The sequence below is a fragment of the Castor canadensis genome, chromosome 6, assembly GCF_047511655.1.
Source record: "Castor canadensis chromosome 6, mCasCan1.hap1v2, whole genome shotgun sequence".
Taxonomy (NCBI): domain Eukaryota; kingdom Metazoa; phylum Chordata; class Mammalia; order Rodentia; family Castoridae; genus Castor; species Castor canadensis.
In genome coordinates, this window is record NC_133391.1 from 96,362,196 (window position 1) to 96,489,164 (window position 126,969).

Consider the following 126,969-nt stretch of genomic DNA (forward strand, 5'->3'; position numbering starts at 1 on the left):
CTCAAGTGGTAGAGCACTTGCCTAGAAAGCACAGGAACTTAGTTCAAACTCACTACCACAAAAAAAGAAAGCAACAGTGGACAAAGCCAGCGACACACACTAAAAGAAATCTGAGTTTAAAATGTTATCCAAAGCTAAGAATATGATCATTACTGAAAGTCCACAGATGAAGACGAGAACAGACAGGTTAACTGAGCTGCTAAACTCAGTAATTAATGAGTGGCCTAGCCCAGATTGAAACCCAGGCAGGCTGTTCCATGTCCCAACTATTAGTGACTGTGTTGAAATGCTTCCGAAAGTCTAGGAAGATGCTGTGAGAAATAATTCTTATATTTTGTATACATACAAAATAAACATTTTATTGATACCTAATAGAAACTGCATAAAGCTTCTTGCTATGATTTTGATTTTTAATTGAGATACTCCAACCTTTTCAAGCAAATTTCTTCTTACCTTAAAAACTTGTGCCTAGATTTTAAAAGTTTTCATATCATTTAATTTCCATTCCATGGAAAATTTTAAGAATCTAGTACATTCTGGTCATCCACCTCATACTTAACCAAATTTTCTAACTCCCATCCTGAAGGAAAAAACAAAGACTCCTTTACCTCCACCCTTACCTCCATAGATATTTGAAACAAATGCCTACTATGCCATAGCTCTTTACAATCACTACAGAAATAGCATGTACCATAACCTGTGTTACTTTCCCGAAATGGATACCAACGAAGCATGATATGGAAATGTATCTAATTTTAATATTTTCTCTAAGCATCAGGTGCTGACAGATCTTTGATTTTCATAAAAATCCTAAAGGAAAGTTCATCATCTGGGTCCCTATTGTGTTATGGAGAAAGTTGTTTAGAGCTCTTGAAAATGTCATCATCAGGTAATTTTAGGTTTATATTATTTAATTTTATGTCATCTATTTTATTTGCATTCAAAAAATATAGCCAGAAATCTTCCCTCCAAATAACTTAAATAACTCACTCCTCCCATTTACTTTTATGTGGGAAAATATTCAAAATTGTTGAAGGCAGAAAATCTGAAATTTGACTACCATGGAAAATGTCATTTAAAATCTTAACTTTTCAGTTTTAATGGAAAACTTAAAAAATGTATCTATCCCCACATGTCTCTCAAAGGCATATTTTTCTTTCCTTTCAATCTGTGTCCACTAAGAAGATATTTTAAAATGCAAAAGAATAAAAATAACCCCAAAATAAGTGACATACGGTCAGATTATACATTATTTTCTATAACTGCTAAAATTGAGATTCAGCTATTTACCTTCAAATTTGTAACAATACCTAAAATAAAGTATGAAAGAAAAAAATCTGATATGAGAAAAACTTAGATGTGAAAGACAAAGATTCTTTCAATAATATTTTTAAATGTTCTTATCAATGAGAACAATTAAATATAAGTATTGATTCAGGAATTGAAAGAAGTCAGAATTACATTTGAAACCCAAACATTTTATATAATTAGATAATAAATAGAATTATTCAGTTAGATGTCAAGAAAAATGGAATGATAAGACAAGAATTTGGGGGGGTTTTGTATAGTTTTTCAGTAACATCCCTCATAACTTTGGCATGTCTTCATATTTATTGCATAGTTGATACTTAACTTTTTAGTTATCCCAAGCAAAGTAAATGACTGTGGTATTCATTTATTTACTATGTGGTTAATATAATGAATAAAATGTGCTCCATGTACATGAAAACCAGATTCAAATATTTAATCATCAGTGCCAAAACTAAAGTTTTTTTTTCAAAAACTGCAAGTTGGGTAGAATTGTTTTTCTAAAAATGGAAATTTTGTGTTCATTTGTTTTGATTACTGATAAATAATTTTAAATTTCAAGTCTCTCAGCAGCTGGCAACTGGAAACAAGTTTTCACAAGTCATATTTATCAGAACACAAACATTGATACAGGACTATCTCATCTGACTTGTGAAATCCACATTACCATTATGGGCTTATTTTAAAAAAGAAACTTTCCTCCTTATTATGTAAAATATCAAATGCAGGTCACATTTTGTTGCCAGATAAATGGACAGATCAGATTTCTTGGGAAAAATTATAGACATTGTTTCCAGAAAAGTCCTACATATAAAATAAGCTATTCATGCCATCCATAGCAATATTAACCTTTTTGTATTTACTGTAAATGAACATATACAGGGCTGATCTATGAACATGATCCAATGTTGTTTTCTAGGCCAAATATATCCTCATAAAACTCTATGATCCTACTGTTCTCTAACACTAAGTTCTCTGTTTCTTATAACACATGAATTTCACTTGCATTTTTATTAGAGTAAATACTCTTCATTTGCATCTTTGCAAAATACTAGGAATGAATTGGCTTTAGAAAGCACACATCATAGAAAATTAGCATAATGTGAATACCCTCTGATACAAAATGTAGCCCAAGAACAAAGCATTTGCCAAGAAAACATGCTAATTTTACCACTTCCTTCTTACTTATTTCCCTTTCTCCACAGGACAGACACAGGCAACCAAACAAAGACAACTGACATTTTTGCTCCAGTAATGTATCTTTATTGACTCTCAACACTACATGCGATAGAGAAACTCTCATTCTATCTTGTCAGTGGTTGATCACAAGATTCTCAAGAACATGGCCAAGTCCTCAAATTTGTTCCTCAGTAACACCACATGCCAGAACAGACCTACATCACTTCAGCTCCCTCACGTAGAACTGTTATCGTAAAATAACCATGGCCTGTCTACGAGGGTGGAAAACATTACTCAGGATAAAATCAATAGCAAAAGTAAAACCAAATGCATTTCAATGACTCCTGGTTATAAAAATGCTTAAAATATCATTACACATTTAAAACTTCATGATTTGTCTCATTTTTATTTATCATTTTTTCTGCATCACCAGCATATGAAACTGGGAGATTAAAATTTACAATATTTTGCAAATAAGAAATCTAAGGATCAGAAAATTGAGGAAACTTGCTTAAGTGACATGACTAATCACATGATTAGCAATGACTATTAGTGATACTTTCAGGACTCTTTTTGCTATTAGTGAACCCTTTTCTTTATATTTAATTTCACAAGCCATTTATAAACAAACGGGTTTTTAATAAATGTGGTTGATGTGCTCACTGTATAGGAACATATACAGTAACCTTAAACTGGCAGAAGCCACTGTGGGAAGGGGACTAGGAAGTAGTGAAGAGGTCTGGTAGAGATGAACCAATGTGGGTTGTAATACACGTATGCATGGAAACAACGCAAGGAATCTCCCTGTATAGCTATCCTTATCTCAAATTAGTAAAAACGCTGTTTGTCTTATTGTCTTTTATGTTTTTTCTTCAACAAAATCAGAGAAAAAGAGGACGGAACAGGTTTTGCCTGGAGGGGAGAGGTTGGGAGAGGTGGCCCAAATAATGTATACACATAAGTAAATGTAAAAATGATAAAATAATAAAAAGAGTCTATTATATGTTTCCATCATGCTCAAATCCTTTTCATGTTTTCATTATCAAAAGAAAACACCATGGATTGGGGATGTAGCATGAGGAGTAGAGCACCTGCCTAGTGTACAGTCCTGGATTTGATTCCCAGCACCACCAAATGAAAGGAAAGGAAAAAGCCATTCGATGATTTCTAACTCTTTGGAAATTTCATTTATGCTATTTCTAATATGTCTACTTTATTTTGTAGGTTGAGGAAACTTATAAAGGAGTGCTCTGGTTTTCTCTAGAAATTACTTACCTCCCACTTTACCACTAACTGTGATGACAGGTGCTACATATGAAGGTATAACAAATGGTGTGCCACACCAAAAGGAAATGAGGCTATTTGGACTTAAACTAGGACCACTTTACACACACCAACAAATTGGGGCAATGAGAAATTTGCTTAGGATTTCCCTCTATAGTTTACAATGTAAATATGAATACATATCTTTTTAGTCAACCCCTAAAGATAATAGTCAATTAAGATGAGCGTGATGGTACTTGTCTGTAATCTCACTACTCCCACTCAGGAGGCTGAAGCATAAGGACCACAAGTTCAAAGCCAGACTATATGACATAGCTAAACCCCACCTCAAAAATAAATAAATAAATAAAGGCATAGCCAATGAAAGAAAAAAATAAACATTAGTAGTTACCAACCAATCTCCAAAAGTAAAGGTATTTTATTTTATACTCTAGATAATAACTGAATTGAATGTATGCATGTGTATTCAGTATTAGAAAATATGTGTAGGTATATATGCTTCTATAATAAGGTGTTACATCATAAGACTATGGAGAAAACATAGGAGGAAGAGAATAAGGGAAGAAAAAGGAGGATGAGGAGAGAAGTTCAGACAATATTGAATCTCATGAGGATACAATACAAGGTCATTATCTCAAAATGTTCATGTCTCACGAGAAAAGTCATCAGTTGAACACTTACCATTAAAAATGTTATGTTTTAAAGGGAGGTACAAACTAGGGAGCACTAGGTAGAAGACAGCTGAACACTGAAGATTGAGGACTATGGAGAAAGGCCAGGAAGAATGTTCCCCCATGGTGGGGGACACAAATGCATCACTATAGAGCCAGTACAATACAAGATGACAGTTCATGGTGCATGACAATAAATGTAACTTACACAACATGTCCATGATGAGAAAGAAGTGGTTGGAACTATGGCAAACTTGAGTGTGGTCCAAAGGTAGCACAACTTAATTCAGTTAACTGTTACTTTGTGGGAAAGCAGATTCACTAAGGTCAGATATTCTGATTTCCAGAAGTTGAAATCTGAATTTTTTGGTTAAAAACTCCACAGTTAAATGTTTGCTATTAATTCACGCTTTTCAAAAATACAATGCAGGCCAAACAAAATATATCTGTAGGCCAGATTCAGCACACAACAAGCTGTTCAAAATTTCCATCCTAAAGTTTTCTCTGACTCTTGTAGAAATTTAGGAATTCAGTCTCCAAACACTTAGACTAATACAAGTTCTCAAGCCACTAAGATGCTTGATTCCTTTTAAGCCTTGACTTTCACAGGTTGGAAAACCTTGATTCAGATGCACCAGCCATTTCTATGATTTTTCTTCTTATTATCATGTGGTTCTAAGAAACATTAAATTACAAGTGCTTCCAATCTTAAACTACACTGAAAAAGTACAGAGGTACTCCATTAGAAAGAGGCATCCCATCAGAATTGTGGACCTGGACAATGCAGGAAATCAATGCAAGTCAACTCCCTGTATAGCTATCCTTATCTCAACGAGCAAAAACCCTTGGTCCTTCCTATTACTGCTCATACTCTCTCTACAACAAAATTAGAGATAAGGGCAAAACAGATTCTGCCGGGTAGCGAGGGGTAAGGGGGGATAAGGGAGAGAGGGGAGGAAAGGGAGTGGGTGGGGGAAAAGGGGGATTAATGACCCAAACATTGTATGCACATATGGATAAAATAAAAAATTTTTAAAAAGTCCAAATGCTCAAAATATCTGTTGTACAGTTTACACCTATTACTAAGACATTATTTTTAATTCCTTTTAAAAACCATCATCTCTAAAGCAAATGAAGCTTTGAAATGATTATGATTATTCAAACACAAGGAGAAAAGAAGAAAGGCCAAAAAATCTTAGTTATCCAAGAATTGATAATGAATGACTTGGTTTTTCTTCTTGTTACCTTTCATTTATCATAAAAATAAGCACATGTAGCACTTATGAAATAAATATGAGGCTACTGAAAAACAAAGATATCATTTAGTACAAACTGGGATATGGCATTGAAATGAAAGTCAAGAATTTGTATTAAATCCTACATTTAATTACTAACTTTCTCTATTACTCAGAATTCATCTATACATAGTATTTGGTCACAATCCAGTAAGAATTAAAAGATTGACCTCTAAAGAGTTTAGTGAAAGTAATTTAAATGAATAGTAACTAAATGAATTCAAAAATCAAATTAACAATGAATTAATTTACCATGTTTAGGTTAAAAATGTGCAAATTAACCTAAAAATGACAAAGGTGTATATTCCTTGCTCAATCTGGTATTTTTTAATTCAAGCTATTTTTTATTTGGTTATAATAATATATTTAGCCAATTTGGTCTCACCCTTTAGACTTTTGCTTTTAAACTCAGAGTGTGAAGATTCAAGAATGTGAGAAGGAACACTTGTCTAGATCATCAGACTACATAACCCTGATCACATCTCTAGATTCATTATCACAACAGCAAGTTGTTATTAAGAAAACCAGCTTTCATCTCTTGCACATGTGCTCCTCTTGCTTGTACCCCTTCCATTTTTCCACTCTGTGTGACAGAATGAGGCTTCTTGACAAAAGCCAAGCAGATGTTGGCACCATGCTCTTGGTTCTCAAGACTATATGCTAAATAAATATCCTTTCTTCACAAATTACCCAGCCTCAGGTATCTTATTATAGCAACACAAAATGGACTAAGACAATTGCCTACCTCAATAAAGTTGGTGAGAAGACTAGAAAATACAGATGAAGTATATGGCATAGCCTGTGGTCAAAAATAACAGTTATTATTATGAATAAACAATACTTTTAAAATAACTAAACTATAAAATTCATACCAGAGGGGGTTTTTCTTGGACTCATTCAGTCATACTTCAAGATGTTTCAGAGTTCTAATTTGAGTTATTAAGAACAAAAAATAACAACAGAAATGGCAGTTAGCAAAACCTAAGTGCTAGAGTTCCACGTAGCAAAGATCTTCATAATGCACTAAACTACTATGTATATACAACTGCATAACAAGCATATGAAACTGATGAAAATTCCTTGAAGAGCCTATAGTTGAAGGGGCAAACAATTAACAATAAACATAACCATGTAATATATGCATGCCATTAAGTGACAGCCATCAAAAGAGAAAACACAGGCTATGGGAAGACTGAGAGTACAGGGCACTTCGTGGGTATAATTGCAAATGAGGTGGTCAGAGTTGGTCCCACTGAGAAGAGGGTATTTAGGGTAGAATTCAAAGAAGACAAGGAACTTGATATCATTCTAGAGCACATGTATGATAAATATTTTTAAATTTGTGAATTACCTAATTATTCTCATTAATTCCCTAATTATTTACCCTCTTTTTAATCATATTAAAATTTTCTTACTCTTTCCTATTTGAAAAACTCTTTTCAGGTAATTGGTGAGAAACAATGATCCAAAAAAACTGTTCAAGCCAGACATAGTGACATAAACCTGTTGTCCTAGTTACTGGAGAGACTGAGACAGGAGAATGGCTTGAGCCCAGGAGTTCAAGGTCAGTCTGGGCAATACAGTGAGACCGGTCTCTACTTTAAAAATTAAATTAAAATTAAAAACTCTGTCATTTAGTGGGCACTCAATAAACATTTTTAATAAATATATTTTATGAGACAAATTAAATTAGCATGTTTGAATTTCAGAGACCACCCTTCACCAACTTAAATCTCATTTTAAAATAATCCATTTAATAGTATTGTTTTTCTAAAATCACCTTATAATGTGACCAATATTTTTTTCATGATTAGTGTGACCAATATCTTTTAGTAATATGTAAATATGACTATCATTCTAAGTAGATCAGCAGACTTGTGGCTGTTGTGGAGCAAGATAACCATATGCTATGTATGTTTCTACAGAAGAACTATAGAAAGAGCTGATAAAATTATTAAGAATAGTTACAAGGATATTTTTATAGTAAGATCTTGGTGTGTGTTCATCATATCCTATAGTGATGAAAAGAATAATGTACAGACTATTTAAAAATAAAGAAAAAGTTACACAGCCAGACTAGCTAAATAATGAAAAGAAAGCTTCAAGAAAAATAGAGGAACAATAAAAACTACACAGGATTAGAAATGTTCAACAAGGAAGATGAATAATATCATACAGCAATGAACTCTCTACTAGTTCTGAAAAATGTTCAAGCTGATTGTAAAATAAACATTCAAATATATACTTTAATATCCTCCCTAACACATTTCAGTATTTCCCTGAACGAATTTTATATACATGTAATTTATGTTTCTATGTCAAACACCTGCATGCTATAAATATATTAGCACAAAAAACCTATTTCGAGAATTTTATTAAATCAGAAATATGTACTAGTGAACTTCCATTCAGTTGAAGAACTTAATACAAGAGTTGTTGGCTAGTTATGGTACGAAACTGAGCCAGGAAAAACATTCATTTATTTATATACTGCAGCACCTTAAAATGTCTCATTTACACTATGCCCAGAACCACAAAATTTATCAAGTAAATTTCCAGACTCTTCCATCCATGTAAAGGCTACATTTCCAAAGACACTATGATATTCAGTTTAGCTTAAAAAATAAAAAATTAGCACTACATAATTATGTCTAAGAAGAGATCATACCCTGTGTAAATGATGAAAAGAATAACGTACAGACTATTTAAAATAAAGTATCTTATGCAATAATTGGGAGAATAAGGATCTAAGAACATTTTATGCAAAAAAGAAAAAATAAAGACTGCATGTGATAAAGCTGAAAGTCTGGGATGCAGACAAGTTAATACTATTTTTAAAGCATGTAGAAAACTTGAAATTCTATAGATTTAATTTATTTATAATACAGCCTTTAAGCTAGCTTTAAAAACTATGGAATTGAGTGCTTATATCATGTCAGCTAGCATCCGCAAGGAGGAAGGCTAGCTAAAAAATTCCACCCTCACATGTTAGTGTTTCACGATGGGGAGTGACATTGCCCTCTTCCCCTAAAGGCATTTGGCAATGTCTGGAGGTAATTTTAGTTGTCACATCTGGGGTGGTCTGGAAGAGGTGGCCGTGCTACTTGTATCCAGTGGATAGAGGTCAGTAATGCTGCTACACATGCCACAGTACGTAGGACAGCCCTACAAAATGTCAGCAGCACCAAGAATTATCCAACATGAAACGTCAACAGCACTGAGGTTTAGACACACAGCGCATACAGATCAATGCCTTTGTTTATGACCCCCCTACCTGGGATAATCAGCTGTGACTAAGGATGTCAAGGTCAAGTGGAACAAGAACCAATCTCCATAAAGAAGCACTCAGAAAAACAAATGTATTAGAAAACAGCATGACCCGCCCATATAATATATCAAGAAAATACAGACAACTCTGTTTTCAGCCATCACACCTCTGTCCTAGGACCTCTACTTGGCTGAAAGTTCATATTTTCTAATCTTTTCTGTGTGTTTCATATGCTTTTTATTATGAAAATGTTCATACATACATAAAATAATATAATATAGCCACCAGTTTTAACAAGTATCAGCATTGTATTGTCTTTTTTTCACTTGTTTCTGTCACTTTTTTGTTTAGTGGTTTTGCTAGACAAATTCCAAACAATATATTATTTCACCAACTAATATTTCAGTTTTTCTTTATGTATTTACCCCTGAAGAAAGATGGACAGGATGAACTGAGTATATTCAACCTAGGAAGTAGGTAACAATAGAAAGGGATTATTCAGATAAACTGAGGAAGGGATGGCAGGGACCACAGTAGTCATCCCAAATCCAGACAGGAAGTAGGGCAAGACCTCTGTGATTACAGGATATGAGTCAAAGGCCGCACACGAGAGAAGTGTAAAGGCAAAGGCACTTATGGTAGCTGCAGTCAGATACAAAGCCAGTAGTTAATACCTGTCTGGGCATAAAAGAAGAAGTGAGATATCATAGATGCCAGTAATTTGTCTGGATCAGGAATATTAATAAATCCCAATGCTCTTGCCAACTCTAAGATAGCTACCTGGAATGTTATGATAAGGTTTCTGGCACTCAAGGGAGGGGAAAAACTCAAAGGTGAGGAATAGGAAAATCGTAACACCTTTGCCACAAAGTTGTTATTTCTTGTCTTGAAGCTGAAGAAATAAAACTTGCTATAGAAACAAATCCTCTATGTAAAAAGGCAAACAACCTGAGAATCCAGGAGGCCAGATGAAAGAAGTCAAAGGCGGTATGCATCTTAATACAAAGCCACATTAAAGACCGTTCTCTTCCTTGGCATTCTACCTACTGCCTGCTGCATGTTGGTGGTACAATATGCATAAATGTTTACAAACAATACCAAGAACCTAGAAGTCGCATGCTTTGCAAATGTGACATTACTATATCAAACTAAAAACAGAAAACTAGGGCTCTAGGTACTCATGGAAAAAGCTTAAAACTACTTATGCTCAGCTCATGAACACAGAGTTGAAAGGAAAGAATGTGTATCCTTACTCTTCAAACAGCAGTCTGAATATTCTTTACAAAATACAAATCTGATTTGTCTCATCTTACTTAAAACATTTCTGTGATTTCCTCTTTACTCCAGAATAAAATCCAAATTCTCACCTACGTTGAACTGACTCTTGTCTATTCTCTTTTCCCTAAAGGTACAGAATTCTGCCTCACTTTCCATCCACACTGACTTTCTCTTCTTTTCCCACATAAAAAATCAGTGTATGCCTGCTATACTCTAGGAATTATGCTAAATAGTTTACATATACTTTCCATTCAGGAAAGTTGCAGTTACTATCTCCACAAGAGAAGCAAATGTCTGCTTGCCATGCATAAGCCAAACCCAATGGCTGATAAAAGGCTTCACTACATGTACTCTAGTTACATACAACCTCTTGCAGTTATGACGTGATCACAAGCAAGCCCTAGTCTCCAGTCATTAGGCCATATTTTTTTAATACTTGAATCTAGATATAAAAATACTATAATGTCCCCCCACTTAACTTGAGTCAGACATTGGCAATATGTAGCTGCCCTAAACTGTAATCTTCTTGTTTCTTTTTTTTCCAAGAAAAAATATGTTGAAAGGCCTATCACGAAATCCATGAGCTCCAAATGACAGGACAAGCAGAGTTACATGAAGATTCTGACAAGTAGGTGCATCATACCATGGTAAATTAGATGAGGACCCCATAAGCCAATGAGAAGTAACAACTGACAGAGAATTTGTAAAGACTAGGACAGATATTCTCTTCTTTATTCTCTTTCTTTACAACTTGAAAGCATTTGATTTTAATGAGTGGTAATACAACATCCTCAACAATGTGTCAGTGCATCATAGTTTACTTTAATGTTTGAGATTAATAGGGCTAACCCTGAATCAAATAGGATTCAGTTAAGCTAGGGAATTAAAATAGTAAACAAACATTTTCATTCTAAACAACTAAAACCAAAATTTTGATACAGATTTAAACTTCAGTTATTTTAATTATATTATCTCTATGATCTTAACTAAACAAGGACATTATAGTACAATATAATAGCCAGACACCTGAAAAATATTTAAAGCATCATTTCTTTGAAAATACATTGCCCAAAATATGGGCATGAGTTTAATCTGTTAATGGAGATACATGAGAGCTAAAACTATAAAAATGTTGTGAAGCTCTTATGTAATTTTATAATATAACAATTACCCGTCATGCCTTTAAATATTTTTCTAGAACATGGCTTTTAAATAACTGTGTGTGTGGTTTTGTTATAACCTAATTCAAAATCTTTTTGGATACTGATAGAATATAAAACATAAGTAAGTATTAGTATTTTTAGCATAATATTACTTTAACCTGATCTGATTTTTACCATTATTAAAATGCAAAATATACATTATATTGTAAATGAAAATAAACTGAAAGATTAGACTTGAATTTTATGTATATGTGCAAATTATTCAATGAATCAAAAACTCTGTAACACCAGGTGTGAATACAGTGGGAAGGCAGAGGGCATAAGGAAAGGGTGAAGTACAGCAAATATAGTGGGGCATCTTGGCATTTCCATAGCTTAGCTATTATGAATAGTGCTGCAATAAACATGGGAGTGTAGGTGCCTTTGTTGTAACCTGACATACTTTCCTTCAAGTATATCCCTAAGAGTGGTATTGCTGGATCCTGTGGCAGTTATATTTTTAGTTTTTGGATGAGTCTCCATACTATTTGTCATAGTGGCTGAACTAATTTACGCTTCCACCAACAGTGTATAAGGATTCCTTTCTCCCCTTGCATACTCACCAACATCTGTTGTAGTTTGCATTCTTGATGCTAGCTATTCTGAACAGAGTAAGATGGAAACTTGAGTTCTAGTTTTATTTCATTGTGATCAGATAGAATGATGGGGTTATTTTTATTTTCTTATATTTGCTGAGGCTTGCATTGTGCCCTAAAATATGTTCTTTTTGGAGAAAGTTTCGTGGCCTGCTAAGAAGAGTGTATATTGTGCTGTTGATGGATGAAATATTCTGTAGACATCAGTTAGGTCCATTTGATCTATGGTGTCCTTTAGTTCTAGGATTTCTTTGTTGATTTTTTGTTTGGATGACCTATCTATTGGTCATAGAGGGGTATTAAAGTCTCCCACTACCACTGTGTTGGAGTGTTTTTAAGTACTGTAGTATATGATGAAATTGGGTGCACTCACAATTGGGTGCATATAAGTTGATAATTGTTATTTCCTTTTGATGTATTGCCCCTTTTACTAGTATGAAGTGTCCTTCTTTGTCTCCTTTGATCAATGTAAGTCTGAAGTCTGCTTTGTCTATATAAGTATTGCTACCCCTGCCTGTTTTCAGGAGCCATTAGCTTGGTAAATCATCTTCCAGCCTTTCACCCTGAGCCACTGTTTATTTTTGTCAATAAACTGGGTGTCTTGTAAACAACAGATTGTCAGATCTTCCTTTTGAATCCAGTTTGCCAAATGGAGTCTTCTGATGGGGGAGTTGAATCCATTCACATTCAGTATTAATATTGGTAGGTATGTGGTGATTCCTGCCATTTAGTTGTTTTTGTTGTTTAAGGATTTGATTGTGTGCAGCCAAATCAGTGCTTCTGTCTGATTACTTGTCTTTTCTTCTCCTGTGGTTTGATGCTTCCCATCCTCTCCTGGTTTTGTTTGCTTTCATCTTCTGTGTGCAGAATTCCTTGTAGAATCTTCTGTAGTGGTGGCTTGGTGGTCATATATTGTTTTAGTTTCTGTGTACTATGGAAGACTTTTATTGCTCCATCAATTTTGGTGACAGTTTTTCTGGGACTATCCTAGGACTGAAATTATTTTCATTCAGTGCCCAAAATACCTCACTCCATGCCCTTTTGCTTTTAATGTTTCTGTTGAGAAATCTGCTCTTATTTTTGTGGATTTACCTTTATACATTGCTTTTTCTCTCTTACAGCCTTCAATATTCTTTCTTTGGTCTCCGTGCTTCTTGCATTAATGATAGTATGTCATGGGGTAGTCCTATTTTGGTCAAGTCTGTTTGGTGTCCTGGAGGCTTCCTGTACCTGAATGGGCATAGTTTTCTCTAGATTTGGGAAATTTTCTGTTACTATTTTGTTGAATATATTATGTATCCCTTTGCCTTGTACTTCTTCTCCTTCTTCAATGTCCATGATTCTCAGGTTTGGTCTTTTGATGGAGTTGCTGAGTTCTTGCATATTCCTTTCACAGCTTTTGAGTTGCTTGACTAAGATACCTTCTGGGGTTTTTTTCTCTTTAATTTCTGTTTTATCTTTGAGCTCTGAGATTCTGTCATCCACTTGTTCTAGTCTGCTGGAGTCACCTTCCATTGTTCCTTATTTTTGGTGTCTTGAAATTTCTTGAGTGTATCTTGTACTTTCTGATTAACCATGTCTAGTATCTTCTCCATGAGTTTCTCTGTGATTTATTTCAAGATTTCAAATTTGAGGGATTTTTTGTAGGTGTCACTGAACTCCTTATGACATTTATCATTGTTTTGTTGGAGTCAGGAATTAGGTATCCATTTTCTTCATTTCCCCTGAATCCTCTATTGAATTATTTTTTCAGGAATGTGATTTCCATCCCTTCTTCTTCCCATCACTCCACTTGGTGCTGTGCAAATAGTTCTTGATAGGCTAGTTGGTGGTTTTAATTGCCTGTTTTCTTTCCTTTGATTCAGTTTTTCTGTTGTGACTGACTTTTGTTATTAGCTAGCTTGATGTGTTCTTTCTGCCCTGGCTTGGAGGTATAATTTAACAATAACAAATTCACAGGTTCAATACCAGACAAGTTTTTATATATTATATAGAAAACCCCTTGGTGATAATATCTATAAACAATGGGAGTGGAGTGGGTGGGTAATGGTTATTAGGCTAGATATAGTAACTTGGGTAATTGGTAAAGGTGTCACTAAAATGGGGAGGCAGAAAAGTAGGGGGTAGAGAAAGAGGTGTGGGGGCTCCTGGGATTTATGGCCCTTGCGTGTGTTTTAGTGGGTATAGTGGAGGGTACTTGTGTCAGGGATTGCAGGGGGTTTGGATGTGCACAGTTGGTACAATAGGCTAGTCAGTGGGTGGTGAGTATGTAGGAGGGAGGGGTAGTGTGGTGACAAGTTGAGAAAGGATAGGAAGGGGATGTGAAGACAGGGGGAGCAAGTGGATGAGAAGAGGCAGAAAGAGCAGTTGGGAGAGAGAACAATTGATTGTAGAACAAGAGAAGGAGGGAAAGAGAAGAAGGTAAGAATAGGGATAAGAAAAATGTAATGGTAAAATTAGTAATACAGAAGAAAAAATACCATATATTGTAGCAGCTAAAAGTTTGGCAAAAGTTCTGGAGTTATTCCTTTGGCATCCAATCTTGGTATTGGCATACAAATGAGAGCTCTGATGTGGTCTTACCAGTCTACTGGCTTGTGAGTAGTATTTGGTTCCTTTTGTCCATAGGGCAACTTGCAATTGGGAGCTGAGGTAACTCACTGCCAGTTTGTGCACAGTGGTCAGAGCTATTGTTTTCACCAGGTGGCAGCTGTGTATTCAATTTTGAGTACCGCCCCCTGTCCCACAAGACCAGGTCCAGGATCTGTTTTGGGAGATTGGCTTGTCATCCCACCCTCACACTCAGCCTTTGTTGCTTTTTCCACATGTGTTCACTTAGAGTTTGGCACTAAGTGTTCAGTTCCTTGCACCACGCCCGTTCTACAGAGCAGGTTCAGCAATCCACCCCCACCTCTGTTGTCAGTGTTAGATTACAGTTTGCTATTTATGCCTTTCAGTTTTGTTGGGGGGCAGGGGTTCAATCTGTCCAGGAGTTCCACTAGATTATGTTCCTGGGGAGTGGATAGGGGAGTCATGCATGGTATGTGATGCTCACCTATTCATTTTGCAGATTCACACAAGCAGCTTTGTAGCCAGCCAGCATGGAGAAATGACAAGTCTCTTCTCTTAGCACTATGCAGTGTAGGGAGGCTTTCCATGGCTTAGGGGTCCATGATGTAGCAGAATTCAAATCTGACTGATGCTCTATCTTCTCTTGTTGAGAAGAAAAAAAGAAAGAAATGGTCAGGGGGCTTTTTTCCCAGGTTGGAACACACCTTGCTGGCTGTGCTGGGCAGGATTTTCCCTGCTTTTAGTTGCAATTAAAAGCTGTTTTAAGGGTCAGTCCTTGATTTTTATGTGCATCTAATGTGTTGGGGGGGTTATTATTTTGAGTAGAAGTGATCAGAATTACCCAAGTGTAGCTCCAATATCTCAAGGTGGTTTCTGAAGTCACAGATTTCTGATTCCCTACCTTTACTGCCATCTTTGATCTATCAAGATGGAATCTTAGCATGGTTTTGATTTGCATTTCCTTTATGGCCAGGGATGGTGAACAATTTTTCATGTGTTTTTTAGCCATTTGGACTTCTTCCTTTGAAAGGGCTCTGTTCAGTTCATTTCCCCATTTCTTCATTGGATCATAAATTTTGGGGGAGTTTAGTTTTTTGAGCTTCCTGTTTATTCTGGTTATCAGTCCCTTGTCTGATGTATAGCTGGAATAGATTTTCTCCCATTCTCTGGGCAGCCTCTTAAATTTAGAAACCATTTCTTTTGTTGTACAGAAGCTTTTCAATTTCATGATTTCCATTTGTCAATCCTTTCTCTTAGTTGCTGATCCATTTGAGTTCTACTGAGGAAGTCCTTGCCTATACCCATTGCTTCCAGTGTATTCCCTGCTCTTTCCTGCACTAGCTTCAAAGTTTCAGGTCTTATATTAAGGTCCTTAATCCACTTTGAGTTGATACTTGTAGGGGGTGAAAGACATGGAACTAGTTTCAGTTTTCTGCAGGCAGATATCCAATTTTCCCAGCAACATATTTCATTGTATATTTTTGGCACCTCTGTCAAAAATTAGGTGGGTGTAGCTACATGGACTCATATCTGGGTCTTCTATCCTATTCCACTGGCCTTCTTATCTGTTTTTGTGACAGTATCATGCTGTTTTTATTGATATGCTTTGTGGTATAGGTTGAAGTCAAGTATTGTGATACCACCAGCATTGCTCTTTTTGTTCAGTATTGCCTTGACCATTCATGGTCTATTGTGCTTCCAAATGAATGTTAGGGTTGATTTTTCAATCTCTGTGGTAAATGTCATTGGGTCTTTAATGGGAATTATGTTGAACATGTAGATTGCTTTTGGCAGTATAGCCATTTTTACTATATTGATTCTACCAATCATGAGCATGGGAGATCTTTCCATCTTCTATAGTATTCTTCATTTTCTCTCTTCAATGGTTTATAGCTTTCTTCATAGAGGAAATGACATAATCTTGTACCTAAAAGACCCAAAAATTTCCACCAAAAAATCCCTCCTAGACATCATACACACATTCAGCAAAGCAGCAGGATACAAAATTAATATACAAAAATCAGTAGCTTTTCTATATACTAATAATCAAGAGACTGAGAAAGAATTTAGGAAAACAATCCCCTTTGTATTAGCCTCAAAAAAATAAAATTCTTAAGAATAAGTTTAACGAAAGAAGTGAAAGACCTCTACAATGAAACTATAAATCACTGAGAAACTGAAGAACACATCAGAAGATGGAACGATTTCTCATGCTCAAGGATTGGCATAATTAATATTGTGAAAATGACTATACTACCAAAAAGTAATCTACATATTCAATGTAATCCTCACCAAAATTCCAATGATACTCCACACAGAAGTTGAAAAATCAATACTGAAGTTCATACGGAAATATAAAAGACTGTGAATAGTAAATGTAAGTCAAGAAACAATAAAGACACTTGCACTGTAAGTTTATTGAAGCATTATTCACAATAGCCAAGCTATGGAAATAGCCCAGATTCCTACAACTTATGAATGAATTAAGAAAATGTGACATATAGAAAGACAGAGAGCTAGAGATACATAGATATATCTCTCTATATATGGAAATTTATAACAGAATTTTATTCATCCATAAAGAATGAAGTTTTATAGTTCACAGGTAAATGGATAGAAGTGGAGAACATCATGTTAAGTGAAGAAAGTCAGGTTCATAAAGACAAAGGTCGCATGTTTTCTCTCATATGTGGAAGATAGATCCAAATCTAAATACAAGCAATATACATACACATACACACACACACATACACACATATATATGTATATACATGTTATGTATACATATATAACATGTTTCCAATAGTGGGACTGTTAGCAGATGGGGGAAAGAAGAAGAGAATGGGGAATTCCAAGATGGCGGCTAGAGGTAGGAAGCAGAAAGCGACCCTCCTGTAGTGAAATCTTGGAGAGACGCTGGAGACACACTTTGCAGGCATAATCACCGAGAAAAGGCATAACTTTGACCCCTCCACACCTCCAGCCGGCGCAGAGAATCTCCACTTCACGTTAAACGGAGAACCGAGGAGGCCCCCGGGCCGCCAGTGGCCGGCGCCCATACGGCTTGGGAAGACGCGGACAAGGTGAGCTTCGCGGTACCGCGGTTCCCCCACAGACAAGCCTGGGCCAGAGCAGCATAGCCCCCTGGACAGACTGACCTCCACCCGGGAAAAAAAGAGAAACTGAGTACTAAGCAATAAGAACAGTTAAGACACGCTGGAAAGAGGGTGGGGCGCCCTGAGCGCTGAAGATTGGGGGAAGGGAATCCTTCCCGGGACTGTAAATAAACGAGCCGGGCGGGCCGGAGAGGCTCTGGCGGGAGCGGGGAGCGCCCAGCAACCAGGAGCGGGGACGCTTGTGAGAGGAGGGAAGACCCACTTCCCACGTGAACTGTAAATAAACACGCAGGCCTGACAACACGGGGCAGTGTCGCCTTTCCCAGTGCTTGGAAAGGGAAAAGCCTGTAGCAGAGGCCCCCCTCCCCCGCACAGGAGAACTCTGAGCAAACAAAGCCTGTGGGACCAGGTGAGTGCTAAGCTCACCCCAGAGAACTGCATAAATAACGCCGCCAGCTACAGGCTGAGAGCAGCAGGCAGGCAAGCCACAGTTGCAGATACCACTCTCAGAACTGCCTCCAGACGCTTTTTTTTTCTTTTTCTCCCTACCTTTGATGAGAGAACAACCGAATTACACCTGCAAGCCGAAAAACTTACTGAAACTGTATTGCATTTGAACTGGGGACACTTGGTGGGGCTTTTTTTTTTTTTTCTTCTGTGTGTGTGTGAGTGTAGTTTTGTTCTACTTTATGCATCCCCTTTGATGAGACAACTACAGAACAACATCTGAGGCACCAACTCCAGGACTGGAGATTGAGACGGACATCCAAATTATTAAGACTGAAATTGCATTGCATATAAACTTGGAAGTTTTTTGGTTTTTTGGGTTTTTTTTTGTTTTTTTTAATTTTCTATTTTCCATTTTATTTTAATTCATTTTTATAAATAGATATTACTTTCATATACTTATTTTTTATTTTTTTTATCTTTGATTTTCAATCCTCTCTCTGTCTCTCTATTGTCTGTTCAGCTTACTGTCGATTAGTACACTAACACTCCCTGTTTATACCTTTGAAACTCTCTTGTCTGATACCTTGTTCTGCTTTCTCCCTCTTGTCTGTATATTTGTTTTCCCCTTTTCTTTAACTTCTTGCTTTCCATCTCAGCTCACTCTTCCATTCTCAATATTACCATTGTTATTATTACAAGCTAGAAAATACTTAATTACACACAGTACAGGGACAGTAACAACACCAAGGACAATGACAGGAAGACAGAAAAAACAAGGAAACCAGTTTCCCCACAGCAAAAAATTAGTACAGGAACCAGAGGGGAATGAAGAGAACAGAAACTCAGAGCCAGACTCCAACAAAATGAAGATAAACTATGCCAAAGGACCCAATGAAGCCTACAAGAATAATTTAAAAGAAGACATACTACAAGTACTCAATGAGAATTTTATAGAGATGATACTGGATAGGGTCAACCAAAATGTACAGGAGACACTCAAGAAATTCCAAGACAATAAAAATAGAGAATTTGAAAAAGCAAAAGAAGAAATAAAGGAAACCATAGAAGCACTGTATAAACACCAAAGTGAAAGAGAGAACACAATGAATAAATGGATAAATGAACTCAGGACAAAAATAGACAACAATAAAGAAGAAAACAGCCAGGATATGGAAAACCTCAGAAAAAAGAATGAAACAGAACTGCAAAACAAAACGGAAGGCCAATCCAGCAGAATAGAACAAACAGAAGACAGAATCTCAGAACTTGAAGATGAAATGGTAATTAAAGGAAAAACTGAAGAACTACTAATTAAACAACTCAAGACCTGTGAAAAGAAAATGCAAGAACTCACTGACTCCATCAAAAGACTAAACTTGAGAATCATGGGCATCAAAGAAGGAGAAGAGGTGCAAGCGAAGGGAATGCGTAATATATTCAACAAAATAATAACGGAAAATTTCCCAAATCTAGAGAAAGATATTCCCATACAAATGCAAGAGGCCTCCAGGACACCAAACAGACCAGATCAAAATAGAACTACTCCACGACATATCATCATTAAAACAACAAGTTCAGAAACTAAGGAAAGAATATTGAAGGCTGTAAGAGAGAAAAAACAAGTAACATACAAAGGTAAACCCATCAAAATCACAGCAGACTTCTCAACAGAAACATTAAAAGCAAGAAGAGCGTGGGGTGAGATCTTCCGGGCACTGAATGAAAATAACTTCAACCCCAGGATACTCTACCCAGCAAAGCTATCATTCAAAATAGATGGAGCAATAAAAGTCTTCCATGATAAGCAGAAACTAAAACAATATGTGACCACAAAGCCACCATTACAAAAGATTCTGCAAGGGATCCTGCACACAGAAAGTGACACCCAACTTAACCATGAAAAGGCAGGCAGCACCAAACCACAGGATAAGAAAAAGCAAGACAGTAGAGAGTAACATCAAGTTAGGTACACACAATCAAACCTTCAAACAACTAAGATAACTAAATGGCAGGAATCACCACATACCTATCAGTACTAACACTTAATGTTAATGGACTTAATTCACCCATCAAAAGACACCGTTTGACAAAATGGATTAAAAAAGAAGATCCAACAATTTGTTGCTTACAGGAGACTCATCTCACCAACAGAAATAAGCATATGCTCAGGATGAAAGGCTGGAAGAAGATTTACCAAGCCAATGGCCCCCGAAAACAAGCAGGAGTAGCAATACTTATCTCTGACAAAGTAGACTTCAAACCTACATTGATCAAACGAGATAAAGAAGGACATTCCATACTAATAAAAGGGGAAATAGACCAAAAGGAAATAATAATCATCAATCTGTACGCACCCAATGTCAACGCACCCAATTTCATCAAACATACCCTGAAAGACCTAAAAGCATATATAAACGCCAACACAGTGGTTGTGGGAGACTTTAACACTCCATTATCATCAATAGATAGGTCATCCAAACAAAAACTCAATAAAGAAATCCAAGATCTAAAATATGCAATAGATCAAGTGGACCTAGTAGATGTCTACAGAACATTTCATCCAACCTCTACACAATATACATTCTTCTCAGCAGCCCATGGAACCTTCTCCAAAATAGATCATATCCTAGGGCACAAAGCAAGCCTCAGCAAATATAAGAAAATAGAAATAATACCATGCATACTATCTGACCACAATGCAGTAAGGGTAGAACTCAACAACAAAAGTAAAGACAAAAAACATGCAAACAGCTGGAAACTAAATAACTCATTACTTAATGAAGAATGGATCATCGATGCAATAAAAGAGGAAATTAAAAAGTTCCTAGAAGTCAATGAAAATGAAAACACAACCTACCAGAACCTATGGGACACAGCTAAGGCAGTCTTGAGAGGAAAGTTTATAGCCATGAGTGCATATATTAAAAAGATTGAAAGATCCCAAATCAATGACCTAATGATACATCTCAAACTCCTAGAAAAACAAGAACAAGAAATCCCAAAACAAATAGAAGGAGAGAAATAATGAAAATAAGAGCTGAAATCAACGAAATAGAAACCAAAAAAACCATACAAAGAATTAATGAAACAAAAAGTTGGTTCTTTGAAAAAATAAACAAGATCGATAGACCCCTGGCAAACCTGACTAAAATGAGGAGAGAAAAAACCCAAATTAGTAGAATCAGGAATGCAAAAGGGGAGATAACAACAAACACCATGGAAGTCCAGGAAATCATCAGAGACTACTTTGAGAACCTATATTCAAATAAATTTGAAAATCTAAAAGAAATGGACAGATTTCTAGATACATATGATCATCCAAAACTGAACCAAGAGGAAATTAATCACCTGAATAGACCTATAACACAAAATGAAATTGAAGCAGCAATCAAGAGTCTCCCCAAAAAGAAAAGTCCAGGACCTGATGGATTCTCTGCTGAATTCTACCAGACCTTTAAAGAAGAACTGATACCAACCCTCCTTAAACTGTTCCATGAAATAGAAAGGGAAGGAAAACTGCCAAACACATTTTATGAAGCCAGTATTACACTTATCCCAAAACCAGGCAAAGACACCTCCAAAAAGGAGAACTATAGGCCAATCTCCTTAATGAACATTGATGCAAAAATCCTCAACAAAATAATGGCAAATCGAATTCAGCAACACATCAAAAAGATTATTCACCACGACCAGGTAGGCTTCATCACAGGGATGCAGGGGTGGTTCAACATACGAAAATCAATAAATGTAATAAACCACATTAACAGAAGCAAAGACAAAAACCACTTGATCATCTCAATAGATGCAGAAAAAGCCTTTGATAAGATCCAACATCATTTCATGATAAAAGCTCTAAGAAAACTAGGAATAGAAGGAAAGTTCCTCAACATTATAAAAGCTATATATGACAAACCTACAGCCAGCATTATACTTAACGGAGAAAAATTAAAACCGTTCCCTCTAAAATCAGGAACCAGACAAGGATGCCCACTATCTCCACTCCTATTCAACATAGTACTGGAATTCCTAGCCAGAGCAATTAGGCAAGAAGAAGGAATAAAAGGAATACAAATAGGTAAAGAAACTGTCAAAATATCCCTATTTGCAGACGACATGATCCTATACCTTAAAGACCCAAAAAACTCTACTCAGAAGCTTCTAGACATCATCAATAGCTATAGCAAGGTAGCAGGATATAAAATCAACATAGAAAAATCATTAGCATTTCTATACACTAACAATGAGCAAACGGAAAAAGAATGTATGAAAACAATTCCATTTACAATAGCCTCAAAAAAAATCAAATACCTAGGTGTAAACCTAACAAAAGATGTGAAAGACCTCTACAAGGAAAACTATACACTTCTGAAGAAAGAGATTGAGGAAGACTATAGAAAGTGGAGAGATCTCCCATGCTCACGGATTGGTAGAATCAACATAGTAAAAATGTCTATACTCCCAAAAGTAATCTACATGTTTAATGCAATTCCCATCAAAATTCCAATGACATTCATCAAAGAGATTGAAAAATCTACTGTTAAATTTATATGGAAACACAAGAGGCCACGAATAGCCAAGGCAATACTCAGTCAAAAGAACAATGCAGGAGGTATCACAATACCTGACTTCAAACTATATTACAAAGCAATAATAATAAAAACAGCATGGTACTGGCACAAAAACAGACATGAAGACCAGTGGAACAGAATAGAGGATCCAGATATGAAGCCACACAACTATAAGCAACTTATCTTTGACAAAGGAGCTAAAAATATACGATGGAGAAATAGCAGCCTCTTCAACAAAAACTGCTGGGAAAACTGGTTAGCAGTCTGCAAAAAACTGAAACTAGATCCATGTATATCACCCTATACCAAGATTAACTCAAAATGGATCAAGGATCTTAATATCAGACCCCAAACTCTTAAGTTGATACAAGAAAGAGTAGGAAATACTCTGGAGTTAGTAGGTATAGGTAAGAACTTTCTCAATGAAAGCCCAGCAGCACAGCAACTAAGAGATAGCATAGATAAATGGGACCTCATAAAACTAAAAAGCTTCTGTTCATCAAAAGAAATGGTCTCTAAACTGAAAAGAACACCCACAGAGTGGGAGAAAATATTTGCCAACTATACATCAGACAAAGGACTGATAACCAGAATATACAGGGAACTTAAAAAACTAAATTCTCCCAAAACTAATGAACCAATAAAGAAATGGGCATGTGAACTAAACAGAACTTTCTCAAAAGAAGAAATTCAAATGGCCAGAAAACACATGAAAAAATGCTCACCATCTCTAGCAATAAAGGAAATGCAAATTAAAACCACACTAAGATTCCACCTCACCCCTGTTAGAATAGCCATCATCAGCAACACCACCAACAACAGGTGTTGGCGAGGATGCGGGGAAAAAGGAACCCTCTTACACTGTTGGTGGGAATGTAGACTAGTACAACCACTCTGGAAAAAAATTTGGAGGCTACTTAAAAAGCTGGACATCGATCTACCATTTGATCCAGCAATACCACTCTTGGGGATATACCCAAAAGACTGTTACTCCAGAGGCACCTGCACATCCATGTTTATTGCGGCACTATTCACAATAGCCAAGTTATGGAAACAGCCAAGATGCCCCAGCACTGACGAATGGATTAAGAAAATGTGGTATCTATACACAATGGAATTTTATGCAGCCATGAAGAAGAACGAAATGTTATCATTCGCTGGTAAATGGATGGAATTGGAGAACATCATTCTGAGTGAGGTTAGCCTGGCTCAAAAGCCCAAAAATCGTATGTTCTCCCTCATATGTGGACATTAGATCAAGGGCAAACACAGCAAGGGGATTGGACTATGAGCACATGATAAAAGCGAGAGCACACAAGGGAGGGGTGAGGATAGGTAAGACACCTAAAAAACTAGCTAGCATTTGTTGCCCTTAATGCAGAGAAACTAAAGCAGATACCTTAAAGCAACTGAGGCCAATAGGAAAAGGGGACCAGGAACTAGAGAAAAGGTTAGATTAAAAAGAATTAACCTAGAAGGTAACACCCACGCACAGGAAATCAATGTGAGTCAATGCCCTGTATAGCTATCCTTATCTCAACCAGCAAAACCCCTTGTTCCTTCCTATTATTGCTTATACTCTCTCTACAACAAAATTAGAGATAAGGGCAAAATAGTTTCTGCTGGGTATTAAGGGGGGGAGCGGGAGGGGGTGGAGTGGGTGGTAAGGGAGGGGGTGGGGGCAGGGGGGAGAAATGAACCAAGCCTTGTATGCACATATGAATAATAAAAGAAAAATGAAAAAAAAAAAAAAAGAATCCAGTGGTCCATGGATCAGAATAGTGCTAGGTTCATGTCAGTAATTCCGAAGACTGGGAGAAAACAGCAATCTCTCTGGATCGGGGCTAGTATACCAGCTGTATGAGTTGGCCTGAGCTGCCATAAAATCTCACAGACTGGGTGTTTTCAACAAAGAGATTTATTTTCTCCCAATTTTGGAGTTTGAATGTCTGAGATGAAGGTGTCAGCAATTTTGATTTCTTCTGTGGCCTTTCTCCTTGGTTTGTAGATGGTCACCATCTTGCTGTGTCCTTACATGGTCATCTCCCTATTTGTGTTCTGGGTCCTAATCTTCTCTTCCTATAAGATCACCAGCCATCCTGTGCTGGGGCTCACACTAACAGCCTCATCTTATCTTAATTACCCCTTCAACGACCCTATCTCCAAATATAGCTACACTCTGAGGTAGCATGATCAGGATTTTAATGTGAATTTGGGGGTGGACACAAAAAAAAAAAAAAAAAGAAGAGAATGACAGAGAGTGAATAATAGTAGCACACTGAAGACTGCTGGATAATATGGGGTAGGGGGAAAGGAATAAGAAAGAATAATAGAGGATGTTAAACTGATTAACATACAAACTATTTACAGGTAAAATATCCAGGCAAAACCCCCACTGAACAATGAACAGGCACTTAAATAATGAAGGACAGGAATGTAAACTAGGTCATGTTAAGGGGAGGGCCCTAGCAAGAGGGGAAGTAAATGAAGAGGGTAAAACAGGGTGAGTATGGTTGATGTATTTTCTGCCCCTATATGAATATGAAACACTGAAACCTGTCAAAGTCATTTTATGAAGTGGGAGGGGAAAGAGGGAGAACAATGGAGGGGTGAATCAAATCCATACATATGGAAAGGTCACAACAAAACCTCCTGTACAACGACTATAAGCTAAAAAAAATTAAAATATAATCTATAGCTAATCTAGAGTTTTAAAAAAGAAGAAGTGGGGATGAGGGAGAATGATGGAGGTGGGAATCTAATTAAGATATGTTGTAAGCACGTATATAAATGTCACAAGGTATCCACCATTACATGCTAATAAAAAAGAAAGAAAATGGGTCATGAAAACACAAAACAAAACTCTGTAACATTCAGCTTTCTCAATCAAATAATACGATATTCTGCAATCATGGAAACAAAAGCATACTGGTCCAGGTCTTAAAATATGATGAGTGGATCAATGAGGACTGTTATGACTACTTCTTTAAATAAGAAAAATAAATAAATGGCCCACAGAATTCAGGGTAAACAGCATCACTTTGAAATGGAGTCTTTCTGAGGGAAGATCAAAATTCACCCAACAGACACAAAATAAGAAATAAGAGAGCACACAAATTACAATAGTTTTTAATCTTTGTATTTTGAAACAATTTTAGATTTACAGAAGTGTTGTATAAAGGTATAGCTTCCTTTAATCTCTCAATCTCAACATTTTACATAGTCATGGTACACTTATCAAAAATAAGAAATTAAAATGGCACAATGCAATTAACCAAAATTTAAATTTCACCCATTTTTCTAGTAAAGCCCTTTTTCACTTCCCAGATCCAAACCAGGAATACAACATAGCACTTAAATTTGATGTGTCCTTAGTTTCCTACTCTCTCTGAGAGTTCATATTGATCATGTATTCTATAACTGAGTTGAACTCACTTATTATTTATTAAAAGTTCTGATAACTTTTACATGTATGTATTCTTAGAATTTTATGTATACAAGATCATCTCATCTGTGAATAGAGATAACATTACTTCCTCTTTTCTGGCCTAGATGCTTTATATTTCCTTTTCTTATCTAATTGCCCTGGATTAATCCTTCAGTATAATGTTGAATAAAAGTCATTACAGTGAAAATCTTTATCTTGTTCCTAATCTTAGCATCAAAGGAATCATCTTTTACCATTAAGTAAGGTGTTAGTGTTGGACATTTCATAGATGTTCTTTGTCAGGTTGTGGAATTTACTTTCTATTCAAGTGTTTTTGTCATGAAAAGGCACTGGCTTTTTTCAAATGCTTTCTCTGCATCTCTTGTACTATATTGATTGATTTGTATGATGAGCCAAACTTGAACTTTCTGCAGTTGATCATAGTGTATCATCCTTATAATACATTGCTAAATTCAGTTTGGTAACATACTGTTGAGATTTTTACCTCTGTACTCACAGGATATTGGTTTGTAACTTAATTGTGATATTTTGTCTGATTTGGACATCAGAGTAATGCCAGCTTCATAGAATGATTTGGAAAGTGTTTCCTCCTCTTCTACCTCCTGTAAAACAGTAATTTTTAATACTTTCAGGATTTTATACAATCATTCACAGGTGTTTGAGATGGATTCTTACTCTCTTGCCCAGGTTGCTCTCAAACTTCTGGGCTCAAGTGATCCTCCTGAGTGTCTGAGACTACAAGCACTTGCCCCTATGCCTGGTTAGCACTCAGATTTGGGTTAAGAAAAAAGATAAAAGTGGAAAGAATTTTCTGGACAGCTTTGAATATGGTTCTGTATGTACTTTTAAAATTTTCCTTCCACTGTGGATCATTACAAAGTTGGACAAAATATATGATTCACTGCTGTTATAAATTAGACATCCAATTTTAGATTCACAGCAGTATCTATGGAAGGTACAGCTTCCTTTAATCTCAAAGAGAAGCATATTGAAAGTACTTGTGTAGAAATTTTCCACGAAAAGAGCTATCCAAGAATTCTGACCCTCTAGAAGGGAAGTATGAGATGTATCGGTATTTCACCCCAAGCCTAGAGAGGCAACACACACACACACCTTATCTGTGGCATTGCCTGCTTACTAGGAAGCTGAAGCAGATTATGGCAAAAAATAAGAATGTTGCATCTAAGAAGCAGTTGTACTCCCCTCCAATGGCTGATCAACTGTGTGACGCATACAGACAAAATATGGAACCTATGATAGGCATGTTGGCTTAGGGTCATTCAAATTATGATATTATAGGCATCACTCAAGAATAACAGTCTTTCTCTTATGTTTTTCAGACATCCCTATAGTGTATCATCCTTGCCTGAATGGTTGAAGCTAGTTTACTACCACAATATTCTAGGCTCAGCTGGCAGGAAAATAGAATGAAGCAGAGGGATCCATATACCAAGTCTTAAAGGCAAGACTTGAATGCTACTTTTATGATTTATACTCACATCTCATTGATAAAAACTTAGACATGTAACCCACAACTACCTCTAATAGGGCTGGAAAATATAGTCTCTAGCTCAGGCCTCATGTGCTCAGTCAGAAATTGGTAGTTCATGTTGCAAAAAGGGAAAGGGAAAGAATGGCTATTGATGATAATTAGCAGATAAGTTCAAAATTTAAATGAATATTGAAGAAATTTAACATGAAACTCTGTTATTAATATACATTTAAAATTAAAAATTATTTCCTTTTCTTTTTTCATTTGGCTCTAAAAGTAATTTAAATATGCATAAATAATGACCTATCCTGACATTTAAGAAGCTAATACTAAGATCATTAGGATCTACCTTCAATGATAAGGAGAAATAGTGAAACAATTTAAAAAAAAATCCATGCTTAAATGAGCCAAGACCCTCAATGAAATGTCTTCAAATTCTTAAGAAACACTGTATCCAAGTCAAAATTTTAAAAAATAATAAATATAGCATAGTTTTCATTTCACCTCACTGTCTTTTATCCATCTACTTTGAATTACATAGGTAGGAAAAATCGGACTATGAGAGCAAAATCCAAGAGACAAGTTCAGTTTATTCACATCAGTTGTTCCAGTAACTATAAAGAGCCATATATTAAATCCAAGAATATATGTACCACCACTAATATTTATAGAAATAGTGAAAGTTCTAAAAAAAAGCAGCCAATGGGTGATTTTTGGTTAAACTACATTGTTTGAGCTTTATTCCTTCCAGGCCTAACATATGTTAGATTGTTTTAGAAAAAAAGGAACTAATATTTGGGTGGCAACCACAGATTAATATCAAATTCTGAATTCCTTGATAAAAACTCCCTAGGTTAATAAACGAGTTTGTAATATTGGAGTAATACTGACTACTGTAACCCCAGTCACTATTTTAAAAGCTAATTCCAACATTTCCAGATGTTCTCTAACTATGCATAGCTGCTCAAAAAAATTGAGAATTTAAAGAAAACCAACAATCATATTCTTGGGAGACCCTCCGAAAAAGAACCCTTTGCTAATAAAAGGAGAGCCATTTGAACATGTCTTGAGAACAGGGGTTTCCCAAAACTAGCATGGAATAATATTATATATAAACTTCCTGGTACACATTGGACTTTCAGCAAGTACTTTGAGGTATTCATAAATTTACCCTTGGAAAAGAATTTTCAGTATCTGCAGGTCTGGCATGGTAACTGCTTTTCATTAAACTTAACTAAAACTCATTTGCACAATTTGGAACTGAAAGTATACACACAGTTACACACAAAATGAAAGCTTTTCCATGGATTATTCATCATAATAAAGTTTCAACCTCTAAGCACAAGTGATTAAATACCTACATTTTCATGTTTGCCAGTTTTATGTCAACAACACTCCAGCAAATTAAGTCACCATTCAACTTTTTGGGCACCTCATTTTTAATATAATTCAACCATTTCCTATTGAAAATTTAAGACTACATTTTATAGAGCGTGTACTTTCATATGAACCTTCTCGTGAGAAATTAATGCTTTCATGTTAAAGAGTAGCCTATTGCAAGCACATAGCTGAGTTTAAACCCCAGTACCACCAAAGGAAGGATGGAAGGAAGGGAGGGAGGGAGAGAGAAAGAGACAGAAATAAAGAAAGAAGGAGCAAAAGGCAGGCAGTTAAAAACTTTTAGTCTAGAGAATATTAATAAAAGTCAAGGTTCATTATCAAGAAAATCATAAAACTATGTAAATGTTTATGCATGTAAACATTTAAAACCCTAAGATTTGAATGAGTAATTTGTAATAATAGTTGCCTGTTCAAATTTGTAACCATAACAATTATGCATACTATTTTAGGAAATTCAAAAGTTCTAATTAGTAAAAACGTTAACGTAGCAATAGGATTGTTTCTAATTCTCATAAACAAAGATACAATAATAACAACAACAAGAAACACAAGCATGAGATTAAAACATAATTAATTCAAGTAAAGAAATGAAGTAGCAAACAAAAACTCGGAAATGCTATTCTAAATCAAGGTCCATAAAAAGAAAACACCTCAACAAAAGGCAAGCCATTAAGGTACTCACTTGGTTATTACCCAATGCAAGACTTGCAGGCAGATAAATAAAATCTTATAGCTCAAAAGTACCTTGGAGTACTTTTATTAAACCAATTATTAAGCTCTTGTTTCTTAGCTCCAAACTCAGACTTGTACACTACATTCTGATACAAGGGCTGAGACCTTGTCATCTGCATTTGTGCGGTGTCAGTTGGCTCCATGTTGGGCCCTGCCAAAAAGGAATCCGAGGAGGAAAAATCATGTATTATATATCATAATTATATATGTACATATATGTATGTGTCTGTGGGATATAATGTGATGTGTTGATACATGTATATAATGTGGAATTATTAAATCAAGCTAATTAACATATATATAACTTCACTTGTTAGCATATTTGTGGAGATATTTGAAATTTTTATTTTGAAATATATAATTACTGTTGACTGTAGTCACACTTCTGTGTGATAGAATAAGGATTCTATCTGAATCTTTATTAATTTCACCAACAACTCCCAATTTTCTCCCTTTCCCTTCCCTTTCATTCTACTCTCTATGTCTATGATTTGAAATTTTTGAGATTCTGCATATGTATGAGATCATGTGGCATTTGTCTTTCTGTGCCTGGCTTATTCAATTAGCATAATGCCTTCCAGGTTCATCCCCATTGTCACAAATTATAAGGTTTCCTTCTTTTTAAAGAATGAATAGTATTTCACAGCACATGCTATGACTTAAGTAGGTCCCTCAGAGTTCATGTGTTGGAAGCTTGGACCTCAGTGTGGTCATGCTGAGGTAGAGAAACCTTTAAGAGTGGGGTCTATTGTGAAGTAATTAGGTCATAGAGGTGCTGCTCTTTAAAAGTATTAATGTAATTCCTATGGGATACCAGTTAGTTCCATAAGAATGGACTTTTCTAAAAAACTGAGCCTGACCCATGAATGTCTCAGGATTCTTGTCTCACCGTGTGCACAAATGATTGTACCCTGGGGATGCCAAACACCATGAGGCCCTCACCAACAAAGCAGAAATTGATGCTCTTGAGCCTCCAGCACTGTGACAGTGTTTTCCCTATTATTTATTCTTCATGACATCATAAAAACAAAAGTTCACCTATAAATGCATATGTTTAGTGTTTTCTACCCTGTTCCATTGGTTGATGTGTCTGTTTTCATGCCGGTGTCATTGCTGTTTTGATTACATTAGGTTTATAGTACATTTTGAAATCAAAGTTGTGATGCTTCCAGCTTGTTCTTTTGTTCAAATTGTTTTGGTTAGTCAGTTAATCAAATATTTTTTGTTCCTGGGGATACACAGAAAGAGTGTTATGTACCAGATAGGAATGAAGGTGATGAGGACTTAAATTAGCAAAAGGTTTAGAAATACCAATTTAAGTCTAACTCCTTCATAACATAAAGAACCTAATATCCATTAGATCAATGGAAGAAAGGAACTGAATTTTGTCTGCCAACAGCCACTATACAGCAAACATTCAAAGTAAAAACTTGTGTGGATGAGAAGTATGAGCTTAGCCAATGTCCAAAAAAATAAGAGAGACAAAGAGAGGTTCCTTTGTGCTTTCTTTTTCTCCTTACATTCCAGCCAGGCACCCAGCCTATGTGAAAGTGCTACTCCTATTCAGTGGGTCTTCACTCCTTATTTAATTCTCTCAGAAACACCCTCACTGACAAACCTACAAGTGTGTTTTACTACTCTTCTAGGCACACTGACAATCCAAATTAACCATTACGATAAGCTGAAGTTCATTTATTATTGAAGAGAATGACTTTTTAAAATAAATTTTGTGTAGCCTAGTACACAGTGTTTATACAGTTTATTGTAGTGAACAGTAAGACCACTGGCCTTCACTTCATTCACCATTTACTCACTGACTCACCCAGAGCGACATCTAGTCCTGAAAGCTCCATTTATGATAGATGCCCTATAAAGGTGTATGTTTTTTATCTTTTATACTGTATGTTTACTCTATCAATTATTATGCTTAAACAAATGCAATTGTGTAGAGAATTTAGTACAGTAACATATTTGTAGCTAAGAACAAGTCTATACCTTACAACCTATATGGGTAGTACACTATACCATCTATATTTGTTTAGTACACTCTGTGATGTTCCACAATGGGGAAACAGATGAATAATGCATTTCTCAGAATATATCCCAATCATAAAGTAATATAAACATGACTGTACTTTACAATGTTTTGTTTTGGTTTGATTGCTTTGTTTTGTTTGGATGCTGAGTCTAGTGCACATGGACTAACACCACAGAGCAATGTATGAATGTGAGAATGATTTATTATACTCACAGGTCCTAGAAGAGGAAGGTACAACAGAACACACACAGGGTCCTGTGGAGGACAGTGCCAACAGAAAGGGCTCAGACAAGCAAGTAAGGAGCTGAGATAGTGTGAGGAGTCATGGGCAGATGTCTTTATTGAAGGTGAAGGTGTAAGGTACGAGCAAAAAGTATGAGGAGATTTTGTTGGTGTGTTTGAATGTCACTGGGTCAGAAACAGGGAAAGACAAGAAGAGAAGTTGAGACAGGAACCAGCTTTAACACTTTGGTACATCTAGTAGGGTGCTCACACCTGTCTGTGGGGATGTTGTGGCATTAGGAAAGCATGAGGTTTTTAAATTTTACAACACTGGCTGACAGCTAAGTACTTTCTACTGGAAGTATACTTAGTAGCTAAGGGAATAAGTTGTTCATTCCTAAAAAAGGTTGTCTGGGAGATGCAAGTGAACCCTTGTTCTGCTTGGATCCACATCTTTAAGTTCTGAAAGCAACTTCTTGATAATTGCAGTGAGCAACTCTTTCTGGAGGAAACTGAGAAGATAATGGTAAATGAAACTATAATCCCCATAGCCACAGGGGGCTTGGGCTGTAACTGATACTCATATTTACCCTCAGCTACTTTCTATTCTAGATTACTCACTCTCAGCTGGTATGCCCGCTAATATCTATGACTTATATGGTAGCACAACACAGATCTCTATCCCTAAGTCTTCATGCCTTCTCATGCCATGTCTCCTTAAAACAAGATGGCAGCCATAGTTCATTGTTCAATGGAATTTTGACTACATCTGTGGTTGGAAACACTGCTCTTTGAAAAACCATACTTAGAAAGCTTTAGAGCCCAGATTTGATGAGATAAAAATTACCCAAGTTGGTTACTGAGAATGATGGTACCTGGAGCCAATACAATTTCCAACCCTTGCTTCCTGAACCCATGTATACTACCTGTTGGGGACCGTATAAGTTATTGATTTTTTGGAAGACAACAGTCCAACTCATAAGCTGTTACCTTTGAGCTAACACTTCAGTAATGCTTTCAATAGGATAGTCCTTCAACAAACTTTCCCACCATTCTATCATGCAGCCTCTGAGTATTGTGGCATGTGATATGAACAGGGATTTCATGGTCATGTGTATTCTCTTCTTTGTCCTCCTCTCCATGCTGTTAGAGAAAACATTATGTAGGCCTCAGGATATTGGAGCAAGCTAAGGCTCTGCAGAAAGGAAAAGGAAACCTATGCCCATATGTATTGCTCAATATGAATCTATACTCTGGTCCTTCTATAATGGAAGGGGCTCAATGTAGTCATTTTTATACCAAGTGACTGGTTAGTCTCCTCAAGAGATGATGTCATTCTCAAAACTCAACATTTGTGCATGCTGTCCAGGAGCTGCTTTAACCTTATAGTTGGAGCTCATTATGATTTGAATATAAACTGTTCCCACAGGATCTTGTGTTAAATACTTGATTCCTAGCTGATGGCACTATTTTGGGTGGTAGTGGAAACTTTGGAAAGTGGGGCCTAGATGGGAGAAGGTGGCATGGTGGCATGCCTTTGAGAGTTAAATCAGGTCTCTGACCTTTCTTCTCTCTCTGCTTCCTATCTGCCATGAGATGAACAGCTCTCCTCTACCACATGCTCTTACCACCATAATGTTCTCCCAAAGCACATGGGGCCAAGTGACCATGAACTGAACCCTCTGAAACCATTAGCCAAATAAATTTTTCCTCCTTTAAGTTGTTTATGCCAGATATTTTATCATAGCAACACAAAGGTAAATAACACATAGACCATATTGTCTGACTCATACATAGCCTCCTCCATACCTTCTACCATAACTAGTTCATTTGTATAATGATTGTTCCTCACTGGGGTGGCAGCCTGCAATGACAAAGGCTAGCTGTAATCAAGCACACAAGGTTTTAGTCTATCTGATTGCTTAGTGCCTTTTCTGTATTAGATGTTTTCTGGTAGGTGTTAAATGCCATCCAAAGATCTTCATATTTCTTGTCCACTCTCAAATATTAAGAATTATACTTCTCTATCTCAGACTTCCTTGTCTCTGATTTACCAAATTTTTTCTTTCTATGTCCCTGACCAACCAGCCAAGTTGTTCACGCCTTCCCCTGAGTACATGTATATTTTAAACTTGGGCTATTACTTTTGCTAAACATGTGGATGACCAAGTGTGCCTCCTAAAGATCTACCCATTGGAAAGGCATTCCATGATCACCTCTTTTTCAAGTCCACACAAGGGAGATGATAGCTTGACCGTAATATCAAACTGACCAATCTAAGAACCAAATGCCAACTGTTGAGTTTGTTTCCTTCACCAACTGATTGTAAGGGATCACCCATAGAGGTACAAGCTGAGAAAGAGGTGCTTGAGAAATAGTTTTGATGACATGGGAAAAGTTCAGGCTACTTGCTCATGCAGATTGCCTGTGCTCAATCCTGCATGTGCTCTTTCAAATCATTGCTGGAATTGCCTACCTCCATAATATCGTTGAGGTGACAAAAAACACTTTGTGAAGGATAATTATGACCATACTGTCACTTGAAACCTCAATGTTAGGCACTCCATCTGCATCAGGATTCTGCATCATAACAGGATCTGTTTTTGAAGGCATATAATTCTCTGCTGCATATTCTTCCCTGCTCCTGAACTGTACAAATCTGCATTATGAATCTTTCATTAGAAATGTATATAAACTCCACAAATCCATATGTTCTATATTATGTTTTTCCCATAACTAATGCCCTTAATACAAAATAATATGGCACTAGTAACATGGCCCATATAAAGTAAAGTCAGTTACATTTTTTATGAATGTAAGCTAGTATAATATCTTAAACATATAATACAATTTTGCTTTTCCTTGAATCCAAATTTTGTATTCAATCTTGTTCAAATTTTCCCACTGTTAGTCTAATTTATGGGACAGTAGAGGAGGTTAAAAAGTACACAGAATCATTAAAGGTAATGGGCTGCAGAAGAATAGAGAAGGGAATACTTACATCCTTCTGGGATTGGGGTATATTGAATAATGACCACTAAAAAGATACATCCTAATTCCTGGAGTTCACGAATTTTTCCTATATGAAGAAATGAAAAAGAAGGAGAAGGAGGAGATTTTTCCGATTTAAGGGTCTGGGTGGGCTATAAATGCAATCACATGTATTTTTTATAAGATTCAGATTCAGAGGAAGACCCACACATATCCAGAAATGGAGAAGATAATAATGTTCCCACAAAGACAAGAGACTGTAACAGTGAGTCATCACAACCCAAAGGAAAACCAGCAGCCATCAAAGGCTGGCAAAAGCTGGAAAAGGCAAGAATAGTAGATTCTCCCCTACAGCCTCTGGAGGGGCATGGCCCTGCCAACATTTCATTTTGATTCAGTGAAAATGATTTCATATTTCTGACCCCCAGAACTATGAGAGAATACATTTCTACTGTTTTAAGCCACCAATGTTGTGGCAATTTGTTACAGCAGTTGCAGGAAATGAATATAAATTGAAATAATAAAAGCTCTATGGAGTACATAGAACCTGAAGAGTAATAGATAGAACTTACATATATTGTGGCTGGAAAAAAAGAAATAAAGGGGGCATAGAAGGTAAGCATTACAAGTGAAGGGAAGACAGTGAAGACAGAATTTAAGGACATTTAAAAGAAAAAGCACAATTACACAAGAATATGAACCACTTTAAAGTAATCGTACAAATGGTTGCAGATCTTGAATACCACACTAAGAAGTTTGAACTTTAATCTGTAGACACTCAAGACGCCCTACAGTTTGTGAGGACAGGGTGCATATATGTGTGTGATGGCAGTGGGGAGGTCAGGGATGAGGAAATAATGACATTATAAGCCTTTGGCACTTCTGTCACATACTATCTAATGTTTTATTCATCTCCTTCCACTATAAGGTTTAAGGTTGAGATTGAGTTTCCTCAGGATCTATCAAAAAAAAAAAAATCAAGCATATATGTTTGGTAAATAGTGAATAAGTGAAGAATACTGTACATTTTTTTAAGTCAGCACTAAACATGATATGATAGAAAAGACTACCAAACTGAACTCTAATCACTTAGTTTTACTCCAAAATGGCCTATTAAGATTATTTTATTTTTAAAAATATTGAAATTGAATGTAGTGGTGCAATACTGTGATCCCAGCTATGTGGGAGGCATAGGTAGAAAGATCCCAGCTCAAACTGGCACCAGGCAAAAAACACAAGACTCTATGTTAAAAATAACTAAAGCAAAAATGGATGTGGGGGGGGGCGCAAAATGGGTGGTAGAGCACCTGCTTAGCAAGCTTGAGGCCCTGAGTTCAAGCACTAGTACCACCAAAGAATAGTATAATATTGAAAGGGTAAAATATTTGGACTAAATGTGATCAATCCTAGGGCATATTCCAGACTCAGATAGCAATTCTAGCCAAATTCACTCAAATTAGTACTGGCTGTCTGAAGTGTTATTGAGAAATAATATAAGGATATTATTTCTGCCATAATAGATCAGCAGTGTTTGTTAAAGTGTTGTATTAGAGATAAATACCCATTGTGCTTATCATCACATTCTTTTTCTAGAAGTTAGCTGTTTATTGTTGTTTTTTAAAGAAAACTTCATTTTTACGTCTTCTTATGTGAAGTATGGAAAGGAAAATTCATTTAAATGAAGATGTCCCTTAGTTCAGCATGGTTAATCAAAGAATGCTGCATTCTAGTAAAAAGATGCCAGAGGTTGGGCCATCAAGAGGACAGGGGTTGTTCCATGTCCTCTTCCATGATTTTGGAACACCAGCAACCTTTAGCTGGAAAGACATAGCCTGCTGCCTGCCTTTAAAATCCAGGGCCTGTTTTATGAAAGGGGACTGTGTTTGGATGGAGCAACATACTCAGTACCGGGTCTTGAAGAAAGGAAGGAAGAGAAAGATCAGTATACTGGTCTGTGAAAATCCAGGGAGGGAAGATGGAACTCTGTAAATAACTGAATTCCAACGATTTAACTCAAAGTTTTGAGACTGGCCCCAAGAGACCGATTAAACACCAGTGGTTGGGAACGAGAACAAGAATGAAGCGGACAGCAATCCTTGGTGGCAATCTGTGGCACCCACACTTAACGGGACAGTGTACCAAAATAGTTGCTGCTTAAAATATAGTTCGGGAAATAAGACAGAAACGTTAAAGAGTTAACATGCAAGTTTTGTTACCCAGTTGTTGTGGGGAAGGTATGGTAAACATCTTTGGGTGCTGTTTACAGTCTCGCACGTGTTATGTATGGGTTGTGTAGCACAGAGAAGAGTTGCAGACCCAGTGTGGATTGCAGTTGCTTCTGAACCCTAGAAATTCCACTAGCACAGGTCCACAGAACCATCCAAATTCTCAGTCTCTGTTAAAGAGTTCTGAGAGGTAAGCAAACTGCTCTGCCTTCAGAAGACACTCCAAACCCCACCCCACGGGTGCAGCCCTTAGGGAGCCTTGCCCACAACCCAAGCCCGGCCTGGCCCCAGCGCGCGGAGCCCACGCACTTACGAACCGAGGGCCTGCGCGTAATTACTGTCCTAGTCTAGGTTCTCGCTCAGGGTCATTGCCTCCCCACTTTTGTCAGAAGTCACTTTGTCAAAAGTAGGAACTGCTGTCAGGGAATAAAATTCGCTCCTCCCATTTAGTTCCCACTCCTGCTCTTGGAGTTGGGACGTCATTCGGTTGCAAGTCCTGACATACTAAAAACTAAAATGGTATATTGTAGAGAATATTTGAAGCCCGCCAATTCAGTTTCATGAAAACATCACTGAAAAATAAAAAGCTCCCTTTTCTATACTATATGCTTATGAGACACACAAGACGTTTTGCTTGCCCAGGCCAATGAAAATAGCACTTTTATTTAGCAGCAAGGCCCGCGGTGAGGCATCGCGCATGCGCAAACCTTCCTGCGGCCGTAAAGCACACATTACCCAGCAGCCTCGCGCCCGCCGCTGTCGTGAAAGAGGCGTTTGGGCTCGCTCTGTCCGCCATGGGGAAGGTGAATGTGGCCAAGCTCCGATACTTGAGCCGAGATGACTTCAGGGTCTTGACCGCGGTAAGAGGCCCACCTTTCTCCTCTCCTGTATTCGAACCCACCGTGAGTTCCTTCCTGTAGTCCTCTTAGTTTGCTGGGAGCTGAGCAGGCTCGCTCTGGTCCCTGGGACACGGCCAGACTGGCAACTGCGGGAAGGAGCACCGGGAGAGTGATTTTTCAAAAGATTTTGGTTAGGAGCTTACCTTCCCTCAGACAGAACAAAGGCCTCCTGTAATCGTCTCCTTCCTTTCTGCTCCCTTTTTGTTTAAGAGACACTCGCATTTCTGTGGCCGGGAACTTCTCTGAGCGCCGGCTTCCCACCTGGCTGAGAAGGGTTTGTGTCTTCCGAAGGAGAATTGTGAAAGTTAAAGCTTCAGTTCCTCACTCGTAGGTTCAGTCGCATGTTGTTCCTTCTGCCTTATTTAGAAAACACAGTTGTCAAGACAAGTAGTAAGAACACGAGCAAGAGGTAGTGGTAATGGAAGGAAGAAATTAAAGTCCCTTAGGACATAATACGGAAGAAGTTGGCAGTTGGATGTGGGAGAGAAAAGGAATAAGGAGTCAAAGTTGGAAACGAAGAGAACGAGAAAAGGTTTTTTTGATGGAATCTGGGGAAGGAGAAGGGGGTAGACAAGATGAATTTGCTTTTAGCATGTAAGAGTCAAATGAAGATGTTAAGGAAATACTAGAAAGAGGTCTGTACTTAGGAATGATGTAAGTGGAGGAAAACATTGTAAATTAGATAGAGATAAGAAGTGAAGCTGTGAAATGGATGTAATCACCAAGCAAGATAAAAGTGGAAGTAAAAAGAGGATGGGGAGGGCAGGATTTTGGAGGAAGTTCATATTGAAAGGTAAGGGCAGCTAGTCAGGCAATGGTCATTGATACAGTACGCAAAGAAGTTACTGAAAAGGGGCGTCAAAGAATGATAAAAACACTGGTATGGTTCAACTGAGAATAGGATATTATATTTAATGTTTAGGTCATTCCTTTGTGACCTTTGAAAAGAATTTAAACATTGCAGAGCTAAAGTTTTGGAAGATTAACCTGTTACTGTTTTGATGTCCCACCAAAACTTAACACTTTAAACTTAAGTCCTTTTCCTTGCTTTGTCACTGCCTTTCCCAGCCTCTAAAACTTCTATTTTTGTCAGAGGCCTTGAGAAATAGGTGAGAGGAAGCAGAAAAGGAAAGTGCTTTTCCAAGATGACAGTAGTTATTTAACAGAAGGCCAAATGAATTTAAAAATCTACAGGAGAAAAGGAAAAAAAAAGTGTGTTCTAAATTTCACTTGATTGTTTAATCTTAAGTATTGCCCATTTAAGACTAATTTCAAAAATCCAAAACCCAATGCCTTAAGATACAAGAATCAGTGTGATTTATCACATATCCTGTTAAATAATTAAACAATATAAGTGATTTAACATGAGGATCACTCCTTGTCAAAAGATAATGGCTCCTAAATAAATATACAGCTGTATTCTATAAATGCCTGAGGTATATATTGATCTTTGTGTCATAAGACTAAGGCTATAAAACCAGATTTTGTCACTTCCCTGGTTAAAAAACATTCTGTGGTTCCCTGACACAGACCATTTATTAAACACATAAGACTCTAAAGTATAGAATCTGTTTCTCACCTTTTCCAGCTACATCTCCAACCACACCATCCCATTTGAGCTACTGCTGCACTAGTTTCCTTATGCTCAGTACTTTCTTGCCTGTGTACCATTTCCAAGTCTTTTATTTATTTTTATGTGATATCCCTTTGTCTACTGTCTCTGTATACCCTAAAAGATAATCTCAAGTGTTGCTTCTTTAATTGTTCAGGGGTACAGAATATTGTTAGATTTTTTTATCCTTCCTAATACCTAGCACAATGGTACATATTGTACTTTCTCATTAAATACCTGCTTAATAAATATCTGGAACATTTGTATTTTATGTTTAGACGTCAATAAGTAATTTAGTATCTGCCATGTATCATTAACTTGTCAAGCACTCACAAGTCTTACTCTTGAAGTAAAGAGGCAGTGAATATCAGTGATGAGTGTGTATATCAAATTGTTATTGAAAATATGTTAGAGAAGAGAGTAATTATGTCCTAGAAACTTTCTGTCATTGACAGACCACATGTACCACAGTGGTCCCATAGAGCATATTGCCTAGTGACAACAGAGCAGTCTTAATATATGTCAGTACTGTTCACACAAGAACAGAATTGCCTGATGCATTTCTCAGAATTTATCCCTGTTGTTAGATGACACATGACTTTAGTTTAAGAACTGCAAGTACAGGAACATCTCAAGAAGTTAGTTTCTTGGCAAGGTTTTTTTGATCTACAAGGCTTTGTGTTAATTATGATTTCATAATGATTCCTTAATTTCAGGTTGAAATGGGCATGAAGAACCATGAAATAGTTCCCTGCAGTTTGATTGCTTCTATAGCCAGCCTGAAACATGGTGGCTGTAATAAAGTTTTAAGAGAATTAGTGAAACACAAATTGATAGCTTGGGAGCGTACCAAAAGTAAGTATTTTGATACATCATCCCAGAACAGGCGAAGAAGTAGAAATTGCCAGACTAGTAAAGCCTTAGATCAAAAACTGACATGATACTTTCTGCCATATTTTATTGTTCAAAAATAATCACAAAGGTCACCAGATTAAAGGGGTGGTGAAAGGGAATAGCAAGATTCCATTGCAGAAGAACAAATAGAATAGAGATAGTGTTGTTACCATGTTTGGAAATTTTAGCCTGCCACAGGACTCTATAGAGCATTACTTCTGAAACTGTCTGTGATGAGAGTTTTGTTTTTTTCAACCTGTCACAGATTCTTTTAAAAAATAAAAGGTATTAGAAAAATGAAATGGATAACATACAAAAAAATAGAGGCATAAAATCTTGATCAAATCAATTCTGAACTTAAATACTTCCTTTTTGTCTATATACTTGTTACAGATAGTTGTAGACTACTGTCTATATGTGAGTCAAACTTTGATTAATTTTACACTGGAGAAAATATGCAAATTACAGGAAGAAATAAGAAACTTATAAGTCTGGGTAGTATATCTTTTTCCAAGTAAGATTTCTTATCTGTACATTTTTTTTAAATAATTTGAACTGATGTGACTTAGTGAATATAACTAAAATATGGTCTTTCTTATTTGATTTTTGTCTAGCTGTCCAGGGCTATCGGTTGACAAATGCAGGCTACGATTACCTAGCTTTGAAAACACTTTCTTCTAGACAGGTAGTTGCGTCTGTTGGAAATCAGATGGGTGTTGGCAAAGAATCAGGTAAGTAGGTGCTAATCGTGCTGTTGAAAGCCTTTTGTTTGCTTTGGTTCATCTTTCTCCTTGAGAAAGTATTCCTCTTTCAGTGTTTATATATTTTCCAATTAAACAAGTTGTTTTAGTTGGAAGTTCCAATGGCAAGTTGGTTGAAAGCAATACAGATTAGGAACATACCCTTATTTTAGAAGCTTATTGTTATCTCCATAAATCCATCACTGAAGATTCAGTTACACCAAGAATTAATTTCCCTCTAGTTTGTTTTTCTTTCTTTGATTCTGGATACTGAACCAAGGGCCTCACACATACCAAGCACATGTCTACACCCCAGGCCCTGATTTTTCCTCTAAGCACTTAAATCTTTGCCAATATTTGCTTTTCTGTCTCATTAATTAGACATTTGTAACAGTTAAAAATAACATACCACAAGGAAATAATAAAAAGATAGTGAATATCCAAACCGACATTCACATTGAACAACAAATAACTGTGTATTTATTTATTTTCTATGTGAAAGACAGAAGTAATGAAAAAAGGCATGGTTTTCTTTATATCATACCTTCTTATATACTGCTTCTTGCCTTACGCAGTTTATCCTGTCTGGTCACATTTTTTATCTAAACTGAAGAAACAAAGTTAAGCATGCAGGTGAAAGAATTATCAGGAAACCCATCCCACAAAAGGTCTCTATGGTACTTACATGGTTTTTCTTCTATGTTTATGTCCAGATTGTGGCATATATTTAAGAAGTAATACTAGAGTACTAATGTTAATTGTTTTTGTATCCTATCCTAATTCTTGAGTACAAAATCATGCATTGACTTATAAATTCTCCAGTAATATATATGTATATGAGAACCAAGTCATAATGAAATAAACATTCAGTTTTAAAAGTATTGATTTTTTTTTAATTTTCAAGAAGTTCATTGCATGGCAAAATGTTAACTAAAAGAAATAGTTTAACTAAAACTAGTCTTACTTCTAATCTGTATCTCAGTCTCTTCTCATTACGTCCTGTAGCTAACACTTGATTTGTTAGATATTCTTTTTTGTCTAAGTAAAAACAACTATATATTTATGTATTAAGGATACATTCACAGACCATTTTACAAGAGAAGGCAAACAGTTGGTGATGTAGTTAGTATCCTTGTACCACTGTCTATGCATGTATGCAAATAAATTTGTAAATACATTCATGAAATTGAATTATTATGGTATGTTTTAGCTTGTTAGAGCTGCTGTAGTCACAGATCAGGTGACTACAGTTTCTCACAGTTTTGAAGGCTAGGAGTTTAGAAGGTTGGTTTGTCCTTTATCTTAGTGTTGGCTTAAAGACATCTACTTGCCTTGCTACTGTGCCTTCACATGGCCTTGTCTGTGTCACTGGTGTCTGTTAAATTGGGGCTTCACCCTTATGACCTCATTAGCCTTAATTGCCTCTTTGAAGAACCTATTCCCAGATAATTACATTAAAGTTAAGGACTTTAGTGTAGAAATTTTGGAGGAATGTAATTTAGTCCTTAACAGGACAAAAGATACTCTAAATTTAGATAGTGCCTAGTTTTTCTTCAAAAAGATTGTGTTGATTTAGAGTCCCATCAGTAATGACAACCTATTTTAATTTCTTCATGAGTAATTAGAATGTGTTCTAAATGTCAGCGTTATAAATAGCAGTTTCTTTTGCTATTTAACAAACTCTTAGAAGATTATATTCTGACAACTGAGTATTAGTCATCAAGGCAATTGAGGAATGAACTACATGTTGTTAAAAGGAAAATGTTAAAATAATTTCTCTTGGGCTGGAGATGTAACTTAGTAGTAGAGCACTAGCCTAGCATGAGCAAGACCTTGAGTTTGATCCCTAGCACAACCAAAAAAAGAAAAATTACTTCTCATATTGAATGATTGTTCTGACATAATAGTACATGCAGACAATGTGTACCCTTGACACACTGCATCTCTGTTTTTGTAGTAGAATTAATACATGTTGGCTTGTCAATTTGGGTAGTGAAGTAAAATGGTGACTACCTGAGATGAAGAGTTTTGCCAAGTAAGTATTACTAATAGGAAAGATAATGGATATAAAACAAGGCCTATAAAATTAACTATTTTAATTTACTGCAATAAAAATCTTTTATTAATGATCCTTTTAAAAACTTGGCTCTAGATATTTACATTGTTGCAAATGAAGAAGGACAGCAGTTTGCATTGAAACTTCACAGACTAGGGAGAACCTCCTTTCGAAATCTGAAAAACAAGCGTGATTACCATAAACACAGGCATAACATGTCTTGGCTTTATTTATCTCGTCTCTCTGCCATGAAGGAATTTGCATATATGAAGGTATACTTTTAATGATTTTACATTTCCTAACTAAATAATAAAACAATTTTAATGACAAACATCTCCCTTACCTCAGAATTCTCCCTTTTAACTCTGGTTACTATTTGTTCTTTTTCTAGGGATTTCCTCTTAATGAAGATATTTTTGTTACTAATACAAATTTGAATTTGTGGAAGGATTTCTATTAACACGTATAACTATACATATGTCTATTTTTTAATTGAAAACACCAGATTACCATTTTATAGAAGCCTTAGTATATCAGATCACTTTTCTTTAACATAATGGAAAAAAATGTCAATTTACTAATTTGTATGTATATTTAACATATTAAAAATCTGTAGTTTTTAACCCTTTCGAAATTAATCCAGCATAGATTTGTTAAATATCTTTAATAACAATTAAATATCTTCAACAATATAGTATTTTTATTATTCTGTCTAGTAGGATTTGTTAGAATTTTAAATTTTGAACTATTGAAAATTGCTCTAGAGTTTAAATCATTGTTTCTTGGGAGTTCAACTTGTTCTTTGAGTAGGGTATTTTAATTCAGGTACTTAAATTTTAATAATCACAGGAGAATTGTTAAAGCAGAGTGAATAATACTGATCCAAAATGTCATATAGTTTTTCTCTTATATTAATAGTTTATATCCTATGTTATTTAGTCAGTAAGTAAGCAGCTTTATAGGAATCATAGACATTTGCCCAAAACCATGTTAGGTATTTTTATTGGCTATACAGATGGAGCCTGGTTACCGATAAACACACTTCTTAAATAAATGATATTTTCCTAAGAGGAAAAGGATAAGATAAAGATGAAGGTTTGACTTGAGAGTTGTTCTATAGCACAAGTTCTAGACAAGTACTAAGGTTATCATATGCTATTAAATTGCCAAGGCAGTGTTCAAACTGGTCTTCATTGGGAATGCAACTCTTTAAAAACAAATTGAACAGAACTCTTTGGGGAGTGGAGAGTAATTCAGTTCCTGTCCACAGAAGGCTGGAGATAGAGTATGTCTTTTAAAATTAAGTACTGGGGTAGGGTGGTATGAAGGAATGGATAGATGCCAGAGAATTAAAATTGGAATAACACAGCACACATAAAACAAGGAACAATATTTTGAAAGACAAATTATTTATTGAGTTTAGGGAAACTTCAGTTAGTACAGTAGAAGAGTTTATGGAAGATGTATGAAATGGATGAGAGTTAAATGAATTTCTACTTCTTAGATTTGACTTTAAGAAAAAGACAGTTTGCAGAGGAGCCAGTATAGGCCAAGGCATGAATGGATGTGAGCCTTGCATATGTAGGTGACACCTAAGTATTTATTCAACAGAAAGCTAGGACTAAGGCCAGGCACAGTACGTCTGTAATCCCAATTACTCAAGAGGCAGAGATCAGGAGGATCTCAGTTCAAGGCCATACTCCAGCAAAAAGTTAACACCCATCTCAATAAGCCAGATATAGTAGTACTTGCATGTCATCTCAGCTACATAGGAACCTGTAGGTAATAGGATGGTAGTCTGAGGCCAGCTCCAGATCCTACCTGAAAAAGTAACTAAGGTAATAAAGAACTGAAATGTGTTTCAAATGGTAGAGCACCTGCCCAGGAACCTAAGAAGGAAGAAGCCCTGAGTTAAAACCCCAGTACTGCAAGAGAGAGAGGACAAGCATGAGAGCACATGCTGGGACTAGACAAGTTGATTAAAGACAGTTGAAAGCCAGGAAAACTCAGACCAAAATCAATATTTAATCCATTGTAGATTTTTTTTTAATGGAGCATTGGCCTACTCATTCTTCCCTGTAATGATCAGTAGACTAAGTTAGGCATGGTAGCAGAAACTAGAGTAATAGTCAAGTAATCATACATAAGTAAAAAAGGCTTACTTAGAAATCTAGCATTCCAAGAGGGAGAGGGCATAAATGTAAGGTATTTTGAAGAAAGTAACAGGACTTTGACAGAAGAAATAAAGCATATGTGGAAAGACAGATGTATGAGTGATGTGAAATAAAATTTGACTCAGGCCAGTACAGTATTTATGTTTGTAACATTATAGATCTGTATTACATAGTATGCTCTGGAGAAAAAGATCAGTGTGAAAAGATGCCTGACCATAGGAATGCCATATTTCCTACTATGCCAAAAGACAGAGTATGCTTAAATCACAGTTTGTTTCCATTGGAATATTGTAAGCACAGATCAACAAATGATAGAGATTTACAAAATAGAAAGGAAGTATCCTAAGAGACTGTGAGCTTCATGAAAGCAGAGACTTTACACAGATTTTTGTTGCTAGCACAGTGTGTAATATTTATTAGAAATTCAGTTTTGGAAGAAAATTTAAGTGAACTTTAAGGTTTTTTTAATCTACAACTTATTCTTGCAGTGAATAAACAAGCCATGCATAAATAAACGGATTAACTGTAATTTTGTAAAGGTTTGTGTGCTTTTCTTATTGTGGGAGCTATATTTCTTTTTATTCTTTAAAAATAATGACCTCAGGGCTGGATATGGTGGCTCAAGCTTGTAATTCTGGCTACTTAGGAGGTGGAGATGAGTGGACTGAGGTTGAAGGCCAGCCCAGGCTAAAAGATCATGAGACCACATCTCAACAAAATGGCTGGACATGATAGCATGCATTTACCATCTCAGCTATGCGGGAAAGGACAAATAGGAGGATTGTGGTCCAGGCAGGCCCAAACGTGAAACTAGACCCTGTCTCAAAATGACCAAGGCAAAAAGAGCTAGTAGAGTGGCTCAAATGTAGAGCACCTTCCTGGCAAGCATAAGTTCAATACACAGTACCACCAATAAACAAATAAAGACCTCTTTATTAGCTTATACCTGTTTTACTTTGTTTTAGGCATTGTATGAGAGGAAATTTCCAGTTCCAAAGCCAGTTGATTACAATCGCCATGCAGTGGTCATGGAGCTCATGAATGGTTATCCTCTGTAAGTATCCATTAATTCCTAAAAACATAGGTCCAAATAAGTGAGTTTAACTATCAGGTTTTTTTCTGGTAAAACTTTTAAAATATAATACTGCTTCTGAGAAGTCAGAAATTCACCTGAAGGAGTAGATACTAAGACAAGTTGAAAACTCAGTTTCATTTTGATGTTGAATTTTGTAGTCTCTGTGATTCATTCACTAAATACTTACTGGAGCACTTGCAAGTTCAGCAGTGAACAAAAACAAAGTTGCTCCTCTCTTGGAGCTTATGTTCTGATGGAAGGACACGTGAAATGAACAAATAAGTAAACACATAACTTACTGATATCAGGTGTATCAGTAAGTGTCATGCATAAAAATAAACCAGTGCAAGGAGAATAGAAATACTAAGGTAGAGGTAGGAGATTGCTATTCTACATTAGGTAGTCAGGAAAAATCTCATTAAAAGGTGAAACTTTTATCAGTACAGAAATTCGAGAAGAAACCATATAGATATCTAAAAGAATATTTCAGACAAACGGGACAGCAAGTGCATAGGCTGTGGGGTAAAAGCATGTTTACAGCCTTGTCTAAGGTGAGCAGAGCAGTGTATTTGGAGCTGAGTGACTAAGAATGGAAGGAAAGGTGTCTGTAAGTGGTGAGATCACTTAAGAATTATAGGCAGTTGAAAGGAGCTTTTAATTTTGATTGAGATGGTAAGCCATTGGAGTGTTTTAAACAAGAGAACAGACATGATTGACCAGTGTCTTAGTATCACTGTGATTACTATAATAATCTTAATGGAGACAAAAACATAAATAGGAAGATAAATTAGGAGACTTTTGTTGTAATCTGGGCAAGAGATGATAGTAATTTGGATCATAGTGATAGCCATGAAAGTGAAAAGTAGTCAGATTCTGGATATGTTTTGCAGGCAGAACCAACATGAGTTGCTTTGGATTGAATGTGGGTGTAAAGGAAGTGGGGAATCAATGAGGACATCAAGGGTTTTGGCCTGAGTAGTGATCAATGAGGAAAGAGGAAAACCTGAAGAGCATGGTACCCCAAGAGTAAAGAAGGTATTTCAAGGCAGGGAAATAGATCAACTGACTAAAAATGATAATAACTAAGAATTTAGATTTAGCAATGTAGAAATCATTGGCAGTCTGACAAGAGCTATTTTACTGAAATGAGGTGAATGAACGCCTGTTTGAAATGGGTTCATTAGAAAGTGAGAAGAAGAAAATTGTATAAAAAGTTTGGCTGTAAGGATGATCAAAGAAAGGAGGTAGAAGACGAAGGTAGAGAATTGAAGCAAGATGTGACTTTTAATAGCTGGGACGTGTTATGTCTGCTCACAGGAATGAGAAAGCTGCTAGGGACATAGGGAATGGAAATAATATATATGCACACACCCTGTATACCTTGATTAAAAATCATAAATGAGTACAGATAACCTATTTATACTTAAAATACTTTCAGATGTCAGATACACCATGTTGAAGATCCTGCATCAGTATATGATGAAGCTATGGAACTAATTGTCAAACTCGCAAATCATGGTCTGATTCATGGAGATTTCAATGAATTCAATCTGATACTGGATAAAGATGACCATATCACTATGATTGATTTTCCACAAATGGTTTCAACTTCCCATCCCAATGCTGAATGGTATATATCAAAATGGATACTAAATGTGGATGTGTTTGAATGTGATACAATCAGTTTTTATTCATAATTTTCCAAGTTCACACTATCATTTGGATTTGAAGGCTGATTTTAATGTTATAAAAAAATTTATTAATAGATAGCCAACTCTAGAATTCTTTACTAATAAGAGAGAATCTTTCCTATTCCTGAGTATTTTAAAGTGTATGTGTGTAGGGGGTGTGCCTTGATTCAATTTTTAAAACCTATCAAGTAAGCTTATGTATTGGGAATCTGAAGCAATAGATTGCTCATCTGTTTTTATATAAACTATAATGAAGATAGCATCAAAAGAAACTGAATTATTCTGTTACAATTAGACAGACATTGAGGTTAAACTTCCTTAACCATAGAACCCTTTGTTCAAGCAGACTTTTAGGAGGAAACCCAGTTTTTCAAAGATACAAGCCTCTCAACAAAAAGTAGGGACATAGTGAAGGAAACCGTAGAACCACTACCTACTTTAGCCTTTTTCTCTCTCCTCCATGGTTCCCTCCAAGACAGCTTTACCAAGCGTAACTTAATAAAAGTTGTGGTTTGAGACTGAACTCACTAGCCAGACCAAGATAATTGTCTCTCATGTCATTTTTAGCTTTATTTTATTATTGGAACGAAATTCATACACACACACACACACACACACATACATACACATACACATCACCTCTGACACAGGACAGAATAATTTTATATACTGTGATAATCATATTCTTCACATTAGTTAACCACTTAAACTATCCAAGTTGTGAAACATGACTCTTTACTGCTGTATTCCATGGTGCAGTTCAGTATAATCAAGTTAAGATTAATTTCTTTTTTCTCTTCTTACTCCAAATTGGATGACAAAGTTCTTTTTCATAAACTAGCAACTGTTATCACTTATACAATAGAGCATATTCATTCTTGGAAAGTTTGAGCTTGAAGCAGTTTATGTTAAGTAAAGCTCGTTTCCTCCTGGTTTCCATTAGGAAATCCACACTTACACTAGAGAAGGAAATGTCACATAAAAAATATTTCCAACAAAACAATACTAAAAGATTAGTGGCTGGCACTTGGGTGGTCAATAATGTTTGGATGTTGACTAATCACCATTTTTTTTAATATGGAGCAGCATAGTCACACAATGAGGAAACCAGAATGGGGAGCCACCAAATTTAAAGGGATTGGTGACAGATTACGACATTCCAAGTTTAGGCTTCATTGTTCTTTGTAGAGACATTCTGATTTAATTTGAATTTTTATGAACCAGTACTGGGGCAAATCAGTTGTGCTAAGTGCTAGAGATTAAGATATAAATGAGCCTTGTGTCTTTGCTTTTGAAAAACAATATGTCTACTAGGAGAGAGATAAACATATATAAAATGATAATTTTTAAAATATACTGACTAAGATTTTTCCCAGGGTATCCTGAGAGCAAAGAAGACTGGCATTGTTCTATTTCCATGTTTCATCTTTCTCAAAATAATTCTGTCCTTAATTCTCTGTTATCTGGAAATTTTCTAGAGAGTTAAATCTGTTCTTGCTGTGTGGCCAAAAATACAGCCAAATATTCAGAGGTCCTTCTACTCTCATGCAGGTCATCATTTATAAACCACAGCTTCATTTATCTCTTTGGGTGCTGTTAAAACCAACTAATGGACAATAAATGTACCTAAACATTAGTTAGTAGACTCCAAACTTTTTCTTACAAACTTTTAATCTCTTATCTTCAGCATCAGTTGGTTAGGGACTCTAGTGGGTATTCAGCCAGACAGATTGAAGACTGATGGGAATATATGGAACCTGTTCCCAAACTGTTGGCTTCATAGTCGTCTTTCCTGGGGTTCACACTCATCCTCCCCTCCCCCATGTATCTTACTATATGTTAAGTAACAGTGTGAGAAAATCTCCACATCTAACCATAGAAACTATATTGACAGCTTATATCCCTTGAGAGTTCTTCATATTTTAGTTTTTTCAAACACACTGACAACTGATTTGTGTCTTTTCCTCCTTTATGTAAGGATTAGAAATACCTGCACATAATAAGGATTCTGTCATTGGTTAATTAGGAAAAGGATGAGCAACAAAGACTATCAACAATGATTTTTTGTTTTTGCAGGTATTTTGACAGGGATGTTAAATGCATTAGGGATTTCTTCATGAAACGTTTTGGCTATGAAAGTGAAGTTTATCCAACCTTTAGTGATATCAGGTTTGTACTCACTGTTGCTTCCAATTATGGGATCCTTTAAATGTCTGATTTATTTAGTTCTAAAATAATATCCAGATAAGTGATCTTTGACACATAATCACTATCGAGTATGATTGTTCTGTTGCACATAAGGGAAGCATAAAAACTTGAAAATGGACTAAAAACCTGCCTTTAGTCCATTAAGATACTGCTGTTGAATTTTCAGATGGACTATATCTAGTTTCTTAAAAATTCAAGAACTCTACCACTCTCAAGTGGTAGAGCCTAGCAAGTATGAGGCCCTGAGTTCAAACCCCAGTATCACAAAAAAAAAAAAAAAAACTTTTATTTTATTTTGGTTGCTGTATCAGTAACTCAATTCTTAAGGAATCAACCCAAATGTTTATTGAAATTTGTGTTTTTCCTTCATGAAAAACAAAAACTCCCTTTAATTGATTTTGGGATACGATTATACACATTCCTTAAACTAAAATTTAAACTATGCTTTTGCAGTATTTCCTGATTTGGGGTGAGTCATATAATTTGAAAAGAAATCTGTAGCCTCCTTTTGAAGTTAATATACTAAGTTGACAAGTATTAACTGAAGTTTCTATAACCTTTTTATTAATGTGTGGCTTTTCAGTTATTTTTGTATATTTGTATACGTCAGTGGTTCAAATACTATATTTAAAATACAGACTAAACTCACTTGAGAAGCATAGTTTGTCAGAATAGTAAATAGGTATTTATGTTAGGTAGATATATTGTCTCCCTCTTTCAGTGCTTGACTCTTTTGTAGGAGGGAAGATTCTCTTGATGTTGAGGTTTCTGCCAGTGGTTACACAAAGGAAATGCAGGCAGATGATGAACTGCTACATCCAGTAGGTCCAGATGATAATAATATTGAGATGGAAGAGGAATCTGATTTCTCATTCTCTGATGATGAGGTTTCAGAAAAAGCAAAGTTTCGTAGGTCAAGAATGGAAAGTGAACAGAACCCTGAAGATGAATCAGGCAGCTACTGTTGCAACTCATCTGGAGACCTCAAACAAATAAAGGAAGAAAATTTATCCATGGAAAGTGCTGATGCACACAGTTTTGAAATGACTGAATTCAATGAAGCTTTAGAGGAAATAAAAGGACAGATTGTTGGGAACAATTCTGTGAGTGGGTTTTCTGAGAACAGAACTGAAAATGACACCATACAAGATGATCAGACAGATCAAAAAGGAATCCCTGCTGGCTCAGAAGAGTATGAAGATGAATGCCCTCATCTGATTGCCTTGTCATCATTAAACAAAGAATTCGGGCCTTTCAGGTATAGATTTTTATTATGTGCTTTTTTTGCTTTAATCTTGAGACCAATGCTTTCTTTGATTTCTGGCAAATAACTATGTTTGAAAATGAAAATAAAAGGTATGACATAGTTGTATTCTGCCATTTTTTTTTCTTTTATTATCATATGTGCATACAAGGCTTGGTTCATTTCTCCCCCCTGCCCCCACCCCCTCCCTTACCACCCACTCTGCCCCCTCCCTCTCCCCCCCACCCCCTCAATACCCAGCAGAAACTATTTTGCCCTTATTTTTAATTTTGTTGTAGAGCGAGTATAAGCAATAATAGGAAGGAACAAGGGGTTTTGCTGGTTGAAATAAAGATAGCTATACAGGGCATTGACTCACATTGATTTCCTGTGTGTGTGTGTTACCTTCTAGGTTAATTCTTTTTGATCTAACCTTTTCTCTAGTTCCTGGTCCCCTTTTCCTATTGGCCTCAGTTGCTTTTAAGGTATCTGCTTTAGTTTCTCTGCGTTAAGGGCAACAAATGCTAGCTAATTTTTTAGGTGTCTTACCTATCCTCACCCCTCCCTTGTGTGCTCTCGCTTTTATCATGTGCTCAAAGTCCAATCCCCTTGTTGCGTTTGCCCTTGATCTAATGTCCACATACGAGAGAGAACATCCGATTTTTGGTCTTTTGGGCCAGGCTAACCTCACTCAGAATGATGTTCTCCAATTCCATCCATTTACCAGCGAATGATAACATTTCGTTCTTCTTCATGGCTGCATAAAATTCCATTGTGTATAGATACCACATTTTCTTAATCCATTCGTCAGTGGTGGGGCATCTTGGCTGTTTCCATAACTTGGCTATTGTGAATAGTGCCACAGTAAACATGGGTGTGCAGGTGCCTCTGGAGTAACCTGTGTCACAGTCTTTTGGGTATATCCCCAAGAGTGGTATTGCTGGATCAAATGGTAGATCAATGTCTAGCTTTTTAAGTAGCCTCCAAATTTTTTTCCAAAGTGGTTGTACTAGTTTACATTCCCACCAACAGTGTAAGAGGGTTCCTTTTTCCCCGCATCCTCGCCCACACCTGTTGTTGGTGGTGTTGCTAATGATGGCTATTCTAACAGGGGTGAGGTGGAATCTTAGTGTGGTTTTAATTTGCATTTCCTTTATTGCTAGAGATGGTGAGCATTTTTTCATGTTTTTTGGCCATTTGAATTTCTCCTTTTGAGAAAGTTCTGTTTAGTTCACTTGCCCATTTCTTTTTTTTTTTTTTTCATTTTTCTTTTATTATTCATATGTGCATACAAGGCTTGGTTCATTTCTCCCCCCTGCCCCCACCCCCTCCCTTACCACCCACTCCGCCCTCTCCCTCTCCCCCCCCCTCAATACCCAGCAGAAACTATTTTGCCCTTATTTCTAATTTTGTTGTAGAGAGAGTATAAGCAATAATAGGAAGGAACAAGGGTTTTTGCTGGTTGAGATAAGGATAGCTATACAGGGCATTGACTCACATTGATTTCCTGTGCATGGGTGTTACCTTCTAGGTTAATTCTTTTTGATCTAACCTTTTCTCTAGTACCTGTTCCCCTTTTCCTATTGTATTCTGCCATTGTTATGTACAAAATAAAAGCCAAATCTTTTTGGTGTTAATACCCAACATATCTGCCTTTTCAGTTGATCTGATTCAAGGCAGTTTATTGACTAAATTTCAGCTAAATCTGCCTTAAAATAAAAACTGATGACTTTCATAGGATTAGTGTAGGTCTCTTGATAAACTGATAGGGTTTTTGGTGGATGAGTTGTTCTGTTTCCATAATTACACATCTAATGTATATTTGAATTCTATAAAGGCATGGAAATATGTAAAATGTAAATATGCTTTCTGTAAAATATCTACAGTGAATTTTCTCAGGTACTTTGAGTCTTCTATCCTTTGTTCCCTATACAGTTAAAATTATGTAATGGTATTATGTTTTCTTTTAAGAATTTTTTATCTTGCAGATACTAATGAATTCGATTCAGCTTAAATTAGCAAAAGTTCTAAAACTTAGTTTTAGATTTAGGATCATTTATCCAGTAGCGAAGTGTAGTTGAATGCAACAGTGGTTTTATTTATCCTAAAAGGTCAATATTTTAAAATTACCTCAGCAGTACACTTATTATGCATTTTCTTAATAATATGTTTAGTCATGCATCTTAAGGTTATTTTTATCTTTACAGTTTTGTTTATGAAGCAAAATAAGAGAATTTTATTCTTTTTACATCGAGCTTTATATCTTCAACCTTAGGGTAACTGCCTTTTAAATAATAAACTGAAAATTAAAACAAGCATAAGAGGAAAAAGAGGTAGCAGTGGTTCTAAATTTTGAGTAATTGTGTTGGTCTGGATTCTCTGGACAAAACCAAAATAGTAGAGATTTAATATAGATTTGAATGCAAGTCAGAAATGTAGTTAATACACCTAATCTACCAAATATCATAGATTAGCAATGCAGTACATGATAGGGTATCTGTTGTTTACTCCTATGGTTGCATAGCTCACCAGAAGGTGCAACTTACTGTTTTCTAGCAGCACCATTTGTATTACTAGCCCAATAAAAGATCAAAGTTCAAAGTATGATTTTCACCAAATGTATATAATGTTCACATCATTGTAAAGCTGAAAAAATATAAACTGAGCCATTATAAATCTAGGATCATCTTTTTAAGGAATTGGCCCATCTGGTTGTGTAGGGTGAGAAGTGTCAAGATCTGCCATCAGCAAGCTGGAGACCCAGGAGAACCAGTGGTTTACTTCTGATCTAAATCCAAAGGCCAAGAGAGCCAATAGTGTAGGTATGAGTCTGGAGACTGGAGAAGGCTGATGTCCCAAGACAGGCAAGGAAAGCAAAGTCTCTTATTCTGCATTTATGTTCTATTTCAGCCTTCAGTGGATTAGATGGGGTCTACCCACATTGGGGAAGGCACTCTGCTTTACTCCATCTACCCATTCAGAAACTCTCATAGACACATCTAGAGTAGTGTTCAAACAAATATCAGGCACCCTACAGGATGCCCAATGAAGGAAGTTGACACATAAAATGAGCTGTCACAGTGATAGAAGAAAACCTACATCAGGTTAAATGGTCTTTTGAGCTTTTTTTTTTTCATGTGCTAGGGTTTGAACTGAGGGCTTCACACACACTTCCTAGGCATGAGGTCTACCACTTGATCCATGCCTCAAGCTTAAACAGTCTTTTAAGCAGGGAATGGGGTATTAATTTGTTCTCACTCTCTGAATGAATACATTGGACAAAATTTTAAGCAGGAAATTTTATTATTGGATATACAAGCAAACTAGATGTTGCTCAAAAATACTGTTAAAATTAGTGTTGTTTTAGTTCTTACATTGTATCTATTAAAACTTTGAGCAATGTGAAAATTAGTTTCCATAGTTGTAGGTTTTCCCCTACCTAACAAAGCAGTCTGACTGGGCATTTGTGGCTGGCACTCGTCTTATATCCCAGCACTCAGAAGGGATATGCCTGTAGGCACCAGGAACAATAGTTTGAGGCCAGCCAGCACTATATAGCAAGAAGACCATGTCTCAAAAAAAAAAGTCTGTTCTCACTATATCTATATCTACTATTTAGGAAGGCAGGAAAGTGTCTCAGGTTTAGATCATGAGAGGCAGATTTGTATAGTTCAGTGGAAGAAGAGGAGAGCTTTGTTGAATAAGACATGAATTATGGGGGAAGTGATAAATTTTAGTGACTGAAACATTCTAGCATTTTGAAAGTTTGATAGTGACTGTATCAGACTTGAAAGAAATTATTAATATATTGAGCTGAAGTAGGGATAGCTTTACTTTGATCTTCATAGAAATTTTAAATATCTTACTGAGGCATTTTTTTATATAAACTTTGCTGTCAAGTAAGAAATAATACAAATTAATTTAGTTAAGCATGATTAAATAAAGATTAACTGCATAAATTCTGGAATTTTTTAATTTTTATTTTAGGGATGAAGAAAATACAAGAAGTATTCATCAGTACAGAACAAGAACTCTGAGTGTTACTTCTGCAGGTAGTGTTGTAAGCTGTTCAACAATTCCTCCAGTAAGTATTCACACAACATGTATCAAACACAAACATTTGTAAGCAGAGCAGTGAGCTCAGGTACTATAGCAGGTATAAATTCACTAATACAGGAGAAAGGGTTCACTTTTTTGAGGTTCCCTCACAGCTTTCAGGAAAAAGGCAGCATGTAAATTAACTGGAACTTAAAGGGTAAAATCATAGGAATTTTAGATTCAAGGTGGCTTTGTAGAATCCCATGTAGCTTAGTCCCTTCATTTTCTCAGTGAGGGAATTGAGGCTCAGATAGGATATATGACTTTACCCAGTTTTCAACCTGTGACAGCATTAGACTGAAATGTGAAAATGCACCACCTTCACTAATTAGTTCATTCTTAAATTTTAAAAGAAAAAATAGGTAATTTTCAAATTTGGGGGATTTCAGGTTTGTGTTGGTTTCTTTGGACATTTGGCAGGAATGTCCAAAGAAATTATAAAAGGGGCATTTTCTGAATGAGACAATGAGCAAAAATATTCTTGCTTTAGCTGAGGAGCCTTTTTTGTGTGTGCCAGCCCTTTTGCTGAGCTACCCAGAAGGAAGAATCACTTTAGAGATAATCACATCCCATAAAACAAAGCCATTCTCACTGGCCTTTGGAGGTATTGTCTCTCTTACTCCCTGGCATTAGTATTATGAAGATACGTATGTATCATTCTTACCTGTCACTTAGGAATGACATAAATTTAATTCCTCTGGCAAATGAAACAAGGCTACTCTTGGTTTTCATATTACTTTCCTGAGTCCTTTGGCAATCAACAAAAGCTAAGTTTATAAGCTAGCACACATTATGTCCTAGCTTTATTTCAGGATTAAGTAATGTTTTAAAAATTATAGTTTGAGCTATCTAAAAATTATTTTCTGTCCAACATTAAGAAAATAAAGCAGCATAGTAATTTGTTAACTTTTTCATAAATAATCAGTGTGTTGGGATTTTTTCCTCCTGTTTCAGATAAGTCAGTTGTTAGTAATAACTTAGTGACCAAAAGAGGAAAATCAGTTCAGAGATAAGAAAGTAGGAAATGAATGATTAGAAAGTGAATTCAAAAGAAAAGAAATAACTTTATTTTGCTAAAGTTCTTGTTCAAAGTTCAGAAATATTGTCAGTTAATAAAAATGTATAATAAAAATGTGCCTCATACTGGTAATACAGGATATTTACAAAAAAAAATCAGCTATCAAAAACAAGGTAAAATAACAGCACTATAAGTTATAGACACTTTTAGTTTTCATCCCTTTACTTGACATCAGAAACATTTATAGCTCATAAGACATAAAAAGGTGAAATCCTGGCAATGTAATTAATTTCAATTACTCTAAGGCTCTGGTAATTTACAATTTATGAACATGAACTTGAAATCTGTGAAGCATGCATTACATTAAAAGACAAAATCTATTGTCAGGTATGGTGGTACATGCATATAATTTCAGCTACTCAGGAAATAGAAATAGGAAGATGTGGTTTAAGGTCAAGCCAGCAAAAAGTTAGCTAGAGCCTGTCTAAGAAAACAAGCTGGATGTGGTAGCATATGAATAATCCCAGCTACTCAGGAGGCAGAGATAGGATTACACTTCTAGGCCAGCCTGGGCAAAGTTAGCATAAGACCCTGTCTAAAAAATGAACTTAAAAATAAACAAAACAAGAAAGCAAAAGGACTGGAGATGTGGCTCAAATGGTAGAGTGCTTGCCTGGAAAGCAGGAGATCCTGGATTCAGTCCCCAGTACTACACACACACAAATCAGGACAGGAACTGTTTATCTTTAACTTGATGACTATTGTTTTGGAATGTATATAAAAAAGCAAAAGATTTTGTAAAATATGTTTTCCTCCTTAAAATAGTTTATACTTCCTATTTGTTGGCCATTGTTTTGTGGGGGATCAAACCCAGGTCCTCACAAATGCTAGGCAAGCGCTCTTACTACTGGAACCACACAAGCCATTTGTAAACTCTGTTCTTAATAATATATAACAGAATTAAATTAAAATTAAATAAGGATATATTGCTTTTCATTAAATATGTGTGAGCTGTGGTGTAACTTAAAAGTGGCTATGGGTTCAATTCTCAGTACCCCAGAAAACCTTTAATAAATATATATATGGCTACCCCTAATAGAAGAGCATTTTTTGCTTTAACAACAAAAAAGGAACATGATTTTAATTTGGTGTTTTGTTTTGTTTTGTTTTGTTGGTGGATCTGAGGTTTGAACTAAGATCTTTGTGCTTGCAAAGCAGGCATTCTATTGCTTGAGCCACACTTCCAGTCCATTTTGCTTTGGTTATTTTAGAAATGGGGTTGAAACTGTTTGCCCAGTCTGGCCTCGAACCATGATTCTTCTGATCTCAGCCCCTTAAGCAGCTAGGATTACAGGTGTAAGCCACTGGCACCTAACTAGTTTTAATTAATTTTTATGTACTCCCTAAAATAACACACAGGGATTTTGTATTCCTTTAAAAAAAAAAAGCTATATTCTTTTTAACAATATACATTTTTTTCTCTCACTTTTTTTTTAACATGAAGAAAAATAACCTTGCAGGGTATGTAAATTGTTCTGAATTCGGCTTCAGAGATAGAAAAGCTCAAAATTTCAAATTTTCTTTTGTTTTGCTTTGTTTGGCAATAATGGAGTTTGAACTCCAGACCTTGCATTTGCCAGGCAGGCATTCTGCCACTCGAGCCACACCCCCAGCATTCACATTTCTTTTTGATCTTTTAAGTCATGTTACTTGTTCAGCCTGTGTCTTAGCTAATAAATAATTTGAATTTTTCATCATTCCTAAGGAAACATTCTCCATATCCAGGAAAGTATATGAAGACTTTTCCACAAGTGACTGCTTCCATCAAGTTCTTTATACAGCTGAAGTTGTGAAGACATTCTTGGCTATATTGTGGATATATTGTCAATAGCTAGCTTTCAAAACTCTTTTTTTTTTTTTTTTTCATTACAAAACCATGTCTTGCTTTTACCTAGAAAGCAGAGGAATAGGTTTCATCTTCTTTTTTCTTTCAGTTTTCATGGTGAACTCTAGGGGGCAGTATGGTGATTTGTTTCTTAAACAGTTGTTATATGATATAATCTGTACTTCTGCTAGGAATTTAATTTCTTGAATTTTATACTAGCTTCTGTTTTATTTTATTGCTGGTTCATATACTACTGTCAATGGCATTTTTTTAAACTCATGCTTCTTATTAACACATAAATTTGAAAAATAATAGCAATTTGTTTTAGTGAATTTTTGCTCCTTATCTCAGTGGTTATCAGTGATACTAATTTACAAACTCTTTCCAGGAAGTGGTGAAACAGAAAGTGAAACGTCAGCTAACAAAACAGCAAAAATCTGCTGTCAGACGTCGACTACAGAAAGGAGAAGCAAATATATTTACCAAGCAACGAAGAGAAAACATGCAAAATATTAAGTCAAGTTTGGAAGCAGCCAGCTTTTGGGGAGAATAATGTGGTTTAAGATCTTGGATATTTCTAATATATATTTTCTAAGTTACTATAACCCTATTTTCACCTTTGGTCTTTGAAGGCCAGTATATTAAATAGATAAATAAACCTTTCATTTATAAATTTGACTCATTCTCAATATGTCTTCCAGAGAATAAATACAGTAATTCTGCTGTGCAGTCCAGTACTTCAGATAACTATGGCAAATCTTCTAAAATAATTTTTCAAAATAACTTTATTAGAGATATTTGCATTATTTTAGAAAAGTCTCAGAATCACTATTTCTGTTGTTTGTTTTGGTCTCTACCATGAACAAGTAGATTTTTTTATTTCAAATCCCAGATTTTTCATACTTAATATTAGAAACAACTTAAAGCAAGTCATAGTTCTCTTTTCTTTATCTCCTTCAACCTGAATTTTCTTACTAACTGAACTTACAACTATTTTATGCAATTGCTTTAATGATTACTTGAAGCAATGCACATAAAACACTTAGAACCATGCCTAGCACACTATAACATTCAGTAAGGCATAGATATTACAATGGCAATTATAATGACATCTATGTTTCAGAAATTCTGCTAACAACTCATTCCATTTACCTTAGCAACGTGGTCATGGTAACACCCACTTGAGATAGTCCTTCCACAGTTTTTATAGTTGGCAGCTTTTTTGCAGGCCTGGGCGCAACTAGAAGAAGGAATGAAGAGTGAAATGTTCTTCCTCATGTAGGTGAATCTAGAACATGTTCTTACCTCAGCATTAACAAGTACTTAGAGCAGGAAAGAAAATACCTAAACCATGGTCCCTTCCTTAAAGTCTATAATTCAGTGAGATAGAGATGAGTGTGTAGGTATATGCTCCAAATTTCATTGTCCGTTCATCCCCAAGTAGGCCAGTGGAGGAACATCACAAGCAGTGAGAAATAGCCAGTAGATGGCAATGTAGCCCACACTGACCAACAGGATATCCTTAAATTACTTGTATCAGTGATGAAGCTATCTTCATCCAGCAGGAATATCTTATATCTAAGATAGACACCAGATTCACTTTCACCTTGAAAAATTAATTCTGGCTATTTGCAACACCCATGATTATCTAATAAATTCATTTGAAGTTTGGATACAAGAAAATGTTAGATCGGTTCCTTTGAAAATTAACTTAGACTAATTTGGAAAGTATTTACATAGCCCTACTTTGACTTTTAGATACCTTTAAGCTCAGGCATTCATTTTTTTATTCTCTTTCAAAAGTTTCTAATAACATTGAAGATAGTTTAACAGCACCACAGAATGTTTATTTTGAAATACATTTTTTTTTTTATATTCAGAGTGTTGAAAGCAAATTGGAAATAAAGTTATATGACCTCATCCTACTTAGCATTACTCAATTGACTGAGTCAACTTGGGTACCTACTACATAAAAAGCTCATTACTATTTGGGAAACTTAGAAAGCAAATAAATATACGTGGTTCTTACCCTTGATAACCTAAAATTTCACATTAGCCATAAAACAAATTCAAATTAGAAATGGAGGCCTCACTTCACTTGGACAAAGATTAGTGGTAGCTACTAAAGATTTACTAATAAGTGATAAAGAAGAATTTTTTTCTGGGTGGTTTTGTTTGTAAACTGGGTCCATTCATGACAGGTATTTTTAAAAGATGTTTTTGGCTATTGGTCAAGTAGAAATAGTTTTCCCTAACAGACAAGCTGTAACCTTACATTTTAAAACATCCATAGTGAACAAGAAGCAAAGACAAAATTTTAAGTCTACTACAAAGGTATTATATACTGTGATTTAAAACACTTGGGGAGCCTGGGAATATAGCTCAGTGATCGAGTGCTTGCTGTGCAAGGCCCTGGGTTTGGTCTCCACCTACACACACAAACACAAAAACTTTTGAGTCCTGATTCTGCTTATATCTCAAGTACCTTTTGTAGCTTTTTCAATTTTTAAAGTGGGAACATTTCATAGTGCCTATCAGACTTGAGAAGAGTAAATGAAATAATACTTGTAAAGAGCTTAGTGCTGTGACATATATATATTTAGTAAGCTAAAATGGCTTAAAATTACTAAAAGGAAGATTCCACACACTAACCATCTTTCCTATTCTCAAGGTCACTGATACTTAAACTATGATCCTTGTTTTGGATTTTCAGGACTTGGTGGGCACAGAGTTCAGTGATAGAGCTCATTAGCTCAGCAAACTGGAGGCCCTGGGATCAAACTCCACCCCACTCCAGCTCCCCACCAAAAGACTCATAAATGCTTTGCTTGTGACCTTGCATAGTCTACTTCCTGTTTGCATTAAATGAGCTTTTCCTACAAAATATGTGGCTTATATTTGTGCTACCCATTCATATGTTCTTCAGTACACAGCTGGTTGTCTTTGAGCTTTCTTCAGAACCATAAAAATAGAGGGTACTAATCAGAGTTCAGCTCAAGATAGTCATTCTTTTTTGCAAGTACTTAATTAATTTTTCAGACATAATAAACAGCTACCCAGTTAAAGGACTCTACCTGGTGCTGCCTTCCAGGTTTGTCAACCACTTCCAGAGAATAGAGGAGTAAGTTCGTTAGGTTCTCAAAACACTTTCTGAGGTGTAGGAGTATTTCATTGACACCTGTTCAGTACTTTGGGTGGGCAAAAGCTCACCATTCATGTTCATTCCTTCTCAGAACATCTGCCTAGAGAATATCAGATTTTTACTTTGCCCTTGGTTTGCTTTATGAAGTACTGGAACCATCTTGTGCAAATGTGTAAGGAAACTGGAGATTACAGCTCAGAATAGCCATGGGTCACACACTGGTATGATAACCAGGATATGGGGATAACTCCAAAGCCTACAACACTTCTATGGAAAACTTTATCATTAGAAAAGACGTATTTATTGTAATATTATAAAGACAGTCTTTATAATACAATTTAATATAATAAAATTTAATACAAATTGTAAATAATGACATTTAATACTTTATGTAAATTTTAGAAACAAATCACTGTAGGTTAAGGCCTGGGGTGTGGCTCAAGTAGTAGAGTGCTTGCCTAGCATGCACAGGCCCTGAGTTCAAATCTCATACCACCAAGAGAAAAAAAAGTATAAAGTATAGATTTAATTCCTTAAAGTATGTTTTATAATGTGAAAATTGAAATGTATCATTTGGGACACATCACAATATTATGTTCTCCCTTTTTTAAAAAAAAGATAAAAGTAACCACTTACGTTTTTTTAAATTTTAGAATTTTTTTAAAATTCTAAAAACAGTGGTCTAATTCTATTGGTAAAAGAGGTTTGGCCTAGAATAATAAGAAAAATGTATGTTATTCACACTTCAGTTTTCTACATGTCTGGTAGTGTGTAAAGTTAGAAAGGAAAAAGGTACACAGGTTTTTAAGATACAATTTTGACCAGCTAAAAGCCTCTACTGTATTTGGAAAAGCAAAAATAAACACAGAAAACTTCATGATAATACAAAAAATACTACCCAGCAGCCTGGTACCAATGATTGCTACTGAGGAACTTCCAAGGAAGCCCGTGTGAAAGGCCAGTGTTATTGGAGGGGTGTGTGTGTTGGGGGTGGGGGGACTTGGTTGAATAGGTAGACTGAAAAAGCGCTTGCAAAGGAAGAAATATGCGTAGGGGCTGTAGTTGGAAGGATGTGCAGCAAAGGACTAAATTAAAAATGATTTTCAAAACTGAAAAAATTGATGTCTCAGGAAAAGAGCAACTAGGTTTTAAGAAGTGCACTATTTTAAAGGAGGTAGGTGGGGCTAAAGGAAATCTGTCAATGTTAGAATGATTTGGAGGGAACCTGGACTAGAATCTAAAAGGGTACCCAGTTAGTAGCCTAAGTATTGTGACCAAGACAATATGGAATAGAATCCATTCTGTTATATCAGAATTACAGAATTCTCTATGACCTGTTTCTAAGAATATATCTTTAGATGTAAAATTGCTAGAGCAAAACCATAGGGGGAATAAGATTGGGAAGTAATAGGAAAGAAAGATGAAATTGATACATAGTGAAAAGGTTGAATAGTAGGAAAACCAGAATACTTGGGTGGTAGAGCTATTCAGCCTGGAGGTCTCCTGCAAAGTACTAAGACCCATAAAATTTGACTTGCCTTCCTGGCACTGTGAGAGGAGGCAGTCCTCACAATGGGATTTTGAATTGTCTTCCAGAAACTTCAAAAAATAAAAGTTTTTTTTTTTTCTGTAATAAGTCAATAAGCCTTTTCATCTCATTACATACCCAAGAAAACCCATCTCAATAGTCAAAAGTCCTTGCTGGAAAAATTTCTGTTTTGTTTAATTGGGGCGGTGGGGGGAGCGCGGCATAGGGAGCAATCCTGGGGGAGAACTTTCTCCTTGAGCTCAAGGCTATGGAGGTAGCTTGAGAGAATCAGAAGAATTTATTACTCTATAATTTGGTCTTTCTCCAGTTTTCAATTTATGGAAAAATAGGCCCCCTTTTTATGCAGTTTCCTATTCCTCCCTCTTTAAACAAATTTTGAAAAGAAATAATGTTTCTTCTTTGTCAGCAGGATGCCTGTTAAGTGCAGTGCTCTGGTGGTGACTACATAGGAAGTAAAGTGGAAATTATAGTTTATAGTGTGAAATGGATGGGCATAAGGCTTTTATCTTAATGTAAGCACATCCGTAAGTGTAGCTGGAATTAAGAGTCTACTGATGATGCAGTCTTTACAGGAAGCTTCATCTAAAATATATGGAGCTGTGAAATTACTGGTTGCTGGAACCTAACATCATCAACTAATCTCAGGCTTAAGTCATTTGTTTATAACTAGTAAACATTCTCTCTAGGTTTATTTTAACTTAATACTGTTTTTCTTAGTCTCATTTAATTTGGTCATTATTTTTCCAGAGATTTAACCCTTTTATATGACTCATACCTCCAAAAGCATGATTTTAAAGAAGAAAAAATTCATCTCCTTTAACCCAGAAAGGAGCCTGGGCGGTGTGTCTCACCTTCCTAGCCCACATTCATCCCCCAGACCTCATCTCCATTTGAGGAGTGGCTCAGGCACTCTGCTGGAATTCAGGTGCCTCTTTTAGAATCAATCTGATCACTTCATAGCCACATCTTGTATCAATTTTTCCTGAACAGCCAACAATATAAATTCCAGTCCTGGAGGGAGATGCCTGAGAAAATGGAAGGAGAGGAACCAGTAATTAGATAAACTTTTATGAAAGATAATATTGTCATAAAAGCCACTGGCAAAATCCATCCCATAAACCAAAAATGTTAAAAATCCTTTTCAAAATATATGCTATGCTGGAAGTCAGCCAACCACAGTTAAAATATCAGTTTAGCTTTTGTGAACACATACCTAATGACCAAAGTGCTTGACATTATTATCTCCAATCTTACAAATTAGAGCATCCAAATTCTCCCAGCTTTAAATAATTCCAACTTTATCCTACAAATGTTAACCTGTGAACTACTTAATCATTCCTTCCTCAAATGATATCTTTGGCCTGTAAAGTATTTCTTGAAGAATCAGTTGTGCTTCTCTTGAAGGCCAAATTATAGATAGGGCTGACTAATTGGTTATGTATGACCATCAAGACAAAATGGATTCATGCAGGATCCCCATATATATATACTAATCAGAAGGGTCAAGTGAATGAATAAGAGGTTTGTTTTCATTGTTTTCTAGTTCTGAGGGTTGATTTTGACTGCCTGGGCAAAGATACAGAGCGGTTTACCACTGTCTTTATAATACTTTTCTATAAAAACGAAGAAATGTACATACCCTTATTTGTAGATGGGGTATTAATTGATTCTCTATTTTTCATGTAATTCAACAGATTACTTCTTATTGATGATTCCCTAAGTGCAGTGAAATATCAGGGAGCAAAGGTCTGAAATAACATTCTATTATGTTACTTGTGCTTTTAAACTTTTGTCTAGAAACTATATATAGTTGCCTTTTCAACTGACCCTCTCTTTAAATACCTTGATTCAAATATGTAATTAGTCCCTTCATAATAGACAATAAATAAATTAATTCTAAGCAACCATTTATTCCTTTAGCTTGTTCCTTCCCAGTTGATAGTAAACAAAGTTGATGCTAGCCAGCCTTCTTTCCTCCTACTGGTCTCTTTCTAGTTGAGGCTAAACAAAGCTGACACTAAACAGTCATTAGTCCTTACCTCTGCAAAGTCAGCTTCTTCACAGACTTTCCCCTTGTCCATGTCTCCCCTTCCCTTACTCCTTCAGAAACACTCTTGAACACAGCTTTGACCCTCTTTTGCCAACTCCACAGTTGGAATTCCTATCAGTCATTTTCCATTGTTTCTTTTTTCTTTTTCTTTTCTTTTGGTGGTATTAGGGTTCCATTGTTTCTATAAACTATTCATTCTCTATATTAACATTTTTTAATTGCATGACTTCAGTTGTTTTCATTTTATCTATTTTATCTCAACTTATAAATTTTTAAGAATTAAGGCATAAAAGCATAAGCAAATTAAGTAAAGAAATTTTTTCAGGGAAGATAATTTTCCCAAATCTCAATCAGGATCCTCTCCTTTCCTCAGTCATCTGATTCCTAAGCTCAGACAATTGCTGCACACCAATTTTTTGGACCCTGAATGCCCTGAACTGAAATCTTTGGTGTCTGGAGTCTCACGAACCTCATCTGTAGGCACATTCCCTGCCTTGCCAATCCTGGTCTTTTTTCCAAAGCAGAGCAGATTATGAACATGAAGAGAGGGTTCCTTTCTGTTTAAAAGTAAAGATGATTCTTTGATGCATCTACTATGTTTTCTAAATTTTGGATGTAATTTCAATCAGTGACCTCCACCCCCACTTCCATATTCTATAAATTGAACGAGTTATCCAACAACAAACATTTTACTGGATTGACAGCAATGAATTTTCCTTACCAGTAACATTTTTGTTTCATTGTGCATGAAGTAGTACAAAGTATACAACCTTGGTATAAAGTAAGACCCTATCTTAAAAATAATCAACATAAAAAGGACTGGCAGAGTGGCTCAGTGGTAGAGCACCTGTCAAGAAAAAGCAAGGTCCTAAGTTCAAACACAAAAACCAAAATCAATCAATCAATAACACATCAATCTGGTTTTCACTCTGCTCATCTACCTTGTTTTGATATTTTAATTGGGTCTTTGGCATATGACTTCAGGTGGTTGATATTCACAGTGAAACATAACATGCACTTTAGAATTTTTACTAAAACAGGCACATTACTCAGGAGTTTTTCAGACTCTTCCATCTCCATCAGTTGCTTTTTACATCAAAGAGAGGATAGTAAGAGACCACATAGCTGTTTTGCTGACTGTGTAATAGCAGCACTTCAAAGAAAGCAGTCTTTATGAACATTTAAAAAAACACCTAAACAAAGGTTTAAGAAAACTTTTACTGAAAGATTGGGCTTAGTGAGGAAACTATGCTAACTGGAATGTTGTATAATCTACTTTGTTAGAATTCTTGTTTTCATTTCATAAAATGTAACTCATTAAAGATAATAATGCTTATGTGAACTTGTTTTGACAAAGCTGTTTTGTGGTTCTCTATGAAGATCTTCATAGTTTTGTCTTCCTTAGAAAAACCTTGAGGTTGAGGATGAGTTTTCTTAACAAATTCTTAAATGCAATTAGCATCTAAGAATTCATCATATTGACTTGTGTCTCTCAGATTAATGAATGGATAGATTGACTATGGGAATAGAAGTGATTTTTTTTTTTGAAGACCAGTCCAACTTTTAGGAAACAACTATCTAACTTTAAAGATGGCGAGAAAATCTATAATATTTGTATTTATTTATAGTGTAGCCATAGAATCAGAGATGTTAGAAATGAAAAACTCCATCAAGTTTAACTCCCTAATTTTATGGTTGAGAACTGTGAGCCCAGAGAAGAGGGGTGGCCTTTCAAGGTTATACAGACAGCAAAAAATCAAATCCTAAGTACTACTGATCCCAAATTCATTGTTTCTTCCACTACATTATACAACCAAAATATTTTTGAGTGCCATCAGAGTTCAATTTAAGCCCACAGAAATGCTTGTGTACTGACTGAAATCCAAACATCAATCACTTCTAATTTTTTTTTCTCTTTTCATGTTGTCATTCTTATTTCTTTGAGAAGTCAATATTATTTTTTTCTGATTCTCCAATGGGAACATTATCTTGGTTTCCAATTCAATATCACACTGAAAATAACTTGCATTCATTCATACTTTGTGTTCAATCACTGTATAATAGATTTTTTTTCATAAGCCATCCACTTTATGCTTTAAATTATAAACTCCCCTTCCTCAAAATAAAATAAATTAATAAGCAAAAAATAAATGAAAACTCCTGACTGTAAGGTATTAACAATTTTCCTAGGCTGGGGGTATTGTTCAGTGATACAGTGTTAACCTAACAACGCAAGGCTCTGGGTTTGATCCATAGTACCACATATACCCCTCCACCCAAAAAAAATCTGGTTTGGTACAGACCATGTAAAGTGTATTTTGTGACTCTAAGTAAATATCATATCATGAAATGCATCTTCTTTCAAGTTTATATATATATATATATTTTTTTTTTCAATCAATCAATATCTCTGTGCCCTGGACAGCCCCATATTTGTATTCTGTGTGGCCTTTACGTCCTGTGGACATTTGCCAGGTGATAATTATAATAAGAATAATTATAACAGCTCCATTCCTCCTTTTTCCTTTTATTAAGCCCTGCTACAACTAGCTGAGAAGCTGATCACATGGAAAACATTTTATTTTTATGTAGTCTTTAAGGGACTGGTTTCAGTTCATCACAAAATACAATGTAATTATGGAAATCTGAAAATTGGAAGGAACATTAGAAAATAAACTCTATACCTACTCTGGAAAAAAAATTGAATAAAAGCAAAAAAGACCTCTACGATTCAACGACTAACATAGTTTGTAGCCATTAAGAACAGTTATTTCACATCTGGTATAATTTCTTATTATTGCAATGGGATCTCATGACATGTTTATGTCTCCTATCAAAAGATTATTTAACAAATTTTTATGGGTGGTATAGATCATAGGTAGAAAAAGAATCTGCTTCCTTAAGATCTTTTAATAACTACTTATATTCCTTGAAAAATATATTTTGTTCCTCCTGAAATTGTTAATAGAATCATCATGAAATGCAAGGAAATGAATGATATCAGAATTAATTAGAGTCAGCCTTGGGAATGATTTGTCTTGAAGGGTAAATAGAGAAACACATGTTCCCAGGCAAGCTGTGAGACAGTCAACCAGGTTTTGCTTGTCACTGCTCATCAGAAATTACCTATATTGGGGAGCAGGGGAACAAAACCATTGATTCCAGAAGAGTTGTTTCTAAATTCAAATACAAAGCATAATCAGACTACAACCATAATCTATCTAGCACTCCTTTACCAAAAAAGAATTTAGATTTTGACTACACTGATTATATACTGATGGCAGTCCTGAGCTGCACCTTTGCTATTTAGGAAATTGCCTTGAGAAATAAATTTCTTGATTGTATATTCCTAGGATAGTCCTTTCTTTTGAAGGGGCAAAAGAATGAGAAAGCTGCACAGCATTCAGGCAAAATCTGGTTGGAGAGAAAATCTGTTCCCATGATTAGCGAGCTTCCCCAGCTAGCCTGTAGGTGGGTGTGTTTAACAGAAGGAAGCAATGGGAACTCGCCTGTCAGCCAGCCTTTGGAGCTAATTAGCTCAGCATACAACAAAGATAAGTGAGCCTGAGAGGAGGGCCCCCTGAGGGGTCTTTAGATTCTGGGAAATGTCTGATTGGCAGATGTTAAAAGGGATTCTTTGGTAATCCAGTGCATCAATGAGCTGCACAAATTCAGTCCAGGACTGCAAGAATTCAGGCATGAGGACATTCTGTGCAGGAGGCTCACACAGGCAGACCCGAGATGGACAGAACCTTGGAATCTCTGAGACATATCATTGCCCAAGTCTTGCCTCACAGAGACCCAGCTCTAGTCTTCAAAGACTGTAAGTACTGATGGGGAAAGTTTTTTGACTTTAGAAAATAGTCCTAAACGTCTAGTCACATCCTATTTAACTATGATTTCTTCTAAATCCCTGTGGTGGTATGCTGTGGTCTGAGTGATATTTAACTTGTTCCTGACTTCAGTCAGAAGAATGATTTCATTTTTACCTACAGGCATGAGGCTCTAGGTTATTTTGTAGTGATGTATCTTACTAACTGTTTAGAAGTCCCTTCTAAACCTGCCAAGTCTTAATGAACTTCTTCTCCAGATGCTATTTAAATAAAGCAAGGCTGACTGGAACTGAGGTTAAAACTAAAAATAACTTGGAAATGATAATGAAATATATTGATATTTTAACCTGTTTAATCTTCTACAACATGTATTAGTTATATTGTGTATTGTGTCCATCTAAAAATTTTTTAGCAAACAAAATTTGAATATAAATCACTGAACTCTTTAAATTTGATAGCAAATTATAACACATTTGTTAAAAGGTCAATAAAATGAATGCCTCCCAAACTCAGCAATACTCCCCAGCCCCTCCCCCACCCCATATAGTGTGACAAAGTTATTTCAAAATCTTTTTTTAATGATTATGAAAAAATAACTCAATCAAGCTTTCCAATTCTAGCAACACTATTAAACCATTTGTCATATAACTTCGTTTCTGGAACCAATTTGATTTCTTGCTGCTGCAAAACAGACTATCTTCACCATGTATCTTATCTACAGTGAGTTTCATATTACAAAGGGCTTCTGAAATAGAACTTTGCTTTGGAACTGCCCAAAAGGTAAAATGCATATGGATTTTTTTTTTTTCCTGACTTCAATAGGCTACAGCTTTCCTCCTTGTGAATCTAGTTAGGTTTGTCTCCATCAAAACATCAATGGTTTGAATTTTTACTTTCTGATTACTGAATAATGTTCTTTTCCAGATGTCCTTTTAGCTTATATTTCTCATATGTGTGATGAAGAAAGAGAAATGTTGGACCATTTTATTTTATAAATTTTTCCTTTTAGAAATTAAATTGTAATGAATCTGCCTTCTTAGGCATAAAGTCAAAGCCTTTTCTTCTTTTTAAAAATACTGTCTTCATGAATTTGTCAATAGCTATGTTAGAGCTAATAAAAATCACTCTATCCTCTAGCGTAGCCTGGAGTCTATTCAGGCTTGGTATGTTTCTTTAAATGAAAAGAGAAGGAAAGAATGTCTCTCCTACAATAGCACTGAATTCCTAGTGAAGGATAAAGGGCTCTTGGGTGCCCAAGGCTTTGGATAAATTGAATAGAACCAGGGGACTTATGGTAAGGGTTTGGAGAGTGGATGAAGTAAAAAGAAATACAGTGAAAGGGAAGATGTTTATGTCTGAAATTGCATGGTTCACTCTTTAAGATGAACTAAATTTCTGCAATTGCTTACAATTTCAAATAGAAAAATAGCATATTTAAATGGGGTGATAATAAACCTTACATTAAGTTGTGTCACCCAGACCTTACAGAACTTCTTTTATATGAAATGACACAAAAGTGCCTTATTTTATATATTCATTCACGTAGCATACCTGCTTCTGCTAGAATGGACTGCCACTCTGCAACTGCTTGCCTGGTTTTTCTAATCTCAAAAAGTGACTAAATGAAAGTAAGCCAAATGGCACATTTCAGTACCAGGAGTTTTTATAGCATTGAAACATTCAACCACTCACAATTCTTGTGGAATAAATGGGAATGAGTTTACTTTCTGGGACAAGACTTTGAAAGTCCATTTGGGGGCTAAGCCATGTCTTGGCAACCTGTGGGTGCTACATGTGCCAGAGTTTGGCACGTGGCCTCTTTTCTTTGGCACACCCATAAGTTGCTGCCACCATACTCCTGCTGGCAACGTATAAAAAGCTGCCATCAGCTTTGAATGGGAAGTTCTAAGAAGTCCCCTCTCCTACTCACTCCTGGCTCCTCCCCTGGCATCTTCCCTTCTAATCTCTTTCTGCCAATCTCTTCTAATCTCTTTTTGAGCACTAGAACACATCACTACCAATTGCTTAACAAAAATTGCTACCTTGCATTCCTGCAAGATGAAAAGTTGATCCAAGAAATTTAAAAACCCAGCCCCAAATTCTTCTTGAACAAAGGAGAATTTTAAAAAGACTTTTAGACTTTGCTAAATTCAAGACTGTGACTGTGAAGGTACTGTTTTCTCTCTTCAAGATCCGACACACATAATGCAGGAAGTGAAAATGGCCACTGATTCATTTGTTGCCCTCAGTTGGCTTTTGATTTGCTTAAAAATAAACAATAGTAACTGAATTTTCTTTTCAAGTTGGTCAGAAAAAGTACCCAGTTTTCTGGTCTAAGACAGATGCATGTGGGAATAGTTAGATTCATTTAAGGAAATAAAAGTTGAATGCTTTTCTCAGGCAAGGAGGACCTTCAAATGGCATTTTACAATATGTTAAATCTGTCATTTTATTTTAGACAAGGTGTCTGGCAATAGTTGTGATGGTTTTTTTTTTTTTTAACCTCTTAAATGAATTCCATAACATCTTTTTCTTTACTCCCTATTTCACATTTCAAATGAAAAATAATGGAAAAAGGTTTTAAAATAACATGGGCTCCTAATTTGAAGCTTGCTTTTCTAGGCTGACACACTGGATGTTCTCCACTACATCAATGTCTCTACTTTGGAACGAGTAGCACTGGATAGTTCCACACTACCTGACACAATCTCTTTGCAGACAAATTATAGCATGTTTCCATGCTGCCTCCTATTCTTGGCTTTGTGCAATATCCAATTTCTTTTCATATGTCATGTGTCACAACAAAGATGAGCTATCATAACAGCAGCTCCTGTCCACTCTCGAAAGAGCCTGTGAACTTACTATTTATTTGCTACTGTTTGACAGTTCCTCACATCCTTTTTAAAAAGAAACCACCACATGATTTCAAAATGGCTATATTTTCAGATCCTAATCTGAGTGTTGACTCTTCAGATATGCTTACCTGCCATCTTTGAGTGCTTCCTTCATGCATTTGATAGTAATGCTAGGGTGTTGAGCCCTCATCATGTGACACACACTATGCTAGAACCATTTATCCTTCACAGCAAGTTGGTAGGTAGTATTGTATTAATGTAGTGCTACGGTACTATTGTTATCTATAGTAGAGGGAACTGAAGCTCCTAGATGTTAAGGTAATTTGCCAAAGTCACACAGCCAGTACAGGATGAAGGCAGTATACAAATTCTGTCTTCCAACTCATCTTTAGTCACTATAAGACATTGCCTCTCAGAGATACTGTTTACCATTTTATATAGTGTCTGTTAGGAAAACAGTGGAGAAAAAAATGGACTCTTTTGGGAGCAAGGGAGAAAGCCTATTAAGTGATCACATTTGAGCAAGAGTGTGAAGTGGAGAGGAAAATAGCATTTTGTGGGGGCGGGGAACAACACATCTAAAGTCAATACAGGAAGCATGCATTGGGGGAGGCAGAGATGGGCAGAGCAGTCAGGTTGTATCTTGCTGACAGGAAGGCAATCAGGAGTCATTGGAGTTAGCTATGGTCTTAGATTAGTTCTGGAAGATTATGACCTTATGGTACATTGGGGGAAAGTTTGTACTGACATCGGTTGGAGGTAAACTTCCCAATACCTAAGTTAGGAAGAATTGCAACTTTTTCTCAGTGAGAAACCATTTGCCAACTCAGGCAAGATGTAAGGAATGCCAAACATGCCTATGAAGAGAAACCACTTTCACTGACTGAATACCAAAAGCAAGATAAATGTTCTCCAAAAAATTGCTTAAAAGTTATCTTAATTTTCATTGCCACAAGAATGAGTTGATTTCTAAGTTGACTTTATAAAGTGAAATGTTAGACTTCTAACTAATATTTTTTCTAAATTTTATAATAAAAGAGGTAAAATGGAAACTTTACTAAATGCTGCTTAATTGGAAGCAAATTTCTCATGTATTTGAGGTACATTAACACTTTTACTCGGGGAAACATTTTTCTACATGAAAAGTTTTATATATACACACATATATATAAATTATCAGATAGGTGAATACTTTACTTCAAAGAGTACATTTCTACCTTTGGAAAAATTGGACCAGACTATAGAGCTATTAAAAACATCTTAGTAATCATGAATCTGGTTATATGTGGCCTGAGAGAGCAGAAATCCTCAGGAGTCAAGTATTTTTTCCATCGCATGCTTTTTAGTATAGTTACTTGAAATCTATAAATTTGATGATACATTTATAGTTTTCACATTTCACAGAAAGGAATGGAGTAGGATGTAAGGGATGAAGGTCCTTGTGCTTTCAAATCCCTACACATATTGTGTTGCATCCCACCCTATAAATTGTGCCTAGAAGAGTACAATTTAGAAACATAAATAAATAAGCAAATAAACCTCCACTGCTGTGCTGCCTGAGTTTAAAATAAAGACTGCATCTTATATTACAATCATTTAAACTCTGATACTTTTAACATTAAACTGGCCATGCTGTTTTGTAGGAGCTTATTCAAATGCTAATTTTGCTTCATTACAGAAATCAGCTTATGGTGTTTACAGGATATTGCTTATGCTAAGAGAAAAATGGAGGTTATAGTTTGGCATCAGTGGTATAAGAGATACTCTCTTTTTCTTTTTTCAACAAATGTTCACTTGACAGAGTTTAAATATTAAAATTCTCAGCCCCAGAGGAAAAATGTTCAAAATCAGAAAAAAAGTAAATAGCTTCTCAATCACTTAAAGGCTATATCTGTCCTAATACATTTATTTCTTATCTATAAATAAGATTTAACAGATCAAAATAAAATATGATATACACCCATCCTGTAAAGATCAGTCTGAGCTCTTCATGGACTGCTGTCTCATCTCACTAGAGGGTTGTTTTTGTTTTTTTGTGTGTGTGGAACAGTTAAGATTTGTTAGCCTGAACTCAATTTTAACAACTTCTGAAACTCATGTGTTAAGTTACAGCCCATAATAGGATACAGCTGCCTAAGGGTGAGTTTCTAAGTTGTGATCTTTCTGTTTAAATGATACGGTTTTACTGATTATGTGCTACAGATTGATTTAAGAAATGTAAGACAAGTTTAGAAGCCTTTCATAAAAGAATCGTCTTTATTTAATATACTTCATATTGAAGTTTTAACCCCAAAGACTCCTATTTCTTTTCTTCCATGTTCAAATGCCCATGTAAGTTTAGTCTGTAGAGGTAGTTAAAACAAGTCTATTGTAAAAGAGAAAAAAGTTGAAAGTTTATTATTAACAAAATAGACAATATCCTCCCTGTAGTTCTCTATATTTCCTCTCTGGTGTTCATGGAATGTTGTTTGATTTATGGTTTGCTTTTTAATTTTTTACTCTGGTGCAATGATAATCAGTTGATCCCTATTTTGATCTCATGTCGTTAAGCAGCTGTGGAAACCCATCATTTAGTCACCACTCTGTTGTCACTTATGGCCTGCACTGTTTAGTTTACATTTCTCTCATGTGGCTCTGCAGTGCCTGTTATTATTTCTCTCAGGTGCTTTTGACCAAACCTAAGTCCCAGGACAGAGCTGAACCTTGTACTTTTTTTGTAACCCCAAGGTGCCTTCTACAGGGTCAGGCACCTGGCAGGTGTACAACAGATGGGTTTTGACTGCTGATTGGTTGATTTTTCTCCCCATGAAAAGTGGGAAAGAGTTGTCCCATTGTTAGTAGTTCTCCTTGGTGATGAAATAAGTTCTGTCAGGACCATTCTAAGTCACTCATCCACTGACACTGTTATCACAAGCTAAATGCACACAGGAATAAGTTGACAGCCAAACAAACAGGAGGGAGCATGGAGGAAGAAGTCATCCTAAAGCTAAACAAAGCCACCTCAGAGAACTGCCTCTTGCTGGCCTTGTAGAACAGCTCAAAATCATCCCATACATCACCCTGGCACAGTGGCTTAACTTACCCCTCCTAACATTCATCCTCAAAGAGAAGAATTCTTAAAATCACTATTTCCAGGAAAGGAAGGTATATTATATACCTAAGGTCACATTTGTATGTATTTGCCCATTTTAACAAAGCAGAACTCTCTAGCCAAGCAACCAGTGTGATGACTGGTCATTGGTTGGTTATCTAAAATCAATGTTCCTACAAAGTCTCTTTTAAACATAGTATAAGGTCAGTGCCCAATGGAACATGGGAAAGATATATAGTTCCTGATTGGTAAATGGGTTACATCAGGTTTTTATTTTATGCAGCTTTTGAGATTGGATGACATCATCTGACCCATGGTGTACATATAAACCACACATGTGAACTCAGACATACTGTTGCTGCTGTTTAAGTGTGGCTCTCCCAGTCGTTTTTTATTTAACTGTCTGTGATTCCTTCATGTTCTTTCTCCTTTCCTCCGTGCTTGCAAATATATAGAAAATAAATGTTACTTAAATTTCCTCCCAAAAAAGATTTATAGTTCAGCAGTTTTAAATTCTAAAGATGAAAATTAAACCAAAAAAACCCAAATGACATCCTTGTTGCATATTTTGTAGACTCTCCTGAGAGGTTAACTATGCAAAACAACCAGAGGGTCATAGTCCCCTCAGGAAAAAATGTTTAGGGCACAGGGTAGAAGTGAATGAAGTAAAGAAAAAGCAAACAAAAGAAGAAACACCTCCAGCTTTCCAGCTGCTGAAGAAGCTGACACTGACTGGGAGCACAACAGAAGGACAGTCCCTCTGTTGGGAACAACGCACCCCAAGCTGCCTGTGTCCCACTGTGTGGCTTTTGCTACTTTTGAAAGAGTGCCCACACAAAGTAAAAAGGGGCCCAGAATTCCTCCATCCACTACCAGACACATAAGCTGAGTCTGCAAGATTCCATTAGTCTGGTCAAAGCAAAGGCTTGTAACAGCTAGACAGCTGATCTGGATGATCAGTGTCCTGGGGTTCAGCCAAGCCCAGCACACAATACCCAGAGTCACTGCATTTTTCAACTTATTTTGCACAAATAACAAATCAGCATCACATTGTGAGTTTGAACCTTAAATTATTTAGGGATCTTTTCCTGGTTTTCCTCAACAAAGTTAGGAAATCACATTGGTAAGAAAATTTGTATTTAGAATAGAAAATACAAATTAACTTTAAAAAAAAGTCACTTGCTAAGGGTAATTTAATTAAAGGTTATAGCAAATATTACATAACATAAATCCATCTGTTCAGAGGCAGAGAACCAATTTGAAAATATGTTAATCATCTTGAAAGCCTCTTAATGATTTGTCCTTTAATGACAGCTTTTCCAATTTGTCTTTAATTGTTTTTGGCAAAGAAAATTTTATCCAGCTTGATTTTTTTCCTCATGTAAGGATTAAAGAAATAAGTTCTTTTTTTCTGGTAGATTTGCAACAGATTTTTAAGATCCATATTTTATGGGCAAATGGCTATCTTCTATGCAGGACTTATATTAAGTAATCACATTGGGCAATGAACTAAATTATTTTTACTTTTCTGAGGCATATGTGTCATTAAGCACTAATTTAAAATAAAAACTAACTTCTCTCTGTAGATCTTTTTTTTCTTTTTGGCAATACCTGGGTTTGAACTCAGGGCCTCATTCTTGAAGGCAGGCGCTCCTACTACTTAAACCACTCCACCAGTCCTTTTTTTGTGATGGGTTTTTTTCCAGATAGCTTCTTGTGAACTACTTGCCCAGGGCTGGCTTCAACTATGTTCCTCCTGATCTCTACCTCCTGAGTAACTAGGATTACAGGAGTGAGCCATCAGTGCCCAGCTCTCTGTAGTTTTTGCTAAGAGCAGATCTATTGCCTTTAGCATCCGTCACAAAGTAAAAAACTCGGACAAAAATCCATGCATCCAGATTTTGAAAAATACAGCATTTTATGTGTTTATTTCTGGCTATTATGAAGCTTTGACATTACCAGTGAATGTTATAAAAAAAAAAAAAACCTTTCTTTCCAATCGTTGAATTCTTCATTTATCTTGGCAATAAATAGCACACTGTATTCAACAAGAGAATTTTCAGCCTTGCGACTATTTTTAGAATATTTAATGATATGGTTTCCAGTCTAGGAACAACTAGTTTCAAAGATGCGCTATGCAAACATATAATCATGTCTTTTTCCTTCTTCCTTCAACTTCTCTAATCACAAATAGTAGCTAACACTCTAGTATTTGCTACGTGTGAAGTCCTAAACTGAGCATTTTCCGTTTTAAGTCTTACAGGAACTCTGCAATATAAACACATTGTTCCTCACAGATGAGGAACTGGAACATGGAGCAGTTAGGTATTTTGCAGGATTCAAACCCAGCCAGTCTGACTCCAGAGAACAAGGTTTTAATTGCCTGCCTGTTGATGAAAAATGGAAAGTCAGATTCAGTATACATTTTATTATGTGTCAACTAGTGTCTGTATATGAAGACTTCTATAACACTCTAATCCATGGGGCATTTAAGTTCTCTACATCTGACACTTTCCATATGAAAACAGCATCAAAATTACATTTGTGTATATATGTATATGTGAAAATAGCATATTGAAGTCCACTAAAACTGTTGAAAGGGAGGAGGGAGATGAGTTAAGAAAGAGTAATATAGATAAGGTGAAATTGATCAAAGTACATTATTTGCATGTATGTAAATATCACAATGAAAACCCTTTGTACAATTAATTTATGCTAATAAAAAACCCCATAGATCATTTGTCCTTATCAGTATTTCCATTATGTCCAATCTGTAAAAGTGAAAATACTATATATACATATATATATATATTTGGCATATATGTGTGTATACACTCATGTGGCAAGCTCTGAAATTTTCAGGTTGAATGTTCCCATGTGTGCAGTTAACTTATGCCATTCTTTGAAGAAGCTCAGGTTCCTTCCAGGCTATGGAAGAAAGATTCATTTGCTTGCTTTATCTCCTATCCACGTCTCATGGATTTTTCTGCCCAGGCTCCTCTTAGAGAAACATTCTGCCCTGGGCTGCCCACATACACAAGAGCAAGTACACATTATCTCTGAGGCTTCACCTCTTCCTCGATGGAGCTATCAATCACAGACTGCAACCCTAGACAAGGCCAGAGGACAGGGATCTGTATCCTTCCCCTTTCTCTCCCACTTGGTTCAAACTGGGACACCAGGACAATGGGTCATTTCTAATTATTAAAAGAAGCTAAATCCCCTTACTCTATTCCTTGTCAAGTCATATCCCCTTCCTAATGGCACCCATTCCCATGGCTTCTCATCACCCTTTTAGGTTCCTTGGCTGGGCACCAAACCAAAATGACATAAGATCGATTAACAGGATAAAAACTGTGTTTAGTTAACGTATGTGTATGCAAGGAGTTTCCAAAAAATGTGAGACTTGAAGCGAAACAGACAATTGAAGCTCCCTGAGTTAGCAAAGGGAATAGGAGTTTGCAGCTTCTGGGGCATGGTGGAGACACAAGTTATGGGAAGGTGAGGAAGGAAATGTGTGGAGAATGCAATGATACAAGTTATCTCAGAGCAGCTGTCAAAGAATAGGCGATAGTCTATACATTTGGTATCAACCTCCAGTCTCCTCTCCTGTGATCTTTGGTTGGAGTTATGACTATTGAATTCCTTTGGGGATCCATCTTTAGGCAGATAAGGGGAGCTCAGAAAAAGCCTCTGCCTGCATCCATCAGTTCTTAAGAATGCTTAGTTCAAAGTAACCAGCCTACTAAAGAGTCATACTTTGAAGTGACACTTTCTGAAGTCCTTCATTCCTTCCACAATTCTTTTTTTTATTGGCTTGTATTAATTGTACAAAATAATGGGTTTCATTGTGATATTTCCATACATGCATATAACATGCTTTGGTCATATTCACTCCCTCTGTTACCTTTTTTTATCCCCCACTCCTTGCCCCTTCCCTTTCCACATCCCTTATACTCCCTTTCACTTTACAACAATTCAAAAACAAACTAGATACTTAAATATAGTGAAACAAAATAAATTGAAAAATAACTACAACCCCAATAGGACAGCAAAGAAAGGAGCTAGGATACTTATACTCTTATAAGTATCCTAGCATATAAAATTTAGTGAAGGTAAACTAATAATCAAGTAATACAAGGAGGGGGGAGCAGGAAAAAAAGAGAAAAAGAAAGAAGAGAGAGGGAAAGTATACAGGGTGAAAGCATGAGAAATAATATTCAGGGAAGATAATTAAAAATACAGAGCAAGACAAAACAATTTAAAAATAGTATTTCTTTTCTGCTATGGAGATGGAGGATGAAGATGTTTCACTTTTTCCTAGGCTTGTTGTTTTGCAGTTTTGCTGGTGTTGCAGGGGATAGGAGTGTGCTGAATCATTTTTCTCTCCAAAGTCCAAGCAGCTTAGACCAGGAAGGGCTGCTTGCAGACCGAGTCGCACACTGTGCACCCTTTGAACATGTTAGCTGCTATCGCTATGGCTAGGTTGAATTGTTGCCAGTGTTCTCGGTATTCAGGTCTAGCAATGCACCAAATGTAGATGCTTCCTTCAAACTGCTCCCACTAGCTGAGCCAGAGAACTGCCAGTTGGATGCCACTTTGCACCAGACGTGCTCACCCAGTGTATGCATGGGTATGGAAAATGTCAAAAGAGTGGCTTCATTTCCACCAATTGTCTCTGGAGCTCTGAGAGTATAGAAAGCAGTCAAACCAAAGCAATCTGTGCTGGGGCAGTGAGGCGTAGGCACTGACTGATACTGTGGAGCCTGACCATACCTGCCTTTGTCTTAGGCCCTTTCCTCATATTCACACACAGCTGAGCTGGTCTCAGATGTCCTCCTCCCAGATGTCAGGCTGCAGTTCCCAGATTTAATCACCCTCTGCTTCCCACTTTAGTGTGGCCCAGTGCTTTCTTTCAGACTTGTTGAGAAACAGGAAAGTGCTGGTTGTTCCTAACCTGCCATCTTCCCACCTCCTTACACAATTCTTTAGTGAAGGCATAATTATTTCTCTTACTCTTTTTTTGTTTAATGCTAACCTTGCTCCTTCGAGAACACAATTTCTTTTCCTTCCCTTATACCTGTCTAAACCACATTCCTCTAAGAAAAGCTCAGCTCAAGCTCACCTTCTAATGTAGATCATCCTGACACTTTCAGCCCACATTCACCTACTTTTCCCCTTGCATTAATTTGATTGTGCCACACTTTGTAAAGCTTTAAATACTACATTCACATCATCTCTCTTCTACAATTTAGCACTGTAATATTTTGTTCACTAATTATTTTATGATGAATATATTATTTCTACAGTCAGATTATAAATCTCTGTGGGCAGAGATCTGTCTTGAACTGCTTTAATACTTCATATTGTCAAAGTCAGGGGTGATACACAGACTATGACATGCCACATTGCAAGTTAATTATGGTGTTCTGTTCCACTGATACTCAATACTATTTTCAAACCTTTTCAACAGAACAAATCAGAGTTTGTATCCAAGACAAATGGACCTACCCTCCCCATTTAGCATTTCCCTAAGCCATAGTTGTTGTAAAGGTACAACCCAAGTGAGCAAGCAGCTGGCAATCATGTTTACTCTAAGCAGGCTTCATCTTTCTGCACCCACTCTGCCATCTCCATCTGGAACGTGGTTATCACCACCACAACCATGCTGTGTGGGCACCACAGAAGTTCAATACAAAAATCTCCTATTATAGAAGGAAATCCTGACCTCTCTATGAATCATCGTGAACTTCACTTACTTTCTATACATTCATTCAATTGAAGTACAACTGTTCAGACTATGTGGACTGTTCTTAGATTCCAAGTAAATTCAATGACTGCTTCTAAGTGAATATCCTGTTCTGGATACCAAGGAGGCTACAGAAGAGAATGAATCAGACTCCCTGCCCTCTAGAATCCCATAGTCTACTGTGGGTTACGTCACAAAAAACTGTACTCTATGAGATGAATTGTTACCACAAGGCATTTCAATTCCTCTGGCCAGAATGAAGTCCAGCCAAGTCTGACTTGATAAATTTAGCCAGGAGCACCATATCCATTTTACTAACATGGTTTATAGGAGATTAAGTGCTAAGACACAGGGCCACTAATGGAATAAGAGCTCAGAAAAGGAGATACATGTGAGCTGGAGTCAGTGAGTAAGGCATGATAGAGGAGGTGGTGTTTCCTCTGAAGTGTGGGAGTAAATTGGATGGAAGGATGAGAGGGGAGGGGCAGAAATAACACTCAAAGTAGAAGAGAGAACTTGAACCAAGCCAGAGATAACAAATAAACCCCTTTTCTTTAAGGACAAGTAAAGAGAATGTCCTGGTTGAAGCTAGTGGAAGATTTTTCCTGATGAGGATCAAAGGTTATCTGGGCAAGGTGTTTCACATTGTTGATGTCTTTGTTGCTTAGCTGAGAAAGCCTCAGTGCTGAATTTTATAATAAAAAAGGAAACCTGAGGACAGAAAATGAAAACCTCACTCATGAGAAACCTGCTGGGGTACCTAATTCTTACCCTGAAAATTCAGTCATTTCCAAATTTCAAAACACATCGAAGAAGAAGGTAATCACACTAATATCTGTGAAGTACTTAATAAATTGTCTTGTTGATATATGACATATACCAGTGCTAAAGAGTTTGTGACTATCGAGGAAAGCAATTCAAGGCTGGGGGCTAGATTAAGAAGTTTGATCTTTAATGTCAATTACAGATATTTACTCTCAGACATTATAAGATGGTAGAAGTCACAAAAAGGAACTGGATTTCGTGATATTGTCTCTAAGAATCTCCCCAACAATTCTTTTACATCCCCCCAAAACACACGTAAAGATGTTCCACTTCTTTATGGCAATTTTATAAGTTAAACAAACAGGTAGGAAGTATCTTTTATTTTATTTGCATTCCTTGGCTGCTGGTATAGTTACTATTATTTTCAGCAATTTACTATTTGTAGTCCTTTTGTCTGTGCCCTTTTACCATTTCCCTACTTGTATGTTTGGGCTTTTATTTATTTGCAGCAACTCCTTATGTAGTTTGAACATTGACTCTTGGCCAATTAAATTGTGTTTCCTCCCAGCCCCCTCCAAAAAAAAATTAGTTACCTTGACAAAAGATCCATTGTGTTAAAGCCCTGCACCCAACATACTGGTCCTCTTGTCCTGACTAGATTGTTCCCATGTGCTTTTTCCTGGTCTCCAGCTGAGCGACACTACCACCCTCAGGTCTAGTGTTCAGATTCACCAGATAACTGATTTATTTTATCATGGCTGTGAATAAAAGCCTTTTTCTTTAGTGCCCATCTAAAGAGAATAAAAAATTTTGAAATTTTTGAAGTTTAAGAGAAATAATGAATAGCTGAAAATGGTGTGTCATAGACCAGAGCTTTCCAGCCTGTGGTAGAAGGCATAGTTGGGCAGAAAGCCTGACCTTAGCTTTTACTCATACCCTTTTGCCTGGGAAACCTGCTGCTAGTCCCTCAACAGTCTTTTTCATTTCCTCTTACTCCTTTTGAGGTCCCTCCTTCATCCATCTTTCCTAGAAAGAATGGGTTCAGTCACAGCCTCCTCTAAGCCACACAGTCAGTAGGGATTTACACCATTGCTTTAACTGAGCAGAGTGTTACCTAAGATTGATCATATGGATACAGACTGCCCATTTGTATGATGTCTCTGGGCTGGAACCATGACATAGCAGTTACATGAAAAAAATATAAATATCAACCTTTGCTTTGCTTGACTCTGTCAAGAAAAATGGTTCATGGGAAAAGATAAGTGAATTTATTCTTATGGTGAACTCCCTATCCCTGCCCTACCAGTGGCCTCACAAATACAGCACCTCTTCCATCCCTTTGATAACACTTAATTACTCAACTAATGCTTATGATGCCCCTAATATGTTCCAAGCATTGTGGAAAAAATGACATAATTCTTCCTCCAAAGGGCACTGACCTTAGTAGAGTAAGATATGAATAAAAACAGTGCAAACTCCATTACATTAAGAATAGCTTGGCATGAGCAAAGAAAATAAACTATACACATAAGTAGAACCAGGTTAAAAATCCCAGATCCAAGACTTTGTGGCTGTGTGATTGCACCTTGAGTTTCTTTTATTTCTCATCTGTAAGTGTAGATAAATATACATATTTCAAGGGGAAGTTGGAAGGATTAGATGAGAACATGGATAGTGCCTTACATATAATAGGGACATAAAAGAGTACAACTTTTTCCTACAGCAGGACTTAAACTTTAGTTGCATCTAATTGCCTAAGAATGCTTTAAAAGTGGAGATCTGGTTCAGTAGACTTGGGGTAGGGCCTAGCTAGCATCCTGGGTTTCTAACAAGTCCCAAGTGATATCCATGATATTCCTTGGGGAACCTGCACTTTCATTACAAAAGATTTAGGGATTATTATGTGCTGGAGGCAAATCTAGAAAAATGAGTAGGTGCCATTTAAGAGGGCGTTAGGCAATGGAAAGAAAGGCACTGCAGAAGAATGAATGGAAGTCAGGGCTTGCTAGCACTATTGGAAACATGAGAGCACAAGGAGTTTGGAGGGTAAACTTGGGGAGAGAAGCTCAGTATGAGAATAGCAAAACATAAAAGTCTTTTATACCTTACAAGGAGTTGTTTATTCCATGCATAATGAAGAATCAACAAAATGATTTTAAGATGTGGAAGATTTGGTGAGCTATAAGATTTAGAAATGTTATCCTAGCTATCCTTATCTCAACCAGCAAAAAACCCTTGTTCCTTCCTATTATGGCTTATACTCTCTCTACAACAAAATTAGAAATAAGGGCAAAATAGTTTCTCCTGGGTATTGAGGGAGTAGGGGGGAGAGGGAGGGGGTGGAGTGGGTAGTAAGGGAGGGGGTGGGGGCGGGGGAGAAATTACCCAAGCCTTGTATGCACATATGAATAATAAAATTTTTAAAAAAAGTAGTATTTTCCCCCTTCAGTACCAAAAAAAAAAAAAAAAGAAATGTTATCCTAGAAACAGTGGGAGGATGGATTGGATGGGCAAATGATTAGAGTCAGGAGGGTCCTTTAGAATGCCTGTTGAGATATGACAAGTATAAGCCAATGCAGGAATGGTAGTATGGACCAAGAGGCAGTGGTACTTGTGGTAGACATCAAGGATATGGCATTGACAAAACCTGGGCATTTTTTTTTTTGGGGGGGGAAGGGTACTGGTGTTTGAACTCAGGGCCTATACCTTGAGCCACTGTACCAGCACTTTTCTTTGACAGTTTTTTTTTTCCCCAAAATAGGGTCTCACAAACTATTTACCCAGGCTGGCTTCAAACCGCAATCCTTCTGATCTCTACCTCTGGCACAGCTAGGATTATAGGCGTGAGCCACCAATGCCCCGCTCTGGGTATTTATTGCATATAGAAAGAACAAATGCAGTTTAAGTTTCCTACCAAGTTTCTGATTTAGGTGACTATGTAAATGATAACATTACTTTCCAAGAAATTCGGAAGGAAGGAAAGTATTTTAGGTGGAAGAGAAGAGATAATAGAAAAGGAAATAAGTTGAGTTTGGAAATATTTTGACTTGGTACATCATCCAAATGCAAGTGTCTATTAACAAAGTTCGAGTTACAGTACAGCAGTTTGGGAGCTTTCATTGAATATTACAGTACATGGTGTCAGGGAGATAGGTTCTGTCATTAAAAGAGAATAGTAGAGAGAGAAACAAGAAAAAACACGGTAAGATTCTCCTGGAAACCAACATGAGGAATGAGCAGAGGAAGAGAAGCTCACAAAAAAGAACTAGGAAAAATGATTAGAAAGAAGAACCATATTGTCAGAAATATTTCAGTAATCTTCCTCTGAGAGTTTCAAGAAAAAATTGATAGCTGTATCAAATAAAGCTAAAAGGTATAGTAAGTAAGTGCTGAAAAACTAGAAATTGGCAATATTTGTCCAAGTAGTTTCAGTTGAATAATGTAGAGGGAAGTGGGATTATGGTGAGTTAAAAATGAGTGTAAGTAAAGGAAGCAGAGATAGTCAATATAGAATACTTTTTCTAGTAGGCTGGCTATCATGGGAAAATTTTAATAGCCAGCAGTAAGAAATAGTTCCAAGGTTGAATGTGTCATTTAATTGAATAATTCATCTATTTGTTCATTCATTTTCTTGAGCATACTTATGGCATCCTGGATGGAGTAAGCAAAGAAGAAGCACTTAAAACTAGGTCACTGGAGTGACTTGAACACAATGCCCAGGATAAGCAGCAGCACAATTCATTTGAAACTGTAGAAAATAAAATGCAGCTGGGCCCTTGTGCAGCTGAATCCCTAGATGGAGGAACAGATATAGCACATGTAGTAGCTCAAGTTTATTCTGTAGCACAGAAGGCTAGATCTGGGCTGGGGACATCTAGAGGCTGAACTGCAAAGAAGCCTATCCTTTCGGCCTCAAGACCTCTAATCATTCGCTTAAGAAGCCTATCCTTAAACTTAGGTGGTTTTCTCCAATAGTATTGACCTGCTGCTTGTATTTTCTCTAAAATCATCCATAAACCTTGCCAGTGCTACCTCAAAATAAAGTAAAGAAGCATATGTTCCATAAATATTGATATACTGATTTTTGGAATTCTAAACAGTAAGCTGGCCACCTTCTCTCTGCACCCCATTCATCTGGTTTTGTAGCCGACAAGAGGAGACAGAGATAAAAAGATGAATTATGTGTGTGCATGTACATACGTTGCACTCTTTAGAGATGATGATATCTATAGTACCATCAAAGAAATCTTCTAAGGTTGCAGAATGAAAAATTTTAAAACAGTTGCTTTTATTCATGCAGAAATCTTACTTAGTGCATCCCTTCAAATTCTTTAATCCAAAATAGATTTTTGTGCCAAAATTCTTGTGTTCATTTATCCTACATGGTAATGAGTCCTAAGCTTCCTCTTCCAGTGCTTAGCCTAATCTCAGTCAATAGTGAACTAATAGTCAATAGGAAGCTAATGGTCCTTATTGACTAACAGAGCAGCTTTAGTTTTAGGGTTCAATCTTCAGGCACCTTGGCTGAATTCTGAAGGTCAATTGCAAGCAGAGAAACAAATTAGCCAGTTTGTAAATCCTTATTTTCTCAGAAATGTAAAGGAGAAGAGGGTGTGGAACAGAAATAGTTTAGAGTATAAAAATTCTAACTCTATTTTGAGTTACATCAACACAAATAGAAAATACTGGGGCTCTGGGGAGAGTTTTCTGGTGGCACTGGGGTTTGAACTCAAGGTCTCATGCTTGGTAGGCATGAGGCACTCCATCAGTCCTGTTTTGTGTTGGGTACTTTCAAGAAGAATCTCATGAACTATTCGCGTAGGCTGGCTTGAAGTGTGATTCTTCTGATCTCTGCCTACTGAGTAGCTAGGGTTACAGGCATGAGCCACTGACTCCCTGCTCCTGGTTTAACTTTTGTAAAGGAATTTAAAATGACCAATTCTCAACTTTACTCTCTCCATATATACATATATACATCTTATTAACACAATTATTCCCTCTGATGTCTTACATTTTCTCAATTTATTTCCCAGAACGCTTATTAAATGCTAAACATAGATTTTTTTTTTTAACATACAAAGGCATCCAATTCCTTAGAAGTCTCTAGAACTTGCCTGAACAACCCACAGTGAAGTTGACTGGTGACCTCAGGAGGGACACAGAAGTCCAGTGCTTCTGTGCAATGTTTTTGCATCCAGACCAAACTTTGTGACATTCCCGACTCCTAGGAACATATTAATGCCCAGCATTGTGAAGCACATCCATCTTACACAAAGAAAGTTTGAAGAAACAGAAACTCTTTAATGTAGACTTGATAAAACATGAGTGTTGTCTGTATTGAGTTTTTTGTTTTGTTTTTGTATTGCTGGGGATCAAACTCAGGATCTCACAGGTGCTAGGCCAGTGCTCTGTGGGCCTAGCTCAGTGGGTTTAGCTCAGTGGACCACTAAACTAAACTACAGTCCCTAATTGGTATATTTTTATACCAATGCAAGTAATTGATGCAAGTTCAATATGGCTCAAGAGAAAAGCAGATATGTTGATATAGAAAATTCAGGCTCAATCAAGGATCCTGGATTTGGTCAAAGTTGGAACAAGGAGCTCAAGCTATGTCATCAACACTTAGTCTTTCTCAAACTCTTGGCTCTATCCTTCTCTGGGTTGCCTTTCTTCTTAAGCCAGCCAGTGTCTTGATTGGCCAGTGTCACACTTACCTCCTATTCCTCCAGCAACCATAGTGGAAAAAAAAAAAAAAGAAAGAAAAGAAATATCCAACAAAATTCCTGGACTCACTGCCTCCAAATGGCTTGGCTTTGGCCAAATCCCCAGCTCCACCCCTGGGGACTGTGTGCTTCTTCAAGGAAAACCTTTGTTCTGTCTGCAAACAGAACAAATGCCAGACTAACAAAACAACAGGTATGCAACACTGCCTTCAAATGTGTAGTGGCCTCTTGTGTGGGTAAGGAGATAAACTAACATGAGGCTCCAGAAATGAGAAGTCACCCCTGCATGAGCCTTACAGGAAAACAGATTTCAACTCACCTTTCCACAGAACCATTAGTAGTTGAAATAGGCTGCCCCAGACATGGCAAGTACCAGGTCATAGTACTTGCACATGTTCAGGTACAGGCCAGATGGGCAGCTGTCAGGAATGCTGGCAGGGAATTCCTGCATTAGAAGAGCTTTGCCTACATGACTCATAAGGTCACTTTTGACTCTACATTTCTATTATCCTTATTAATTTCCCCAATTCAATTTGCAGTACAGGATAAACAAACCAGCCTAACTTGATCTGGAACTTCTGCAGGCTATCACAGGTCATTTAATCTAAAACACATGGCCCTCACCATTACTATGTTTTCTGAAGTCCTCTGACAGAATTTGTCCTTAAAAAGATCTCCATGTTATTAGTTTCATTCTCTTTTCAGCTTCTTGCTTATTCCACAATAGCCTTTCATTCTCCTTTAGATTAAAGGGAGTTTTCTTCTTTCTGAATTTCTCCTCTTACATCTTCTAACTGGTGAGTCCAGATTAAAATTATATCACCTACATATTTACTTAACAATTTGGCTTTCACTTTGCAAGTTTGAGAGTAAGAGAAATGGCAGATAGGGCCACAGATTATTGCAGCTCTGGAAAATTTTCAAAGATGGAGGAATGAGATTTTAAATTTTGATATTAATATTAATTCATAAAGAAAATTTGATATTTTTTGTGCAACATTGCTAGAATTAGGGTATAAACTACATGAGTCTTAACACATTAAAAAAATCCATGTTTGTCAAAATTACACATTTTGACATATCTTAAACATTTTTAAAGAAAGTATATTCAGAGCTGAAAATAGCCCCCACCATACACTTACTTAACTTAAACTGGAACTACCATCTAAACCTGAAATAAAATGGTTTTTTTTTAGGGTATGTCCATCCTTAATAACTGACGATATTTCTTGTCTTTTTCAGTGAATGTTGTGTCAATGTTACAGGAATTTTGGGAAAGCAAGCAGCAGCAAAAGGCCACACTCCCAAGTGAAGGTGTGGTAGTCTATGAGTCTCTGCCGTCTTCTGGGCCTCCCTTTGTGAGTTATGTGACTCTCCCAGGAGGGAGCTGCTTTGGCAACTTCCAGGTAAGAAGCAGACATCAATTTGTGGGTGGAAGCTACCTGGATTAAAATAGAATAAATCCTTTTGTAAAATGTTAAAGTTGTAAGTTTTTTGAACATAGTAAACAAAGTTGTGCCATATCCTACCGTGTGTAGTGGAAATCAGTCAAATGTTCCAATGCTTTTTTTTTAAAAAAATAGAAGTGTTTTATATTAGTATGTGCCCTGGTATTTCTTTTTGAAAAATGAATTTGATAGCACAATGTATTATTTGCCATTATAGCTGGTGCCTTTTCCTTCAATAAAGATGCCTTTTCCTTCAAAAAAAATTCTGGGATAGAGCTTACAGAATTAGAAAAGAATGGCAAAAGTCTTCCACCAGGACCTTCCCATCACGTGAAAGTCTCAACTTTCATGAATTATGTAATTAAATATTAACATAATTAATATTCTACACACTGAAGCATTGAATCAACAGCTGAGGGTTGAGGACTGAGGTCAATCACCTGTGCTTCGCCAACTTCTGCCTCTGTCTACTGTATATCCTTGGGATACTTTTTTAATCTCCTATTTTCTCCAACTTTGAGATGGAGAATAATATTTACAGGATTAGTTAGAGGTCATGTAAAATATATATGTACTGTGTTTAGTATGATATCTGGTACATTGTAGGTGTTCCAAGAATCATTTTTATAGTAAGTATAAAGACTTCCAGTTTATGAGGTGATGGGAATGGTGATAAATTTCTAATTGTATACTTACCCACACAAAATCATTTGCCTACATTACCACAACATCTGACTATCCAGTGTGTATAGCAAATACCCACTGAGTAACTGAGAAATGAGAAGCAGTGGGCTGAGGATGTGGTCCATGCCCTGAGGCTACCAATGTACAAAAAATGTTATGATAATTACAGAGCTTTATTTAAGGATTAATGAAAGCATAAGGAAAGGAATTCTAAATTTACCAGTCCCCTTTATAAGTACCTCTTTAGTGCAGTAAACCATCTCTCAATTTTCAGTAACTGGTATAGATGCTTTCTTATAGCTATGGACACTGTGAAATTCATATGCCATCCAGTTTCTTTCTTAGCTTTAACAAATAGGAAGCCCAGAAGCAAATTTTCAGTGTATCCCTTTGTAAGTCTTCAGAACTTAATGTCATATCATTTTTAAGGCTAACATCATACCTGATATTATTTTTATTTCTACCTTTACTTTCCCTTTGAATTCATTGTCTCATTCATTTATTTTATCCTATTAACTGGTGTGTGTTTGTCTCAAATCCTTTCTGGAGTGAGGGAAGGGTATAATTTGATAAATAGACTCACAAACCCATCCTGTCTAGGAGAAGTCAGAGGTTCTTGGGAATGTACATGCAAGCTGAAACATGTATTTGAGGGCATCTTGGCCAGTCAGAAAAAGGAAGACGACACTCTCTGCATAGGGAATGGTATGTGCAGACGCATGTACCAAGAGGAAACCACAAGCACTTTCAGAATTGGGGGACTGTGTCAGTCTGGGTGGCAAGGACCCATGAGAAAGGACAGTTAGGCCAACGTATCAAACCATAAGGGACCATCACACCTTATGTTACATAAAATCAGAACCCCTGAATATGTCTCAGAAAGATCGCTCTGGTGGGTGCATGAAGATGCTTTAGATCTAAAGAAAGCTAAAAACCAAGAGGCAGGAAGTAAGCAATGAGTAGCCATGGAGGCAAGCTGCAAACATAGTGCAGTCAGGAGGAGAAGGTGAAAGATTGCAGGAGGACAGGACTTAGGATGAGACCTCAACCTTTGGCTTTAACCACTGGTCCAGGAACATAGGGGAAAGAGGATCAAGTGTTGTGGAAGATGAGAAGATGAGAACACAGTCAGTGCAGAGTACGCAGAAGCTCCCAGGCCAAGAAGTGCAGTCAGCTAAAAAATATAGGACCTGAAATTCAAGAGAAATATGAATCGTGTTTCTACATTTCTGAATTGTGACCACGGCCACAGGTATCACCATCAAGTGAGAATTTGTGATGTGAAAAGGTAATCAAGATGTGATCTTAGGAATTGTTTGGGAGAAAATAAAAGAAAAAATCATTTCTCTAAAAAGGCTGAAGTTTGACCAGAAAGAGACAAATAGTCTGAAGAGGGAATGTATGGAAACCAAGACTTGTGATACTGAGAATGCAGAGGAAAGGGCCCAGCCACGGTACAGAAAGTCATGAGATGTGCGCTTGGACTGTGATGAGTGTAAGGTCCTAATAACCTTCAGAAGAGTCATTTCAGTGTAGAGAATGGGATGTGGGTCAGATTACAGAAGGTCAGAGAGTACACAGGGGTTTAAAACAGAGACAGTATCCTTCAGTAAGGATTTAGACAGTTCCCCCCTCTTTTATGATAAACTCTGCTTGAAAGAACAGGACTGTTTTATCTCTTGTCCACTGGGGAGATGAATGGAAAGCATGATCCAGTATAATTGTCACTAGCAGCTTCCAGAAATCTAAGCCATAATTAAAGATAGGAAGGACAGCTAAGACTGAGCACCAATATTAAATAATTCTCAAATAGGCAGAAGAGATGGACTAGAATCAACAAAATGAGCTGCTCTCAGAATGTAAAATTCCAGAATGTAAAATTCCAGGTGGGTGTGGTGCCTTGTGCCTATAATCCCAGTTACTTGGGAGGGATTGTGGTTCAAGGCCAGACCAAAAAAAAGTTAGTGAAGCCCCATGTAAACAAATAAGCCAGAAATGGTGGAACATGTCTATAATCCCAACTGTGCAGAAAGCATAGGTTGGGGGATTGCAGATCTAGGCTGGTCAGGGCAAAAAGAGAGACCTTACCTTAAAACAGAACAAAAACCTAAAATAGAAAGAACTGGAGGCGTGGCTCAAGTGGCAGACTGCTTGCCTAGCAAGTGCAAGGCCCTAAGTTCAAAACCCTAGCACTGCCAAAAAGAAAAAATAATCACATAGCTAGCTCTGTGACTGTATAGAATTTAGGGCAGGAGCATTAAAAGATGAATCAAAATATCTCTCTGTCTCTCTCTTTACTATCTCTATCTTTCAGGTGGTACTGGGGCCTCACATTTCACTAGTCCCTCAAAGAGTTTTTCTGATACTGCATTTATATACCAATCTGTTTTTTAAATTACACTGAATGCATAGGTAGCTTTAAGGGAACTTTGTGGCAACTGATAAAATGGGATTAAAAACTAGCAAATGTGGTCAACAAAAACAAAACTTGTGTCTTTTGTGTCTTTGACAAGATAAATAAGTACACATCTTTGGCATTTCTAATTAAGGAAAACACAAGTTGCACTAAGTATGAGATAGACAATGCAATGATAGGAGTATAATGTAAGAATTCTACATAAATCACTATATTAAAAACATGAAAACTTATATGGATAGCTTTCTGGGTAGCAAAAAACTATTATCTTTGCAACTGCTCTGTAAGTATAAAATTATTTCAAAAGCTTTTTTAAAAAGGAGGTGGGGGATTTTAAAACGCTCTATTTCCTTCTCTTATCTGTTGCCCTTTTCAGATGGAGTCCTGCTAACTTCTCAAGGGCTGGCCTCCAACTTGAGAGCCTTTTGTTTCCACCTCCTGAGTAGCTGTGGTTACAGACCACCATGCCTGTCTCAGTGTTATCATCTTATCAAAGTCTAAATGCCTTATTCTGGCAATAGCCTTGACAACTGGCCTTGCTGTTCCTCCAGCTTTATTTCCTGGAGGGCCTCTTCTGACACTGTTCCTCACCCATTCCTTCACCTCTTCTGATGAACCCCATACTCTTCCAAAACTTCACACCAAGTGCCATATACTTCATGATATTCTTTGAATCTCCCTGATAAAATTTTTACCTCCTCTGATTCCCAAAGCAGTTTTCTGTTTCTCTAGAAGTGCTTATAAGCATGGTTCATATCCTTATGACCTTCATGACTTCAAGCACTGTTTTTCATATAGTAAGTACTTAATAAATTTTGTTGAATCAATACCCAAGTGAATAACAAATTCCAAGAATAAATAAAGTTAACATTTGTCAGTGTTGAATATAATCAATAGATTTTTTTTTTACCTAACTCTGCATGGTAGTGGACTAGGAAGGAAAAGTCACTAGCACTGAAATCAGCTGATATTATTTTGTTCATGTCTGTGATTAAAGTATTACAGAATTCATCCTCTCTAATTCTCTCTGGATTTAACTGTGCATAGTAACTCCCCCTGCCCTCAATTCTTGTGACCATGAGCTACCAACTCTGGCATACTCACACCCTGGTATGCATACATTTGGTCATAGTTAAAAAGTACACTTATTATAATCTATCTAGAAAATAAGGCATTTGGCAGATCAGTGAATTGATCTAGAGTATGTGAGTCTAAGAAATTCTCGTGTTCTTTTTGTTTTTGCTACCCTGAGAATTATGAATTTCTCCATCAGCTCATAAATTTTGAACCAAAAATGATAGGATTTCCCTTAGGTAGTAGATCCAACATCCTTCTTGTAGCCTTCCAAAAATTAGAAAACAAAATGAAAAAACCGAATTCCTCAGCAGGGAGGCCTCCTGGTGACTTCTCTGATAATTTCAGGGTCTCCTTTTCCTTATGTTTAAATCATCATATTTTAAGATTCTCAGGAGAATTGTTAACATCCTTGCTTAAAAAGAGCCAGAATTTCCTGAATCAAATATGTTTTGAAAATGTGTTTGGATGGTTGGTTGACAAATCTGTCCCCTTAACCTATTTGACCCTTCAAAATATGTTTTGACAAAGGAAGAACAGAAGGAAAAAAGAAAGAAAATTTCTCTACAAGCAAAGTCCTTACACTTTTCTTTGTTAGTTTAGAAACCATCCTAAATGCTATTTTCACCATGTAGCATTTCATGTTTTTGCCAGCAGTTGGCCTATAAGAGTCTACGTGTTCATTCTTGTAATGCCTTTCACATAATCAAATGTCACCCCTGTGCATTGCAAATCATTTCATGATGGATTATTAATGCCAAGACCATGTGCTAAAACATGGAGAAACCATTATGCCAGCAGTAGCCTTCTTACCGAGCCATGCACGTCACCTCCAATGGTGCCAAGTAATTGAAAATACTTGAAGTAGAGCTTGGGACTGAATTGTAGGGCTAATCCCTCTGGTTTCGGGCAGTTTTGTGAAAGCTGTAAGAGATTATGCTCATTCATTCCTTAGAAAAGTGGTATTCAGACTGAACTTCAGTTTTCTGATTAATCAAAGAAAAGCAGTCCCGTCCATGGCACTGATGGACTCAGCCACTGTTTTTTATGCAAAGAAACTTCCCATTGAAATAAATGGGAAGCTTGTGTCCATGAAGACTAATTAAGAATTTTCAGTTAGTCTTGACACCACCACCCACAAAAGACAGAAAGGGAGGGGGGCGCATATCTCTGCTTTAAGTCAGGCCTTTATAAAATATACTACAGGGTTAAAAAAAGAGAATTGAAAGTATGATTTTATTTTTGAATATTTAAACAAAAAAAACAATCCACTGATACAAAATATTCTTACAAAAACTTATTGAAACACATTAGTACTTATTATGCCTTTTATAGAAGAAACCATTAAGTGGAAATTCATGCATTTTGAACATATCTTCCTTATATGCCATTTTTGTCTAGGCAGTTAACCCTTCCCTAGCCACATATCATGACCAAGAAAGCAGGCAGTTATTTCCATGTTTTACATAAGAGCAATACAAGGGCCATTGGGTCATCCATCGGTGGACCTCCCCTCTTGATGAACCCAGAAGGAAAGTCACTCATTGTTTCAGCAGCTGTTTTTGTTTCTGAATCCAAAAGGGAACTTGAGAATTTTATGTTATTTGTATTTTGATTTAAAAATGTTATGATTCAAGTTTGTTTTCACACCTGTGACATAGTCTTCCATATAGAGTCAACTTCAATGATTTGTATTTAAAAATTCATTCTTATTTTGAGCAGAAGCAAAATTTTCCTTGGGTGTAGTACTACACCATGCAATTATTTACATGAGTGAATTATGGTTAAATGAAAAACGTTCCCCCTGGCTAAAACATAGATGTGATAACTTCCATATTTGAAGTGTGGGAAATTTATTATTTGGGGTATCATTCTTTTTCACCAAAGTATTTCCTTGCTGCTGTTTAAATTGCTTCACAGAAAACAAACAGGTGTTAAACACTGGGGTGTGTTTCTTAGGCTAGTTGTAAAATGTCAGGCACCACATGAGTTGAGACATTCAGTATCTCCACAGGCAATTTCTTGATTGACTGTTTTCCTCTTTATAATTAACGTTTGACGTGTGTAACAGGTCACACAGTAGGGAGACTGGGAGGGAATACTCAGAGCAGAGGAGCTTCTCACAAAGCTGTCTCTGAAAGACATTGACTTCATTTAATGGCCTTTGATTATTAGCCACTCTGGTTTTCAAACCAAAGTCATTGCCCACGAAAATATCTAGAAAAACTACTGCATAAAACAAAGATGGAGTGTTTAATTTTGTTTTTTTTTTCAGTTACTTAAGGCATTAAGTTCACTTCATCTGTATGATCAGATATAAAAACACATGTTCTGTAATCATATGTGTTATATGAGTCTTCTCAAAGTCCAGGGAAGTAAAGGTATATGTAAATCACAATAAACTCGATTTATATAAAATTTTAACCAGGTTACTGAAAGTGAGGAAGGGAGAATTCGATCAATTCATATACTTGACCAAATGGAATCGTAATGTTCTCTTTGCAGATAATTAACTAAGAATTGGCCCTAACATTCCATACTCCACATAGAGGCTTGTTTCCTTCCATAAAATTGAGACTATTGCCTAACACAAATGGTGACTTAATGCTAAGTATTTCTATTTGAAATTATCCATGACCTCTTTTCTGCCTTTAGAGTTGTATACCTAGGCTTAGATGTGCCACACACTATGTAGTGAGATAACTTCTAAAGGAGTTATTTCCTGGTGGAAATCTCCATGGGAAACCTTCCTGTTTTACAGCTAATGAGACTCAGATACAGGGAGGTTAGTTATAACCCCATCTCATTTGAAAGTCATGTCAGCTAATTATCAGACTTTAATGACTTGCCCATTAAATTAGAAGTGCATATTGTTTTAACAAGCCCCTTTATTTGCTCCCTAGCTTCCTTCCCTAATTTTAATCTATTCCTTTTCTTATTAAGCAAAGTGAATAGAGATGCTTGACCTCCAAAGAGAGTAGTAGAGTATAATGAAAGGAGAGCTTAGAAAAATCCCATGGTAAATAAAGACTTCATACATCTCTACAGGAGTGTCCCAGCCCTTAGTACATGGACTTTGGGATGATGCTCACCATCTTACAGGTTATTGAAGAGGGAAGGAGTCTGACTTCATCTCTCCCTAACCCCTTCCTATTCCTGTCCCTGCAATCCTTGTACATCAATGCTACTATGAAAATAACCCAAAATTTTCAGCCCTAATCACTTCGTCTTGTCTTCACCTTAACTTGAAAAAAAAAAAAAAAAAAAACTATGAAAAAGAAAGATAAAGATAGAGAAAAAAACTTCAAGGAGCACAGTACGACATGGGATTGTAATAGTTCCCAGGGACTTTACTAGGCATGTGAGTAGAATTGCATTTGCAGCAGAGGTGAATGGGGAGGAGGCCAGGTGGTTTATATTATAAAAATAACATTCTGACCCACCATGTGCCTGAAACGTTTCTTTCAGTTGACAGGAACTGGTGAGTTTTCTCTGAAAATTGGACTCCCAAACCAGCTCCCTCCCCCATACCTAGCAAAGACCTCTGTTCCTAGCACACACAGAGCTCTAAATTGTTCCCAACATATTTGCTGCCAGTCTGACCTACAGAGAGACACAATATTAACTTGGGTGACTGAGTTTCAACGGTTGCACTTTTTCACATCACCATCTGGAAGAGGGGGAAATGCTAATATATCCACAATTAGATAAATTGGAACACATGCAAATGTTCAGGCCAGGGCAGTGAAGGTCTTAAAGAACTGAAAGCAACAGGGCCTGGCTTGTGACATTTTTCTTGCTGAAGGCTTGCTGTCAGGGCGAAACTGAGGTGTTGGTGACACTGACCAGAACTGGCAGGCCATATACAGAAACTCTGTAAGACACTTCATGAGACTCAGAATGTAAGTTGAAAAAGCAAAATGTCCTGAACCACCTGAATAACAGACATAACAGCCTACAGGATTTCGGCAAGTACTCTCACCTCTCAGTCAGTTTATTTGGTTTTGCCACCTGCAAAGCCCCACCTAGGGAGAGTCCCTTGGGTATGACATGCTGGTCAGTGAACGCCACCTAAATATCACTGACCTATCCTTGACCCCAGGGAGGATAGCATCTTTAACTTTGAGTTCACAAATGCAGCATTTGCTATTATTGTTATTCAAAAACCTTGCTTTTATAGACCATGTTTTAATTCCTTGGCTACCATTGATAGACACCAAGGAAAATGTGCCTAACTTTATAGGTTTTAAAGCTGAAGATTTGTTTTCCCTTAGTCTTTAAAACACATATATGAATAATTTTAATAAATCTATTGTTTAAAATATTGATGCCTTTCCTCATGCTTTCTTACTGTAGTTGGGATGTATGTTCAGTAAAATCTTGGGAAGTAGAAATGATCCCTCAACACAAGCATTCTGCCATTTTCTAAAATAAAGCATGGGAAAAATAAATAAAATGAGTTATTGTTCAGGGTCTAAATTATGTTAGCTTGGCTAGAAGATGTTCTAACAGTAACACACTTATAAATAATCTTAAAATATTTAATAACTAGCAATAACCTAATTTCTTATTAGGTATTTCTATTTATGATGTGTCCACAGCTACCACTGTTTTATTTCAGTTAACTTAAGAACTTCTGTTCATCCTAAAAATAAAAATGACTAGCCACTATTTTATTTGAGGACAGCCCACAAATTAATCTCAGTTCAATCCTGACATTGTATTGCAGAAAGTTATTACCAAAGAAGTAACAACTATTGAGCCAAAAAGCAAAAATGAGATCTCACTTAAATAAGTGAGCAAAGTTTAGAAGAACTACCATAAAGGTTTTTTGTCTTTCGCTTTTTGTTTTAAAATTGAATGCTGCTTTCTTAACTCTTGAGTAGAGGCAGTTTCTCTAGTGAGAAATTATTACTTTTGATGCCACAGGAGAATTTTCCATGAAGACTAAGAAATTTCTGTACAGGCACCTTGCAGGTCACGATGCCAACTTTACTTATAGTTTTATATTGTTTTTCTTAAAGTTCTCCCCAAATGGTGTAAGTCTCAGGCCCCACAAAACCTCGTTCTGCCTCTGTCGGTAAGAAATGAAACAGGCAGGGACAGAGGCTGGAGAAACATTCATTCCTCTAATAGAGGTGCTAGGTGCTTCAGAATTAGCTGGAAAGGTTAATAGAAAGCAGACACCCCCACCATGACCTATCTGAAGAGATTCAGCAGGTCAGGTTGGAGCCTGGGAACACACATGTTTAACAAGTTCCCAGATGACTATAACATGAACACTAAAGTTTTTTACTGTTCTTGACTTCTGGCCTAGGCCTGGTGGTGATCTTCCTAGGCTACCCTGTGGCCTTCTGATGGCCTATTGATGATATAAACTCCAAAACAAAATACAAAGCCAGAATGGGGTGGACTTGGAAGGAATTTCTTATCTAGTAGAACTGGGAAAGTCTAATATAAATGGCTTTTACTCTGGAAAAACTACCAAACATTTCTTAAAATAACCCTATGTGGTAGGATTTCCAAAGCCTTTGACCCTATACTTAACCAAGAGGGCTTGCCCAGCCAGAAAGAGACACTTTCTATGGGGGATGACATTTGATCTCTGGTCTCATCATAGTTGCCCTTGGACCTCTATTTTCCTTCCCCCTACAGCTCAGGAAAGCATCAAGGAGAATAAAAGGAGAGAAGAAGATATTAAGGTAATCACCAGCACATTCCCCTCCTCAATGAACACAGATTATTATCACAATTTATGGTATCCTCCTTGACTTTTTGTTCTAAATGAAGTCTAGTTTCTTATGCAGGGAGGTACAGTCTTAGAATCTTCTGTCAACATTACCCATAGAATATTAAAGTTAAAGCTTTGCCTCAAGTACCTTACCGATTTAGTGAATGCGATGTGACCTTAGCCATATCCTCTCTATTCCAATGTGCGTAACCATTTCTACAAAGATTAACATAACCTAGTGGCCAACATTCAACTCTCAAGCCAGACAGACTTGAGGGTGCATTTTGTTTTGTTCACTTTTAAAGCATCTTTTTCTGCAATTACAACCTAAGGATAATGACAAAACAAACCTCATAGGATTGTTGTAATAACAAACATGGTAAAAATGTAAAATGCTTAGCACAGTGCAAGCACATAGTATTGGCAACGAGGCTTACTGTTGAGCTCTCTCTCAAGAGTATGCGAAGAAAACTCCTAATTACCTTCAGTGAGCAAACCCTTATAATTGTTACCTCTTTCTGCACAACAACTCACCTCAAAACTTATAAACATTACTGTCTCATACAGTCCTTGAGCACTAGGAACCTGGACGAAGTTTAGCTGGGTGTTTCTGGCTCAGGGTCTCCTAGAAATTGTAGTCAAGCTGTCTATTGGAGATGCTGTCACTTAAAGGCTTGATTTTGGGCCTGGAGGATCAGCTTCCAATCTCACTCAGGTGGCTGCTGGAACAAAGCTTTTTCCCCCCTTCCTTGTGTGCCTTTCCATAAGGCATGGCAATGGACACTGTTCCTCCAGTGGGAAATCAAAGAAGGTAAGCAGTACCAAGATGGAAGCTCTAGGGTCCTTTGTAATCTGATGTTAAAAATGAGATAATATCACATCTGCTACTTTCCATTGGTTACACAGACCAACCTTGGTGTTGTGTGAAGAAGGCAGTGTGAGGAATTGAATGCCAGGAGGGGCTCAGTGGGGGTATCTTGCAGGCTGCCTACCTTTGCCTTTGAACAGCTTCCCTAGCAATGACACAGTCACTCTTATTTTGTTTGCTTTAATTTTAGGAGACTTTGAAATGATTATAATGGTTTATAATCTACCAGCAAATGAAAGGCATTTGAGCATCAAGACAAATGTCTGAGTGGGGGCTGCTGGCCACTTGGAAAGCATGTGGTTCCACATGCCTAAGAAATCCACAGCTGACTTTGGTAAAATCTTGACTGTTAAATACTCCAGTTCTGCACTTTCACAAAGTGCAAAGGACAGACGTTGTCTCTCTATATTAACAAGTAAGAATGGTTAGTGGATAAGGCACAGTTTATAAATCTGTATTTATGATGGAGTCTGGCTGAAAAATAACAAGAATGAACCATGCAACCTGGGAAGTCTAGTTCCAGCAGGAAGTTCCCTTGAAATAACACCATACTTCACTCACTTCCCAACTGATGTCTTTGACAACTGGACCAGTATGAACAACAATAAAACGTCCTGTCACTTGCCATATTTTATTTTCTCACAGTACTTCCCACTGTTTGATGGTAACTCTATCACTGCTTGTTCTTACAGCAGCACACTGATTTAGATACATGAAGCAGACTGCTCTTGGGCTAAATTTCTTGCCCAAGTACAGGTTCTTATGGGTTGAAAGTTCCTCTTAAAAGATCCTTAAAGGAAAATATGAAACATTCCATGGCTTGGATTTGTAGTTCCAGAATTTAGAGGAAAGCGGCTGGTTAACATTATAGACATTTTGAAGTACTTGTCTTTCAGAAATGTAAAGAACAATAGCAAAAACCCTTTGATGACTCAGAATTTATTTTATGTACTTAATAATGGGTACACTTTCTCCCACATTTTAAGGAAGGATTCTGTACATTGAAAGAACAAAATAAGTAAAGACATATGTCTGCGTTAACATCTTGATATTGGTTGAGTCTCCCGTGGTCCTTTTTCCATGCTTTTTGGGGTAAAGGCTCTTTCTGTTCTCAGCCTGCCCAGCTGCACTTTGATCTCTGAAGCAGTGCCGTTTGGTTGTAAATGTATGTGGTGTCTTTGATCTAGTACTTAGCTGGTCTTATTTAAACTAGATAGCTTCTTTTATCTAAGTAGTGTTTACTGGTTCTCTCTCTCTATGAAAGATGCTTTAAATGACTATTATTTAGATAGAAAGTTGTTTCTTAAGAGGGCCTGGATCTGAATCTAATTCTCTAAATTCTAAAACCCCAACAGCTTTATTGTAGATTTTGTAAAGCCAAATTGTTATTAAAATGAGTTGTTGCCTCAGATGTCAGGTAATAATTGCAAAGATTTTGTTTACTTTTTAACAGGGGACTGATTTTTCCAAAGAGTAATAACCATATTCTACACTTAGGCAAAAATTATCACATTAGAGAGTCTAAATATAATAGCCAATTATTCCTCTGAAATTCAGGTATTAATATACTTTTATATTAGTGGATTACATATACCATACATGGTATATTGAAATGATACCTTTATTTTTTAAGAATAAGAAATATACATGTATTACGTATAAAGACAATTTCTTGAGCATTATATTTGGTGCTTTAGTGACTTGTTATTGAGTTTCTTAGGCTGCATTCTGTTATTCACTTAACAAATTGTGTTCAGGGGCAGGGAATATAAAGGCAACTAAATCATAGACTGGTCTAGGGGACTTACAAACTGGGGATGGAAGGAGACAGAGCACTAGCAAACAATTACCCTCAAGCATGGTCAGGATCTCTCATACACAGTAGTCCCTGCAGCTTGCACTTGAAAGTGGTCAAGGAAAGCTTCTTGGAAGAGGTGGCATCAGAGTGTCAGTGAAGGACTGCTGACTTGGAACTCATCATCCTGTAAATTTCCAGCTGAGTCCACAATGCAAAGTAAACCTATCTGCTCAAAGTAAACCCCTCTGGTTTAATGCAGGTGGCCTAAACCTTGGAAAATGTTGAAACTTTAAATGGCCTTGCTGCCTAAAAGCTATAATGAAGCCTTCTTGCTTGTCATTAGACACCAGTGAGAAAAACTCCACACCATTTTTCATATGCATCTTAAGCTCTATTCTTTATTTAAAGGGTTGTAATGGTCAGCTTTCCATCACCGTGACAAAATATCTGATAGAATAAATGAAAAAGGAGGAAACTTTTGTTTCACTCATGGTTTCAGATGTTTCAGGCCGTGGTCAGTTGGCTCCACTGCTTTTGGGCCTGTGGCCATGCAGCATATTATAACCTGGAACACATGATAGAGCAGAGCCACTCACCTCACGATAGTCAGGAAGTGAAAAGAGAGATGGGGGGAGTTGCGGGCCTGACATCTCCTTCAAGGGCATGCCTCCAATGATTCAACTCCTTCCACTAGGCCCCATCTCCTAAATCATCCACAATCTCCCAATGATGCCACAGTCTGGGGTCCAAGCCTTTACCACAAGAGCCTTTGGGAACATTTAAGATCCAAACTGTACAAAGGGTAAAAGAGAAATCACTCTTTGTTCTATGTTAGAAGAGCTCCTCCTAACTTTACTTATTCTGCCTTATTAAACTCCAGAGAATCTCACACATACACACACACACAATTTCATTCTCCTCAGTAACAGGTTTGTTCTTGCCATTTTAGAAGTCTTATAATTCAGATACACTGACCAGATGGACAAGAGCGATCAACAGTCAACAACAGGATCATTACAATAATCATCTCCACTCTCTGGGAGGTTTTGGGGGGAATTACAGAGGACTCAAACTGGTTTATGGGGATGGCGAGGGGAGGCAGGCCTCTAGAGGCCACAAACACTTAACTTTGGAGTGCTTCTGGGACAGAGCCGAGATGGTCAACATAAGGTAGATTTGGAGGAGACAGGATGTCTAAAGCAAACTAAAAGGATTTGACATTTTCCTGTAGATGGTACAGAGACCTCAAGACTTGGAAACTGCAAAATGAAGTGAAATCCTGGAACTTTCCCTCTTCTTTAACATCCATTACCAAGATAATTCTGAAGATTATGCATTCTAGGTAGTAGGAGCCTTGGATGAGAAAATTAGCCCCCAAAGTTCAGGTGGGCCAGGACCCACAGACAATGAGTGGTGGAGCCAGGGATAACTGGCTACAACATTCACCAGTCCTAGTCCTGGCTTCTCTTCCCAGGACTTGTTTTCTTTTAGGAATCCTAGATCGTGGGGCTCTCTAAAGGTGTGAGCTCTGTCCAGTTCTCATAGGACTTCACCACTCTCTCTGGACCCCCAGGACACACATCAAACTAAAACATGAAGAATAGGAATTGTTAATTGTTAGGAAAAGAGACAAAGAGGACAGAAAACAATAGGACATGCAGGTAGACCCATGTGAGCAATGAAGAAGTTAGCCAAACTACATGGACTAAGAGCCAATAGAAGGGGTAATACTCAAGAAAATCAGTGAACTGTTACTAGAAGGGAGAATGGGGGCGGAGGAGAAGTAATTACTAGAAAGGTAGAAAGGAAAAAAAGAGTGGATATAGATAACAGCACTCTCGCAATACTCTAGAGGCAAAAATCTATGTCTGGCTTGTTCTTGTAGAGCACTACCATGTGCTGGGTACTCTAGTGCTTCATATGTATCAACTAATTGATCGTGACTGCAACCCTGCTATTATTCCCACTTTGCCAAGGAGGAAACTGAGGCAGAGATAGACTAATTAACTTGTTCATGACCTTACAGTTAATAAGTTGTCAGAGCTGGGACTTGAGCCCTAGCAGTCTGGCCCTAGATCCCATGTTCTTAATTATTATTATAAGTATCTCCAGTTTCCCTGTTTTTATTCTTTCCTTGCCTTTCCCCCCACTAAGATAGGAATTTGAAAACCCTAATAATGTAAATAACCTAGCATACAATAGGATCCATTATTACTTTTATTATAACTTACTAACAGAGTATACAAAACCTCTGATTCATAGTAGACATTCCTTGACTGTGAAATAAGACAAAAACAATTGAAGACATTTGCATGGGCTCTGTAGCTGAGAGAAAATCTGCATGACCTTCAGGGAGATTGGTAACAAGTATGACAGTAAACGTATGAATAGAAATGTCCACAGACTCATTGGTGCGGGGATGAAATGGTGAATGCTGAATCCTTTAATGACTCCTTTTCTCCATCCCTTCCTAAGTGTTGCTTAAGTAGAGCTGAGGCCAGACGGGATGCAGCTAAAGTGGCCCTAATCAACTCCCTCTTCAATGAGCTGCCCTCTCGCAGGATCACCAAGGAATTCATTATGGAAAGTGTTCAGGAAGCAGTAGCCTCCACCAGCGTGAGTACCCTCAAGGGGAGGAGGGAGCTGGCCATATACATACTGAGGCATATGAATCTTGGGAAATGGTAAAGAGAGCAAATTCTTAATTTATAAATTGTGTTGGTTAAAATTTTACCCATTAAATCCTTAGTTTTCAGCAAAAAGAATACTTGGGTTGGAAATCATGAAATTGGAACAGGCTTCTCATTCCCCATCTGAGTAATATTCTTAACCTACTGGGATCACAATTAATCAGGTTTAAATCAAGGTGGATCAAACATTTGAATGTTTGCTTTCTAAGGATTATTGATTCTTTTAGGGCCTGCAAACATACAATTGAATACTGCTTTAATCTGGTGATAAGTTAGCTCCATTTTTTTTTCTCCAAACTTAACTAATCACAAAATCATTTAAGATACTTATTGAAAGTGCCAATTCCCCAGCCACTGCTGGGCCCTGCAATCCATAGTTTTAAGAAAACACTAACTGTTGAGATAATCAACTCAGTGTGTATTAGCTGTTAGAATTATCATGATTTTAGTATCACTTCTTTCAGTGAGCTTTGACAATTTCTGTAATGGACACAATTAAATGCAAAGTGCTTTAAGAACAAAAACCATGTATTAGAAATTTATACAGAACATTTTCTCAGTAATCTAGCATTGGATTACGTATTTGTCCAATGAATAATTGGGATCTTCTGACCCCCCAGTACCTCCAAACTATATGCCATAGAGGGAATCTTGGAGCTCTACCTGTGACAGGTGTTTCACTGTGTGTCTGTTGAAGGGCTAGAATTTGGCATTAGTAAAGGGAGTAGCTACCTCTGGCTTGCCTTTAGCATGGATAAACCCTATCTGAGATTTTCCTTCTCTGCTTTCCTTAATCTGGCTAGAAATACTCTGTCATTCTGGAAATGAGTATGATAAAGAAGCCATAAGAATATCAGTGGCCCTTTGCCCCGTGTAAATGCTCTTATCACAGAGGAGAGATTGTGAAGGGGCAGGGGAAGGAGAGTGACTGATCTGGCAGGGAGAAGGCAGAGAGCTCTGCTCTCTATCTGGTCTGAGGATGAAAGAAAGCCTTTATTTTCCGGTCCTGTATATTTCAAGTGCCTTTAAGGAAGAGAAGTTAGGAAAATGATGCCTGATTTATATAAGTGTGGAATTTACTCAGGAGCAAGGAAGGACCCTCAGTGTAAATGTAATTTATCATTTTTTCATGGAAATTTCTAAGGAAAGAGAATATATATGGCTTCCAGGCTTCTGGATGGATTTCCTCTGGGATATTTAAAAAGCCAACGTAAATATTTCAGCAGCAGTGTGTTAATGTTATTGCATTCAAAAGCTATAAATTCACTGCTATCTGATGCTGGCAGTTGTTTGTTCAGTCTTACAAAGTCACCATTGCCCACCTTCCTGGGAATCCAAGGCCATGGGATATTGAAAGAGGCCCCAATGCCATTCCAGAGCTGTGTTAGCTTCTTAGAACAGATCACCACGACCAAACTGCAAGAAAATTTCATTTCTACCTATCACTCACCTACCTTGTTTGCTAAAGATTAAGTTGTCTGAGAATACAAAAACACAAACCAAGATCCATGCAACCAGGCCAAACACCAGTATAGTATGAAAGGTTCCCATTAAGAGTAAAGGGAGTAAAATATTAATGGTCCACACAACTAGAGAAATCCTTCTATTTCAATTATGTAATCTTGTCCAGCTATCACTGAAGTCAGAGCTAGGTCCTCGTCTCCAGATTTCAGTAAGCAATGGAGGCAGCCTGGGAGGGGAGCCACACAAGCACCAATGCCATCACCACCAAAAATCCCATTCAATGAATGATACAGGAATTGCTGCTTTGGAATAATTAGTCTATCAGCAAGTAAATAATCAGTTAACATTCCAATCAAAAACTAGATTCAAATTGATTATGAAACCCTCTTTATTTTGAGTCATGGTGAAATGAAGGGTTTTATTTGGTTGCACAGTGAACACTGTTAGGGTTAGGCCAAAATAGCATTAATTCCCGATCACTTAAAGAAGGAAAGGAAAAATCAGTCATATTCTCTTTCTCTGCCTTTTTTTCCCAAGGGCACTTTAGATGATGCTGATGACCCCAGCACAAGCATTGGAGCCTATCATTATATGTTGGAGTCAAACATGGGGAAGACCATGCTAGAGTTTCAGGTACCTGATTTCCTGCCATGTTTAATTGGTTATGCAATCTAGAAGCCTGGGAGACGTGCAACTCATTACTAACATCTGTTCTAATAATCTACTTTTTAAATTCACCCTCCCAGAATCCAGTAGAGTGGCCCCGGCTTAGCCACACTACAGTAAACTAAAACAAACAAGCAAACAAATCACAGTCTTTGCTTTTATGAAGGAAAGTAAAAAAAAAAAAAAATAGTTTAATTCTAACAAACAGGAGGAACACCATGGTCTTAAGACCGTGAAACACTTTAGCTTTTCAGTGCTAAGTTCCACCTTAACAAAATCAAACAGTTTGAAGTATTTTTTTTTGCCCATCTGGCTCTTAATTTTCAGAAGTCATAGATGAGGCTTCCTGCAGTGTACAATGAACAATATTTCTACTAAATAAGATCTGCCTCCTGCAATCATCAACCAAATTTTAAAAAATTAGCAGCCACTAACCTTTTTCATCCATTGCTGACAAGCAATAACAGAGCTGAGTAACTACATTACTTATTACAGATCATCCCTGATTTATGACTTTTTGACTTTACGATGGTATGAAAGCATACCTATACAGCCATTCTTTTTCTTTTTCAGTAAAGTACTCAATAAATTATATGAGATATTCAATGCTTTATTATAAAACAGGCTTCGTGTTAGATACTTTGCCCAACTGTAAGCCTATGTAAGTGTTCTAAGGTAGACTAGGCTAAGCTACGATATTCAGTAGTTTAAGTGTACTAAATGTATTTTTGACCTGATGATATTTTCATCTTACAATGGGTTTATTGGGACATAACCTCATGATAAATTGAGGTGCATCTGTATTTGCAAAATAAATAGTAACATTGATAGCAATAGTATTAATAGCTGATACTTATTGGATGCTTTCTTCATATACATAATGCTTAGCTTCTGACAAGTATTATAATGTAACCATTATATCAACCATATGAGGTAGCTATTATTACTATGCACATGTTATTATTGAAGGAAGTCTGTCATTGTTTAGCAAATGGCAGAGCCAGGACTCAGACACACACAGTCCGATCTCTGAGCTCACCCACTTGACTCTTATCGTATATTGGGCTGGGCATATGAAAACTCAATAGTGACTGGACAGGAAATGTGTTCCACTGTAAGCAACAAAGCTTGAATGAAGCTGAATATCCAACAACATGGAATGCTCACAGAAATCAATATGTAATATTATAACTAAGAGGCTTTACCCCCAGTAATTCTGTTTTCTTTGGTTAGATTCCAAGAAGTAATCAGAGATTGCAGAGTTAGATCCAAGGAGCAATCAGAGATAAAATTTCATGGACAAAAATGTTCATTATGATAAAATCTACCATGGTGTTGTAACTGAGGTCTAAAGCCTCCAACTTTGAAATATCTTTTTTGACACCTTTCGAATCTTTCCCTGACTAATGGCACAGATATTTCTCATATGGCTATGTCCCCCCTTCTCATTGTTTAAAGTTAATGTTTTTCTTTATAGTTTCCATATGACTGAAACAAAAATACTTTCATCCCTCTATATCTTGGTCATCCAATTTTCTGCTTAGGTGGCCATGATCTCACTGACATTTGATGTAGTTTGACTTGGGATAGAAATAACCAGTTATCCCTAAGTCCTACCCTCTGGAGTAGAAGAGGGCGTATATAAGCTCCGAGGTTCTGGCCCAAGTTCTGTAGGGGACTTGGGCTGACTTGTTTTAGCTTCACTCTAGTTTTTGCCTCTAAATCTGTTTCTTCATTTGTGTGTAAACCAGGGACAATAACAATACTACCTCACAGTACCAGTGTGAAGATTAAATAGGACACTATGAGAAGGGCCGACAATAGTGCCTGGCATATACTAAATGCTTCATGAAGGTTAGCAATGATTGCTGTATGTATTTCTATAGGATTGCTTTATTTGAAATGCCAGAGGCTTCTGGATGCATTCCCATGACAGCTCTATGTAACCAGAAACTTATGATGAGGACAGGGGAGCTTCCTGCCAAAATGCTTCAGGGCTCCTGCTATAGAATAAAAGGGTGGAACTATAAAGGATCTGGGGATTTTGTTCCCCTCTCCCCTCACAACAACATAAAACCAAAGAAAAAATAAAAAGGAGAATACATTTAAAAATAATGCAGACCTATGTGTGATGCCTATCACTTGCTGTTTGTAAGCTTGTTCATTCATACAGTCAAATTTCTTATCTATAAAATAGAAATGATAGTGTCACTTCATAGGACTAAAAATGTGACACATATAAAGCATATAGTATAGTTCTTTTCACAAGAAGTAAAATCATTTAATTCTGTCCTTCATACCCCCTGAAAAGAATACTGTGCTTCCTTTATTATAGGATGAACACTGCCTGCACCAGTACATAGTAGCTTGTATGTATGTAGTTTAGTGGCTATTTTCAGAAAAATTAAGAATGATTTTTTAATGTGATGGCTTAGCCTGCCAAAGATGAGGAAGGTGAGATTTTAAAAAATTTATTTCTTAAAATTCCTTCCAAGTACTGTGAAAATCTCCACTTAACCTCCAGTTGATAATACTTTCATTGCCTTGCTTTGGGCTGTGTGTTTGGTGTGTAAGCTGTGTAAAGGTATTTAAACACGTGAAATAATTTGAATCATACCATAGAAATGCTTCATAAATTCTCACAAGAAAGCTGGGTAAAGGATGGGAACAAAGGAAGGAGAGGATGTGAGGGCCAGGAAAATAGAATCATCCCTGCAGGAGGGGTACTGGTAACTCAGGAGGAGAGCCCAGGAGCTCATCCTTTTCCTTCCGCCTGCCTGCTGGGACTCAGCACGTTCCTTAGTGGCCAGACTAAATGCATCAGCTTGTGTCTTCACATAGTAGGAAGGGACCACAGACCTGGGCTGTTTCTGCAAAGACACAGCAATTTGGTACCCCTGGTGAGTCATAGACGTGTGTTTGGATCTAGGAATGGATGACCGTACTGTAGAAAAACAAGGTTGGTGTCTCCTGACTGCCCTCAGGCTTTCAGGGGGCAATCCTGAGCCAGTGCTCAGAGGAAACACGATAGGGCCTCTGCTTACCTTCACTTCGTGGGAGGGAAGCTGGCTGCCTGTTTCGAGGTAGCCTTGCCAGACAGAAAACTGCCTGCTGTTTGGGGGGAGGGATGGAAGCGGCAAAAGGCGCTGGGTCTTGTCAAGGTCAGATTCTAGGCAGACTTTGACTGAAGCTGGTTAATATATTTATTCTGAAGCCTAATGCAATCCAAGGAAGAGTTGTTTATTTACATCTTTGCTAAATTCTCCAGGTCGCCTTTTAAAACCTCATCCCATAAACAAATTTCCTCTTAAATCCATTCTCTTGGGTGGGGAGATGGTGCCCACCTGTTTTTCAAGTTCTCCATTTACAGTGTTTGTTTTTCTTATTTCTGATGAATCACAGAACCAAGCCATTCTCCCACCCAGACAAAGTTGCAGAGAGACTGTGAACATTTTCTCCCCGACAAAGTAACTGAAAAGACATTGTATCTGATAGCAGGCAAGAACTGTGAGGAGGGAGCCCAGTTGTTGCCAGTTTAAATGGAATAAATGACAAAATGAACCAGGAAAGTTGTGGAATGAGAGCTGTAACTGCAATTTTCCCTGAAGAGCAAAGAAAACACTGGACTTTATTCTCCATTCAATTTAAAATTTACTTTGCTGATCAGGACCAGCTATAATTTACAGGGCTGAATGCAAAATAAAAATGCAGGGGCATTTTTATTCAAAAAACCTATTCAGAATTTCAAGATAATGGAGTATCAAACCAACAGCAGAGAACTGTGTGACTACATAGACTTCACACTTTATGAAACCAGGCTTGATCCTGAGACAGACCCACCAAAAGGGCTAGGGCTAGGGTTAAGAAAGTGACGCATTTGTCTCTGAGGGGTATTAAGAAACTCAGTGATCATGATAGATAATATAATGCAACATTTCAAAAACTCAAAATTAATGCCAAAAAATTCCTGATACACAAAATATCAAAAATTTAAAAACCCTGAATGGGCATGAATCACCCAACTTAAGTCTTGCCTCACCCACCTTACCCTAAAAAGCTGGCTTCTTGCTTTGCTGTCAATCCAGCCTGGCTCCCCAGGCTTCTAGATTAATTTACATAATGAACATGATAGCACAAAAGACTTTAGTGAAGAGAGGGACAGACTCACTTCCTGTAGAGTGACCAGGCTTCACTTAGAAAGTGAGATGGTTAAAACCAGGCAGGGAAGAATCGCAATGAAAGAAGGAAGTTATTCCTTGCAGAAGTCCACAGTGGCTCTCCCATGTCAGTCTACAATAATGCAGAATTTTCAATGGAATTAATGGCGCGCAGGACTTCTTGGGACTGAGTACAAGCTCATACAGATTCAGGAGGATTTGAAGGTCATGAATTTTGTCTTATGAAGGAAACTAAAGCAGTGAGACAGTAAGTAAATGGAAGTGTTTAAACGCACTTTATATAATGATGATACAATTGATATTTCTACAAAGGAGGACAAAATCTAAATCCAGATATGATGTAATAGGATGAGCAGGGGGTTGCCTTCCCTAGAGAATTTTAGGAACCTTAATAACATTAAGTAGAAAATACTTGTGTTGTGGAAGAGAAAAAAGCTGCTTGGTGATGGAATAACAATTTAGACAAACCAGAGGGGAGAGGTAGATGAGAACCTCCTCCTGTAGGGAAAAACAGTTCACATCTCTTTGAGGAAGTTTTTGAGAGATGAAGGCTGTCAAGGGCATGAGAAAGGCTTCTGGTTGTATTCACAGCATTTGCATAGATTCTAGAGTCTTCAAGGAATTGCAGAATGAAATGATGACAGTGCATGTGGAAGAGGCAGCTCTTCTGGTGTATAGAAAAGAATGAAAACCTAGAAGATCCTGGAGGAAGAAGAGTACATTTTGAAGGCAAAAATGTTCAGAGGATGGAAATAAGAGCCCTATTAGCAGCAAGATGTTTCTCAAACAGGGCCACAAAGATGTCAGAGCAATGCTAAGATGGATTTTGGAAGTCATGAAATAAGTCCCATATATCTTTCTGGATTGCCAACTTTACATAGCTTAGTAGTGGAGGATTTGCCTAGTGTGTGCCCTGAGTTTGATTGCCAGCACTAAAAACAAACAAATAAACCAAATAGACTGCCCAGATTTGGTATGGATCCGGGGGTGGGGGGCGGAGAGTCAAGTGGAGGAGTAGTGTTTATTTGTCTTCCTTTTAAAAAAATGCATATATACATAATGAAAATGAAATTCAAGCAGATTCTTATACAGCTTGAAACCCAAAGATATTTCTTATTTGCAAACACTGGTGTTTTATTATTATATCATAATCCTATTCTGTATCAGGGCATATGGAGCTCGTATTTATTTCTGTGACTACATGGTACTAGATGAGTGAGTTGGAGGGGTATGGAAGGAAGGGTAGCAATAATTTATCTTCCTGAGCAACAAGGGCTACTTTGATGGAAAGGTTGAGAAACACATCAGTGAAAGATCGATTAGGCAAGATTTGATTTATAAGATGAAACACTCCCACTTTTCCATATCAGTATAGTGCTGTGATGTAGCAAAATCTGGATGGTGTCAGGAAAAAGAGAGTCCATGTGAAGATGGCTTTCCTGGGCATTAGGCCTAGGACCCTAGGCAGAGAGTGGAATCTCTGAGACAGAAGGAGCAACATGGCTGATATTCATGTTGTATTTTAATTAAGGAAAACAAATGGTTTTGCTTTTACTGGGGGCTCCTGGGGCAGTGATTATGTGATGCAATGTAGAAAAAAATGCAAATTCTATTTCAGACTGAAAAGAAAAACTTATTTGTAATAGCAATTTTAGACTTGAAATAGTATCATTTGCTCCTCTGATAATCTTACAGAGATAATTTTCTCTAAAATTTCCCAGATAATTTAAAGATGCCTGTAATTTAAGACCATGTGTCTCCTTATTTTCCTAATGAAAACTTTTTCCCTGAGCATGCAGAAGTAAAGACAGTTAACAAAAGATGGTTTTATGAATGGGCAGTAAGACATCTGTCTAAATGTAAGGTTTCATAACTATTTTCATGAGCAGGAAGTTCCTTAATTATATCGAGCCCTTTTCCAATAATTTTGAGGTTATGGTTTATGTTAGTAATCCATAATAGATGTCTCTCTGACAAAACAAGGGGAAACAAAAAATCCCTCTATAAATGAAATGCAAATAATTTTAGTGGAAAGCTGCTAGTTCTAACCTCATTAGGAAAATAAAAGTTTTCAGCATGTTGATACACACTGGAGTACCCTTCATACTAGTCATGGAAAGGAAAAATGGGGCTCAGGTTTACAGCTGTGCTTGTATGCAGTACTTATTGGCATTGGATGTAGAAACTACCAGTGTGCTTTAAGGTGATTGTAACTTGTAGTCCACATTTTAAGACATTATTCTTGATTGAATTCATAAATTTAAGGGTATGTTATAGTTTCTGTAGTATATCCATTATATGTTTTATCAAAAGATAATATTACAACAAACTTAGTTTTAAGATTTAGTTGGCCTTTGTTTTGTGATTCTAGAATCAAGCAAGACTTTACTCCAAAAAAAATAGAATGAGTATTACTTTAAGCTGAGCAGAGGAGGTTGGATTTATAGGCAGAAAAGAGCTGAGGAAAAAAGAAATAGCAATAAATGGACTGATTGTTATAAAGTTACCTTCCTTGTAAAGATTAAAGCACAGGGGAAGAGAGGGCTTCCTTAATTGCATTGGCTAAAACTGGTGATTTGACTGTTTCTCCCTCACTCTCCCTCTTCTTTTCTTCCCCTCTCCCCTCTCCTGCCCCTTCTGAGGTCAGATTAGCAATTTAGTTTCAACTTGGTGCCATGGAACTTTGGCATGTGTGACTCCATTTTGGTTAGGTCTATTGGGCCTAGCTTAGGAGCTCAGTCCAAACCAATGGCCACCTATAAATTTTGTTTGACAATATTTACATATTTATTTTTGGCTTAAATTCTTAAAACCTAGATCATTTTACTTGATGTGTAACATAGTTACATGATTCAAAACTCAAAAAGTTTCCATAAGAATGTTGGAGGAAGGACTCCTTCCTACTCTGTCCCTCGGGGATATACTTTCCATCTTCAGAGCTGAGTAATGTTACCAGATTCTTTTTGCTTATTTTTGGATTTATATTTCTTTTGCTTTTTTGAAGATGGGGATTGAACCCAGGGCCTTGTGCATGATAAGTACATGCTCTACCACTGAGCTGCATCCTCACCCATTACCAGATATTTTGTATCTTGTAAGAACTCCTATAGGTATCTATAAGCACCTATGTATATAGGTATCTTCTGTTCCTTTTTAGTCATAATAGCACAAAGTTCACTTTGTTTTGCACTTTGATTTTATTTTGATAATAACATTATAGAAGTCTATATTTTAGCACCCAGATTATGTTCTCATCTTTTATGTATGTAAAGTGTTCAATAGTGTGGGTGTATCACACTTTATCTAACCATTTCTCTAAAAACAGTTAAAATTTTCCCAGTCTCTAGCAATTTCAAAAAATGATACAGCATATAACATTTCCTGTGCACTATTTCTCAGATGTGCCTATATTCTTAGATAACTTCTTGGATGTACAACTATTGGAGTGTATATATTTTTAGTGTTGAAAGATACTTGTCAATTATTTAGAGATTTCATTAGGCAAGTACAGATAAAGCAAGAGAATGGAGGATGAATTCCCCAAGAGCCTGGGGCCCTGGTCTTCAAAAAGTTCCAGTGTTCTAACAATATTTTATGTCCTGTTACCCTCATATATTTGGGAATCAGAATTATACCCTATTCATTGCCTGCCGACATTGCTTCAATACCAATGACAAATGTTTGGATTTTGTAGGAGCTGATGACCATTTTCCAACTATTGCACTGGAATGGAAGTCTAAAAGCCCTTCGTGAAACAAAGTGTTCAAGACAGGTGAGATTTTCCAATCAAGACAGGTTAGTGTTGTATGGACTAAGCAGATGATGCACCATATTCCTTAGAGATTACTTTTAGTTAGGTATTTTTGTTTAAACTTTACACTTATTTATTAAGAGCAGAAGGCACATGAAGAAATATATCTAACAGTGAACATGAGTCATGAATTGACCAAATATACATACCAGAATGTGGGACACAGGACTAATATAAATACCTATACTGAATGCACAACGGCGCAGTCATTATAACAGAACCTAGTTTCAAGACAGAATCTATTTTGGTGTGCTAACTTTCGGTCTGTGCACTCTTACATGTGTCAGTAGAGAAGGAAAGCTGGGAATCCACAGCTTCTGAAGCCTCTTCAGTGAAGACAGACAAAATTGGTTGTAGCAGAAGAAGATCCCTCTACCAACAGGTCCCCAGCAGACAAGAGAAATAACTGTATCACCTCAATTTTTTGGCTTAGAAATTTCTTCTCTATATTTTAGAGACAGGATCCTCATTGCTTATGAGATGCACCCTTTCTCCTTTTAATAACAAATGTAATCCTCCTCTTAATGGTTTTCACCTGTTGTCCTCTGAGATTTATCCTTTTTTTACCCCACCATTAGAATATTAAAGATGGCTGTTTATTTTTAAGAATTTCCTAAGTGGAATTTGTATGAGGAAGAAAGCCTCTATTAGTCAGCAAGATGAGGGTAGATGTAAGAGTTTTCCATGTACTGTAGCCCCAGGAGTTTTTTAGGTTGTTCTTTGCTTTGAAAGTCTGGCTCTCAAAATGTCAAAGATGGAAAAGAAATGAGTAGCTAACAATGGCTTTGGCTATTTTTTTCCCTTTCCTTTGATTTTACAAAAGGCCTTTGAAATATGTTGGGTTGGTTATAAACACTTTTCCATGATTGTTTTTAATTTGTTAAGGTCATAAATAAATACCATATGTTCTTGAAAATAAAAATAAGCATTGCATTCGCTCCATACAATCAAACATATATATGACAGTATGATGTATTGATGTTTTTTTTCATAGAAGAATTGAAAGTAGTGGCTAATTTTTAATTGTCTGCAAAGTAAGAGACAATGTACCATGAAAGTATCATTATATCAATAATGATAGTGTACATTCCATAATACAGTTTTTTTTCAACTTCTTTTGGTTAGTTACTTTGAGCCATTTGAACTGGCATCTTCCTTATGCTAACAGCATAGCAGCTAGAAAGTTGGGTGTTCTGGTTTCTAGGTTTGGTTCTAAAGTCCCTTTGACCAAATGCTTCCTACTTTCTGCAATAGGTGTGACCAAACCCTTTTCTGCCAAAATCTATCTGTACTGCTGTTTCCCCCTTTCTATCTTGTCAAAGGAGATAATGCTGGGAAGAAAGGGCCAGTGAATAAATGAAGTTATAGGAATTTATTTTCAAAGAAAGTTTTGTATTTTCTAGAAGTATCAGAGCTTTGTTTTATGAATGTTATTATCATTCCTAATAGGTTTTGCTGCTTTGTTTTGGGGGTTTTTCATTTGTTTTTTTTGGCGGTATTGGAGTTTGAACTCAGTCTCAATACCTCAAGCTTGCTAGGCAGGCATGCTACCACTTGAACCACTCCCCTAGCCCTAGTAAAGTGTTTTGACTCAACCCAAGTTACTAGCTTTGTTGAACCAGATTAACCCATCATTTCTTCTTAAAAAGTATGTTGATAGGATTTGATTTTTGGTTTCAGTTTTTGAATGTCAGAGCTGTTGGAAAACCCCATGATTGAGAATAGCCAGGAGAGTACGGGTAGAATAACCATGCACATGTGTACCTCTTTTGTTCTTTACTGACACTCTGAACTTTTGTTTCCTGACTCCTAGGAAGTCATCTCCTATTATTCCCAGTACTCCCTAGATGAGAAGATGCGCAGTCACATGGCCCTGGACTGGATCATGAAGGAGCGAGAGTCACCAGGAATTCTCTCTCAAGAGCTACGAATGGCCCTGAGGCAGCTGGAGGAAGCCAGGAAGGCAGGACAAGAACTTCGGTTTTACAAAGAAAAGAAAGAAATCCTGAGCTTGGCCCTGACTCAAATCTATAGTGACCCTGACCCTTCCTTACCCAGTGATGACCAGCTGAGCCTCACGGCCCTGTGTGGCTATCACTAGCAAAGCCAGGTCCCAGATGCTCCCAAGGACTAACATTAAGTAGCTCTTTGATGGAGCGCATCAGTTTTAAGCATTGGTAGCTACTACTAGAAGGTTGTCTTAATTCTTCTACCCATTCATGCGCAGAATGTGAGAATAGTAGCACTCTTACAGAACCCAACATCCTACTCTATGCCTTTTTTTCCCATCATACTCTCAGTGATTCCGCCTCAGGATGAAGGGATGAAGACAGGATTGTTTGAAAAATATATTCCATAGCTGACTCCAATCTAAAGTCTAGTTGACATGTGCCTTGCTTATGTATATTGTTTCAAAGAAAGGGCCAGCATGCATCCCCCCAAACAGAAGCCAACACTAAGCAAAGTAGCATGACATCAAGTTTTTTTAAGTACATGGGATGAAATAAACAATATTGATTGCATAAAAAATATATGAGGGTCAGAGTCTCTTCCTAATTGTTGAAAGTCAAGTGATAGCTAAACTCTACTAGGTATAATCCAAAGCAATAAATGGAAGTTTAATACAGATTAAAATGCCATTGTCATCATTTTTAAAAACCCCCATTCTTCCATAGATGAGGATGCCACTTGAATAGTGCTCATACTCTTATTCCTCAAAAAGAATTAATATCCAATTTCTCTGAGTTTTGTAATCAACCATGTTCATTTTTAATTTGCAAATAGATTACTTGAACTAATTTGCTTTTGTATTTCCCATTGAAGATATATAAATCTATGATGGAGAAAATTACATTTTAAATGTTAAAACATTTTTAAAAATCATTAGCATGTAATGAAGTGCTTGCTTTTGGTTCATTTCCCAGAGATTAGAGAGGGAATCTTTAGCTCTCTTGGTTGTTCAAGAAATAAGAAACCAGTAGTTCATATGTAGTATCGTTTTTAAGTTTAAGTCACTGGAATCTTCTTTAAGAGAGGAAAAAAGTCATTTCTGTCTCTATTCCGACCATTCCTATGGGTCAGTCAGCTGAATAGAAAATCAAAACTAAATATATTCTAATTTTTTAGGTAATTTCTAGTCACTCAAATTTAAGAATAACACCAATGTCAATTTTTTAAATTACTTTTTAATTAGTATGTATTAGTTGTACAAAAGTGTTTCATTGTGATAGTTCCATAAATCCATATAAGTTACTTTGATCAAATTCACCCACAATATTAATTTTAAATGCTCATAGGTGTCCCCATATCTACAACAAGAAAGGGAGATTATTCTGAATTTAGTCCAATAATTTAAGTTAAAGAAAATGTTTTTCTCAACTTTAAGTAAATTTTTTTTTTCACATTTGTCCAGATGTAGACTAACTGTCCTGAAACCAAAACTATTATAATTATATTAAAGCTTATCAAATATATCATATCTAAATATGTATAAAGGTTGACACTCCTTGAACTCCCCATAAAATTATTGTATTCTGATTATACGTCTTGGAATTAATCTTGGTAATGAGAAATTATAACACACCACATTTTTCGGACCATGAAAAATTTATCTATATAATTGCTGTATTCTAATACTTGAAAGATAATAGCATGTATTATGAGATAAACTTTATTTTGAAATATTATTTTAACAAAGCCGAATTTCTCCCATAATGAGGCTAAACATCACCTAGAAGAAAATTTCCTGAAGGATTAGAACTAGCTTTTTTGTTGAGTAAATTTTGAAGTTTAGGAAACTTTCTACTTAAAGTAATTTTTCACAAAACCATTACTCTTTACATTACTGTTTCAAAAAAGCCCTGTGTCCATGTTGGTCATGACTGGTTAGGTGTGACTTTACTGCATCTGCCACCTCTGACTGGCCACTTCAAATGGATACCATCTAATTAAACACAAGAACAAGGACTGGGTAGGACATTATCAAATGCACTTTCTGCCCTACAATTAGAAAAGTGTGCTTAGTTTTCTGGGTTATTATCAGTTTTTTCCCTATTGATTAACATTGCCACTCTTCCTGGAACAGTATAGGAGCTATAACAAAAGAAACATGTCAGAATCTGACTGGTCCCTTTGACGCTTATTTAATAGCAAATCAATTTTGGCCAAGACATAGTGGTTATCAGTATATCACCTACACATCTGTAACCCTGGCCCAGAGAGGATCACTGTTGAGGAGCAAAGCAGATTTTTTTTTCCATATCTTGCTCTCAATACTACACTGGTAAAAGAGACTAGAGTGAAGGATTCTCTAAACATGTGGAACTCTGAATCTAATTTTTGTTGTTGTTGTCTACAAACACTTTGGAAATCTGACAAAAAAACCTATAGACTGACTTGCAGGAAAATAGAATAAAACATACATTCAAAATTGAACATTTTGCATATATACAGCCCCTCCAAAGTTCATGGACTACTCCTAAGGATCCTTGGCCCCTGGCTTAGAACTCATAATTTTGGACACAAACATAGTCTCTTAAACTTCACATCAGAGATCCAATGTAGCTCAGATATAGCCAATAATACCCTATTTCTAAAATAAATATTATCATTTTGAAATTCAGAGTTGTACAGAAATAGTTTAATTTTCACAAAATCCAAAATACCATACTGTTATGAAAAAACAGCTTGGACAAACTTGTCACTAAACTTTGCTGAATGTATCAGAATACTACAGATTTAATAAAATCATGGTCTGTCTAATGTTCAGAACTGTTCCTTTCTTCAAATACTGTAGTTGACTCGTATTTGATATTCCAGAAATGTTCTCAACTATGAATCTGATATCTTGGGTCTCTGGACAAACACAAAGTAAAAAAATAATAATAATACAAATTTAAAACTCTAGTGCTTCTTTAGGGAAAGCATTTGGAGTCAAAAGTATTGCTGTAGTCACTTTTATCCACATCTGAGCTGCTTCAGAATTCTATGCTTTATATGCTAGGCCTTTGTAGCTGAGGGGCAAAAGAAGCCAGACTAGCAATGCTTTCATTATCCTGAGCACTAGTGATGATATTTTCTTCTGGTGTTTTTGTTTGTTTGTTTCTTTCTTTCTTTCTTTCTATGTAAAAATGTAAATTTGAGCCTTCTTTATGGTGAAACTTATAATGAATTTCCTAAAGAATTAATGCTAAGATTGTTTCATCCAGGGCTCCAGTAATACAAAACTCCTTTTTTTCCTATCCCAGTGGTTCTTAATTCTGGCTACATGTTAGGAATACCCAACGAGTTTTAAGTCTTTAACTCCCACACTGTACATAGGCCAATGAAATCAGACCTTTGGGAGTATGGCCCAGGTATCAGTATTGTTTACAGCTCTCCAGGTAGTTCTTTTTTTTTTTTTTTAATTCATATGTGCATACAATGTTTGGGTCATTTCTCCCCCCTTCCCCACCCCCTTCCTAAACTCCCCCTCCCTCTCTCCCCCATCCCCTCGCTACCCGGGAGAAACTATTTTGCCCTTATCTCTAATTTTGTTGAAGAGAGAATATAAGCAATAATAGGAAGGACCAAGGGTTTTTGCTAGTTGAGATAAGGATAGCTATATAGGGAGTTGACTCGCATTGATTTCCTGTGCATGTGTGTTACCTTCTAGGTTAATTCTCCTTGATCTAAACTTTTCTCTAGTTCCTGGTCCCCTTCTCCTATTGGCCTATGTTGTTTTAAAGTATCTGCTTTAGTTTCTCTGCTTTGAGGGCAACAAATGCTGTCTAGTTTTTTAGGTGTCTTACCTGTCTTCATACCTACCTTGTGTCCTCTTGCTTTATCATGTGGAAAGTCCAATCTCCTTGTTGTGTTTGCCCTTGATCTAATGTCCGCATATGAGGGAGAACATACGATTTTTGGTCTTTTGGTCTTTTGGTCCAGGTAGTTCTAATGCATAACAAAGTTGAGAACCACTTCTCTACCCAGGAAGTGGTAGCTGGGAGGGGGGTGGCCTAGCCAGTAGGAGATATTACTCCACTTGACCTTGGCCCCAAGCTCACATGCAGAGCTTTTCTGCATTAGATAGGAGCAAATCCTTCTGCTTGGACAAGCTTTCTCTCTTGGAACCCAGAACTAAAATAGGGCAGCGTAAACACACATGCACACGTGCACACACACACAAAACCTCATCTGAGCAGGAGAGCCAGATTCTGCCCTAGGGCTTAGGCTCCTTTCTTTAAATATGATAAATGAACCATCTGTACCACAATCACAAATTCCTGGGCTGCATTCCAGACCTATTAAGCAAGTTTTGGGAGCGGGTCTAGAACATTTACCACTTCCTAAGGTTTTCTGACCACACTCCAATTTGAGATCTCCAAGCCTAAAATTACCTAACACATCATTTTCTGGGCAGCACACTCCTGACCTCTAACAGAGAGCGCACAGAAGAGAATGCCCCTCTGGAAAGTTAGAAAGAAGCAGAAGAAGCAAAGAGATAGGGTTGCCTTTTTTCTCCCAAAAGAGCAGCTCCCTTGCTTTAATCACTTTGGCTCCAACATTCAGTATTGTTTTTAATGGCTCTGCTTGAAATCATGACAATTTCCATCTTTTAGCTCATGGTTAGTTTCACTTCTTTAAATATAACTAGACTCTGGTAACACTTTCCTCTGGGAGCAAAGCAGGTGGTGGGAAAGCAAGCAGAACCTTATTTTGAGAGTTGTTGATTTTCCAGTGAGTGCTGGCTTCTAAGTGGAAGTGCCATATTGCTATTTATAGACAGTTACCAATTTTAGCAGCAATCGTGTCCCACGAGTCCATTTGTAAATCAGTTAGTTCAACCCTGACTCTGAATGTTTCTATAGGAGCAAGGTCATAAATGGTGGTAAGTTTCCCAGGCCAAACTACAAAAGATAGGGTACCTAAAATATTGATGTATGGAAACTAACATGTGTGGGACAGGGTAAGGTAGGATGAAGAACAGCTGTTGTGTCGTGGGCCTTGTACTAAAACACTGCTCTGGGGTGTATTTCTTAGTTTCAAATTGGTTGTCCAGACAGTTCCATTATTTCCTTTTGGCACACCCCCCCCACACACAGTAGGTTTTCTTGCCTATGTCCTACATACTGCCATCACCTGTTGCCTCTTCTGATCATGATTTCTTTTTCCAACTTGTTGAAAAAGAATGGCTTTTCCTGCCTTTGCTAGAAACCCTTTGAACATTGCTACCCCTACAAACAGGAAGGTTTAGGTAGCTTAAGATGGCAGCCACAAAGCCTCTCCACAGAGTCTGTTGTCACTAGAGCTGTGGGGAAAGCAGGACTACACTGGCAGATTTGCCCTTGAACCTGAGCCATTTGCCCACATCCCTGAGATTTCTTGCTTCTCCAGTGCTCTCATTTGTCTCCACATGGCATTGTCACAACCTGATCACAACTAGCTACACCATCATTCCAATAGAAGGTAGCCCACCAGTGAGGAGTCCTTCTCAACTCGTATATAAATTTAAGTATGTGCTATTCATTCTATCCTGTTCTCTACATAGAATTTCCTGTCTTCTCATATTCCATAGGAGGTAGAATATAGAGGAAAAGTAGAGTTCTAGTTTTAAAAGTAGAATTCATAGCCTCAAATATTTGTTGTCTTCCTCAAAGATTAGTCACCTTGGAAAATTAATAACATACTCTGATTAGCTTAAGCACCCTGTCTTTGCCAAGGCCCCTCTTACCACTAAGTCCTCCCTAAAAAAGCCTTCTGAGTCTGTGAGCAAAGAAGAGAATCCAGCACTATCGTAGGTTGAAAAGCATCTTAGCTCCTTGAACTGACTAGCTCACCTTAGTTAGGTCCAACACTTAACAGGTGCTTAGTGAATGTTTCTTGAGTAGAAGTTTGTCATAAATGTCATAAACGCTCTTCATGTTCTTACTTGATGACTTCATTTGTTCACAAAACCTGTGTGTCTCCTACTGGACTAGCCAGGACTCAGTTGGTCATAAGACAGGAATCCAAATCAACTCATTTAGCAAAAAGGGAGTTTACTGGCTCATGGCATGAAAAAGGCCCACTATAGTTTTTGCTCCAAGTATATCTGCTGAATCCAGGAGCACAGATGAGGATTTGTCTTTCTCATTATATAGCTGCATACAGATGTGTATGGATATGTGTATCCCTCATGTTTCAGGTCTGTTTTCTTTTGTGTTGGCTCCATTTTTAGGCAGGCACTTTTCTTGTAGAAGCAAGAGAATGGTTGGCAGCTTCATACTTACATCACAGCAGTTCCAATCCAAGTTCCAGAATTGAGTGCCATCGTGGTGCTTTTGTCATGTGTCCTGAATTGATGCCTGTGGTCAGGCCTGTGTCACTTGTCATCTCTCTGGAACTGGTGGTCAAGTCAAGCCCACCTAAACAACTTAGAGCTCATAGGGGAGGAAGAGAAAACTACATAAAATATGGATTTGGTTACCAGAGGGAAAAGTGGCCACTTCCCAAGACATTTTAAAACGATTTCCTTCTTGAGAGCCTTCAAAGACAGAATAAATAATAAAAGAAATGCAGTCTCTTTAACCAGAACTTGGGAGAAAGATTTCTGGGTAGACAAAAACAACAGATGTATACTATGAATACAGAGTACCATTTCCAAAACTCAAAATCCATCCTCAAAGGACAAACTGTCACTATTAAAGATTTTTAAAAAAAGATTCTTCCCAAAGGGAAAATCCACAAATGCTTCCAGACCAATCACATTGGAGTAAGCAGACAGATTCCCTAAGGACTGCAGAAGAAGACAGTGCTCATTTATATGTAAGAGTTCTGTTGTGTGGCGAAACCTAATTACTCACATTGCTCTGCAGTCACACTTCATGTATCTTCAGAGCTGATGAATCGGTGCTATGCAAGTGACTTAGGAAATTTCCTATGGTCTATTTCTGGAGGGTCCTGGCTTTCATTGTCAGTTTCTGCTAATACTCCTTAATAGAAAAGAAAACAATGTATCCCAACAAGTAAAAATAGTTGGAGCAAAGCTGTACAGTTCAATATCCTAGATAATTTTTTTATTCCAACTTCATACTGAGTGACTTGCAAACCTTAGGCATGGCTCTCTAGCCCGTGAGTTATAACTCAGACAGTCATCATAAAATTATTTGAGAAAAAACTTATTCTGAGGCAATCCATTGTATCTTTCCCGGACAGTGCCATGATTCCATGAAGTGGATTTTGATGATGCCAGGAGGTAAATAGTTAGCACTTGGTACATACATGTTTCCATATGGAATTGAAAGCACAGATGGACTTGAAATTCCACACTGCCAAAGAGTTGAAAAATCAATGTTAACACAGTAAAAGTGGGAGATATTTTACCCTTTCAGTTAATTGCTCAACTGATCTAGGAAATTCATTCATTTATTCATTCATTCATTGTGGTTTCTTGGACTAAAAAATATTTTTTTTTGGTAAAAAGATCACCAAAGAAACTAAATTTTAGAAAATGACTCATAAATATATTTGTTAAAGATTGGTTTAAGTAAATTGTGACAACTTTCCTTCCTTTGGGGCATTCTTATTGGAACATGTTTGATCCTTTTCTCCATTAAAACTCAAGGACAGTATTTCTTTACCCAGTTTACCAGGTCTGTGAAAAGCCAGGGGGGCCTGGCTCTTACTCCACTGAAAAGAGGCTTCAGCAGGCTTCATTTTGCCATGTGAGCAATTTCATCCTAGGCGTTGCAAGTGTCACACACGTTGACAGTAGGATTTATGGGGTCTAAAAAAAAATTATATAATTTATACACAATTATAATTATATACAATTATATACACGATTAGAAGAGAACATGTCAATTACAATTATTTACACAATTGTAATTATATACACAATTAGAAGAGAACATGTCAGAGTCGTAGTAGAAGGAGCTCAGTTGAGAAAGGGACTTTGTGGAGAAGATGGAAGCAAGTTCATGGAGGGCTAATCATACAGTTAGGATTCAGAACGTGATACCCAAAGTATGATGCTTTGGCTTGCTGGGTGCTTTGACCTAAAGAACCAAGGCCCCCTGACCTTCTTCTATCCTCTTCCCCCAAAGTATAAGGAGTACCTTTCTCTGAAGTCTCCTTATATGCTAAAGATAGATCCTCCAAAAAAGGAACTGCATTCTCTCCTCAGGAATCTCATCGACTAGAGGTTAACTCACAAGAGGGGAGACACATCTCAGACAGACTTTGCCACAGACTAGCCCCTTTTGACAGTTGTGTCTGAGATAACTTTCATAATCTGAGCGGTTTTTCATCTGCATAAACAGACAACCTTTGTTCTCCCTACTTTTCCTCTACTCATCCTTCCAAAACTTGTTGCCACCTCCACCAGCAGCTCTATGCCACTGATCTTTCTATTGTCCAGGAAGCTGTTTGTCTAAGCTTCAACCATCTGGTCCTTCTTCAGCCTTACTTTGTGGGATTCTCAGGTGTATGCTCATAATCAAAATGTTTTTTCTCCTGTTAATCTTTCTACTGTCAATTTACTTTATAGACTCAATTATCACATCGTTGGAAGGGAGAACGGTTTCTGTCCTTTACAACACCTGGTATAAAACAGAAACTTTTGATTCTACCCTTCTCAACTCTGACCCTTTACTTTTCCTTTCAACTGAGGAGTCATTTCTTCCCCAGATTTAATGTTCAACTTCCTTCTCATGTTGTCTACTACACATTCCACTTGTTTCATTCAAATTACTCTTCATTCACATGTCAGAATTAAAGTCCTGTGGAACTCATCAAAGGGAATGGACTTTGTGGTAAGAAAGGCCTCCTCATTTATATTTATTGCCAATAAAGCTACTGTTTGTCTCAGTCTTTATTTTTTCGTTTTTTCTTTTCCTTTCTTTCTTCTTTCTTTCTTTCTTTTTCTTATTGTCATTGCTTTATTAATCCTAGTTTATTATATGACATCTATATGTGATTTTTTTGTTTAGTTCAACAAATTTTTATAATGTACCTATTAGACATAAGGAGTTGTGAAAAACATTTATAAACCTTGAAAAGCAGTACAGTGTAAGATGCCATTTTTTACTTAATATAAGTCATATAAAATAATAACAATAACCCCTTCATACATTTCCATATTGACATGTTAATTATTTTTTAAAAACTCATTTGCCAGAAAGATGTATCTTTTATTTATTTATTTTTCTTTGCACCATTGATACCTGGAGACTTTTATACTCAATACATGCTTTATATAGGTACTGCCAGCTTCCCTTCTTTGATAGCAAAAATGCTTCTTATATTTTCAAGGCATAAAAAAGATAGTTACCTTCTATGTTTCTGGTTAAGTTTTATAAAAATGGGGAACTTGGAATGATAGTGTGTGTGCCAAACAACATCAATTTCTGTATATGGAACCAAATTTTGAGGACTGCTGTCATTTCCTGCACCAGGTTGAAGAGCAAGGGTTTCTCAGCCAGTTCCCAGATGTAAATTGTGAGAAGCTCTGCTATGTAAGAGGAGAGCAGTCTCTAGAATCTAGACACACAGAAGGAAAGTTTAGAATATGGTTCCATTAACTCAGAAAAATTCAAGCTCAAAAGGCAATTTCCAGAAGAAGGAATTCCAATTTTCAAACTCATTAGTTACCAAACTATAAAATTTCTACCAATCAGATTAACAAAAAATAAAGAATTACAATATCCAACACTAGTGAGTCTATGAGGAAATGGACAGTCTATTGGTAAGAGTATAAATTAATAGTTTTTTGGCATCAACACTACTGAATTTTATATAGTTCTACAAATTCATCCTGTAGAAATACTTCTACAAGTGTTCAAAGACATATACAAAAGGATATTTTTCATGTTATTGTTCATAATAGCAAACATGAAAATGTTCCCCAGTAGGGTACTACTTAAATAGCTTCCTGATACAGCTCTTTCTGTGCTGTCCAATATGGCAGCCACCAGCTACATGCGCCTATTAATTATTTGACATGTAGTAAGGCTGATTGAGTTCACAGTGGACTTTGAAAACATAAAGTATCTCATTAATAATTTTTATATTGACTGCACGCTGAAATTATACTTTTTGGATATATTGGATTAAAAATATTATTAAAAGTATTTATATTTACCTTTGTATATTTACTAGAATATCTAGCTGCATGTGACTCACATTTGAACCTTGAATCATATTTCTGTTAGCATTTATACATACTATGCAGTTTACTAAAAGTGAGGTAAAGCTTCATGTATAGATGCATAAAGATCCAGCATAGATTGATTGAAAAACAATTTTCAAAATAATACATAAAGTAGAAATCCCCTTATTTTTAAAATAAACATATGTAAAAAACAACAAATTTGGTAGCCAATGCTTCAGAGATTATTGGGAGGTAGAGTCTGGGATAAAGAAGGAAACCTTTTAGCTTATGTACAACAGGAAAAAAAAGCTTTATGTAAAGCTGAAGATTGAAAACAAACTCAAAGA

At 36.8% G+C, this 126,969-nt stretch overlaps 2 protein-coding genes and 1 long non-coding RNA gene across 5 annotated transcripts; 2 read left to right on the top strand and 1 right to left on the bottom strand.

Annotated features, from left to right (window-relative positions):
* Positions 1 to 25,723: 25,723 nt before the first annotated feature.
* On the bottom strand, positions 25,724 to 37,800 carry LOC141424162 (uncharacterized). The gene is made up of 3 exons (XR_012449090.1): positions 37,653 to 37,800; positions 35,121 to 35,198; positions 25,724 to 26,836 (listed from the first exon to the last, which is right to left on the bottom strand). It is a non-coding gene; the product is annotated as an uncharacterized lncRNA (long non-coding RNA).
* Positions 37,801 to 38,078: 278 nt separating this feature from the next.
* Riok2 (RIO kinase 2) lies at positions 38,079 to 59,601 on the top strand. 3 transcript variants are annotated; one of them, XM_020186476.2, is made up of 10 exons: positions 38,079 to 38,195; positions 40,563 to 40,701; positions 41,355 to 41,471; positions 43,633 to 43,808; positions 46,676 to 46,764; positions 48,224 to 48,415; positions 50,553 to 50,645; positions 51,424 to 51,942; positions 55,915 to 56,011; positions 59,317 to 59,601. In XM_020186476.2, the coding sequence occupies exons 1-10, from the start codon at positions 38,130 to 38,132 to the stop codon at positions 59,479 to 59,481; spliced, it is 1,653 nt and encodes a 550-aa protein (XP_020042065.1). In that variant the 5' UTR covers positions 38,079 to 38,129; the 3' UTR covers positions 59,482 to 59,601. The 3 variants fall into 3 exon arrangements, with proteins under 3 accessions (XP_020042065.1, XP_020042064.1, XP_073933139.1); XM_020186475.2 differs by having other exon boundaries at positions 38,099 to 38,237; XM_074077038.1 differs by lacking the exon at positions 40,563 to 40,701 and having other exon boundaries at positions 38,100 to 38,195.
* A 9,554-nt stretch (positions 59,602 to 69,155) lies between these two features.
* Positions 69,156 to 119,283, top strand: Lix1 (limb and CNS expressed 1). The gene is made up of 6 exons (XM_020186477.2): positions 69,156 to 69,492; positions 88,928 to 89,091; positions 104,180 to 104,320; positions 106,396 to 106,491; positions 114,397 to 114,474; positions 116,327 to 119,283. Exons 1-6 carry the CDS (start codon positions 69,411 to 69,413, stop codon positions 116,612 to 116,614), a joined length of 849 nt encoding a protein of 282 aa, XP_020042066.1. The 5' UTR covers positions 69,156 to 69,410; the 3' UTR covers positions 116,615 to 119,283.
* The last annotated feature ends 7,686 nt before the right edge of the window (positions 119,284 to 126,969 follow it).

Bases quoted from the DNA above. Each gene is read 5' to 3' on its own strand.
- Lix1 (XM_020186477.2), top strand. From the start codon at position 69,411: ATGGACAGAACCTTGGAATCTCTGAGACATATCATTGCCCAAGTCTTG. The intron at 89,092-104,179 runs GTAAGAAGCAGA...TCCCTTCCTAAG, and splicing joins GCTGCTTTGGCAACTTCCAG to TGTTGCTTAAGTAGAGCTGA. The intron at 106,492-114,396 runs GTACCTGATTTC...TGGATTTTGTAG, and splicing joins AGACCATGCTAGAGTTTCAG to GAGCTGATGACCATTTTCCA.
- Riok2 (XM_020186475.2), top strand. From the start codon at position 38,130: ATGGGGAAGGTGAATGTGGCCAAGCTCCGATACTTGAGCCGAGATGAC. The intron at 41,472-43,632 runs GTAAGTAGGTGC...ACTTGGCTCTAG, and splicing joins GGGTGTTGGCAAAGAATCAG to ATATTTACATTGTTGCAAAT. The intron at 43,809-46,675 runs GTATACTTTTAA...ACTTTGTTTTAG, and splicing joins AGGAATTTGCATATATGAAG to GCATTGTATGAGAGGAAATT.